The following is a 144,179-nucleotide window of genomic DNA, read 5'->3' on the forward strand; positions in this document are numbered from 1 at the left end:
GAGGGAGAAGAGAGAGAGAGAGAGAGAGAGAGAGAGAGAGAGAGAGAGAGAGAGAGAGAGAGAGAGAGAAAGAGAGATAGAGAGAGAGAGAGAGATAGAGAGGGAAAGACAGAGAGAGAGAGAGAGAGAGAGAGAGAGAGAGAAGGGATAGTCGAAAGAGGATACTCGTCAGCCCATCCTCTTCAAACCGAAGTTTGATCTCCACAAACTCGAAGGATTTGGGATTCTTAGCCGTGATTACAATGCATCATCGGAGGCATTATGGATGTGTACTCGTCTGGATTTACATGTGGTGGGGGCTCTGTTTCAAAGGTGGGTAAACGCACTTATTTTGACACTGTCATTCATTCAACATCTGTCTATCAATACAGAAGCAAACTGTAATGATATGATGGATATGGTGGATCCACCATATCATTGGACATAGGTGTTCTTCCGCAATTATAAATAATGAAAATAGACTTGCAACATTGGTGTGAAATGAAATAAAAAAGAGCAAATTGCCACTTCTCTGGCTAAGATCAATAAGTGAGATGGGCCAGAAGAAGCCTATTACCTCATGTGATCTTCCCCATACAATATGCTGCAGTACACTGTGTGCACGTGTGTCTGTTGGTTGAGGAGTGTGAGAAAGACAGAAACGCAGTGTGTGTAATGTTTGAGTAATTGTGTTTATGAAAAAGGAAGTGTGTGTGTGTGACCTCTTTAATACCCCATGAACAGCTGGCACATTTACAAAGGTACCAGTATGCTGATGCACAGGCATGCACTAGAACCTACAGTATACACTGTGTGGACCCGCCCTCCTCTCTACTCACCCATGGTAATCTTGGAATGTGGGATTGAGGAATTTGCCTCAGTGTTATCCAGATGTTGATAAAGCCACGAGAGTTAAACCTTCAGACATGTTTGACCCAGAAATTGATATGTGCATTTATTTCATTCTGTGACTTGATGGATTCATGAGTCCTAGATAGCTATTCAAATAGTGAAAAAAAGGTCATTCCGAGGCTATAAAATGACCTTCACACCTCTTGATTTTCTCATCCTCTATACAGGGTTAGATACTGACAGATGGAGAAGCCTGCAGTAGCAATCCCCATTTAAGACCCCATATGGACTAAGCTAGTGAACTGCAATTTTACACACAGCAACTTACAACCAAGACAGCCTACATTTCACATATTGGATGTAGGGCATCTTAGTGAGTGACAATCTGTTCACAAAATCTGTTTACAAGACTGCATCAAGATGAGCACTCGTAACATATGGTTTGGGATCAAATTAACAGCTAATTTTATGTAGACGTTATTGTATTTCATTTTTAACAGCTGAGAAGAACAGCTGTGACTCAAACTCTGTCATATCAAGCCTAACCTTTCGTCATCCATCCTTACAAACTTAAGATGCTGGCAATGTTCTGTGGTCGATCTGCTGCTAGTTTGACGGAAAGAATCTGATTTAGCATGCCGATCCCAACATCAGCCTTTTGAACTGGACTCAATACATCATACAAACTCGTCAGTCACCATTACGATGTATGGCAGCCAATCCCCTTTGGGTGGGTGATGGGAGCACGGCTGTTTTAAGAATTGATGTCCTACCCCGGACAAAGTCGCTGATGGGTCCCAAACTTCTCGAAAGAGCTGAGCCTGTCAAATGTAGGTTTCCTTCCAGACTGTTTTGATTGTTGTTCCGGGGTTGTTGAGTCAAGCTCATAGGTAACTCCCTTGGTAACTGAGCCATGAAAAGAAGTCAGGGCCACACACTCAAACCTTGTATTAAGATTTGTGATGTCGGGGGACAGCATTGGTTCTCCGCCTCTCTCATGGTCACCTGCAGGAGGACCTTCCAAGGAATTCTGGGAAGTTAAAAACCTACAGGTTTTTTTGGGGGGTCTTTGTTGCTTTCCGTACCTCAGTTGGATGTGGAGTCTGTGGAGTCTGTCTTTGGCATGTGCTTCCCCCATCTCTGCTTCACTTTTATGAAGTAATGTATACAGTAAATATTGATCTTTAAAATGTTTGCCATCTTTGTCAGTTATTGCTCAGTCTATTTTTTTTTTATCTGGTTTGCTTCGCTCAAACATTGGTGGAGAGCCAAAGACAGATCAATATGTAATCTACTTCTTCTGTGAATTCCCTTTGGCTGTTTCTGGGGGATATTTAAATGTTTTAATGGGTCTCCCAGAATTAAGTTAAAACAGATTAATTGAGACCGTTAGGGCTAATTGGTGGGAGAGACATTTATTCATTTAGCAGACGCTCTTATCCAGAGCGACACATATAGACGTTTGTATCAGTGATAAAAGTAGAGTGTAAATGCACAATCATTATATTTAATGTATGATGTGAGTACCTTTGCCAATCTACAATAAACATTGGTGTTTACGTCATGGTAAATGAGATTAGCTTTCAAGGGGACATGAGATTAAGGCCCGGAACTCGAGCCCTTTATGAATACAGACCCAGAGTGTTTTTTTCTAGGATGCTCAACAAAGGCCCTCTCCGCCCTCACACACCAACAACAACAGTTGTTGAGGGTGACAAACTGTCTGAGGTTGATATTTGACCTTCTAAACCCCACAATGGAGTTCATGTAGGTAGGAAACCCCCCAGATTAGTGAGTGTCTGGCACAGAGGTGAGGCCAACAGCTGCTTCCTGTCTGGACCTGTTTAATTTAGCTTGATGAGATGATGCGAGGCATAGGATTTTCAGTGATTAAATATTCATTATTCCGGAATGTTAGATAGCTGTTTTAGCTGAATTGTACCATCTTGTAAATGGGCAAGGCAGTAAATAAATTGTTTACATCCAAGTGGTGATATGTAGCTTTTTCGTACTTTGACATTCCTCTTTAGCTTGAATAACTGCAATATTATATTCCTCACTTTCTGTGGCAGAAAATAACGAACAACACAGGTTTTATTTGGTGAACATGCTTAGGAGTTTAACATTTTGGAGGTCTAAGTGCCGTGGAAAGAATGAGAGGGATTATTTCAGAATGGTGTTTACAATATATTGATTCAAAGCAGAATTCTGACTTTTTGCCTGTGTGGTTCTTTTGTCGGTTCATGCAGACTTTGCAGCTAGTGGTGTCCCAGAGTGAATGTAGTGTATTTGCAGAATGTATTGCTACCCATGACTATCATTGTTTATGACTGACAGACTGGGAATGTCAAAATAAAAAAAGAAACACATTTACTCAGTGATTCTGTTGTTGAATATGCATTGACAGCAACATCATACAGTCAGTAAGTGTGTGTTTAAAGTTAACTGCTTCTTCTTGATGCTACAATACAACAATGGACTTTTACCATAAAAGAAACTGCTTTGTTTTAGACTGATCTAACTAGATAGTATCAATCAAAGACATTTTCCCTTGCGGGTACACATGTAGAGCCTAAAGTGGACTTATGAGGGGGAAGCTAAAGCAATGAAAGAGATTTATTGCTGGCATTGGTTAGTTCATTTGGCTGTGTTGCTGCTTTGTCTGTATTGGTCTCTGTGGTTGATGTCAAAGGGATGTCAGAGGTTGAATGGCTCTTTTGCCAGCCCAGTCAAAACAGGAAGGAGCTCATCCACAAGAAAGTTGACGGAGGAGGATTGAGAGGGGGAGGAAGAGTAGAAGGAGGAATCTCATGTCAGAAAAGGAAGATGAGATGATGATGAGAAGAGGAAAGAAACAAAAGAGGGGATCAAGATTCCATCCCATTAATCACAATGGGTGCTCATCTCTGGTTCTGAGCTGTCACCAAGTCAAGCACAAGTGAAGGTAATCCAGAGGTTTCTAAAGCCAGTCTAACCTGATTTCAGACTGGGATTTTCAGTTTAGAAGAGTTCTAAACAAATCACATTAGATGATTTAATATGGCGAGAACCCAGAGAATAGCTGCTACCTGTCTGGTTCATGTCCTGTGATAATCCTGCATATTTGTAAGACATGCAATAATGATTTCAGTTTACAAATCAGAAAACATTTTTCAAATAGAAAGAGACTTGATGAGATCTATTGCTTAGATACATACATACATACATACATACATACATACATACATACATACATACATACATACATACATACATACATACATACATACATACATACAAACACGCACACACCACACAAACATACAACGTTCATGCATCCACTCCCAGTTTAATGTGAGCACGCAGCCATGGGGCTTGATTTGCTTGAATAAGTCAGGAAAGCTAATGAAGAGTAGACAATAGTACCAGGCAGTCACCCTCAGCCTTGTACCTTTTACAAGCTTTTAAAAGTATCTTGTGTCCACCCTATCTCTCTCACTCTGTAGACTTCACAACACACTTTCTATCTCACTCTTCCACACGCTTTCCCTCCTTCCCTCCTACACTCTCTCCCTCTCTCCAGTCTCCCTCTCTCTATCATTCTTGCTCTCTGTCTCTCACTCTCTTTACATATTAGCACACATTCACGCTCATAGTATGTACATGAGTCAATGGGCTGCACTCAACTGAACACCCCTAGCCCTGTACTCTTACAGCTGCGCTAGGGTCAGTGATCGATCCTCACACCCTTAGAGATCCCAGCTGTCCAAAACACTTAAAACAGATCCAGGGTCACCGTGACAAGCTGTCAATCAAGCATATGCCAATTTCAAGCCTCGCCGGTTCAAGTAACCTTCCTGTTTTGACGGAACGCCGCCATTGTTTATTTTAGGCTTGTTAGCAAATTAGAGAACCATTAAGGTGTTGAGCGCTCCCCTGCGACTGATAATTGCTCGAGAGTGTACATCTCATTTAGGAGAGGTCCTCTCTCTCACTCTCTGATGGATGAGGGGAGCCACCGTTGTTGTCCTGGCTGGGCTGAGGAGGGAATTGGAAAGTGATGGATGATTATGTTGGGCAGTGGTGGGGGATTCTGTCTAATATAAAGTATGACCTGAAACCTTTCTAATTGAGAACACAGTTATTTTCACACATGCCGGTTTCCTCTGTGTCTCTTATGGCTTTGGATGAAAAAGAGGGAGAGAGGAAAAAGACAGAGAGTTTTCTGGAGGGACCATGGGGCAGAGGTCTCTGTGAGTTTGGAATAAATCGATGAAAGCAGAGAAGCCAGGGGAAACAATGACGAGTTGAAAATATATTATAATGCTGGAGGAGTTCTTGTCCCGGTAGTCCTTCATATTCATTAGAACCTAATGACATGCTAAGTAGACATTTTTCAAGCGGATCATTGTTTTGTGTAAACCAGCTAATAACGAATGTGCTAATGAATACAACAAGAGACAAAGAAAGCATAGCCTCCATAATTACAGGTCATGATGCTGATATTATAACTATAATAGCTTTCAGCAACATATTATAATGTTTATTTCTGTGGCTGTGCCAACAGTGTATAAGCATGATTGAGTTTACTGTAATTCAAATATTCTAAAGAATCATGGGTTGACTTGAATTCCTTTTGTTATCAGTCCAAAACAGGGCATGTTGGGATATTGTATCTATCATTTGATTTAGACTTTTTTTTTGACTTTTTCTTAATACCCCGACTTGGCCAGGTTTCCATGGTGGCCCGCACCAGAGGAAGCTGTACAGAGACCTGATGGTGAACTACAACCGCCTGGAGAGACCAGTACAGAACGACTCTGCTCCAATCCTGGTGGAGCTGGGCTTCACACTCTTGCAGATCATAGACGTGGTGAGTGTGTGTGTGTGTGTGTGAGTGTGTGTGTGTGTGTTTTCATGCAAACTCCCTGGCATTGGATTACATTTTTCACAGTCATAGTGAGACTTATTCTAGAGACGTATTCCTGTTATTGCACAGTTGTTCAACGATCAAAGTCTCCGTCCTTCTCTCTTACTCTCTCTCCCTCATTCTCTCATATTCTCTCTTACTCTCTCCCTCTTTCTCTCTTACTCTCTGTCTCTCTCTCTCCCTCCTGCAAATGTTTTCAATTTGAGTTTCAGAGGCCTTGACTCTCTTTTTTGGGAGAAAATTCAATCTTGGAGTGTAATGTGTTCTTTGAGATTGTTTCCCACTCTTTCGTTTTTTCTTGACCTTCACCTCTCTGTCTTGTGAAATGTCCCCCTCTCCTCCCATCACACACTTCCCTTTGTCTTCAGTCCCTTTTGTCCTCACATGCTCTTCAGACATTTTCTTTCACCTTGTTTTTTCCTCTCTCCGACCCTTCTTCTGTCTCTCTCTCCTTTTCACGTGCCATGTTTTCAAGCGTGCCCACACACACATACACACACACATTTACACAGTGGTGGTTCTGCTTGAGTATACAGTCCATCTCCAACTGCTACCTCACTCGTTGCTTTGACCATCACTAAAACCAAGTGTCCCATCTTAAGAATACTATTACAAAAAAACAAAAAACAACAAACACTGACACGCAATTTCATCGAAGCACAAGGGTTCATTTCTACCGCAGTGAGTTATGAGTATGACTCATTTCAGTTGCTTGGTGTTGAGAGCATTAGTGTTTCATGGTATGCATGGTACTCAGCAAGATGCGTCCTGGACAGAACACGACATGTGGTATTTTCAGCTCTTGTATAAGGGCCAACCTTCCTTGGGTTACAGCTGAATCAGTATCGCCTACTAATTAATACATCATCATGTGGACATGTGAACCAGGCAAAGGCTGTGTTTCTGACAAACTCAGCACTTTTGCTCTGGATTCTATTACCCCGTCCGACCGCTCCCTTGTCGACCTATCAGGTATGGGAATGTGGTGTCCTCCACGGCGAGGATTCAGTTGGGCGTGGCTCAGTTGGGTGTGGCTCAGTTGGGCGTGGCTCAGTTGGGCGTGGCTCAGTTGGGCGTGGCTCAGTTGGGCGTGGCTCAGTTGGGCGTGGCTCTACTGGTGCCCCAGATGGTGTGGATGCCCCATAGGCTACAGCTTGGGAGCTATGAAACTGACCACGCATGACTTCACCCTAATGTGTTCACAGGCCACGCCTCTCAGCCAGGTGCTGCTGTGTGTGTGTGTGACCACAAGACAACCGTTTCCCTTGTCTAGTTGACCAAAACATTGTTAATACACCATAGATGACCATATGATACATAATGGATGGTGGTGCATGAGAAAGTCTTCCTGAGTTTAGAATTTGCTTGCTGAATAATGGATGTTTATACCTGACCTTCACCATGACCACCATCTGCTAACTCAACCAACTAACCTGGCTCGGAGAACTGGGCCATGGCACTAACCCACCGTCTGTGTGTGGGCGTGTTTGTGTGTGGATTGATGGAGGGCTGAATGAGAGGATCAAATTCGAAAGATAAACAAGTGCGGGACAGACTGTTACTTACCTCTACTGTCCAAGCCAATCAAAGTTGCTTCATGTAGCAAATAGAGCGTTGCCATTGGGTGCTGGGGTTGATTGGCATTCACTTTTTAGGATCCAAAGCAAATTTTCCCAGTTAATGCAAAACAAGACACACAAAAGAAACACCTACAACAAAACATAGCTCAAATTCAAGAAAAGATCCTAACAGACGAGCTGACACACAAGGCTTTGAACCTTTGGCAGATTTCCTTTTGAAGAAGTACAGTTCCATTTCAATCTGTCGGTTTGAGAGAGGAGGTCCTTTGAAAGTTGGCTGGATAAGATTGGACAGGAGGAGATAAGATTGGACAGGGGTCTAGGGAGGTGGGGAGCAAGGGAGACAAAGAGGCAGGGAGAAGAGAGAAGGAAGAGCGGTGTCTGTAGACCACCAGCTCATATGGCATGAAGCTGTAATTCAGAAAGAGAGGGATGGTAAAATGGGAAAAGAATGAGAGACAGTGATGAAGACATATAAGGAGAGAGAAAGAGAGAGAGGCAGACAGGGGAGGGACGAGAAGAGAAAGACGGATGAACTTTGAGTGTGGAAAGGCAAAGTGAGTGCATGGACAGGAGGAGAGGAAGAGAGGGAAAGTAAAGAGGGATACATGGAAAGAGCGAAAGATGGAAGGGAAGAGAACCAGAAAGAGGGAGGGGAGGAAAGATGGAGGGATTAAGGGAAGAGAAAGGGCAATGTGATGGTGGAAGAAGAGTGACATCAATAAAACACAAACCTAATAAAATAATGAGATGAAGACATGGCATGGGGATAAAATATTACAGTGGCCTGGACAGGCCTCAAAACCAGGAAAAATGACCTCTTATTATTAAGTCTCAAACCACTGTACCCCTAAGTAATATCACAGTACCCTTAAATACACAGAATGTAGTTAAGACTCATTTGTTGTGATTCTTACAAAGCAATTTCTAAATTATTTCAGAGGTCAGCAAAACTTGTTTTGTGTAAGCAATAGAGTGCTTTAATATTTATTTTGTGAAAAATGTATCCATTGTCTTATTATTTCAGCTACGCAGCCACGAAACTGTCAAGTTGAGTCTTATTGTAATCTTTATGTACTGTGGGCTTGCCTTTCTGCTCTGTACATTCATTGACCCAAAACCGTTAAAACCAAAAAGAAAAGAACACTGCAGTTCTCTCTTTCTTTTGTTTTGTTGTTATGTGCTGTAAAACAGCTGATATCACAAATTTAAAATGTCAAAACAAAAATAATCCCAAAAAGCAAATGTTCTTTTTAAAAGGCATTGCAATTCTCTTCCAGAGTCAAGCAGTCTCTGCTGTCATCTCAAAGTATAGAATGTATTCCATTATCTTTATAGTTCTATTTCACTGCTGTATTAAAGTGTGTCAGTATACTTTAGTTACAAGACAGTTTATGAGAGAGGATTGGGACCATTTCTTCCTGACATCTCCACCCAAACAATAATAAGTCATAGGTAAAGGCTTAATTCCAACATGCATACCAGCATGACATAGATTACAGTGCGATGACTAGCCCATTCTGAATCGAGTGCCAGAAATGATATGGGACTGAAGCCAGCGACTGAGGGTGATTCATTTATCAACTACAATCATGGCTGACAGGTATACGTTTTGGAATTGGTTGGGAGTCCAGAGAGGGAACGCAACATATTTAGACTGTCAAGATACCTGCAACACACATCCCAACACCTCCCTGTGTCACATAGGGTTTACCAAGACATGTTGTTTCTTTGCTCAACACTCTCTTTCTCTTATTTCCTTCTCTCCTCTGGTTCCGTTTGTTCTCTATGTGTCCCATTTCCTTGTGTTTTTTTCCATGCAGATATACTGCCATAAAGCATAATAATTGTAATAAAACAATTTACGTATTCAATGGTAAGTCTAAGAATCACAGTGCCTCATTATAGAGACGGCTTCTTGGCCCTCCAAACTCAAGCCATTTGAGGATAACATTGAAAAACATCACCTATTAATATGCGTTTTGTCATTCAGGTGGCGACCGTGGTGTCCATATCATATTTAATATGCAATCTGTTCTTCTGTCTTATCTCTGCTTCCCCAGACATATTTACCTTACCCTATCTCTCCCCCAGGGGAAGGCTTGTGAAAATCTGTTTACAACACCTCCACTCAGAACCTTACGTTGTTGCTTCGCCTTCCTTTTCCCCCCTTTTCTCTGTCATTCTACCCCTCCAGGATGAAAAGAACCAGGTCCTCATGACAAACGCGTGGCTTCAGTTGGTAAGTCAGCTCTCCGCCATCGTCTGTGATTTGCAAGGAAAATATTACTAGTCTTTTTTTTACCCTTTTTTTGTTCGGTTGAGTTAGGCTGAGATGTTTGTAACCCAGGATGTTGTATAATCTCTTATTCTATATTTGCTCCGTGGAAAAATATTCTTAACTGATGTGTACCCAAAAAGATAGAGAGAGAAAGGAAGGAACTGGATTTTAAATAGAAGGAAGGATTGTTTCATAAAAAATGTATAACAAACAAACCCTAATCGTCTTAAAAACTTTAGATTCCTGAAGGCAATAGAAGGCCTGATATGATGTTTAGTTATTGTTTTGGGTCAAGGAGATATATATGTTAAAATTGCTTTTTTTGCCTGGGCTATTGCTCAGGGTAGCAATAAATAATATTTTGATATGAAAAACATTGTAAAAATGGTTTAATTCCTAACTAAATTGTGATTTTCAAAAGGATTTCAGAGGAGAAAAGGGGGATTTACGAGAAACGTACCTTTTTACTTTGCTAAAGGGGACTTTACGTTGGAGTCTATTTGTTTCAGGTTCAGAAACTAATTTACGCCATTTATCTCACCTTGCCTGCCCAATGTGGTGCTTTGAAATGGTCCCAGTGGTTCCACCGACCCTAATAAGACACATCAAAGACACCTTAACTGTTTTCAGATCTGGAAAACACCAAACCCAATTGAGCTTTCTCTACCCACATAGTCTCTCAATGGGCTTTTAAGATATACAATATATAATAACATATACAGATATAAGTGATATACCTCAAAGCTGTGTTCCAAGCCAGGACATTAAACAGGTTTTCATCATGAGTCACATAGGCCTCACATTAACATATGTAGCAATTATACATTTAGCTACAGTTAGCTACAGTACCTGTGTAGAACACTGTGTCCTGGGAGTACTATTAATAGACGGCATTGCTTTGATGATTAAATGAATCTCTGGCTTTGACATGATGTTGGCATGGCATGAAGGCTCACACACACACATTTTAAGCATGTGCCCAATGTTTGGCGTGGCCACATCAATATTAAGAATAAGGAATAAAAATCCATTTTTTTCATCCTTTTAGATTCTCTCATCCCCAGCCCAGTTGAGTTCACCTGCCTGCTGCATCTGTGGTCACACACACACAGACACACCAAAGACAGAGAACATAACTAAACAGGATCAACACACTGAAGTCAGAATCAAATCTGAACTCGAGAAGATTAAGGTCAGAGTAAAAAAAACAGTTGGCAGTTGAAACTCAAGCACTACCATTTCCATATTTGGTACCATGTATTACATCACACACTTACCCAAGTGACCGGTTTATGTATATCTAGTTTAAAAGTGGATTCATGTTTGATTTATTGCCAGAACAATTAGTTGTTTGTTATCATCATTACCCCCTTAGACTGCTGAGTACGTGAGTGGGTGGTTTTCCAAGATGGCCTCCATGCCAGCTTGTTGGCGATGTTACAGACGGCACCTGGAGTCAGGGTGCTCTATTCAGTACTGCTGCTGAACACTGCTTGAAGCAGCAGTCTGCCATTGCTCGCAGCTTAAAACCATGTCTCATTCCTCTGTCGACCTCTCCTCTTTCCCGCCCCCTCTCTTTCTGTATTTGTTCCTCCTTTCTTCCTGCGCCCCACTTTCACCTGCCCTCTTTCTATTTCCTTTTCCTCCCTCTTCCCCATTCTCCCCTTCCTCCACCCTTCTCCCCTCCTCTCTCCCCCTTTCTCCCAGTACTGGACAGATATCTATCTGACCTGGAATGCAGAGAGCTACCCGGGGGTCCAGAACCTGCGTTTCCCCTCCAGTCAGATCTGGGTCCCAGACATCCTGCTTTACAACAGGTAGGTCTACCCTCACAACATAGCTGCAGCAAAGGGTTTTCATTTTCAAAGAAAGAAAGTGTGACGTAAATATACCCTAATGGTATATGATTGGTCTACTATGTCTCCATGGTTCTATAAGATCAAGACAGACAGTAGAGGAGGGGGAGGGATGGAGAAAGTGGGAAAGGGTTGGGAGAATGGAGGAGAGAGAGAAAGGGGGAGGGGACACTGGTGATGTATGGATAGATGAAGTTTGCCTGTACACAGGAACCCTGGTGTGAATTTAACCTTAAGCTCGGAGCCCTAGCCAATCAAATGGTTTAGATTTGATTGCCTCGAGGAGTAAATAACACACAATTCCCACAAGGCTTTGCATCTGTTGCTGCTGTCCTAAACCAGATGATTGGAAAACCTGCCAAAAAATCAATATCTCCATCTTGAGAAGATAGAATAATCGGTTGGTTTAGGTACAGTTGGTATATGTGAAGCCCTTTGTGACATGGGATATACAACATTTGATTTGATGGGTTGGTGAACATCCCCATTGCTGCTGATTAGGAGAGCATTGTAGCAGAACACTTCCCTGATTCTATTACGTTATTGTAACTTCACCATTTTGAACCGTGTGAGAGTAAATGGAAATTAGACCAATGTTTTCATTTTCCCCACAGTATCCCTGCCCGACATGGTCACGGATGTAATAGAAAGACAAATGGTCTTTTGGTTTAGCTGGTTGCCTCTGTGTTACCTTGGTACTTTTAGACTTGGCTTGGCACTTATTTGACATATTCAAAACCACAATAGAGTTTATTATTGTCACCAAGCCAATAAAACTATTTAAATTTGCCAATGAGTAAATGGGACTTTGGGACACATGCAACGGACATTTTGTGTTTCAACATTTCATAACACCAATTCAATACAAATACAGATGGATCACTGGCAGCCATTTTGGTTAGTAATTGCACAGTCTTTCCACTTCCTGCGTGAAAATTAGGATGACATGCATAAACATTTCACCCTGTGCTTATCAGCTGTGAAGCTTTTGAAAAAATGTCTACAATACCCAGAGGGCCCAGGTGAATGAGGAATGCATCGTGTGGATAGGGTGTGCGTGTTTGTGTATGTGTGTGTGTGTGTTTGATATGGTAGGAGAGACACTCCCCCGTGTCTCTCCTCCCCTGTTCACTTTGTCTGTTAGAGAGAGGGAGGCTGTGGAGGAGAAGAAGGGTGGCCAAGGAGTGAGGGATGTGCTGGTGGAGAGAAGGAAAGCTGAAGAGGAGTGGACATGATGCAGATGAAGAGAGACAAGTTGTGAAAAGTGTCCGGGAGTGTTTGTATCCCTTGAACAACCAAACTCATCAAGTCTGCTCAGGGCGGCTTGTCAGGTCAACTTTAGGAAAGAGACATACTGTACTTTAGATACAGTGTATCCACCTAAAGAAGTTCTCTTGAGCTGTCCAATACAAATAATTGTATGCTGTGGTTATTCAGCACATTATGAACAATTGACAAATCATTAGTACTTTCAATGAAGATATTCATTCATTTTCTTATTTCCTCCCCAAACCATTAATGGTAATCAATTGAAAGAGATTACACCTGTTTCTACAAGCTACACTTACACAATAAGCTCCATTCAGTTGGTGTCTGTAACGACTTTTAAAACATTGTCACAACAGACTTTTCAACCCATTTGGGGTTTGGGAGGCAGAGGGTGTGATTGCTGATCATTTGGAGAGGCAGTTGAATGAAAGTATAGTGCAACCACACCACCTAGATTCTCACACACACACACCTACACATACAAATACACACAGCTATGCTCTCTTTGTAAGAGCTTACATGTAAGATAAGGGGTTTTGTTGGGGCTGATTGATGGCCGTGCTTACCCAGTGTTACCCTGAAGGTGATTGAAGGTTATTTTATTTGGTGAGATCAGATGGGAATGGATTTCAAGCTTGGCTTCAAAGTTGTCATGGGAGTGAGTGAGTGTGTGTGAGTGTGTGTTGTGTGTGTGTGTGCGTGTGTGAGTGTGTGCCTGTGTGTAATTGAGGTTTTCATACGGTGCAGAAGGAGGCTCAGTTTCTCTAACGAGGATGACACAGTACATTAAGCAGCTCACTGTCGGGATCAGCGATCGCAAATGGTAACAACATTATAGTTCTGAAGAACCATATAGAGAGAAGAGAATCCGGAAGGATGGGTCAGTGCTATGCTGATATGACTACAGGACAAATCCCACAGGCAGACAGACTGTTTGTCAGAATATAATAACCTTTGTCAAAACTGTAGAACTGGAGTTAAGTTGGGTATGAGACAAAAAATAAATAGAAAAAAGAAAGAAAGATATATAGAGTGATGTTTCAGACTGCTCATCTGTTTCCCATAAAAACTAACATCACTGTGAATAGGCCTGGTTTATCATGATGAGAACCTTGTAGAATCCCTCACAGCATACCTTTTTAAAATCTGAAAGAACCCCTTCTTTTGGATCCTTCAACTAAAGCTTCCAAACGTGTTTTGATCTTGGTTGATGTTCAATATGTCAGAGAGGCAAGGTAAAAATTTGGAGAAGAGTTGCCATTTATATTTTAGTGAATGATAACGCACTGGAGTATAAAATCTTTGGTGACTATGAATGTGTTCCGGAAGGATTCAACTGAATCCTCTGAGGCTCAGTGCTTTGCTCCAGGGCAAAGGGGATTTTCTTTTGTAGCAACAAAATATTTTCAGAGGGATCAACTCATATTATGTATTATTCACACATTAATGTCCTCTTTGAGATGTGCATGCTTCCTGTCCATGTGTGCCACACTTTTAGGCCACACTTGGATGTGTTTTGAAGATTGTTTGGCATGATTGTTAATTAATGGTCATTAAAGCTTGACATAATCTCCCCTATCTTTGCAAGGTTCAGTGAGGCAGTTTAAAATCAGTTAATCTTTTTTTTATTCCATTTTTTTACTATTGACTAGAATCACTTTAGCTTGCCTGCATGACATGGGCCTGAAGGTAAAATACAATAAATTTTCCTTTCAAAGTTATTAAAATGCTACTTCCTTTTTTGATGCCACTAACAAGCATCATACATTAGCATTCCGAATTCCACTTTCAGATACTAATGGTTAATTTGGTCACTTGTTCAGGACGATCATACAGACGAGCATACAGCAACTATTATGGTTGTGTTGATGGATTCTAACGAGCCCAGCTTCCACCCCCTAAGTGATTAGAATAATTAAATTCCGATTACCAGACATGGCAATGAATCTACATTATGTTCACATTCAAATGCCTGCTGTTAAAATGTTGGCCACAAAAAGCGACAGTTCACCAGTGTGTTATAATAATTCCCGCCCCTCTGGTAGTGTTGGTAGTGTTTGACAAGCTGTCAGGAAGACAATGAAGGTGGCGCAAAACCTTTAATCTACCTCCTGTTGTGTTGTGTAAGTGCTCACATTTTGCCTCGATAAACCTCCCTAATGACTGGAAGCATGACAGGCCTTTTTATTAATCGTTTTAGCATTTCGGCTGAGCACTTTGCTTTATTGCTCATTGTCCTTCATAAAGTGTCAATGGCTAAATCCTACAGATCGCAGCATAGCGTTCTGTTTAGATTAGAATAGTGTTGCATTTGACCCAGTCGGTGGGTCCTCAAACAATGTGAAAACCATTTTTATAGCATGGCTTTGATTTGAGATCTCTGCTCATTAGGGTTCACTGGAAAATGGTACATCATCTGCTGGTGAAAAAGAGCTTAAAGACAATTTAAATAAATATTATTCCAAATTATTCCGTTATGGTCAAGTTGACTTATACAGAGAATTCCCATTTAAAAAGATGTATATTTTTTTGCAACTTGGTTGAGGGAAAGTTGTAAAACATCCGCTTGATGACTGGTGCTGTGTTTGCTGAGGGGATCATTTCTCATTTCTAATGTTTGCTTAGATATTTCCTGGTTTTGATGGTGTTTGTTTGGACGGCAATCCCAGCGGCCAAACGCCACGATTGATTAAGACCTTTATGAACGAGAGCTGATCAATAATGAAAACTCTGTCCATGGAGCAGAGCGCTAATCTCAGCAGTGCCTCTGCTCACTCTTTTCTTCCACACCATCCTCCTCTCTTCCTCTCTCTCCTCATCCCTCTCACTCAGGACCAGTGTCAGAAATCACGACCAGTGTATTTGAGTGTGTATGTCTATCTGTCTTTCTGTCTTTTTCTCTCTTTCACTCTCTCTCTGTCTTTCTCTCCAGTGCGGATGAGAGGTTTGATGCTACCTTTCACACTAATGTCCTGGTCAATGCTTCAGGGTCTTGCCAGTACATTCCACCAGGTGAGACACACACACACAATCTACTTTTACCTCCTTATTTATTGTCATTGCTGCATACGTTAACCATCATCATCACCACCACTAACCCTGTCCTCCAGGCATCCTGAAGAGCACATGCTACATAGACGTGCGCTGGTTCCCTTTCGACGTGCAGAAGTGCGACCTGAAGTTTGGCTCATGGACCCACAACGGCTGGCTGCTGGACCTGCAGATGCTGGATGTGGACATATCTACCTACATACCCAATGGCGAATGGGATCTTGTGGGTAAGACACACACACACACACACACACTATCTCTCTTCTGCCTGTCTGGGGCAAGGGGGAGAGAGACAGAGTGCTTTTCCCACGCCTTTCTGCACCCCAAGTGTCACTTCCCCAGAGTCAGACAGCCAATGCCCGTCTCTGACTTGATCAGGTGCAAGAGATCTTTTTGCACCCCTCTCATCTCACCCGCCCACCACTCCCATTCCCGTGAAACACACTGTAGCCATCAATCTTTTCCAGTCTATTGATCCTGGTAAAGTGGTTGCTGTGGGTGAAGATTGAGGGGCCTGAGGTGTAGGTGTGTAATGCTTGCTGCTGTGTGTTGTTTTGATGGCCATATGTAGATAAGTGGAATTTTGCTTATCAGTTGAGTAGTTTGCTCCCACATTCCACCTTTTCCAGCCTCACTGTACCGAACTTCTCCACCACCACTTGTCCCCTCAAGGATAGTTAAACAAGACCAAATATACACACACAAACATACACAGTGAGTAGCCCAGCTGGTTGGAGAGTGAGAAAGAACCTGGGGTGTGTGGAGACAGCTGGCACAAGGATGGTTCAGTACACTGCCAGCCAGCCTGGGTGCAGACCTAGGACGAACCCTGACCAACTGCCCAACAGTTACTTAGAGATGTTAAGCTTTTTTTCTCCAGCCATGTATATCTACTAAAATAGTACGTGCTCACTAACACACACACACACACACACACATCCAAACAAACACACTCACTCGCACAAACGCACCCCTCCCCCCCTCCCACACGCGCACAGCCGCACACACAGGCATAATCACACACACATACATTCACATACATTTCATGGCACAGAACACAATTCTGTGAGTTGTGTTCAGGATGAATGAGCGGTCAGGGGAACTTTGGGAAATGATGCGGACGTGAACATTTAGGAGACCTCGGAATGGTTCAGGTGAAATGGCAGTTGATGATCATTAAAAAGCATACGCCAGAACACACCCTAACCAATGCTTTTTCCAGCTTTTTCATCAGATTATTGAACTGTGTGTACGTGCAAAAGCCTTAAATCCTTCTAAGCAATCACAGAATGGCACACCAGGTGTAGTGGTACCATGAGATGATGATGATGACGATGATGAATAAACCCTTGTTTAGGTTTCAAGCTTCCTTTAAAGATCTTTCAACTTCTTTTGAACCAATGCTGATTTGATTGTCTCTTTCGAAATAATTGAATACTTCTTTTCAATAGAAGAGTTCGCCTTTACTTTGACGTTGCCTTTACTTTTTACTTTCGACTGATGTCTCGTCAAAGTTGTTGTCAAAACCACAGTCAGATAATGTCACTGTCAGATCAGAGAGACTCATTGATGTGGTGGCCCACACACACGCACATACTTTTTGAGTTTTAAGTTGGTTTTGAATCTTGACAGGTACAAGGTGATATTGACTTCAATCCCTGAATTGCAAAACATTAGGTAGATTGTATTTTACAGAGAAAGACAGAAACACAGACATGCAGTATGTCAACACAGCAAAACAGATAGACACAGGACAATCTGTTTGATGGAATGGAGTTTATTGTTTATACAAGATCACTTGTCAAGGTCACTTTTCTACAAAGATCTGAAAGTCATAAACTCAAAAAAATCATACAAGCATGTATGTATTTCAATAATATATACTCATTCATGTGTAATGTTTCAGAGTATGCCTGACTCTCTCTCTCTATTAATAAATGATATGTACACATGTCTATAAACTATATATAGTTGAAACACATACTTACATGCAGTCACCTGTTTGTGTGTCCCTAGGCGTCCCAGCCAAGCGTAACGAGCTGTACTATGACTGCTGTAAGGAGCCGTACCCTGACGTCACCTTCACGGTGACCATGAGGAGGAGGACGCTGTACTACGGCCTGAACCTGCTCATCCCCTGCGTGCTCATCTCTGGGCTGGCCCTGCTGGTCTTCCTGCTGCCTGCTGACTCTGGGGAGAAGATCTCTCTGGGTGAGAGAAGGGGACACACACACATACATACACAAGCACATACAGTACATACGTTACGTACATAAGGGCATGCTCAGACAGAGACAGGGAGACAGAGAGACAGACACACACCTAGTCTTTGGAAGGTGCATTCCCATGCAGTATGTTATGTTGATATGAGTACAGAGGTACTTGCCAACACACACACACGTTTCCAGGACAAACACACACACACACACACATTTCCAGTACAAAGACACACACTCAAACTTGCGTGCAAACACACGACGCACAAAATGTTTCTAGTTCATGTTTGTTGAACATATTTGGACCAACTATAGTTGTATACGCCACATGCTGTTATTGTTCTTTGAAACTTTCCAGTCAAACCTCCACAAGGAGGATCCCATCTGTCTCCCTGTGGTTCACCCCATTCTAAAGGTGTCCCTATCCCAAAGCTAGACATGGCTTGATAATCCTCAGGCCCCTATGCTAATGCTGACATTATGGTGGAAATTAGCATCCGTGCCAAAACCATGTTCATTAAAAATGAATAGAAGCCCAGGTGGCCAGTGCAGATACGTTAGAGTAGCAAGGCTAGCCTGAAAGGCCACTGATTCCCCCCTGTGCTTTACAGGCTAGGTAAATAGCACCAACTACAATAGCATACAACAGAAGCTTATACAGATTAGGATTCTAATGGTTATCACGTCCTGCAATTCTTTCTTCACGTTCGTAGGGGAGACCAGTGGGGTCCATTAAAAAGTTGTTCCACACAGAGGAGCGTGAAGATAGAGGATTGTGCCTTTATGAATCCCCTTTAACTACTACATTCTCCCCTGAAACATATCATGTTTGTCAAGCAGGATTTGTTTTTTTATTGTTTAATTCATGTTTATCTCAAACATATATAATATATGGGACTTTATTTCCCACGATTCTTTGCTCTGCCTCCCTCCCCTTTTGAACTGATCACTGATATTGACATTATTGACTACTTCCTGGATCTACAACCATTAAACAAAATCAATTCCTACTGTAGTTACCAGGCACGTGTTTTACTAATGAAGGGTGTTCAAATACGTTGCCGTGAGTGACTGGCTGACTGCGTGGCAGACAGACCTTAAGTCATCACAGCAGGAAATAAAGGTGAACTGAGATCAAACACCTTCACCTGGAAACCAACCAAGTGCCCGTGGAGGCATGCATTAAGAAACAACATGGATTTATCTCAATCCACCTCTCTCTCTCTCTCTCTCTCTCTGTCTGTCTCTCTCTCTCTCTCCCTCTCCCATACAACTCCCTTCACTATCCTATCTCTCTTCATACTGTGCCTTCTCTGAGTCTAATTTCTTTATCCCTTTATCTCTATCCCTGTCTCCCTCTCTCAGGTATCACAGTTCTGCTATCTCTAACAGTCTTTATGTTGCTGGTGGCAGAGATTATGCCAGCCACCTCCGACTCTGTTCCCCTCATAGGTAAGAATGACAAACTTTCAGTGTGTGTGTGTGTGTGTGTGTTTGTTACTGTGGACACATATAGAATGTAAAGTGTTTGTTGGTAAAACCAACATTAAATTATTGTGAACGCTGGTTCCCACCAGTTCTAAATGGTCTGCCTAAGGCCAAATACTTGAAACCAATTCATTCAGATGAGACTAACTTCACCACAAACCACAGACTTTTTAGAAAGTGTCTGTACGTAGCCAGTGTGGCCTTCTAACATGCTTATCCGCACTCTGCTGCTCAGACATGCATTATACATTAGACTTCCCCAGTGTTCACATTTGCCTCTGACCCAATGTTACGTAAAAGAAAATTTTACTCTGAGTTTTGTGTTTGTCTTACTGTGTACACTGTTACTGGACCACTCATTGACCGAATTATTGAGACAAAGAAAATGTCAAACAATCAGGGAATTCAGATTGAAGTATTACGTAACATTATTCGGTGATACACTTGCTATGTACTGTAGAAAATTATATATGTAATGTAAACAGTACTTGTATAATTGAGATACTTAGTAGTAGTATTGATTGGTCTGTCCCAAAAGCCAGTACCCATCCTCTCTCTGTCTCTGCCCCACCCAGCCCAGTATTTTGCCAGTACCATGATGATCGTGGGTCTGTCCGTGGTGGTCACAGTGCTGGTTCTGCAATTCCACCATCACGACCCCCATGGGGGCAAGATGCCCAAATGGGTAGGTTACCACAGATACATGGTGAATCACCACACATCAACACTCCCGGTCTGGTCCAGTATTAACACATGAAACAAATGACGTCTTCCATCATTCAGCATTTCAGACAGATTTATTAACATTAGAACGGTTTCCCTGTTTCAATTGTCTTTGGTAGAAATCAATACTTACTGTGCGATTTGTTTTAGAGGATCAAGAGTCATTCATGCCTTTGTGGGAAAGAAATTAAAGCAAATCCCAGATGTGAAGCATCAAATAAGCCTGCGTCTTCTTGGGTCACCCTAATGTCATCGTCAGGCACCAGTGAGACTGAGAGACAGTGTGTCTGTGCTCTCCTGCCAGTCACTGTCTGAAGTGGTGTTAGGACCTTTACACACACACAGTCAACAGTACCTACCAACAGACCCCATAGAGACCCCTTGAGTCACATTGTGTCTGTTGATATCCACTGATTGGTGTGTGTATTAGTGTGTGTATGTATGTTTATGTTGGGCTGATATACTGGGGAATTCCTCTGTCTTTCCCTCTTGTGTCTCACACTCTTTGTCCTATTCTTCTCTTTCACCCATTTTCACCCGTGACCATCCCTCCCTCTCTTTTCTCCCTCTTTTTCTCGTCTTCCTTCCCTCCCTCTCTGCAGGTACGCGTCATCCTCCTCAACTGGTGCGCCTGGTTCCTGCGCATGAAGAAACCCGGCGAAGAGCGCAAGATGGCCGCCAGCGCTTACAAATACGGCCAAGCTCCCCACCACAACACCAGCGCCAACAGCATCCCCATGGGTGCCATGCCTGGGCAGCCCTCCAGCCAACCCACCACCACTTCCACCACCAATGGCAACATGAATCTATACTTTGGCTATCACAACGCGGGGGTGGATAACCCGTGCTGTCCCTCAAGCAGTGATTCTGGCGTGGTAGTCTGCGGGAGCGGGAGCCAGACGGCCGGATCTCCCCTCCAGATGAGCTTGGATCCAGGCCGGACGTTGCTGGAGCAGGCCCCGGAGATCGGGCGCATCCTGGAGGAGGTGCAGTACATTGCGCGGCGCTTCCGTGAGCAGGACGAGGGCGAGGCCATCTGTGGCGAGTGGAAGTTTGCGGCGGCGGTGGTGGACCGCCTCTGCCTGGTAGCTTTCTCCCTCTTCTCCATCATCTGCACCTTCACCATCCTCATGTCAGCACCCAACTTCATTGAAGCCATCTCGAAAGACTTTGCTTGAGCAGAGAGACTGCGTGCCCGAGGGAGAGGCTAATAGCTGACAAGATGCAACGCTACAATGTTCGCTCGTGCAGGCCTACTCTGTAAAGTCAAGTCCCATCCTGTTGTTTTGAAGTTTTTGTTAAGGTCCAGTCAATGACAAGTGCTTTCAAAACCAAATCTCTATATTTTGATATTAAATGTCACAGGTTTAGTTGTTGACATGGATTTGGGTCCTCTCAAGAGGGCTGCCCAGTAAAGGCTCAATGCAGGCTTATGTAGCTCTTGAAGCTAATTGAATCTCACTAATGCACTTTTCATGCACAATTTTCTTTGGTTCATGAACACCCATCTTCAGTCCTGAGTCATTTTGTTTGACTTATTTCCTTCTCCTTTTCCTCCTCACTTTCCTTTATATGCTTATTTTCACAAATTTATGAAATATGCACATTAAGTACCGGTTTAACTGTTAACACTAAATTGACATTTCATTGATATCAGAGCTTTTTATTTTTGGAGATGGTTTTGAGTGTTTATTTGAATGTTTTCATGATTTTCTTGTAAAGCACTCAGACCACACCTCACCACTGTACTATGGCGTGAAGGTTCATTGTCTTTTATTGGTTGTGCTCTCTTTATCCTTTCTCTTTTTTTTCCTCTCTCTTTGTTGTCTATTTCAATAATTGACATTCTCAGTACATTAATCAAGTTGGCAACAATAACAGAAGACTTAATGGACCCAAAATATGACAGTGGATTTTTTTCTCAGTAAAACATCTATCTTACAGTAATTATTCCATGAATAACACACATGAAAAACTTTGAGAAAATCGAATTAATAAAACAAGTGAAACCCTGTTCTTGGGAAGACAGGAGGAAGACAGGTGTCTGAAACAGAGACGTCTATGTAGGGCTTTAACGAGGGACACAAATTATTTGTAGTACAAATAGCTTTGTGTTGTTTTCTATAATATTCTGTGAAGGCAAACATTCCTTAACTAATCTCCTGCTAAGCAAAGGACATGAGAGGATTACAGGGACGCCTTACATAACACTGTGTCTCCAAACTTGTCGCTTGCACCGTGTCATTGTGACTGATCCTCTCCAGTATGAGCAGATGACATCAAAGTTCTGTAACACACGATGATCTTGTTGTGTTCTCCAACCAACCGTGAGTGGAGTTTAGTACATTCATCACAACCTTTGGTCCTGAAGAAGGAGCACAGACAATGTTAAAGAGCATGAAATGGAAAGGGTGAAAAAGACACCTTTCAGCCATCTTGAAATGTCATGGCTTTGGAAATGAGAAGGACTGTTTTGGTTCTGCAGTATATTCATATATGTAATTAGTATATTACTTGGTTATTGATAAGCCCACCAAATGTACCTGTGTTAGAACATGAAACTGTAAGACCATATTTATGTTAAGAAGCTGTCTTTCTAACCTTAAGTACACCTTCCTAGAGAATCATATTATCATGCTATTGCTTCAGTGAGTGGACATTTACCTATGTTATGGAGTGAACAATGTACTTAACCATGTAGATATTTTGTATCATTCTTATGTTCCTTGTTCTTGTTCTCCTTTCCACTGTGATAGCTTTGTGGTGAGTGTTGTTGTGGTGTTTCAACAAAAGATGGATGCCACAGCACTAACCAAAGGTGAATGATACACAAGCTCTATTTGTGCGGTGAAACAAGCTTCTGGTCCATAGTACAGTGCTTTAAAAAATACTGCTCAATGAATGGTATTAATACTCCAGGTTTCTCTGTCTTCATCAATACACCAGATTCATTACCTAAGTGGAAATTAAAATGATTACATTCAATATACTTTTTGGTGTATGCAGACAATGTACTTTATTACATCTATTTTTCCATTTGTTCTCAATTGTTCTCAAAATATTCTTTGAAACTTAATTAAAGATTGAAGATGTGTAAATAACCTTTAACTCTTACTGTATTTTGTTTGGTGTTTTTTATATTATTATCCAAGTCACAATGACACCCATTGTTTTGGTGCTCCTATGGGCCACACTTGTACCTGAAATGTTATTGTGTTGTTAAATTTGTTAAGCATATTGTATTTTACTTTATACCGTGATTCCTGCTTCTCTACTCAATGTTATCTTTATCCTTTTAGAAAACAATAAATATTCACTGTACTATGTTGCTATTTAAAAAAAGTGATTTTTTTGGTCAGAGATATAAAGTATCTTGCTAAAGTAAGACTTATTTTGAGTTAGAACTGTCAGAATGTGTTCACAATTTAACTTGAAACTACTTTCTATGTTTTGTGTCACATGACACCACAAAGGGGCAGCCTTAAGCCATCCTTTTAAACACTACAACTACCACGATGCAACAGGCTTCAATTATAACCGGAGTCAGGTGGCTGAGCGGTGAGGGAATCGGGCTAGTAACCAGAAGGTTGCCAGATTCCCGGCTGTGCCAAATGACGTTGTGTCCTTGGGCAAGGCACTTCACCCTACTTGCCTTGGGGGGAATGTCCCTGTACTTACTGTAAGTCGCTCACGATAAGAGCGTCTGCTAAATGACTAAATGTAAATAACAATTCATGCAGTCCTTGCTGCAATTTCAATTTCAGAGTATGAGCTGGAAAGTGAAAGCTCCATCACCCATGGCAGTGACACTCAATAGTCCCTCTGCTCTGATCTAACACCCCCTTGCCACTTTCCATTACGATGAGGACACAGATAGAGTCATTCAAGATAAAGAGCATTTTTTAACCCAGCTTAGCATGTCAGCAAAACCTCTGCATTGGCATAACAGATAACTGCATTTGATAAGGGGAAGAAGATTATGAGGTCTGAATCTTGTAACTGCAGCTTGAAGTTCAATGTATTTACTGGCAGTTGCTTTAGGTCTCTCTCTCTCTCTCTCTCTCTCTCTCTCTCTCTCTCTCTCTCTCTCTCTCTCTCTCTCTCTCTCTCTCTCTCTCAAACCATCGAATGAATGCGTAGCGTAGGTACGTGTCAAACTGAGGGTTTGACAATCCAATCAATGAACCGCTTTCCAATAGATTGATGTGTGTAAACCCCACTCTGTAACAGGCTCAAGCTCCTCATCCCAGAATAGACTGTGTGAATGGCCGTCCTCTTTCTGTGAGTCACTCACTCTCCATTCAGCTGGGGGGGTTCTTCCTCTCATCATCTGGCTGCACCCGACACCACTGTGAACGGTGTGTGTGTGTTTCTCTGGTGTGGTTCTCTGTGGGAGTGGCGCGCCTGTAGCCATGTTTGATGTGCTCCCTCGGCTTGGTCGAAGTGACACAGTGACCAATGATGTGTGGGGGCCAACGGAAACGTTTCCGAGTCGGATGATCTCCCTCCGTCCGTCTCTCCACATCCCTCCTCGAGACATCTCGCCGTTACCTTCAGGGCTATTTACATTCCCCACACCGTCATCCATCCCTTTCTCCCTCTTTCCCTGTTTTCCCTTTCTCAGGTTGCAAAGCATGGCGAGACCTTGTTACATGGCAGATGTGGGTTTAGTTACTGTGCCGTCAGAAAGGCCCTCTTCTGAAGATATGATGTTTACAGTACAGTCTGTACTGTTCACTTCAAAAAGACGTGACTTTTTAAGCGGCACTCGGAAATGCTGAAGGATAACCCGCTTGGTTGTTGCAAAGGAGGTTGACTGTTTATGCTCTGGCAGCTAGGTTTTTGCAAACTCATTCTGTACTAGATTGTGACATACGTTCCCCTTGAACACATCATTTATTATGTATACAGTACTGTACCTGCAACACACACACAAGAGCAGGGATCATATACTACTGCATTTATTAAGGCAAGTTGGAAAAACACAAACACAAAATCCCATTAGTGAGCTCCATATAAATAACCTTTAAAGAGTACGTTAGTAGCAAGAGAGTGCATAGTATATCACCGGTGTGTCGGCTGGGAGACTGTGGAGGGAGACAGACAGTCTCTGTTTACAATGCGTGCTTTGTCTGTGTGTGTGTGTGTGTGTATTCCATGTGGAGACGGGTCACTCATTGAGCTGGCACAGCAGGGCTGAAGCCTTAGAGATCCAGTAGTCGCTCGGCCGATTGGACGGCAGCATCACGGTCACCACGAAGTTGGTGGAGTGACCTGGCAGGAAGACAGCACGTGATAGGACAGCTGTGGAGCGCTGGCTGACCACTACAGTGTGCACTACAGCAGTGGTCTTCCACCCTGCTTCTCAGGGACGCCCTGTCCTGCATGTTTGACATGTTTCCCTCTTCCAACACACCTGATTCCAACGAATGGCTCATTATCTAGCTCAGCAGAAGCCCAATGACCACCATTCTTTGGAATCATGTGTGTTGGAGCAGGACAGTAGGCCGAGAGGACCAGGATTGAAGACCACTGCGCTAGGGTACGACCGAGTGCATACCAAGTCGTGGGTACTGTACCTGTAGTGGACAGAGTGCCGGCCCTGGCTGAGGTCTTGTACAGTGGAGCGTGGTAGAGGTCAGGCTCAGGGACGTAGTTCTGCTGCGGTTCAAAGTGAAAGACGGGCAGCGTGGAATTCATCACCCGCGGCAGGGCGTCATCCATCGACATGTTGACGTCGTCCCAGCGGCTGGCGTCCATGAACATGCCGTGCACCAGCACGCCGTCCTTCGGCACGGGCAACTATGGAGACGGAGAGGGGCGGGGGAAGCGGTTGTCAAGACGACGAAGGAATGGGGAGCTTGACGATTGTGATGGGTTAAAGGGAGTGTACGTCACCTGGGCGTCCATGTCTAGCTCGGCCCCGGGGGCGAGGGTCCTCATGGCCTCGCTGACGGCATTCTGGTCACGGTAGATGGGCACCGGGTTGAAGCGGAAGTTGAGCTCGTCGATGGGGAGGTTGTAGCTCCTGGCATGGTTCTGCAGTGCCCCTGCAGGCCGGGAGGTGGAACAGCATGGGCATATTTATCTAGGGGTCCGACATACTCAATGTCCATACCAAGTAATCACTTGTAAAGTTTTCATGACATGTAAATCTGAATTTCGGTTGAGTATACAGAAACAATACATAAGACAAGATTGCCAATAGAGAATGCCGTTTAGAATGCTTGATTTGATTCAGACAAAGGTATCCAGTTCTATGATATAGAGAGTGTACCAGTCAGGAATCCTTGAGGAAAGAAGAGTCCAGAGATCCAGAAGGATCTGGGCTGACCTCGTATGATCCAACTCTGTAGAGAGACGTGGTGATGGTGATCAAGAAAGGGACGATATATCTACATGGTCATATGTCATACTATTTCATCTCACAGTGGCTATACATGAAGAGATTGAAATACAAGCACAGTAAACAGTGAGAGTTATATTTGACTACATTTAACATATGCATTCTGACACACTGGTTTCTCATCACATGAGTACATTACAAACCATTTAAACGTGGGTGTGAGGAAAATGTGGGGATTGCATAACAAGCTCAGACCAGTGGCATGGAACAGCACTTTCAGTCTGGGGCAACAGAGCGAGTGCACAGAGAGACAGAGAGAGAGAGACAGAGAGAGAGAGAGAGAGAGAGAGAGAGAGAGAGAGAGAGAGAGAGAGAGAGAGAGAGAGAGAGAGAGAGAGAGAGAGAGAGAGAGAGAGACAGAGAGAGACAGAGAGAGATAGAGAATGGGAAGACAAAGAAAGAAGAGATAGACAAGTACTTGCAATGGAGATTAAGAGGAGGAGTAAGAGAGAGTGAGACGAGGAGAAAGAGATCTGGGGGATATCTAGAAAGGTAGCAGCTGTCTGCATTTGTTTTTTTCTTTGTTGTTGATCCTTAAACATAAATCTGATTACACCATCCGATAACTCCCCTCCATCATGATTATGTGTGTGTGTGTGTGTGTGTGAGCGGTGGGCGAGGGCGCCCGAGGCTACATCTGAACTCACCATGCGTTAAAAGCTTCTTCACATCTGAGCTCATGTTTTCGCCCCTCACATCAAACCTAAAGTGTTTGTGTGTGTTTTGGACTGGCCTACACAGATAGCATTTGTGTTGAAATATGATGGAGGTGTGCTTTCTGCCTGATGGATGTCAAAATGTGCATGAGTTCATGTGGGTTTGCAGCAGTGTGTGTGTGTGTGTGTGTGTGTACAAGTCACCTGAATGAAGGAGGTCCTGAGAGCCAGGTCTCTCACCCAGGAGCCCAGGGGTTTGAGTGAGGGGTAGGCGGAGCTGGCCCAGTGGTTAGGCACCTGGTTGTTGAGGAAGCTGTTGTAGATTCTCTCCATCTCCTCTGACATCACCACCAAACCTGCTATGGCCTTCTGGAGTGTGGACAGAGACACCTGAGAGAGAGAGATACAGAGAGAGAGATACAGAGAGAGAGATACAGAGAGAGAGATACAGAGAGAGAGATACAGAGAGAGATACAGAGAGAGAGATACAGAGAGAGATACAGAGAGAGAGATACAGAGAGAGATACAGAGAGAGATATATAGAGAGAGATACAGAGAGAGATACAGAGAGAGATACAGAGAGAGAGAGATACAGAGAGAGAGAGAGAGAGAGAGAGAGAGAGAGAGAGAGAGAGATACAGAGAGAGAGATACAGAGAGAGATACAAAGAGAGATACAGAGAGAGAGATACAGAGAGAGAGATACAGAGAGAGAGATACAGAGAGAGAGAAAGAGAGAGAGAAAGATACAGAGAGAGAGAGAAAGAGATACAGAGAGAGATACAGAGAGAGATACAGAGAGAGAGATACAGAGAGAGAGAGAGAGAGAGATACAGAGAGAGAGAGAGAGATACAGAGAGAGATACAGAGAGAGAGAGAGAGATACAGAGAGAGAGATACAGAGAGAGAGAGAGAGAGAGAGAGAGAGAGAGAGAGAGAGAGAGAAAGAGGGAGGGATGGATGGATGGAGAGAAGGAGGCATAGAGTGAGGGAGAGACAGAGGGGGAAGGGAAGAAGTGAAGGAGGGGGGCAGAGGTGGGAAGGGGAGGTATCAGATTAGTCAAAGATATGTGTATAAGGATGATTCCATCCAGCACATTGGGTAAGGTGGTTGGGCATACTTCCAGGCCCTATATTGAGACCCTGCCAACTCACCCTGAGCACCCTCAGCAGGTTATTGAAGCGGTCTACTTCCTGGCCCAGGACCGTGGTGAGGGAGTTGAGACGCCCTTTGGCGTCCCGGACAAATAGGACCTCTGTAGCCTCCTCCATGTCCAGGTGCTCTACACACACACACACACACACACACACAAATAGACAGAATATTACAGTGTGCAAGTGTGAGATGTTTTGGTGTGTGGTGTCTGTATGTGTTTATAAATGGTGTGTGTGTCTTTCTCACCTGGTATCTTGGCCAGTATAGAGTCTGCCAGCTCATGGACAATCTCGTCATTACTTTTGGCTCCGCCCCTGGCGGAGGAGCGAGGCTGCACCTCCAGGATGGTGTTGATCAGAGTCATAGTCTCTTGGCGCTGGACACACACACACACAAACAGACACAAACACAGATACACACACAGACACATACACAGGCACACAAACACACACACACAGACACACCATTTCTATTTTTAAGAGGTCATTTTAAGAGTCCATTTCTTTCCAGGCTACAGAATTCAAGGCAGATCTTGTAATCAAATGATGGTTTGTAATCTGGTTGCCAAATCAGTACCTACATGCCACCCAATCTTTTTCATTACCAGCAAATATGTCTGCTCTCAGTATCAATGACTGTCACAGCACCACACTACCCCAGCACCACACTACCCCAGCACCAAAGACAGAGTTAGCCCGCTGAGCTAAAGCTAAAGCACAGGACTGACCTGGAAGGCCAGGTTGGCGTTCTCATGCATGCCGAATATCTCTGGGTCGTCAATGATGGGCAGGCTCTCGATGAACTGTCTGTAGTCACTCAGACTGTCTGCCTCGGGGGCATAGTAGATACCTGACAAACACACACACACATTTATTGGTCAGAAAGTATACCTGTGGAACTACCCCCCCCCCCCCCCCCCAACTCACACGTCAGCATATCAGATCAAATGCGTAGTGTTCAGCCCCCCCTCACGCACACACACACACACACACACCTGATGTAGAGTAGGTGTAGCCCTCCTCCAGAGTATTGGGGGAGAAGAAGCCTTTGAGGATGGTGCGGAGACAGCGCTGGTCCCAGGCGTCCGTCACCCTACCTCCGTACGTGATCTCACCTGGGTGGGGGGGGAGGGGGGTGGGGTGGAGGAGGCACAGAGGAAACAGATTTTTAACTCTGTCTGCTATTCCGCTCCTGCTCCTGGAACGTGTTTGCACCGGGCCGAGCCTAGTCAGGCCTTCCCCTTTGGGCGATCCCTCAGAGAAGGAGAGGGAGCAAGAGAAAGGGAGGGATGGAAAGAGAGAGTGATAGAGAGAGAGAGAGGTACGGTTCCCACACAAAGAGAAGCAATATCACGCTCGGTTTGAGTCCAAATTGAGCTCTTCAAAAAGCCTCTTCCAACATAAATACAGATGGAAAATTAGGAATTAAACAAACATCCTTGCGCATGATAAACAACAGCAGACTATCAATTTGCCATGTGAGTGTGAGTTTCAAAGGAATGAAATTGAAATGCAGTCATTTGAAGGAGTAATTGAAAAAGGGCGAAAAGCGCAGATGAAGCTGACGTTTCCTTTCAAAAGAAGTAAGATTGCTGATTCTGTATGTATTAGACATCACGTTTGGTGGAACTAAATTTGAAGAATTTTGTGTGAGGAATGTTGTGTGCTGCAGGAATTGTAATCACCTCTACGGTTAGCAGACTGTCACACACACGAGAGGATACACAGAAGCACACATGCCAAAGCCTTTTTTACACATACTCAATAGCAGATACACACACAAGCAAAGTGTGTGGTACATTCTTCCATCCCCCCCCCCCCCCCCGTACCAGTGATGTAGACGAGAGCGTCCCAGGGGATACTCCCTGTGTGGCAGTACAGGTTAAGGTTGAGCAGGCCACACTCTCTGTCGCTGTCTGTGAAATCATAGCGGATGTTCCAGCCCAGTGGGCCAAACTTCTTTCTCTCCTGTAGCGCACACACACACACACACACACACAGACAATGTGTTATATCCCATGTGTGCTTTGGCTTTTGAAAATGTACACAATGTTTTGTACATGTGCATGTGTGTATGTCTGAACAGTGACAAGTGTACTTGTGTCTGCAGGGAAGTCTGTGTGCTGGATGCATGTGTTTTATGTGTGACTCCAGCTGGTGATGTGCTGTAGCTGTGCGTGCTCGTGTGTGTGTGTTCGTGCTCGTGTGTGTGCGTGCTCGTGTGTGTGTGTGACCTGGATGATGGCGTGGAAGAAGCAGACTCCGAAGATGATCTTCCTCCACCTGCGCCCCAGGATGTGCTCCTCAAAGAAGCTGCTGGTAATCTCTGTGAAGGCTCGCCGCACGTTGGCACGGAGACCTTTGGGAGGCTCGTTGGTCACCTGGCGGGAGGGAGGGAGGGAGAACGATCAAGGAGAGAGAGACTGAGACAGAGAGAGAACATCACACAATATAGGCCAGCAAAGAGAACTGTAAGGAACTGGAAGTGAGGCAGGAGCTGGACTCATTACACTTTACAAGGAAAGACATGAACCCAAACCTATTACATTTCACAAGACGCAAATAAACAACTTTTTGATGAGTAACGATGTTAAAGCATTCCAGAACCCTATGGGCAGCCGACCATTAAACACAGACATTAGGCGAATATTAAAAAGTGCTCATCTTTAAACAGATGGAGAGGAAAAGAAAGCATTCTTCTGAAGTGATGTATTATCTTGCCTAGGAACTGCACAGACGCATTAGGTTTAAATATTAATGGTGCGTGCACACACACACACACCCCCACACACACACCCCCACACACACACCCCCACACACACACACACATCCCCCCGTCTCTTTGCCATCATACTGCCACAAGCAGTGCATGGTACATGGTGTCCCACAAGACTCTAAGGGCCTCATTTACTAACATTGCGACCGCAGCTTAATCTGCGGCTTTGCCCAACCGCAAATAGCGCACGGTGTATTTGCCCATTTTGCGTGGTATTTATCAAACCAGACCCTCGTCGGGCAATCAGCGCCTTACTCCGCCCTTAAGTGTTAATTAGCGCGCCGTTAAAAGACGGGAGAAATCGCTATTTAATGCCTGAAATGGGCGCAATCCTGTTAGTAAATGAGGACCTGAGAGTCCAACGACAGCTCTAGCTGAGAGAGGTGGACTGTAAAGATGCTGCATGTGTCATGCAATGTGTGTGTGTGTGTTACCTTGACAGAGTTCTGGAGCACGGTGACAGGGAACACTTTGGTGGGCATGGAGCTGAGGAACAGGCGGAAGTCATCATGGATGGACGTGTCTGTGACGCACACACACACACACACACACACACACACACACACACACACACACACACACACACTGTTAAGCCCCTCCCAAATGCAAATTGGCACACATCCTCCAAGTTACCTCTGATTCAACTGCCAAACAGAGCCCACAACTGTGCAACCACAAGCAAACACACGCAAACACACACACACACACACACACACACACACACACACACACACACACACACAGTGACCTTACTTAACTGTTCCAACTGTGGTCTTACCTAACCTGCCCTCACACAGAAACACACCTGACACAGTCCATTAAGGAAAAAGTATTGTCTATTCACCGTTGAAACAGTCTCATGGTCGACAGTTGTGATCGTGAATAGCTTTGTAAATAAAGAGTGTGTGTGTCTGTGTGTGTGTGTACCAGGTTCGGTGAAGGTCTTGATGAGTTCCTCCATGGCCAGCATCCAGGAGACAGCCAGATGGCAGTTCTGGAGGAATATCCAGTTGCCAGTTTTCAGAGCCTCCCGGATCATCTTCTCCGCTATGGGGCCTTGGCCCTGACCCAGAGATATGGACTCAACCCTGGGGGGAGAGAGGTGGGTCAGACCCTGGCACTGGTCTAGAGGCACTCCTACCTCCAACATCCTGCTCCTCCCTCCCTCCCTCCTTCCCTCTCTCCTCTCTCTCTACCTGTCCAGGCAGCCCCTCTCCTTGGCGAAGCGCTGGAAGGCGCCCATGGGGTCGGAGCCCGTGCTGAGGATGAACACCAGAGGAGTGGAGGGGGACATGTCGTTGTACAGGGTGGCCAGGTCCACGGGGGGGTTCTCCACAAACTGCTTCCCCAGGCTGACGATCACAAACTCTGTCACCGCAAACACCACCTGTGTGCGTTTCAATGGGGGATTAGCATAGCGTAACAGATGGCATATACCACACGCACACACACACACACACACAGTCACACACACACATCCGCAGGGCCACCATCTCGTACCTTCTCCTCCATGAAGCTCTTGATGAGGACCAGCTTCTGGAAGGCCCCCAGCCTCTCGTTCCAGTGGCCCTGGACCTCCCCAGCCTGCTCCTGGCCAGGCTCAGGGGGCTCGGCTCCCAGGGGGGGCAGCTTTGCCACGTAGCCCTCCCAGCTCTCTGGGTTGATCTGGACGTCCAGGCGCCCTGCAAGGGGACAGGGGGGGCGGGGGGAGGTAAGCAACCAGTGAGCTTTTGTGTCGTCTTGGCCGCGCGACACCATACCTTAGTCTTTGTAAATGCACCTCGAGTCAGTTGGATGTTCGCCATGCGCTGTATACAGTATCTACATTGTTTAAGCAGAATGCCGTTGGATGCTAGACCTACGTGTCGACACGCTTGTGTGTGTGTGTGTGTGTGTGTGTGTTTCCCAACCTAGTTGGATGTGGATGGGGGTGGCAGTGATCTCTTGGGTGATTCCCCTGAACACTGGCAGGGTGTCCTCCAGCTCGCAGCAGGTCTGCCACGTGAAGTCAGACAGCCAGGGCACGCTGGGCTTGGCTGGGTGAGGCTGGACACAGGAGGGGGGGGGAGAACAGGTGAAGGGGGAGGTAAGGGACGAGGGGGGCGGGATGGATGGAGGTGAAGAAAGTGTTGGAGGGAAGGGACGGCGGTATGGGGGAGGCATGGAGAAGGGGACAGAAGGATGGAGAGGAGGAGAGACACGATGGATGGAGGGATGGAGAAACAACAAGGACAAACGGTGATGGAGCACGTAAAAAAAAAGCGAGAAAGGCGGGAAAACATGACACAGATTCCTCAGATGAGAGAAGGGACGAGTAGGGGAGGGCGGGTTGGGGGAGGTATGGAGTGATGGAGGAGGCGAGAGAGAAATGGAGGTGAAGGATGGAGCAGAGATGAGAAAAGAGGGGTGGGAGAGGAGGACAGGACGTGGTATGAATAAAAGCCACCACAGATGAAAGCTCCGTGGAGGATTCACTCATCATTCATCTCCCCTGTGTCTCTTCCACACAAACAAATGCTTTATGGAAGAGCATTAAGAGCTTTGGGATCCTGTTTACCAGCTAAGTGATTCCGCGATGGATACAATGGAAAATAAACAGTCCAACTTTTAAAGACTTTTCACAGACAAAACTGAACTACATGGGCAAGGTAAATAGGCTTAGTAAATATTCCATGATATCTTGTCACCAGACTTTCCTGAAAGTCACTAACCAAACCCCCCCCCCCCCCTCCGATCTGGAGCGTAAGGCTGGAGGTAGTGATTAGAGAGCGGCTGCATGTCTGTAGATCGGTGCCCGTGAGTGACTCGTATCTGATTCAGGGAAGAACAGGAGGTTCTTATCGGAAGTGATTGTAAAGGAGTACATAAAAAAAAAGTGATTAGCATGCCGGCCGTTGCGCCGGGGGCTTGTATAATAGATGTCTTCTATTTTTCCCTCTCTCTCTCTTATTTTTCTTTTTGTCTTTCTCATTCTCTCTCTCTCTCTCTTATTCTGGTTCTCTCTAATGGATGTTTTCCATTTCTCCCCCTCTCTCTCATTCTCTCATATTCTTTCTTTGTCATTTTCTCTCTCTTATTCTCTCTCTCTCTCTTATTCTCTTAGAGGTGTTTCTCAAAAGCAGCCAGGCGTCAAAGAAGCTGACAAGCAATATGCAGACACTCAATGACGAAGCGCCAATTCCTCGAAAGGCGGGGGGGGATATGGTTTTGCGGAGAGATACTCAAGGGGGAATTGTTATGTGGTGTATTGTGTGGCCGGAAGCCAATCTGAAATGAGGAAGCAATTTCCGAGTGTGACAGTTCAAGGATATAGATGGTCATGAAATCTAAATACTGAAAGCCTCCGCAAACGTATTTCTAATCAGCTCTGACATGTGTACAGCCTCAAGCCTCATCATCGGTGAAACTGCACTACCCCCATCTCAGCGATTGGTTCGGGGACGAAACACTGACCCGCCCCATGCCTTGTAACCACCCACCCCCCGTGACATCCCAGCTTCACAGCCGGCTCCCGCCCCCGCCAACCAATCCCGACAGACCTTATCGATGGGCGGCGCCCCTCTCAGGAAGTGCTGCCACTCGGCGTCGGAGACGTCCCCGCGCTGCCTCATGATTTCCACGCAGAGCATGAAGCTGTAGATGGTCTTGTGCTGCTCAAACAGGCCGCGGGACACGTTGGTGTAGGAGGAGAGCAGGGTCTGCTCCAGCAGGGTCTGCAGGCGCTGCTCCAGCACGCTGCTCACAGCAGAACCCTCGATGGTGCTGTTCAACAGCTGGGGGGGGGGAGAGAGGAGAAGGGGTTTACCCATCACGGAGGTGGAGAAGGAGTGGCGTTGGGGCGTGAAGGGGAGAGAGAGAGTTGGAGGAGTTGGGGTTAGGGGAAGGAAGGTGGTGGAAGGGGGGTGTGAGAGAGAGAGAGAGAGAGAGAGAGAGAGAGAGAGAGAGAGAGAGAGAGAGAGAGAGAGAGAGAGAGAGAGAGAGAGGGAGAGCATGAAGGAAGGACAGGAGGAGGAGAGTAGGAGGCCAGCCTTCCGGCCTCACCTGTTTGAAGTACTTGAGGGAGAACTGGTACATGGGGTCGATCTCAGAGAGACTGGCGATGACAAAGTACATGACTGAGCCGCGCGTGGCCACGGGGCGGTAGCGCTCCCTGGCAGCGTTGATCATCAGCTCCGTGGCCTCCGCCTCCTCCAGACGCTGCTTGATAGCCTCTGACGTCACCTGCGGGACGAGTTCCATTCCATTTCACTCATTTTTTATTTTGTTGTTGGGTATAATGTTACCAGCAAAAACATGCCGTTAAAACAGGGAGACAGAGAGGAGAGGAAGGTAAAGAGACAGATACCAAGACAATGATAGCCTACCATCCTTAAATGAAACTGAACAGGAGAACAACACTGGCATTAACCCTGACCCCTGACCCCTGACCTTGGACTCCTGGAGGGTCTGCACCAGTTCCTCATTGTCCAAGATGTTTCCCTTAGAGTGGAACAGCAGCTTGAGGATGCGGTCCTCGATGGCCTTCAGCTGGTTGCGGTCGGCGTTGATGCGCACGATCAGCTGGTTCCTCTGTTCTTCCAGGTCTGGCCGTTCCAGACGCACCACGTCACTGGAGGGGAGCTCCCGACAACGGCAAGCCAGCGGGCACAAACGGTCAAAGCCATACATTCATCAGGATGCTAAACAGTTTTTGCAATCAAGGAATCATTAGGAATGAGAAAGGTTGGAGAGTGGTCAAGTTGAACCCTCTTTTTTTCAACAAAACCTTAAACTGAGCTTGAGAGATGAAGAGATGACATCTACCACACTCAAGATCAGACTACAACTTTGCCACATTGCACAACCACGGTTTCAACTGTGGTTTCAAGTATGTTGAAACTGCATACCTGAGAATCTGGTCTTCCAGCCCAGATTTGGTCACAGTAAAGTTGATGATGGTCACCTTGATGCACACCTGAAAACCAAAAATCCACAATAAAACACAGACTGGTAACAGGATCGGTTTATCTAACCTCCAACCTCGCTCTTCCTCCTTTCTAATGCACCCTATCCAACCAGGGCCTCTACTTTGACATCTGTCCCTTCAACATTTCCAAACAAGCACACGTTTCCCGAAAGGCATGTATGCTTCCTGTCCATGTCTGTGGAGGAAACCTGAGTGTAAAGAGACATGACAGAGATGTCTCCACGTATTCCTCCTGTTTGACTGCGGCTTGGGGCTTGGGACTGGCACCAGGAGCTGGCACAGGGGCCCCTGAGAGCTGGCTGGTTGGGTGTTTATCATGGCACAGATGCCCCCTGTAGGCGGGGTGGTCCAGGGGGCATGACGCTGCTGTCACGGTGGCATGTGGGCATCGCTTCACACCCGTCCATCATCCTGATGCCGATGCCAGTTTACTGCACTACTCAATTGACCTAGTGCTGATGACAGATGGCATGGAGGGTGTGTGTGTTGGTGTGTTTGTGTGTGGCTCGGAGGGAGAGCAGAAAGGGAGTTTCCTGCGTAATATTCTGCTGTTCTCAAACAGGTGCCCTTTTCACACGACAAACTATGATTATCTGATTAATCCATTTCCTATTTAAAGACTGCCTTTCAATTAGGCCCTTTTGGAGGACAAACAAAAGAACCAGGGGATGATTATGCCAAGCAAACAGTGGAGGGTTTTTGTGTTGTGAACGGCTCTACAGAAATGATGCAGAGTCAAAAGAAAACAGCAATATGTATCTCGGCCCTTTTGTTTGGAAATGGCCATGATGACTCATACAAACACATAACACTTCATAATAGGAATTCTGAAAGTGTGTTGTGGTCGTCCTGTCATGTTGTCAGGTGACTGACCTCAGGAAGGTAGTGGGGGTTGGCCATCTTGGTGGTCATGTAGAACCTGAACTTCTTGTCGTAGTCGATGTCGGAGTCTCCCAGGCGGATGAGGGTGCGCCCCCCCGACACGAACGTCTGCTTCAGCAGGATGGGCTCCAGGGCCGGGTCCACTGTCTCCTTCAGCTGACCACCCCCCAATGAGACACAACATGGAGGTCAGAGGGGGCAAGAACTCAAGACCCCCAAATGGCTGATCCATGTGCAGGGCAGTGACTCTTGACACAAAATGGCCGGTCAGCAGCTCATTGCTCCAACTAACTCTTGACCCGAAATGGCGTCAGACGCTGACCTCCTCCAGCAGCACAGGCATGCCCATACGTATGGCGTTCTCCAGTGTCCGCAGGAAGCCCGAGTCCGTCAGCTTGATCACCTTCAGTCCATTCTTGGTCTCTTTGGAGCGGATCCAGCGATTGGCCTATAGGGAGGAGACATATTTTTATTGGATACCCAAGAAGTCACCTTTGCTATTCAGCCAGTCAATGACAGTTTAACTACTGCACCTATTATAAGTGTGATTAATGGTCACATCGAGGTCATTTACATTCGTGCAAACTGAAGAAGACATTGTTATAGTGCAAAACTTCTGCCATCACTGAAGTATTGGAGTCTGTCTATGTGTGTGTGTGTTGGTGGGTGTGAATACATTATACGTTTGTGTGTGTTGACAGCAAAGAGACCCCCACCCCATTCCCTAGCGCTGCCTGGCCCTGCCTGCCTGCCTGCCAGCCTGCCAGCCTGCCTGCCTGCCTGCCTGCCAGCCAGCCCTGCCTCTCCCTATCTCCGTCAGAGAAGGGGTTTGCTCGCTGATGAAACCACTCCAGGTACAGACCTCTCTCTGGGGCAGCGGCTCTCGGAAGACAGGAGGGACGGAGAGGAGGAGAGGGAGGAAGAGAGGAGGGCAGAGATGACAGGAGGGATAATGGGACTTGTCAGCAGACGGAGCAAAGCGCCACGCCACAGAGAGGGACCTGACAGCGGGAGCCTCGGCTGGGGCTTGGTGTCTGTGTGCGTCTATGTGTGTGTGTGTGTGTGTCTATGTGTGTGTGTGTGTGTGTGTGTCTATGTGTGTGTGTCTGTGTGCGTCTATGTGTGTGTGTGTGTGTGTGTGTGTGTGTGTGTGTGTGAAAGATGCCGGTGCGATGTGTTAGTGTGTGTTGAGTGTAGGTGGCTGACAGCTTATTCGTGTGTGTGTGTGTGTGTGTGTGTGAGAGAGAGAGTGTGTCTTGTGTGTGTGTGATAATAACACAAAGCTGAAGGAAGGAAAAAAAACAAAAAGAAGAAAACAGTCTGGGAGAAAACCAGCTGTCCTGTTCTACCACAGAAAGTCAGAGTCACTCTGAGAACACGCACTCATCCACTGCTGAGTCAGACTGCCAGAGTCAAAGCCATAGTCCCAGTTAGAACAGTAAGACTTACAGACACAGACAGTAGGCAGCACAAAACACAGGTTACACAGGTAAGGGAAACAATAAACAAAGTGTCTATGCGATTGAAGCCATAGCAAGAAGCTTAACGGCTAGACCGATCAGAAAGCCAGCAATCGGACGAACACGAAATTGCGGAATCCAAATGAAACAGGACAGAGTGCGGACGGGGGCTGCGGACGCTGGTCTCCTTGCGGGTCACCTGATCCTGCGGGTCGATCATGAGGGGCCAGCGCCGGCCGCGGGTCACCATGATGCCGTTCTCCGTGGAGACGGTATCGCGGGGCAGCCCGTCGGCGTTCCACTGGCGGATCTCGTAGGCGTCGCCCAGGATGTTGATGAGGCTGAAGCTGGCGCTGATGGGGATGCCCAGCTCCAGGCAGCGCGCCATCCACTGCTCAATCAGCTGCACACACACAAACACACAAACACACACACATAGTATGCATGTTGTACACACACACACACTGTCATTTTTTTCATTTAGCAAGAATCAAACGCTTTTATCCAAAGTTTCGAGGTTCTGAAGTGCAAAGTTATGCAGTATTTTGGTGACAAGGAGCAGTGTGTGTTTACTAGACACATTGCAAAGTAACCACATCTCAGCCAACAGGTGCGATAACCCCTAAAAAACCCAGATATCCCATGCAACATTTCTTAAATATGATGCTACAATAACATCTCGACAGCATTCGCACAACACACAAACTCACATTCACTAATCACAGAACTCTAACAGCAGTGGACAGAATTCACACAAACCCCAATTTCGGAGCCCAGCGGGTCATTTGAGATGGATGGACTTTCCAAACCCATTTGAGTGTGTATCCATCTGCCATTAAGGCAGCTGTGGCAGCACTGACGGTCATACATCATCTCTATGGATCTGAGACGGCCTCCAGAGGGGAGAGGTGTGTTTGGCGTGCCAGTGTAGGTGTGCTGTCTAGGGCCAGGTCTAGCTCTGTCTGGGTAAGTCAGGGTCAGGTGGGTGGGAGTGCCAGCCTGGAACCTGCCATGCATGGGGACAGGCAGGCACCACTGGGTAGCGAAATCAAGCGTCCACCTCACAGATAACATCTACTACATTTTCCCTAGATCAAGCGTACTTGAGGTGCGCTTGGTCTAGCACCTGGTAGGTAGATGTTGTACTTTCTTGGCTTTTATTCACAAGACAAACCTCCATCCGATATGAAATCTTAACTATAACAATTCATACATCCTTTAATGCGTACCAGCTGGCGGTAGTGCCAGGTGAAGGCCCCGGAGTAGGCCACGCAGGCAGCAGCGATGAACACGTTGCCCACCACGTTGTGGATCTCCTGCTCGAACAGGGTGATGCTCTCCTGCCAGCGCACCTGCTCGTCGCCCAGGGCAGCCGTCAGCTTCCCCGCCCTCCCCAGGCGAGCCTCCGTCAGCGCCATGGTCTTAGCTACGGAGACAAACGGGGGGAAGAGAGTTGGTCCCACCCTAGACCCTGCCTCCCACCCACTAGTCCCCACTGGTCCCCCCTGATCCCCAGGCCCTGCATCCTCACCCAGGCCCTCCTTCTCTGCCACGCTGCTTTCAAACTGGTCCTGGAGGATCTTGATCTGGTTCTGCACCTCCTGCAGCTGCGCCTGCTTCGCCCTGAGAGTGGACATGGTGGCGTCCAGTTCTGCCTATTCAGCACAGACACAGAAGTTACAGTAGGATAGACCAGAGACATGGATGTGTGTGTGTGTGTGTGGGGGGGGGGGGGATAGCTGACCTGTGCTCCGGCCAGCTTCTCTCTCTTGGGTCCAACCTCCTTCAGGACCCTTGAGTAAAGGTTCATTGCCCGGACCCACATACACATAGACTTGCAGGCCTTGGATACCTTCTCCACCTGGTGTCAGGAACAATAAACAGCCCCGTTAGAGTGTGCTTGTGTGTGTGAGTGAGCGAGTGAGTGAGCGAATGAGAGAGACATTCCAAAGTTTGAGCTTAGCTAGCTTTAAGGATTCCAGCGTGAGCGTGTGTCGTCAGCACAGACCTTTTCTGGGACAAAGTCTGGATTGTTGATGTATTTATGCAGCTTCTGCAGGATCTGTGGCTTGATGTTGTCCTTGTCATAGTCCATCAGACGCTTGAGGAAGTAGGAATCGCCCAGAACCTGCTTGGCACTGGGCCAGTCTGGCCTGGGAAGGGGGGGGCATGACAGAAGTGACGTGTGTGTGTGTGTGTGTATGTGTATACATGGACTGTATATTGCCATAGATGACCCTTCAAAGGTGGCATCAGCACAAACACAAAAACGATGACTGTGTGTCCCTTTCAACACACATTCACCAAGGGTCAGATCAGATGGGCCAATGAGATCATGCCGTACTGGGGAGCCATCTATCTAAGCACCAATCCCCTCGGAGGACATCACATGTGACAGCCTGACATCAGATCCCAGCTACAACCGAGCCAAGCACATTTGCAGTATGCTGACAGTATGTGTAAATCCCACACTCACACACACACACACACACACCCTGGGGTCATCTCTGTCCTTGTGTGTACTGTGACATACATCGTGACAGACAACACATGGGATTACTGTCCATGAAGGATAACAGGAGACATACAGCTGTCTGACACACAGGATGATCATCCCACACAGCCAAAGACCACCCACAGTCCAGGACTGTAAACATCCTATATATAAGCATTGATATGCTAGATGATAGTCCTGAAAGAGCAGGAAATAGCCTTGATTTGTGTGGAATTCATTTTGAACACTGGTGATGGGCAGAGTGACATTTCCATTACAGCTGTTTTCATCATGTCGTAAAAAAGGCCTTCAAAATCACTTTGAGCTTCACTGACAATTGGACATTTTTTTACGACCTATCGCGCGACTTGAAACAGTTGCTGGGCAGAGGGGAAACTGACTTGCTGCCGAGCAGGATGCAGATGGCCTCCATGACAGTCATGACCATGTCGGGGGGCTTGGTGAAGACCCTGATCTCTGAGATGTCGGCCTTGTCCAGGGCGTCCAGGGCCTTGTTGGCTCCGTCCAGCGCCGGCAGAGCCTCGTCCAGGTCCCGCTGGGCGTCGTCAGCGATGGCCTGGGTGTCCTCGGCCTTCACCTTGGCCAGGGCCTCGTCCTCCTTCACCACTTTACGCACCTGAGAACGCCGGTCAACACACACACACACACACACACACACAGATAGTACACTAGTTGAATCCCATTCCCTAATCGTATGAGCGGCTGACAAGCCATACGTGAACACACACACACACAGTCACACACACACACACCGTGTCAGCGCTCTCCTGGTCGACGGCCAGCTTCTCCATGAGGGCGTTGACGTCGATGGACTTCTGCTTGAGGACGGGCTCCAGGGCAGACAGGTCCACCTTCATCTTGTCCACCAGCACGTTGGTCTCCAGCAGCTTGGTCAGGCCGTTCTTGACTCTGTCACGGGCCTACACACACACACACACACACAGACACACACATAGACCCAAATTACACACACACCAATCAGTGTCTATTGATCTCTCCCAGCCACCAGCTATAGATTAATTAGTCATATTGATCCCAGATCAGTGTATGTTGAGCCCCTTACAGCCACGAGCTGCAGCCTCTTCTCCCCCAGCATGGTGAGGTACAGGTTGATGAGCTCCAGGTAGGAGGTGGGCGTGGTGTAGTAGCGGCGCCGCAGCTCTGAGTAGAAGCGCTCGGCCATGTCGGTGACGCTCACGTGGATCTCCACGCACATCTCCGAGAAGCTCTGCTTCATGGCCTCGCTGCCGAACTCCACGTTCCTGAAGAAGGTCTGGGAGACGGAGAGGAGAGCCTCGCGGGGCCACTGGGGGGGGGGAGGAGAGAGGAGGGGGGGAGGAGATGAGAGGAGGAATTGAGGGAGAGGGTTGCAGGTAGGGAGACAAGGGAGAGACAACTTTATTGTTCAATTCTTTTTTTTTTTTAAGTGTGAGAAGGTTGGTGACGTCGTTCATATCTGAACATAGAATAGAATGAAAGGGAGGGGACACTGCAAATAGACTGAGAGCTATCTCTCTCCCAAACACACACACAAACACACATACTCCGATAACTGTGATTGATGAATAATTCCACACTCTACCCAGTCTTCACACCGTTAGAGACTGATGTAAACAGACAGGGACAGAGGTACACACACACACACACACACACACAGACCTGGACAAACCAGTCGATGGTACAGCAGTTGACCAGGGAGGGGAACATCCGACAGCGGGATCTGAAGGCGTCGCCCACAGGGCTCATGCAGAGCACGATGTGCAGCTTCTCACGCACCCGGGAGATGAAGAACTGGAACACCTGGACCACACACACACACACACACACACACACACACGTTTGACGTGGGTGTAAATCGTGTTGGTGAGACTTTTACTGGACGTAAGGAGGGTTCGCATGTATAACATGCTGTGTATTTGTGTGTCTCTGTGTATCTGTGTCAGTAGTGTGTGAGTGTACCTCATCCCTGTTGCCCTCGTTAATTCCAGCCTCCTTGGCTTTGGGTCGCGTAGCAGCCAGAACATACTCCAGCTCATCCTTCTCAAACAGGTTGGGAACCTCGCCCGAGTTCAAGATGTTGTTTACGTCCTCCAGAAAGCCCTCTACCACGATCTGAAACACACACGTACACACACAAGATCCAGCTGGACGTGCATATTTGACACGGTGTTCTTCTCATCCCAGGATTTCATGGGCATTACACACACACACACACACACACACACATCCCCGCGCACACACACCTGTGTGTCGGTGAAGAGGAACACCATGTCCTTGCCCTCCACGCCAGCCATCTTGTAGAGCTTGCGGAGGTCGTCGTGGAAGCTGTCGTAGCTGTAGCCGCGGCTCAGCTCAATCTGGAAGCAGCGGTAGCCGCACATGTGCGCCGCCAGCCGCGTCAGGGACTGCTTCCCCGTGCCGCCCACGCCCACCAGCAGGGCGTTGCCGCGCTCCTGGCGGATCATCCGCGCTATCCTGCCAGGGGGTAGGTGAGGGGGGACGGGGTCAGCGGCCAGCGGCCAGTGAGGTAAGGGGGAGGAAGTTGTGAGGACAGTGGCCACAGGAAGTAAGTGCTGGTTCATGTCCTTCCGAGGGGTTCAACAAAGAAAGGGAGATAGTTGCTTGTCTGAGGGGTATTTTTTTTTCTTCCCAGCTCTGGTACCTGGATACGTGTTCCACGGCGTCCTGGAAGAACACCAGCTTGGTGTCCTTGGAGAAGGTCAGGTTGTAGTCGTCCAGGTAGTCCTGCAGCACGCCGCGGATCTTGTCTGGCTCTGTTAGGTCCTCATACAGCCGGTCAGCCTTCTCAGCCCCCACCTGGAGGGGGGGTTGGAGTCACGGAGGGAGAGAGTTCATTAACGGGAGGGAGGATGGAGAGATGGGGGAGGGGGAAGGAAGGTGGAGAGGACGAGAGGAGGAGGGAGGGATAACAAGCAAAAAAAGAAGATGAGCTGGCTGAATATGGACGGGAATAGACAGATCAATGAAAGCAGAGTGGTGGGAGACTGAACCATCGGGGATGAGCAAGCTGTCACTTCATGTGATTGAATTCAACCGTTACCTTGATGAAATCTCCAAAAATGATCGGCTTGGTCACAAAGTACGAGGGTTCCAAGTTGAAGCCAAAGTATTTGGCTGAAAGAAAAGCATATGACACAAGTTTGAGAGAAATCCCACCCAAACCAGAGAAGAGACTCTGACCAGAGGTCAAGCTCTGAGTGTGTTCTTACTGGCCATCTCAGACACCATGGTGTGGAAGTAGGTTTTGTCCTCATTGTTGATGAGGCGGTCATGGAAGACACGCTGGCACTCGTGACAGAAGAGCCTGAACACCTGGTTCTGGTCACGCACCGTCCCTGACTCACACTGAAGCATACCTGGAGGAGGAGGGGGGGGGGGGGGGGTAGATGATATAAATTAATAATTTAATTTAGCAAATGCTTTTACCAAACGTCCAGAGGAGGATTTGAACCTATGACCTCTGGATCTGCAGTCAGATGCTCTACCATTGAGCTAAACCCATCCCTAGCAGATCGAACACAATAAGAGGCAAAAGCAATGTAGTCCTGTCCTGTCATGTCCTGTTTCATCTTGTTAAGTCAATTATTCAAATCAAATTTTATATACAGATGGCATGATAAACAGAGGGATGGAGAGAGAGGATGCTGGTTTGGAATTGTGTATCTTTCTGTTAAAAAGCTATGCTCTGAGAGGGCTATGAATGTACTGTTGTTGGAGTTGTGTGTGTGTGTAGAAGTTTTTTAAGCAGTCAGTTTAGCTCAGGCCAGACGGTTCTGATGGTTCCCTGTCTCTAGGCCTGCTGGTGCTAGTGAGTGAGTGTGTGTGTGTGTCGTACCCTGGACACACTTGGACAGGTCTCGGAGGTTGAAGACGTAGTGGGACTTGGCGGGCGTGGGCAGCAGGTCCACGCTCATGCGCTGGTAGATCTCCACGGCAGCGTCCACGATGCTGGCCGCACAGCTCCTCACAGCCTGGGTGAAGTCACTGAGGAAACCTCCCAGGATCGCCTGGAGGACCGACGGACGGACGGGAGACCGTGAGAGAGAGAGCAGAGAGAGAGGGGGAGAGAGAGGGGGAGGAAGACAGGGAGAGGGAGAAAAAGAGAGGGAGAGAGAAAGATGGAGAAACAGAGAGCAAGAGACGGGGAGAAAGAGGGATAGAGACAGAAAGGAGATGACACACGGAGAGAAAGAATGAGTAATGGGTATGTGCAGTGTGTGTGTGTGTGTACAGACAATTCAGCCAAGCAAGTGTGTACACAGTATCAAGGCCAGCAGGTGTTCCAGTGAAGTACTTTCATTTGGGGAACAGATGAGTGATTCAGCAAATCACCAAGACAACTTGCTATCATCAAATAGGATTTAAAAAACGTCATAAACCCATTGATGGAATATTCTGGGCCTGACTCTGTAAACGTATATTTGATTGAATACTGAATCGTTTAATATTGAGGATTTAGAGCCAAAAGGTGCGTAAGTGCCACATGTGAAAATGTGAGTAATATCAAATGAGGGCTCTCAGAGATCCACTGTTGTGCCAAAAGAACACGAGTGAAATGATGACCCAAAGTTTGGAATGAAAACGAAACTCAAAGGTGTAACAGGAAAAGTGAGGCTTTGGGCGAAATATGTTTAGGCTCTCATGTCAAATCTCGTACAACACACTTCAGCCCCCCTTGACTCCAAGCCCGCGTCACAGTATGTGCTTAAGGTGGATTCTGATCCAGGGTCAAAGTTCAAAAGGGAAGCCCACACCTTGAAGATCTGTTTGAGGGAGTGTTCTGAGGGCGTGGGCAGACACAGCATGCTGAAGTGACGGATGAAGCGAGGGGACACGGGGTTACGCCCGCCCCCAGGAGGGGCGCACGCCGCCGCGATGGTCATGTCCTGGAGCGGAGAGAGGGGGAGGGGGGAGAGAGAGAGAGAGAGAGACGAGGAAAAACGGGGGAGAGAGAGAGAGGCAAACATAGAGAGAGTGAAGGGGTTAGAGAGACAGAGAGAGAAAGAAGTGAAGTCAAAGACAAAGACAGACCAAGAAAAATAGGGAGGGAGAGGGAAAAAGAGGCAGAGGAAAATAGAGAGGCAGAGGAAAGAGAGACAGAGAGAGGCAGAGGAAAGAGAGACAGAGAGGCAGAGGAAAGAGAGACAGAGAGAGGCAGAGGAAAGAGAGACAGAGAGGCAGAGGAAAGAGAGACAGAGAGAGGCAGAGGAAAGCAGGAAGGATAAGACTGAGATGAGTGTTAACATTCAACATTCTCAACCCTATTTTCACATCCATCTGGAGCATTGATTTGAGGTTCAATCGATACTTCATTTGAGTATTAACCTCCAGATTCTTGCTGCAGCAACAAGCGTTGCATTCATGATCTCTAAAGTCTGTGTGTGTGTGTGTGTTACTGTGTTTTCATGTCCTCTATACCGTGTCTGTGTGTGTGTGGCTGTTTGTATGTTTCTTTTTCCTCAAGAGGGTGTTTAACTGCTCTCCACATATTGTGTACATGTGTCATGTGTGTGTGTGTAAACGACCTGGTTTTCCCTCTTTGGTTGGTCGAATGTGTTGTTTAATCTCATTTCCTGTTTACTTGGGAGTGCGCCAGAACTAGCGACTCAGCAACCTTGCTGCTCCGGAGCACAGCCTCACAGCCGACCCACGCCCGCTTCAAACAGAAGAACCCAGCTTCTCTCCCATGTATCCTAAATGATTCACCCTGTACGCTGTCTACATTCACCACACGTGTGTCTGTGATGAGAGAGTGTGTGTTGGCGAGATTTGATCCCAGACGACAAATGAATATGAGATCTGTGGCGGACATGGTAAATAGAGGGAAACACACACATTGCCAAATATTTGCGTTTCAAAGTGTGTGTGTGTGGTCACAGATGTTTGTGTGGACTTCCCCCCCCCCACGTGCTCGTGTGTTCACGTGTCTTAATGGACGTTCACACACATGTATGTGTGTGTGTGTGTCTGCACCTGGATCTCCTTCCAGAAGAACTTCTCCCGGTCGTAGAAGCCCTGGAAGTCCTGGAACTGCCTCAGCAGCTCTATAGGGGGCTGGGAGCCATAGGTGTCCAGCTTGGGCATGTTCAGGTCATCCACAAAGATCACTATCTTCTTGTTACCGGGGGCACCTGGAAGCGAGGGAACGAGAGAGGGGGAGGGAGAGAGGGATTGGTGGAAGAAGGCCGAATGAGGGGCCAATGACATGAAGTTTAAGTGACAGCGACAGGACATGTATGCACCGCCTGTCCCTCCTCTCTCCTGTTTCTGTCACTCTCTCAAGACTAGTCAAGTGTGTGTGTGTGTGTGACTCAATCTTCGCTGCCTGCCTTCCCACTTTCTCTCTCTCTCTCTCTCTCTCTCTCTCTCTCTCTCTCTCTCTCTCTCTCTCTCTCTCTCTCTATCTCTCTCTCTCTATGTCTCTCTCTCTCTCTCTCTCTCCCCCCACCTCTCTTTCTCACTCCTTCTCCCTCTCTCTCCCCCCGTCTCCATTCCACTCCTTGTCCCTCTCCCCCTCCCCCCTCTCCCCCTCCCCGTCTCTCCTCCCTCCCTCCTACCCAGGATGTTCTTTCTCTTCTTCTCCAGTTTGGACTCGATGATCTCCTGTGTGCGTGCTGAGGATGTCTGGGCAGAGAAGTTGATGTAGACGGGGACATAGCCCTCCCTCTCCTGAATGCTGTTGAGCAGGCCACGCGCCACCACCGACTGGAGCGCACACACACACACGCATGTATACACCCGGACTCGCATGTAGACACACACACACACACAAGCACACGCACACAAATACACAGAAAGACACGTCCATGAGTCGAGGACAAGGTCAAAATTCCCCTGAACTTGAGTATCAGTCATCGTTAGCTACTTGTATGTGCATGTGTTTATATGTGGGTGTTTCTGTGTGTGTGCATGTCCCTGTGTGCTTGTGCGTGTGTGTGTGTCCACACCTTGCCCACGCCGGTGATCCCGGTGAAGAGCACCGAGTGTCTGACGGAGAGCAGCTTCTCCATCAGGTAGCCGTAGCGCACCGTGTCGGTGGTGGGCACCAGCATCTCGAAGAAGGGCAGCTCGCGGTCGTAGCGGAAGGCAGGGATGACCCTCTCCCACGGCTCCAGGCGCTTGGTGGAGAAGTCCATGTACACGCTCCACAGGTCCCCCGAGCTGGGCAGCTACACACACACACACACACACACGTGCAGAGACAGTCACACACACACACACGTGCAGAGACAGTCACACACAAACACAGGCGAGCGAGCAAGCGCACGCGTACACCCATGCAAAACACATACGTGAGCACACACACACACACAAGCTTGGTTTTTACATGCATATTATTTACACCCTGGCTGGCTCTCGCTCCATCTCACAGTAAACAAACTGCACAAACACACATTCCTCTCCTTCTCCAGTTTACTCATCACCTCTTCCTTTAAATTACCATGTTCTCTCCATTCCTGGAAAAGAAGGGTGGGGAAACCGAGCCAATAGAGAGAGGGACAGAGAGACAGACACGAAGGGAGAGAGATCAGTAGAGACCAAGAGTTAGAAAGACAAAGAGAGAGAGTGTTGTGAGTATGTTCTCATGTAAGCACACAGGAAATCTAAATTTCTTCCACAGTGTGCTTCCACAAAAAGAGAGTATGCGACAGAGCGCGAGAGCAAGAGAAAGAGAGAGCAAGAGAGAGAGAGAGAGACAAAGATAGAGAGAGGGAGAGAGATAGAGAGAGGGAGAGAGATAGACAGAGATACAGAGCTGAGCTCATGTTTATGCTAAATCCCCATCCACCTCATGGACCAGGGGAGGCACAAACATCTTCTTTGTAAAGATGTTTTTCTTTACATACATGAGCTCAATATTTTTCCATTTCATGTTTTCCAAATACATATTTAGTGCTCCAAAAATGTTCCCTCAATATATGTTCTTCTGGTATCAGTAGACTGGCTGGCTCCAACATCTGACCTTGTGGTCCTCACATCTAGCTAGCATGCTAATGTCAGCGCCATACTCATAGCTTTCCATGTTGGGGAAAGAGGTTTGAAGGCCGTTGGTGCACGTGTTAGAGATGATGGGGAGGAAGGCCCTACCTTGGCATCACTGTTGTCCTCAAACTGTTGGCGAACGAAGCTGTCAAAGGCGTCCCAGTAGTCATCCGTCACGTTGCCCCCCACAGACCACAGGTAGCAGAACACAAAGGTCTGGCACACCACGCTGTTGAGGTTCTTGGCATCCTGACACACACACACATCCACACACACACATCCACACACACGCAGACATACAGAGGAGAGTTGGTTTCCAAGATCTGGAAGGATGTGTTCGGCTATGACAGTGCATGTGGAATCAGCGTACAGCATACATTCTCCCATCCACCGTGTGTGTGTACGTGTGTGTGTGTGTGTGTACTTGTGTGTGTGTGTACTTGTGTGTGTGTGTGGCCGCACCATGCCGAGGTCGGGGCCCCCGCTGCCGAGCAGCAGAGCCTCCAGCAGGCAGCAGAGGGAGGTGACCTTGCTGATGTCCACTTGGCCCATGGCCTGGACGCAGCGCCGCTGGACAAACTGCAGGCCGCGCTCCACGTACTGGTCAAACAGCTCCAGCAGGTAGCTACGCACCCTCTCTGGGAACTGGGGGAGGGGGTGGGAGACACAAGAGAAAGGAAGAAAAAAGAAAGACAAAAAGAAAGAGTGAGAGAAATAGATGGCAAAAGAGAGACATGTAGGGAGACAAAGAGTAAGACGGATAGAGAGACAGAGATCATTTCCAACACTTTGCTTCCACGTGTGTTGAATTGAAGGGCTGTGCGCAAACTCCAGTCTCATCACTTTCACCACCAGACAGGAAGCACACTAACAGACACCCCACAGCACTTTGTCAGCTCAAATTCATAGGTCAGCCCCTGAAAACCTTTGAAAACATGCGTGTCCTGCAAAACAGAAGGAGAGAGTTCAAAGGCCGCTGCTCAGGGCATGGACCTGTGTACCTCTTAGGAGGGGGGCTGTACAGAGACACCTTTGAAGCCTCATTTGTCACCAAACAGAAACGCTGACAGTGGTCAGAGGAAGGATGTGTTCCTTTTTAAAAAGGAACACCACAACAAAACACAATAAAACATCAATATAAAAAGACAAAAAACAGCAGAATAATAACGCTGTTTGGTGGTGGTGTCTTGTTGTCTGGGTGTTTTGGTACCTTTTTGCCTAGTCTAGTGATCCATGTCTTGACGTAGGGGGTCCACTTGAGCTCCTCAGAGTCGATGTAGACCATCCCACATCGACTCACTGTGGCTGGGGATGCCACCGCAAGGTCCTGGACCTGAGACACACACACACACACACATTTGAACAAACGTGGACACATACACACACATGAGCAAAAACATATACACACAAACACACACACGCACACAGAAAAACATACACAAATACACAAATGCACAGATGCACAAATAAAATACATGTTCCCACCCCTCTGTTGAACAGCCCCCCCTCAGACACACACACACACAGACACAGAGAGAGGCAGACCTCAAACACCATGTGTATGGAGGGCGTCAGCTTGATCCTCTCGCTGTTGGCCAGACACAGCATCTTGTTGTCGTCCAGGACCGTGTTCATGTTCTCGATCCACAGGGCGTCCACCGGCCCGTCGCTGACGATCCACTTGTGGTCATCGCTGGTGTCGTTGACCGCCGCGCGCACGCTCAGGGCCATCAGGCCGTCCCGCCACTCCAGGGTCAGGACGTTCACCTGGAGGGGGGGGAGGTCAAGGGTCAGGCCTCCTGGGTCTGTGACTTGGTGAGGGATTTGGGGATTAGATTTAAGGAGTCAGGGGTTACAATGTAGGGATTGGGAGTTTTAAATGAGGAGTTCAAATGTAGTTGTGTGGTTGGTTCACACGTCAGCTTTAGGGTGGTGGGGTGAGGGGGTCACCGGGTGGAGCAGCAGGGTACCTCTCCGTACAGCTCCCCCATAGTGACAGACTTGGGGTTGAGGATGTAGGTCTTGACAGGCAGGTAGAAGGGGTTGTTGGTGCCGTAGCCCAGGCCATGGAGGGTCTCCAGGGTGTCTGCCAGCACGGTGTACACCGTGGTCTTACCCCCCCCCGTGGGGCCCACCAGCATCACGCCGTGGCGCACGATCATGGTCTCATACAGCTGGATGACCTGGGGGGGGGGGAGAGAGAGAGAGAGAGAGAGAGAGAGAGAGAGAGAGAGAGAGAGAGAGAGAGAGAGAGAGAGAGAGAGAGAGAGAGAGAGAGAGAGCTCGACATGCCTGTATGCCTGGATCGTTATGAAAAAAAAGACTAAAAGTCCAAGCTAGTTAGGGGGGGGGGGGTGGGGGGGTGGGTTGGGGACCTTGTTGGTCATGGTGTCGAGCGGCTGCAGGTTGCGGAGCGTGAGACACTCCAGGATGGTGGAGTGGAGGATCCCGTAGTCGTGATCCGGGATACACACCCCGGGGAACAGGTCAGACAGGATCCCGCTAGGACACACACATGTTATCAATCACAGAGACATGGCCATGCACTCACACGGGATAAATATTCATCGCAAAGACATGGGAACACAAACAAGTTATAAATATTAATCACAAAGACAAGGGCATACAAACCCATACGCACACACAGACACACATCATAAATGTATATCACATAAACACACACATGTACACATACACACAGACACACACACACATTTGAAACCACAAAGACACATACATGCACACTGCATGGTGAGAGTGTGGTCACTAGGTGTACCATGAGAGCAGAACGTTTCGATGGTTCCTAACAGGTGGAGCATCAGCATGAGGTCCTCAGCCCTCCTCTATCCTGGCTCAGAACATTACCTGAAGAGAACAGTGTCGTCTGTGAGGAACTTGGGCAGGTTAGCATCTCTCAGGGCCCGGATCAGAACCACGTCCTCACTTAGGTGAGGGTTCTCCCTCTTCAGAGACCTGGGGGAACACACACACACACACACACAATCAAGCTGTGATAACTAATGCGCTTGTCCTGGTTAACATACGACATGGCAAAGTATCTGAGAATCTCCCATGAATCACTCACCCATTACTGAGAACCCTCGAGAGATTGTACTTATTACCACATGCATCACTCGGAAGGGTTACCTTCCCAAACGACGTTATGCACTCACACGCACGCATGCATGCATGCTCTTTTTTCATTTTTGGGGGGGGCATTTCTGCCTTTAATATGTATTGCTGATGGAGATAGTGGGTTTGGAACTAACAGGATACGTGAGGAGAGATTCATCCCTGTCTAGTCCTCATTACAGCAACAGCCCCCACCCCCTCTGGGCCCATTAACACCCTCACCAGACTGGGCTGGGAGTAAACAGAGCAGAGGTGCTCAGCCTGAACAAGTTAACTGTGACGTCAGCACTTTCCATTTCTCAAAAGTGAAAATACATTAAAGAGTAATTATGCTTCCCAGACAATCGGGCCTAGTCACTTGATTGACTCAGTTGTCGTCCTGAACTTCGCTTTACTCATGTTGTGTGCGTGACTCAGAATGTTCCTGTGATTGCTGTGTGCTCTGTTATGACTGTATGAGCTACGCAGGTGATGGCAAAGAATGTTATGGCCCCTCAAATCCGCTAAATGCCACAAAGTGCATATTCCCAGTTTGTGAGTGGAGCCGGCCGGCTGCCTCACCCGGCCATGACCAGGACAGACTTGACGGCCCTCATGCCAAAGTCATAGTGGTCCTGCTGGGAGAGCTGCTCCGAGCACAGCTTGTACATCTGGGTCATCTTCCTGGCCAGGGTCTTACTGGACTCAAAGCCCTCAGAGTACAGGATCACCTGGAGAGGAACGGGCCCACACACACACATACACACACACACACACACACAGACACACGCACACAATTACTCAATGTCACACTCACTTTCACAGAGGAACACAGAATAAGTCCAAGCTAGGTATTAAGGTTAAACACACGTGCGCGCACACACACACACACACTCTCTCTGACCTCGGCGATGAGGGCGTAGTTGGGCACCATCATGGCGATGGGTCTGAACAGGGCTTTGAGGTTGTCTGGCAGCTCTGTGCGGCCTGCGTAGCCTGGGTTCATGGTGATGAAGGCAGCGCACGTCATCACCAGCTTGATCTCACGGCCCTCAAACATGAACCTGGACAGCTGGAGAGGGACACACACAGAGACACACAGACACACAGACACACACACACAGAGGCACAACCACACACAGAGAGGCACACACACACAGAGACACAGAGGCACAGACACACAAACACACAGACACACAAAACACACAGACACAAGTTTAAACCCCCAAAAAGTCCCTTAAAACCCTCTTATTGAGTCCAAGTCATGTTCATGCGTAGTGCTTTTCACAGGATTTCCAAGGCGGGAGGGTGGCCCTGTGTACCTTGGCCATCTTGGCGTTGCGGATGGTAATGAGCTGCTGGGCGATGACAGACAGCACCTCGATGTCGATGCGGTTGAACTCGTCGAAGCAGCACCAGGCTCCCGATTGGGCCAGGCCACTGAAGAACCGCCCCATCATCTGGGAAGGGGGTACAGGGATTGGGTGAAACAAAAGTCGACTGACAGCTAAAACGAGCAGGGTGAGAAGCGGTCATTATCAGAATTATTATCATAATCCCAATGTCTGGTTTGTCAGTGGTCCAACGGCGTGCTTAGCAGAAGAGGATGAGTTGGCTGATTGCTGTGGATACACCACCATCTAGTGCTTCAGTCGGGGAAACGCAATTGAAGAAAGAAGTGAAGAAAAGGGAGGAGTGTAAAGGAGGAGGAGAAGAGGAGACCTTGTAGTCCAGGCCGTCAGAGCAGTTGAACACCACACACTGGATGGCCAGGGCCTTGGCCAGGTCCTTAGTGGTCTCGGTCTTCCCCGTCCCTGCCGGCCCGGCGGGGGCCCCTCCCAGGTCCAGCTGGAGGGCCCCCATCAGACACAGGTAGCAGCGGTCCTGCAAACACACAGGAGGGAGGGAGGGAGGGAGGGAGGGAGGGAGGGAGGGAGGGAGGGAGGGAGGGAGGGAGGGAGGGAGGGAGGGAGGGAGGGAGGGAGGGAGGGAGGGAGGGAGGGAGGGAGGGAGGGAGGGAGGGAGGGAGGGAGGGAGGGAGGGAGGGAGGGAGGGAGGGAGGGAGGGAGGGAGGGAGGGAGGGAGGGAGGGAGGGAGGGAGGGATTGGTGGATGGAGAGATTAGGAGTGATTAGGTGGAATGGAAGGAAGATGGCAGGATGGATGGATGGGTGGCTGGATAAACACAACCAATGTTTGATCAATCGCATACACAAAAGCAACTTCAATCTAAATGTGAGACACAAGCACATGCCTTCAGGCTGCAGTTATGAACCCAGTTTGTACCTCAGAGGTGTAATACTGGTGATGGGGAGAGTAACTAACTCATGTACATATATACAAGGTCCTGAAAGCACAAGCCTCCAGATACAGACAGGGATTTCTCCACTGACAACAAGTGCTCAGCTCATGCAATATCAATCTAATGAAAAACTCTGTCTTGAGGCACACACGCGCACACATTTCCATTGTAATAGGCCTAACTCAATTACAGTGGTGGTTGCCCCTTCTTGATTGTTGAACCTTCTGTGTGTTTTGATACAGAAATTCTCTCCTGTGTAGATGTGTGTGTGTGTGTGTGGTACCGTGAGGGGGGTGATGACCAGGCGGGGACAGGCCCCCAGGTACTCATATCCATAGATGTACATGGAGAGGGCCATGCGGGCGACACAGTTGTCCAGGTCCAGGTCCCAGTAGTAACGAAGCTGTCTCTGCCACTCAAAGTTGTTGCCAGAGTCCACCTACACACACACACATTACACACACAGATACAGACACAGGTAGAATTTTGACAACCGGATCAAACTGACCCTCCTAAAACTCCACTACCCACAAGGCAGTGGGGGGTGGAAGTGTTTGGGTCCTTCCTACCTTCTGCTGCACGAGGTCGGTGACGATGTCTCTGGCGTGCACGTCGATGGTGATGAGGGCCGTGATGATGTTCCTGTGGAGGAGGGGGAGCTGGCCTCTCACCAGGGCTGCCAGGGCGTTCAGCCTCTGGAGCACACACACAAACAAACATGCATAAATACATAAGTAAATACCCACAAAAATAGGAGTCACACAACGTTGTTCACAATACACACGTCCGACACCCCCCCCCCCCCCCCAGGTGACGTCATGCATTGGGAGGAGAAAAGCAGAAGCCTGCAGTAGTTCAGACAGAGGGTGGTGTGACACTTACATCAAAGTTGGTGAACTCAAACTCCTGCAGGGCCTGGAAGTGGTCGTGGTCTCCCTCCAGGCAGCCGTCCAAGTCACGGCACCACATCAACTGGGAGATGGTCAGCACCACCTGGTGGACGGGAAGATGAAGTGCAACTTCAACACACAGTGGTACTGAATAAGCACGACCACACTGTGAGGAGGCAGAGAGTCCTCAATGGCATCGCTTGGAGAAGACAAATGACACAGAAGCAATGTGTGTGTGTACCTGTGAGGGGTGTCCGGCCACCACCCACTCCTCCCTGGTCCTGCTCTGGTAGTCAGCGATGGAGGCCTTGCTGAGGCGGCGCAGGGAGGAGAACATGGCCTCCTCCACCTTCCCCAGCCAGTCCTCCACGTTCCCACGCGCCTTCAGCCCTTTGGCCAGGCCCACCTGCACACACACACACACACACACATGCAGATACACACACACACACACAAAAACACACTGGGTGACGGGAGCGTTGGTTCCAGAGAGTGAGACAGTCCGAGAGAGATGCAACATCAGGAGCAGCAGACAGAGAGAGAGAGAGAGAGAGAGAGAGAGAGAGAGAGAGAGAGAGAGAGAGAGAGAGAGAGAGAGAGAGAGAGAGAGAGAGAGAGAGAGAGAGAGAGAGAGAGAGAGAGAGAGAGAGAGAGAGAGAGAGAGAGAGAGAGAGAGAGAGAGAGAGAGAGAGAGAGAGAGAGAGAGAGATGCCACACTACAGGAAGAACCAGAGCAGTGACCAGCAAGAGAGATCCCAGAGAGAGAGAGAGACCAGCAGTCTACCTTCTCTCCCTCCGGGGACACCATGGCCAGGATTTCGTTGCTGTACACCTTCTCGTGCTCGCCGTCGGTGGGCCCCGCCCCCATGGCGCCCGGCGGGGGCGGGGGCAGCAGGGCGAACTCTAGACGGGAGATGGCGTCAAAGCACTTCCTGAGGTGGGGCTGCACGGCCTGGGGGTTCCGCGTCTGAGCCAGGATCTCCAGCAGCTCATCGTTGGACAGGAAGTAGAACCTGGGAAGGGACGGCGTCGGGGGGGTGATGCGAGCGAGGCAGAGCGCCATCCAATGACATGACCAATCTCCGTTTGAATCTTTGTCCGTTTGAATATAAAATGTTTTATGGATTTCTCAAACATTTATCGTTTTATGTCAATGCTGTAAATGTACAGCGTTTATGCAGCTATATGACTGTTGAAGTAGCAGACCTCAGTTGATCACAATGATCGATGCCTTTAAAGTAATTAAAGGTGCATTTGATATGACTTCCACCGATCCATCAGTCTGATTGCAGTGGGTGAGGTAAATCAAGAGTTAGCAATGGTATTTGACAGTACCGGTTATTAGCCTGGGTTGTGTTTTGGTGCGGTACCTGGGGAAGATGACCCTCTTGGACTCCAGATAGGCCTCCAGACATTTCTGGATCTGGTCCAAAAGAGCATTGTTGTTCTGGAAGATCTCCAGAAGACCTGAGCAAAGCAAACAACATGTTGAGAAAGTGGATACACGTGTGTGTCTGTGTGTTTGTGTGTGTCTACATGTATCCTTGTATGTGCATGTATGTGTGCAGGAGTGTGTGTGTGTGTGTTCTGCGTGTATCATTGTATGTCTGTTTGTGTGCATGTACAGGATGTGCACAGGAGTGTGTGTGTGTGTGTGTGTACCGGGCTGCGTGGCGGCCCTCAGAGCGTTGGGCAGTCTGTTGACCTTCCTCATGATCTCCTTCCAGGACTTGTCCACCTGCAGGAACATCTTGGCCTCAGCGGGCAGCTGTCTCTGGATGTCTGGGGCACTGAAGATGCTCTCCAGGTACAACCAGTTACGCTGACACGTCAACCACTCTTCCTGGAGGGAGGGAGGGAGGGAGGGAGGGAGGGAGGGAGGGAGGGAGGGAGGGAGGGAGGGAGGGAGGGAGGGAGGGAGGGAGGGAGGGAGGGAGGGAGGGAGGGAGGGAGGGAGGGAGGGAGGGAGGGAAAAAGAAGATGTGGGGAGGAGGGTGAGGAAAAAGAATGAGACGGAGGGAGGGAAAGAGGGGGTGTAGTGGAGGGAGGTGGGGAGGGGGAGAGAGAGAGGAGAGGACCACAATCATGCATGTGCATCACCATATCGTAAACAATTGATACAGAATATACGTACACACTGTTTACTGTGTAGGTATGATTTTGTTCCAGATGGAAAGATTTGGAGCCTTAATCAGCCTGCGTGTGCGAAGATCTCACCAGGGTCTGGCTGAACAGGGCCAGCTGTCTCTGCCAGTCGTCTACTCTGGCCTTGATGGGTCCCACGTAGCGCGATGATGCCACCGTGGCCATGTTAATGGTACTGTCATCCAGGAGCACCTGGCAGCACACACACACACACCAAACCGACACACTGAGATGCTTGGTCCCAGTCCACCAAAATGAGCATAGGATGACGGTGGGATGAGATGCTGGAGCGTGAGGAGGATGATGAAGATGATGAGGTCCTAACCTGGAGGTCGTCTGTCCCTCCCAGGATGAAGACGTCTTTGGTCTCCCGGTGAGGGAGGACCGCAAACTCTGTGGTCTTCCACGAGTCCTCCACCTAAACACAGACGGCCGTGGTGGGGGTTCACAAAAACAAAAGGATCTCTTTGGGAAATCTTCCTTTTTCCATCCATCCATCCATCCATCCTTCCCTCCCTCACTCTGCCTTCCTTCCTTCCTTCCTTTACCCTTCCTCCCTCCTTCCCTGCCTCCCAGCACCTCTCCCTCCCTTACCTTCTTGAGGATGGTCTCGAGGGAAGCTTCTCCTGAGGCCTGGCCAGACACCTGGAGGGGAGAGCAGGGTGGTCACCACATCCTCTCATCATCACATCCTCTCATCACCACATCCTCTCATCACCACATCATCACATCCTCTCATCACCACATCCTCTCATCACCACATCCTCTCATCACCACATCATCACATCCTCTCATCACCACATCCTCTCATCACCACATCCTCTCATCACCACATCACCACATCCTCTCATCACCACATCATCACATCCTCTCATCACCACATCCTCTCATCACCACATCACCACATCCTCTCATCACCACATCATCACATCCTCTCATCATCACATCCTCTCATCACCACATTACCACATCCTCTCATCACCACATCACCACATCCTCTCATCACCACAACACCACATCCTCTCATCACCACATCACCACATCCTCTCATCACCACATCCTTCATCACCACATCATCACATCACATCATAACATCACCACATCACCACATCCTCTCATCACCACATCACATCATAACATCACCACATCACCACATCCTCTCATCACCACATCCTCTCATCACCACATCATCACATCCTCTCATCACCACATCCTCTCATCATGACATCACCACATCATGACATCACCACATCCTCTCATCACAACATCACCACACAGTGACAGCAACACCTGTACATGATCTATCCCCTCAGGGAAGAAAGAGAATCGGAACCCAAGACAAGTAGATATGTGTATACGTGTCTGTTCATGTGTATTGCTGTGTGTGTGTATGTATGTATCTGTGTTTGTGTGTCTGTCCATGTGTGTGTGTCTGTCCCAGTTGGTGTGTGTGTGTGTGTCCATGCGTGTGCGGTGTGTGTGTGTGTTACCTCCTGGATCTCAACGGTGTAGTGGAAGATGTTGAGCTGCTCCAGTGAGGCCAGAGTGAGAGGCTCCTCAGTGAGGCTGGCCTCTACGATGGCCTCCAGCATCTCCCAGTGACGGCCCTTCAGACACGGGTTACGCAGGTCCGTCACCACCGGCAACTGGGGAGGAGGGGGAGCACATGTTTGTTACGCTGTACACACACACACACACACACACAGGTGCACAATGCTCCGTCACACTCTCACAAGCACATACACCCAACCTTGACCATGAGTCTGAAGGAAGAATCGGGATGAAGACTATACACACACACACACCTTCTCCCTCATGGCCTCCACCTTCTCCTTGAGGTGGGGCACCACGTTGTTCGGGGGCAGGCCCTTCTCCAGCTGATTCACAGACTTGGCGTACTTGTTGACCTGGATGCTCAGCTGCTCTGGGTCCAGCTCCTCAAACTTACACTGGAGGGGAGGAGAGGATGAGAGAGAAAAGAGAGAAAAGCAGAGAAGAGGAGGGGAGAGGAAGGTTGCACCATGTCAAGTCAAGGTGTTTGACGCCGGATAATCTTCCTCCAGCCCCCACAATCCCTTCTCTCCATCCCACCTCCATCCATCCAGCCTGCAGGACGTCCCACTCCTCCAGAGAGTCCCACAGCAGGTGCTTGAGCTTGACCTCCGCACTCAGCTCCTCCAGGGCCTCGTACTTGGTCACCTCCACCTGGAAGGTCAAAGGTTAAAAAGTAAGAGTCAATTGGAAGTAAATAAGGTATTATGGGGTCATCTGACAGCAAGCATGAGATTCCAGGGAACCTAAAATGAATCCATTCCAGAACAGAGATTTCTCCAGGAAAGAATGGCCTTCCATGAAGAGTGAGTTTGGGACGCCCCCTGGAGGCAAGAGCAGGACTCCACCTTGAAGTTCTTCTGGTAGGACCTGTAGGTGAAGGCCTGGGCCTGCAGCTCGTCTATGGAGATCTGGATCTCATCCAGCAGCAGGCGCAGCTTGGGCCGATCTGCCTCGATATCCAGGATCTGACGGTCCTGATGACACACACACACACACACATGCAACCAGGCTTGGAAACACCATCGTATTTCCTTGCGTGGATGTTCGAGAGCGCAAGAGTTCAAGATCAAGAGTGACACACACACACACACAGACACACACAGACACACACACACACACAGACAGACAGACAGACAGACAGACAGACAGACAGACACAGACAGACACAGACAGACAGACAGACAGACAGACACACACACACACACACACACACACACACACACACACACACACAGACAGACAGACAGATGCGTGGTTACCTGGGCCTGCTGCTGCACCCTCCTGACCTCCAGGTTGAGCTCGGTGATGTCCTTCTGCAGGTGGCTGCAGAACTTGTCCACGTTGGCGTCCCTCTCGCCCACCGCCTTGTCGATGGCGTTCTTCACCGAGGTGATGGAGGGGTGGAGCGTGGCGTACACGGCAAAGTCCTCGGGGGGCGTGGGCACAGAGTACAGGCCAATCAGCTTGTACATCTCAGTCACGGTCTCTGTCTGCTGGTCCAGCACCACGATCTGAGTAGAGCAGAGGACAGGACACACATTGTATTGTTTCCATGAAAGGGAAGACAACATCCTCTTGATGATGATGATGATGGCGCTCTCTCACCCTCTCCTGGACCTCCTCCAGGAAGGTGAGGGAGTTGACAAACTCGATGGTCGCCGTGGGGCCGAACTCCAGCTTGAACTGGGCGTCCTGGGCTTCGGCGATGACGGCGTCTATCTTCCTCTTAGCCAGCAGGGGGAGCATGTCGTTGATGGCCTGAGGGGAGTGGGGTGGGGGGGGACAAAGGTGAGGGATATGTGGGTGTGTGTGTGTGCACCCCTGCGTGTCCCTGCACTCATGTATATCATGTGTGTGTGTGTGTGTGTGTGTCCTGACCTCCAGACACCTCAGGGGTGAGGGGATGAGCTTGCCCTTCAGCTGGGTGGTGTCCACCAGCAGCATGCCCAGGTGTCTCTTCTGCTTGATGGCCAGGGCCTCCTTATGCTCCCGGTGGTACTTCTCCAGGCTCTCCGCAAAGAACGCCACCCCTGAGTGGGTGGCCCACACACACACACACACATGCCAACACACACACACACAGACAGCAGATCTAAAACTTCATCCACCTCATTGTAGGCCTTAGCAACATCGTTGATGACGATGATGACGATGATGATGACGGTGATGAAGAGTACCGTGGTCCTGCTCCCGCAGGTCGTCCAGGTCCAGGCTCTCGTTCTCCCGGTAGATGAGACGGAAGCGCTCGAAGGTGCGTGCGTACACGCTGGCCGAGTCAAAGGCAAACTGGAGCGATTGCTGTGCGGGGTGAAAGGAAGCGTGCCAGAGAGAGAGAGACATAAGGTCACCTCTTCGGTCAGGTTAGGTGAGGGGACAATCTGGCGCGGGTGCAGACCTTGATGTTGAGCACGATGGTCGTGAGGTGTTTGTCATCTTCAAGCATGGACTCCAGACTGGGACCATCTCCGCACACCTTCTCCTCTATCTGGACACACACACACACAGTTATAAATAATATTTACGAATTATAAATATTATAAAATGTATTGGAGCTGGAGTTGGGCATCCTGATAGGTGTTTTCCCGTGACACACCTTGTTACTGATCATGGGCTGAGTGAAGGCATCAAAGTACGAGTCAGGGACCAGCGTCTCCAGGGAGAGAACCGTCTCGTGGAACTGAGAGATGATGTCTGTTACACACTCCTGTCAGGAGAACACACACACGGATATGTCAAGATGAGGGAAATCAGGTTGTGAGTCGGAGCGGTCATGCTGACATGAGGGGGAGGAGCGGACCTGGAACTGGTCCAGGGAGGGTTCATAGGTCAGAGCGTGAGTCTCCAGCATGAGCTCTGACATGAACATGGGCTGCAGGGGAGGGGCCTCGGAACTGGAATCTGGCCCGGCAGCCTGACACACACACACACACACAAACACACAAAATAAGGACATATAACAGAGAAGCCAAAGGCTCAGTAAGTGATTCTTGAACCTCCAGCACCTTCTTGTTTGTGTCATCGGATGCTGCAACGGTGTTGCTCCTGGCATCGGGGACGGCGGCCACGGCCTCGGGGTCAGCCCAGCTGTGGATGACAGCGTGCGTGGGGGTACAGCTGATCTGCTCCTGCAGCACCGCCAGCAGCCCGGCCACAGAGTTGACAACCAGGATATGCATGGTGTTCACAATCAGGTAGTCTGCCAGTCGGACAAAACTACAACCAAGATGGAGGGAGAGAAGCGATCTGGTTGAAACTACAAACAAGATGGAGGGAGAGAAGTGATCTGGTTGAAACTACAAACAAGATGGAGGGAGAGAAGTGATCTGGTTGAAACTACAAACAAGATGGAGGGAGAGAATGGATCTGGTTTAAACTACAAACAAGATGGAGGGAGAGAAGCAAATCTGGTTGAAACTACAAACAAGATGGAGGGAGAAAACCTTCCCATGCTGAAACTACAAAAAAGATGGAGGGAGATGGTTGAGTGTGACCAACCAGGTGAGACGTCTGCAGTGGTATCTTTTGTTGGCCTGCTCTGTGTAGCTCATCTTCTCTGCATCCTCCTCAAACAAATCCATCTCAGGAGAAGGCTTACTCTCTGTCTCCTCACCTGATCACACACACACATACAAACACACACACGTAGGCGCACACAGGGTCAGAGATGAGTCAAACATGAGGGATGGAGCGCGTATGTGTGTGCGTGTATGGGTGTGCGAATGTGTGTACCTCCATCATAGCTGCTGTAGTCAGGTGTGTATCCTGCTTCCAGCATGGTTGTGCGACACGCACTCATGGTCACCTCCTTTACCAGTTCTCTGAAATCTTTTAAACGAGACGCTACCTGTAGAGAAACACACACAAACAAATACTTCAACATTTACTCAAATCGCATCAGAGTCAAAAAAGACAAGAGACACCTTTCCATGTTATTGTTATGAGACACAGACGCTCACACTCATTAATACAAGGACACACACAGACATGCGCGCACACACACACACACAGACACACACACGCTCCGCACCTCCTGCAGCTGTTTGTACTGGGCCTCCTGGAAGTCCTCTAGAGTGTAGGTGTGCTCTTTGTCAATGCAGCACAGGCCCATGTCACTGATCCTGTAGCACATCTCCCTGATGTGGATCAGAGCAGGACGCAAAGACTGGGGGGAACAGCATGCGCAAATCATAGAAGACGTTCAATGGACATCTTGTATTCTTTGCCATGTCATCATTTTAGCAGGGTAGGTCAAACAGTGAATATGGATTTGCAACAAACCCAAAAACGATCAACAAAACAAAACCCATGAGCCTTCCACTCTGTTGCTCACCTCGTTGACGATGAACAGGCGCTCCCGGAGAGACCTCTTGCACTTGTTGAACTTCTTGGAGCGCACGTTGGTCCTCCACACGCGGAACGCCTTCCACTTCCTGAAGAGGACGAAGGTGGGGATGCGCAGCAGGCGCCGGTGGCGCTGGTACTCCTGCTGCCAGCGCTCCAGGGGCACAAACTCCACCTGGCCGTCGTACATGGAGGTCACGCCCTGCTGGCTGACGATGTAGTAGTCCTGCTTGTTGATGTTCTCATACGTCACGATCCTGAGAGGGTGCGGAACGCTTTATTGGCGACCCGTCTCTGCGTGAGTGCATCCTTTGAGCGTCCTGTTTGATTTGGGTCTCACTCTTGGAGGGAGACATACAGTATTTCATGGAAATAGTTTGTTGGTGTGTGTGTGTGTGTGTGTGCGTGTGTCTCACTTGAGGTTGAAGGCGTCATATTTGATGGAAGACTTGGGCACTGCTGAGGTCATGTACAGGAAGCCTAGGTGGGGGTTGTCTCTGATGACCCTGACGATGTCAGCGGGGGAGCGGATGTTGGCACGGACCACCTCCTCGGCCGAGTCGAACCTGAGGGGCTGAGCGGACTCCCCGGGGGAGGGGCTGTGGCGGAAAGGAGCGCCGGAGGGGGTCTTGACAGAGCGGGGGCGTTTGGGGGGCGTGGGGCCACAGAGCGCGCTCTGGTCATGACGCACCTGGAATAGGAAACATAGAGATGGGATATGGTATCTCTCTCTCTCCCACTCTCTTTCTTTATTGACCTCTCTCACGATGAACTTGCGCTCCTCTTTTGCTCTATCCATGCTTGTGTCTGACCTGTTTGTCCCTGACGTGCACGGGTAGCTCAGGAAGGTGCAGGCTGGAGCTCTCTTGGGGCTCGTCCTGCCACGCCACCCCAAGGGGAGAGGCTGTGGGGGGCTTCCAGCCTGACTGGATCAGCCTCTCCCGGTTCTGCTTGTAGATGAACTCGGGGTGTTTCTGGTCCTGGTACTTCTTCAACACGGGCTACGTGGTTGCGATGGGAACAGGGTTTGCATCAAATGTGGATATTAATGTTTCTGCTATATCTGTATTTATGCTCAAGAACTCTTCGGAAATGTTAGTCAACAAATAGATGTGATTTATGTATCATAGCAACTGACCTACTTTTTCTATATACTCACATATATACATATACATCACACACACACACACACACACACACACACCAGTATCTCAAGCAGCATTGGTTTTTGACCCGCCCTCCTGCGCTCTTGGGCCCTGGTAGAGTGTGTGAACACCAGAGCGTCTGGGTTACCACGACATTGAGCCGGTGCTACCGATACTAGTCTTGACCTGAGCACCTCCGCGTCTACATGGCCCACGGGCATGCCGTACTTTCTCCGCTGTCTGGTCGAGGACGACCCGGCTGTGGCCCCCTTCTCGCTGCTGCCTGAGCTAGCCTGGCGGCGAGGTGAGTCACCGGGTGTGTTCTGGGTCACGGATGACGACATGACACGCCCCTCCTAAAACCTAGTAGTAGCCTACCCGGGCCCCGGACTCTACGGTCAGTGCGGATAGAGGACTGGTCCGAGGGTAGGGGGAGAAGAGTTTCACAATTTATTAACATAATAAAACACACTTTGCTACTTTTGATAAATAAAGCAAGGCTAGATATTCCGTAGGCTACATACGTACTAGCCATTAGGTTAGCTAATACTAGTACAACGCCCGAAGGCATTTTGAACTACTGTAACGTTAGACTACTGTACAGTAGTTGGCAAGCTATCAAATATGTTCTTGTCAATTAATGTGAATTATTACTTACAAGTCAATAACAAGTTATGGAAGACATGGGAGGTAATCTTCTTAAATACATGTATCAAAAGCAACGTCGAAAAGTTCTTATCCAAAACAAGAAAACTGATGTTTGCAAATCTGAAGTTTACTGTTTCTTAGCAACAAGCTCCGCTCCCGGCATACCACGTGACCAAACACCGGGGCACATGAAGGCAGGAGATGGATGGTATGTAATAACAAATGTTACATTTCAATGACGAAAAAAAAAATGTGTCAGCAAAAAATACAAATACAAAGTTTTCTCCAATATGACTTGCGTGCCATTTGAATTGGTTCATAGATGGAAAGATCTGAATCTACAACAAGCCGTATATTCAACCCTGTAAATCACAAAGGACAGCCAAGACCACAATACATTTTATTTATTTATTGACAAATTCATCAAATGTAAAAAATGGTACAGTAAGCTATAAATGGATCATATAGTGCAGTTTCTATGGTTTCGGGTAGTTACAATGGTGGTCATATAGTCTCCAGATCCATGGTGGACGCCGTTTTCCTCCTCTGTGAGGTCAGCATGTTAAGCTGAAAAACAAGGGGACATTAATTCTGAAAGATACCAAAAAATAAAACCTGGCCCTGTTTAAAACTGCATATTCCTACATGTGTGCGTCCTTCCTCGCTTGACAAAATCACCAGTGGTAGCGTGAAGCCCATGCTGTGAAAGACCCTTACTTGTTGTGCTACGGAGGTTGCCCTCTGCTCTGCCTGTGTTAAACGCCTCTGGAGACGGCCATTCTTCTCCTGGTGCTCTGCAATCTGTCTTTCGTACTACACACGTGAACACACACACACACAAGATGTGAACAGACACACACACACAAGATGTGAACAGACACACACAAGATGTGAACATGGTGAGAATAGAAGTGGCATTGTTGGGAGGGAATTCAGTTCAACAAGTGGAGTGAGAAAATAGGTGGGGGGTTGTAGGGAGAAGGAAAAAGCAGTTTGTGCGTGTGGTGCTCTCACCTCTGCGATGGCCTCATGGTCCGCCTCCAGTTGTGTCTCCAGTTCATGAGAGCGTTGCTTCTGTCGGTTTAGCTCAGCCCTGAAATCCCCAGCCACGCACCACATAATTGTAGTTCACTGACAAACATATTTCCCTGTCCAATTCTAATTGCATAACTAAGCTTGTGTGTCTTACTGGCCACCTAATGGCTGAATGGCCGGTGCGTTGTATTAGGGTTGGAGCTAAAAATCCTACAAGAGCACATCTCTCCAGGAATAGAGTCGTGTGTGAGTTTCTGCCAAGGACTTACCTGAGGCTGGTAAGCTTAGTCTCAAATGCCTGGGCCAGGGCCTTCGCCTCCTCCTTCCAGCGCCGGGAGCTCTTCTGCTGGGCTGCCAGCAGGCGAGTCAGGTCAGCGCTGGACATCCGGCTGCTCTCCTCCACCTCCCGGAGCCGCGCGTCCAGACCCTGCTCCTTCATCAAGTACTCCTGCTCCATCTGGGACACCTGGGGTGGAGGTGGCAGTGGGTCAGAGCGGGGGGATTCTGTGACTGTGCCTGATTTGGGTGTCGTCTGGGATAACCTACAGCCACACGGTGAATGCGTGCGTGCGTGCGCCTCTCACCTCCTGCTTGGCCCGTCTCTGGGCCTGCAGGCTGCTCTTGCGCAGCTCGTCCATCTCCCGGCGCAGCTGCAGGCTCTCCTGCTGCAGCTGCAGACGCTCCTCGCTCACGCTGGCGCAGTCCTCCCGCACGGCGGCTAACGCCGTCTGCAGCCTGCGCACCTCCTCCTGGCCCCGGGAGAGCTCCTCGCCGTACCTGTGGGTGGAGGGGGGGAGGAAGGAAAGGAACTACTGTAAATACGAATGTTATCAATTGCCTGGAATAGGTTGAATTTCATAATAAAAGGAAAAAGGGTGAGCTATTATCATAACTTAATAGGTTTACCTTAACCAGATGGACTCAAAGTTGAACTTAGACTTACATCCAACTAAAACTGAATAAAAACATGCGTTTTCCGTTGTAACGACTCACTCCATCTCCATCTTCTTCAGCTTGTTCAGGGTGCTCTGCAGGGTGATGTTCACGTCATCCTTCATCCTCTCTGCGTTCAGACACCTCTGGAGCAGGGCGTCCATCTTCCTGTACTCGGGCTCTCCGCGGCCCTCCTTGTACACCTGCCGCCAGGAGAGAAGGGGGAGGGGTTCTGATGTGTTCCATTGATGCCTGAAAGGGTCATGACGCATCGCGGCATGCCGATGGCCTGCATTCGAAAAACACGTGGCGAATTTGGCGTCTGTGATCACCTTTTCTAGCTCCTCCTCCACGGCTCTCCTCTCTCTGAGCGACCGTTCTATCTGAGACTCCTTATCGGCGCACTCCTGAATAGGAGAGAGAGATATGGAGGAGGTGGGGAGAGCGGTATTGGAAGAGTGTCCTCTTTGTGGGTCAGATAGTCAGCTGACTTGGCCCCCACCATGACAGGGTCTTACCAGCTGTAGTGCAGAGAGCTCCTCGGCCATGCCATGGATCTGGACGTTACACTGCTTACGTACGTTCTCCACCTGAAACACACACACACTCTTCTTCAAACTCTCAAATGTTTATAAATCAGTTTGTGTTATTAATAGAAACGGAAATAATAATGGTAAAACTTTTAGCACCAGAGTTTTAATTATGAATTTGGATAAAGACCTGACACACAGGCCTGGTCTCACACTGAGGGACGCAAAGTGACATTAGTATCCACAAGGCAAAATTAACAAGATTAGGGAGTTAAGTAGCTCACTGTCGATCCATTATTAGACCACTAGTCTGCCCTGAGGCAATGTAGGGGAGAGTAGTGTACAGGTCTTCCAATGAGAGAAGAAAACGTCTCTTTTCCCAGTTTTGTCTTGGACTATAACAGGGTATCCCATATTGAGAGTTTCTTAGCATTTTGTCACAATACAGAGGCTCTAGGGCAAGGGCTGGTTGCTGGACAAAGGTTGGATAGAAAAATATGAATGCATGTTCTTGTTTAGGTACTATAGACGTGTTGGGGGTTTTATGAAGGATAGGACAAGGATGGAGAATTTGATGAAGATAAGAAATGGACTGGAATTAGGAGCTGAAGCTAAACTAGCAACTAGGGCTAGCAGAAAGTAGTACACGGAAGTGGAGTTGAAGCTAAGCTAACAGTAACAACTAGTGGTCAGGACTATCAGGAAGCTATGCCAGCACCAAAGGCTAGCGGGAAGGAAGTTCCGTACCTCTTTCCTGGTGCGTACGGCTGCGTCCTGAATCAGCTGTTTGATGGCCTCCTTCACTTTCTCCAGCTCATCAGCTTTCTGCTTCTCTCTCAACAGGGCCTGGGAGGAGCAGACGTAAACACACACAGTCGAGCAATCCACAAAACAAACAGTCATTCAAAAGGAGCAAGATAAGACAAGACGGCGAGAAAAAGAACGAGCGCGAAACAGAGAGAACAAGAGAGCAACAAAAAAAAGAAGAAAAACCTTAGAGAGTGATGAAGTCCCATCCCCACCTGGTCTTTGTGCAGCGTGGCCTCTTCAGCCAGCTGGATGGAGTCCCGGACCTTGGCCAGGGCCTCGTACCTCTCCTCCTCCAGGGAGGCGCTGCGGCCCTGCAGCTCCCCCACCTGGCGCTCCCACACACCCCGCTCCCTGCGCAGGGCCTCCGTCTCCTGGGAGGACGCCTTCAACCTGGGGAGGACGGGAGAGTGAGATGCTTGGACGCAACAGACAGAGTATAGGATAAGGTTCTGGGAATAGAATTGCGTGTGTGGTTTGTGTGTGCAAGATAAGTATCTTGGAAGAAAATGAATTGGGGGAGTGTGTGTGTCTCACCTGGCTTCCAACTGGCCCAGGGCCGTCTGGAGCTGCTGGAGCCTCCGGTCTGAGGCCTCCTCTCTCCCATGAGCCTCCACGGCATCAGCATCCTTAAAAGACACACAGTCCTGCATCAGCATACTGTGATACTGGCCCAGCATGTGAGAAACCAACAACAGCGAAATGCTTGGTTATCCTTACCCTTCTCTGCATCTGGTCCTGTACGTTCTGCATGAGCTTGGTCATCTCCTCCACTTTGGCTGTAGCTGTCCGCAGATCAGCCTTTGTCTGCCTGCAGCAGGAGACAAGCTACAATTTCAGTTGTCTAAAACAAAACAGGCGGCAGTGGCGGCCATTCAAAATCTTCAGTGGTGGCCAACAAGGACATAGTGTGATGGCCATTTTGGATGAAATCCTATGTGGCTACAGTGCCGGTACCTGAGCTGGATGCGTAACTCCTCCATCTCTGTGCCCTGTTCCGTCACCGTCTTCACAAACTGCTGGTTGGTCTGCAGGTGGCACGAGATACAAGAGCGTAAGTGGTGAGGCATGGTAGTGCAAACACTACCTTTTCTCTACCTGACTTTTCTCGTACTCACAGTCTCACACACAACGTTTTACAGAACCTATTTTGTGCAACCACAAGAAATACAGCATGGAGCCAAAATGACTCAGCAAAGGATAGAGAGGCGGGGAAACCCGAGGTAAGACCTTCATTAAAAAGACATGAGTAGGATATAATGTTACTTCCCCCTCACATGCACACAGACACAAACACACATTCATGAGCAACAGAAGGCAAGAGTGGAAGGCACCTTACTGCTCTAAACTTACAGGTACAGGTGAATCTGTCTCTCTCTCTCTCTCTCTCTCTCTCTCTCTCTCTCTCTCTCTCTCTCTCTCTCTCTCTCTCTCTCTCTCTCTCTCTCTCTCTCTCTCTCTCTCTCTCTCTCTCTCTCTCTCTCTCTCTCTCTCTCTCTCTCTCTCTCTCTCTCTCTCTCTCTCTCTCTCTCTCTCTCTCTCTCTCTCTCTCTCTCTCTCTCTCTCTCTCTCTCTCTCTCAGTCTAAGCTAGGCGAGTGTGTGTGTCAGCTAAGGATTACAGTGTCTTAAAATGTTACGCAACAGAGGACTTGAGTGGGAACTAGAATGTTTAGGGAAATAAACCAGTCGCAAAACATGATATGAATGTTGAAAGGGGTCTTTTCTGGGTTTGTCCTTAAGATCACCATCATAACAGAGTTCCTTGGGTTGGTTTGGCTCCATTGATTGGCTCCAACTTACTGATTCTAGTTTCTGATTGGCCACTTGGAGTTTCTGGGCGTGCTGTTGGAACTGGATCAGCTGATCCTACATCACAGAAAAAGCAAAGTAGTATTTATGTTCATCTTCATTATGGTACTTATATGGTTTGTACAGGTTTGTACAGAACCCTGCTGAAAACTACAACAATGGTGCCATCTGGTGGATAACAGGGCCGACCTTGAGATGCTGTCGCTCAACAACCTGGTGCTGACCGTCAGAGAGGGTCTTCTGGTACAGCTGCTGTAGTCTGTCTAGCTCCTGGGACGCTGTCTGCCACAGCTCCATGGCCTGCTCTCTCTCCTGCACACACACACACACACTTCACACACTGCATCATACATCACCCACTTGCTGACACTGACGTGAGATTGTGTACTTGTTTGACCTGTACGGAGAGGTGAATCTGTTCCTGTAGGTTCTTGACCAGGCCCTCCTCCCCAAGGGTGTCCCCCTCCAGCCCCACAGGTAGGGCCTGCAGCTGCCTCTCCACCTGCTCCCTCAATTCAGCATGCAGTCTGAGGACACACACATACACACACACACACACTTATGAACAGCTGTTCTGCGGTTTGGTACGCAGGGTAGTCTTAGTCACTCTGTTTAGTTTTACCGTTCATTCTCCTTTACAACCCTCTCCAGCTTCAGTTTGACATCTGTCATCTGCATCTGTCGGTTCAAAGAGTAAAATACGTTGATGTGAGGAGAGGCTGGCAAAGTGTTTTCAACAGACGACAGTCAATGTTGAAAGCAGGCTTTCCCCTTTTTGCGTCAGCCAGAGGGATTGGCACCTGGTATCTCTGTAGCTGATCGTTCATCTCCTCCATATGATGATCATACTCTGCTATCAGTGGGGCCATGATACTGAAACAACAACAAACACATCAACACCCCCCCAGTAAAGCCCTCTTATCTAGGCTTATAGGCACATTCAACTGTGATCAGGGTGAGTCCTACCTCCTATCTGATAGCCACGGGGCAGGGGACTCTGCCCTTCCAGCATCTTCCTCACCCTGGGATCACAAACATTGGTTTAAATACGTTGTTATCGTTTTGATATTATCATCATAGGGAGCTCATTGCACTGATGATGGATTGCCTGATGGGAGGGATTAATTGCACAGCAGCAGACATTATCAATCTATGGACATGTTGCTTATCTACTGTTGGGGCAAGCTACCTGAGCAGATGTTGTGGGTTGGGAGCGCAGTCCATCCACCTGATACTGTCTAAGAGCTGAGTTTAGCCTTTGAACTGCAATAATACACACAGAGCATGAAATCAGCAAGTCCCAACACAGGATAAAGAGTTATTGCATGGGAAATTGAGGTGGGAATTCGCTCATAACTCGATTCATGTTTTTGTTGAGGTCGCTCACCTTGATCACGTAGAAAATCAGCGTCTGCTGTCGACATGTTGGGATCTGCAATAAGAAACCCATGTAATCGACGTTTCTTTTTTAGCATAGATAACTAGGTACAATGAGATAACTGCAGTGAAAGGATTTCAGTAGTTTCAAGAAAGATCCATGGGGGACTACGAGAGTTCGCATATTGGTTGTTATTTAGGCTAGCTACTGTATAGTAGCAGCAGTACTAGCACAAACTACATATCATCTATGGAGAGAGTTTTCGGAATGGCATTCGTTTGATATATGCACGTATAAACTAAAGCCGACTTCAAAGCTGCTTGCCTGCATCGTAGCTAGAGGTTACTAGGCGTACCCTCAAGCCCAAGGTAGTGACACTGTGTAACTAATGACGCCGCTGCGTAGCTAGTGCTAGCTGTCCACAGTCGCTAACTGTAGCAGGCTGCGGCGATTTCAAGGGGCACACGTTTTTATTATGAGGCATCGTAAGCATAATGCATATGTTGCTATTAAATTGGGATTTTAATTCATGTGAATATGGTATTCAATTCATTAACTCACAAACATAGGTTTACCTTTTTTATTGTCTGTTTTGCAACCCCAACCTCCCGTATCCGCCTACAGATTTAAAGATGAGTTGTTCGGATGGAGTTCGCCAATCACAGGCATGTGCATCTTAATGTATTGTCCCTTCCTGTCCCGACGAACACAATTGTTCCGCGTTTCATTCCAGGAAGTCAATACTCCAAAGTCCATCATATTTTGATACATTTCCTACTGTAGCTATCTGCTCACTGTGCGTATATACTTGAGGAAAGGAGTCTACGTTTTGCCAAGGCAAGGTAGCCTAATGGCTTTGTTGAAATTACTCATTATTGTTTGTCACTGCTGGTGAGAAAGGTTTTACCCATGTAACAAACTTGGAGAATTTAGTCAGAAATAGAAGCTGAATTCAGATCATTATATGGTCCTGTGAGCTGTTAATCTCTTTACAGTATATATTCCTTTCCCAATTGTATCACTGTAATATTATTGTTTGTATAATCTTGGTTGTGTACGCATAGTTTCATAGTTGGTTCTCATTTCACAGATGGAGTTTGTGATTGAACACACCTGGGACAGCAATCTTGTGACTCACGACCCTGTAAAGGTCAGGTTTTCCCCTGGAGATGGAGGAATGAAGATGGAGGTGTCTGCTCCATTCTTCAATGACCCCCCGGGTCCTCCTGGCCCCTCAGGCCACCCCTTCCCCGGGCTCTGGGACTACGAAGGTGCGTGGAATTAAACTTTTATTATAAGAATGCATTTTTATAACAGCATTAAGAGGTAGTTTGTCTTTATTTTTTATCAGGCTGGGTGCTTGTAGGAACTGCTGCCTCTATCAGGTCAGAGAGCAGTCTGGCTACAGACACAAAACAGCTAAGGCTTCACAAGAAAAGGGTTTTCATGACACCTTTACAAAACCACTTAACACCTTCATTCATGAGTTTTGATGTCCACATCCAATTAGTAAAAATGAAACATAAAAAAAAGGATATTCGAAAGGTATAAAGATGTAAATGCATTTCAAAGTTTGACATTTTATACGTTTACAGAAATGGGTCCTTGTAGATAACCTTTAACAAAAAGAAAAAAGCTAATTAGTAACATTTTATAATAGAGAAATTATATTTACTCTAGAAACCCAATTAATGGCATTACAACAGGTGGAAGGAAAACATAAGCCATAAAATACAATTTTAATAGCTTTGTGAAAAATAAAATATATTATTTGTATCCCCTTTACCAGTAGGTCTGCAGTGCCAATTATAAGTTATAACTAAGTTTGTTATTTTAAGAGCAAACTTAAAACACTTATTTTAAATCAATTAAACAACATGAACCTTGAGCATGTATATATATTTTTTTTTTTGGAAAGCAACAAAATTATATTACACAGCAAGTAAATAGATTTAAGTCAGTTACAGCTAACCAACAAGAGCAACAAGTCTCTCAATAAGAGTCATTGTGATCCTGGAGGAAACATCAGGTCCAGCCAAACATTCCTAAGTGCCGTTGTAGTTGAATGTAATGTAATGTGTTAAGGAGTGTAAACAAAGTGCAGGAGTGAAAGACATGTTTTACTTTCAAATTTAGAGAGCTCCTTGGTGATGTGACCTACTGATCACAAACAACTCTCAGAATAATCACTGATTACGTTTAAATATTAAACAACCTTTTGTTTGTCAGTTTTTATCCCAATTTTTTTTACATGCATTTTAAATTAGTTGAACTGTTTTGAATATCAAGACCTCCCTGGTCATGTCACCTACACACATCAAATAAGGTTCAGAAAATACATTAAATTGGCCTAGATATGCATTATAGGGAATTTGATTTTTTTCTTCTGATCTGATCATGTTCTCTTGTGAATGTTGTGGGAGTTGGGCCTTGGAAAGGTCAGAAGTTTTGTATCCACATAATTTATTCTCTTGCTGTACTTTCCATATTGTGTATCCTCTATATGGCATGGAAAGAGGGGTCAACGTGTGGGCCTAAATGGTCAGATCCTGATGAATAATAACTCAAGAACTACACAGCCTCCACACTGATTGTGTAGCTCCTCTCCCTATGAGCACAGTTATTGTTTCTTCCAATTTCTTATTTATATTTACATTTCCACCTTTTCATGTTTTGTCATTGTAATCATCATCAATATGGCAAATGTGCTTGTTAGTTCACCTCTGTAATTTATTAGAGATTATTTTCTTGAACCTTGGTTGACTATTCATTTGTTTCTTCCCAAAGCTTTCACCTAGTGCAATGTTACTTACATTTGTCACATTTTTGAATTTCAATAGCTTCTGGGTCATGTCAATTAAACACCTAAATGTCCAGTGTTTATATACACACATTCCAAAATCTAGTCATGCATCTTTGTCTCTGTGGCTTGGTTATCGTGCAAACTGGGCACTGTATGAAGTTGAAATCCATCAGGTGTATTTCTCAGACTCCAGGGATGTGCAGTGTTGCCACCAAGGGGTGCTCCCAACAGACGCTCCCAACAGGCCCTGCATAGTGTAATAAATCAACGGTTTCCATTAAATACAGCCAAAGAGGCTTACTTTCACTTTGCAATAGTGAGTGTATTTGCTATTTTTTTTACTCATTTGAAAACTAAATACACATCTCTGGTTTCTTAACCACAAAAAACACCCAAAGAGGCTGTTGGAATATGTAAATAGTCTAACTGTTCTACTATGAACTCGAATGGACATCTTGCACATTTTATGCAGCACTCTTTACTGTGACTTTTCTCCTCTCCCTAGTGGTTGAGTCATTTTTCCTGAACAGCACTACAGAAAAGTATCTGGAAGTGGAGGTTTGTCCGTAAGTCCAGTTTTTAACTAAAGCTGGATTTTTATGTCAGCTCTCATGGTGCAATGGTTATAAATAGTCAAAAACGTATCTTTTAACTTTCAATCGCAGCCATGGACAACATTTGGTACTTCTGCTCTCTGGAAGAGGTCAAGCGTTCCAGGTAGGAGGACATACTTAAACTCAGATAAAATATATATATGACCTTCTTATAATTTGTTCTTACTGTACCTAATATAATATTATTAGAATGATAATAGACCAAAATCGTGCCTATATAGTATACATAAAACTGCTCATTATTGTAATAAAAGACAAACCTGTATTGCAATTGTGATCCAATTACATCCAAATAAATATCATGTCTGACGTGTGTGTGAATGTCCATCCCAGCAAGGTCTCCCTCTGGTATTCACGGCGACTGTGACAGGGGGCCGATGGATTGGGGAGGCCCTGCTGCCCTGGAGGTACTTCCCACCAAACGTCAACAAGATGAACTCATATGCCATCCATGGTTCCGGGCAGGGCCGCACCTACGAAGCTCTGTACCCTGTACCAACAGAAGACTTGGTGGAGGGACAGAAACCTAACTTGTGAGTATTGGTGTTGTGTGAAGAAATACAAGCTTAAAACATTTGCAGATTATTAGTTCAATAGCACGCATGCTAGTTAATATTAATGGTAGAAAAATACACCGCCTTTTCTTATGAGTAGAATGTCATCGCAGAATGTCATTTTTAGTGGCACCCAATAGTACTGAAATAAATAAATGCCAAGTGTACTAGACAAAGTAAGCAGCCATATTGATCAACGACAAGTCGACTCACAATTACAGTTGACAATACAACCCCGAGGAGAATCCTTTCTCTAAATAGACAGAACTATGCGTCGTTTCCTGTCATCTCCCCAAAAGAATTGTCACTACCTTTCAAAAACCAACTGCCAGTGCTTCCCCAGACTCCTATTATTCATAGGGATGGTCTGACTTGTGCATTTTCAAGTGAGGGAAGTGGAGCTGCCAAAGCTAGACCCTCATCACTTACATGTGCTAGTTGTCGGTGGGCACCCACACGCACAGTCATTCAAAGGTTTATTACTGACCCAGAATGAAATTCACATTTGCCACATTACATGTATGCATGTACGCATGTATGTATGATTGTCTATATATGTGACATGCGTGCATGTCTGCACTTTTGGATGTCAATTTTCAAAGGCTGTGTATGTGGGGGAGTGCATGTTTATGTTTGCATTCTCATATTCACAGATTGCACTTTTCTCTCTTGCCCCTCACCCTACTTCCTCTTTTTTTCTTTCTCGTTCTCCTTTCTCTCTCCATGCACCAGCCACCTCCTGGAATACTTCCAAGACTTCCGCTTGCAAAGCATCATGGGGGAGGGCTGGATACAGCCCGAGTCCGATCTCTGGATGGGAAAGTGCTGAGGCATGCGGGAACGAGAGGAGGACCTGCGACCGTGACGCCAAAGTCACCTGGATGGGGACGAGGGGTTGGGTGGGTGGGTGAATGGGGGGGGGGGGGGGTGTACAAAGCCCAATCTATCTTTATTAGTTGACATTGTCAAATGCCCTGACATGAAATATGTTATCAGCTTGTCAAGTGGTATTAGACGTCACCTGAAATAACCTGGCTCAGTCTGTGACCTACAGGCCCTGAGCTGAAGGAGAGGGCTCTGCCTGGAGGTTCTGGGGCCGTGGAGGAAGACGAGCATAGAGAGAGTCACACATAACAATTCCACTTCCATCATTTTGTGTTATCTGGGTACATTTTCAGCAATTGCTTGACTTAACAAGGCCTTGACTTGACTAATGGGAAAGCATCCCTATCATGAAATTCTGATCAGAAAATACAAAATCTTAAACTCTCCAGAGCCTACTTTGTCTATTGGATCCTCTCAGATTCAAACCCCACACTCGTTGTCGTGACCAGATTGAGGATGACTCAGATGTTCATGGGTCATTAATTGCATAATAGTATACGGGGCAAGTACATTAGCAGGAGCTAATCGACAACATCCTGATTGCACGGTAATTAATGCTTCGTAATCATGTTGATTTAAGTTGTGAGATAAGATTGATTAGCCTAATATAGGGCAGATATTGTATCTTGACATGACAAATAAAGTAATATAACACAAGTTGAAAAGAATATAGATGTTTCCATCCACACCTCCCTCTCTCCATCTCCTCGATCCTGGCACAGTGCACACTGGCACTGCTGCCTCACAGCAAGAAGATCAAGAGGGCAATTCCGGCATTGGGTACTATTAGCACTAGGGACATGTTATCCCAAGGGCTGTCAGTGCCCAGGTTGGGCCTCCCAGGCCTTTCTGTGTGGCGTTTGCATGTCCTCTCTCGTTTCCACATAGAACCCTGTGAAAAACATCCAGAATGGAACAGCTCACTCTCCTGACCTGTCCCTGACAATAACATGTTCCTTCTTACTCCATCAGCTTCCTCCATCTATTCCTTCAGCTGTCTGAAATCACCCTCTGATCCATCACATTAGTCTTCACACTCACTTTCACACACACAAAATGGTATACTCAAACTTGTTTTCACACACACACAGTCAAGCATGTGCAGTGACACATGCGCGCACACACACACACATGATTGCAAAGTGACACACACGTTCCAGCTCATTCTCACACGCATACCTCGACTCTCCGTCGCCCCCGCCGCGCCCAGGCGTGTTCATCCAGGAGCTCTCGGAGCGCTCACCAATTTGTGGTCCTGAGCAGCGTCTCATTGATTTTCATGTTGGGAGCTGCGGCTTCACAGCCTCGGCCCCCTAATCCCGTATTGAGCCCTATCCGTTTTAATTGGCACTCTCGCCTTTGAAATACGCTAGTGATTAGGGCGAGAGAGACCGCTTCCTAAGTCCCGTCGTTATCGCCTCGCGGTCCTCGATGCCACTCGGTGGGGGTGAGAAGAGGGGGGGGGGATTGGAATTCACTGCCAAAGCGTGCACACACTTAAATTTGGTTGCAACATGTGTGTGTTCTCTCTTCCACCACCAACACACACACGCCATGTAACACATGCGCGCACAGACAGGACACACTTGTGAAATAGTAATGCGGTCCTGCACGGCAGAGGTGTCCCTGATCAGACTCTAGCTTCTGTCTAATTAGCCTGAAAAGGGCGAAAAGAGAGAGGAGTAGGTAGGTCTATGTCGCTCTCCCTCCTTAACCTCAGGCTGCTTCAAAGTGCAGGAGACACGTAGTCCAAGTTAAACCGCAGAGGGGAGAGAAGGGAGAGGAAAATGTAGTGAAACATTCAAGAGTAGCTTAAGGAGGTGATGCTCCATGTCAGAAACTTTCGAGTAATCTTTGCCCATTTCTTTCAAGGGTGGGGTGGGATAGGGTGGCAGCCAGGCGACCTGTTTGAAAAATGTTAAAGCTGCAAGGGAATAAATTGAGGATAAAGCCTTGATGAAAAATGGAAGTAAGAATCAAGGTGAAATTTGCATCAGAGAAAGGCCAGAGATGGACTAGCAGCATTCTGGTGGGTTAGCATTTTGCTAAGGGTTCTGAAAGAATCATTTGGAGAAAATATAGGATTACATTGCATAAGAATACACTGGATGAAGGCTTTCAATACACTGACTTCAAGTCTGACATTTAAGTCATTATTGTCTGCCCCGTGCAAGTTCATCACAACTTGACCAATCCTACTGTATGGCCAGCTGTCAAGTCTGTTTAGCAGGTAGATATGTGTTAAACCAGTTAGTATGAAACAAAACAATACTGATACACAGATAACAACATAGACCTGTCTGTCCACCATGAATGAACCATGGTCATATTATACACAGAATCGATTTGAAGGGACTATATCTGACCCGAGAAAACGCTTTACCATCAAGATCCCCTGTGATTCAGAATAACAACTATTATGTCCAGCTGTTCTTACATTGCTACGAGGTCACAGGGGATGTGTGTGTCTGTGTGTAAGGGAACGCAAGAGAGAAATAGAGCGTGTGTGTGTGTGTGTCAGGGGGTGGAAGTATCATGGTGTGGCTTGGCAGCTTATTCGGAGTGAGAAAGGGAGCCAGACGCATAATGACATGGGTGGTAATTGTGGACGAAGGCAGCCATGATGTGGGTAGGCTACAAGCGGGTGCTGTGGGTTGAATATGTGATATGAGAGAGAGAGAGAGAGAGAGAGAGAAAGAGAGAGAGAGAGAGAGAGAGAGAGAGAGAGAGAGAGAAGCCAAACGAATGCCAGTCAGCCTTAATGAGGGCTAGACGGGTTTCCACTCAACTCGGTGAAGAGAGGAGAGGATGAGAGGAGCGAGAAAGAGAGGGAGAGAGAAGCACTTTTCATTAGCGGAGAATGTCAGACACACACACACACAAGCATATGCAAACAAGGGTCTATGGAGATACACATGCATACACCAAGATACACTCACAAACTCTGCACATGTGCTTCAATCTGGCACACACACACACAATTTACCCACTTCCATATTTCTTTCAAATAAATCTACTTTGACCAGTTACCAGAGTAATAGCAACATGAAAATCGTCTTGTTACAATCAGGGCAAAGTCAATCAGATGGAATTGCCCTCATGTTTATGAATCAAGACTAATTTATTCATTGACATTTCCTAACTACACAGGGTCTAGTCAATAATAAATGGTTAGTTCTTTGCTTCTGACACACAGAAACACACACATGGCCAAACATACTTTCGAATTTGATGTTTGTGTCACAAAAGCAAATACAATTCATATGTTACCATTGAAGAAATATTAGAGACAAACAACATTAAGGCCAGGAAAAGAAATGGAGGGGAAAAAAGTAGAATTGTATCTGACTCGTTTCAAAAGGGAAAATAAATCAGTGATGTTTGTCTAATTGATTTCATTACGTCTCCAGTGGACTGGTTGTTTTTCTCCAATTCTCGCACAAAAGGTTGAAAGGTGTTATTGGCCTCAAAAAGCCCCAATGCATTTCATCCATTTAGAAACACATTAATTAGCACATATATAAAGCGTGCCATTATCAAATGCTACATAGCTTGCACCCCCCCCCCCCACACACACACAACTTATTGTTGGAACACTTGCTATTTTGCTATCATGTTGTTTTAGGGCCCTAATGGCTAGAAAAGCTAACGTTGAACCTGAAAGCAATTTGAAAAGAACTGCGTGACAACACTGGTCTCAGATGCTCACTAACTCCTAATTAGAAAATGAACATGTTACCCTGGCAACAAACTTAACGTTATTATTTTTTGTTAGCACTCCAGCCAAGTTAGTATGAATGTCAGCGTCCATGGTCATTAAAAGCTAGCCTTGCTAGCTTCAGGGTCGTACATTGTCTTTTTTTCTTGTTTTTTTTGGATGTGTACACTTTTATTTCTCAGAGTTTAAAAGCTGTACATTCTGATGAAAGTTCTGCATTAAAGTCACCAAGGGGTCATTATTTAGCTTACTCAATAAAAAAAATCGAAGTAAAACAACATAACATTACAATATTCCACATGAAAAGCAAAGCATTAGTACAGTGTTAGTCTACAAATCACAGAAACTGACAGCACTGTAATTACTGATATGCTATTATGAAGAAGTGACATTATTGTCAGCTTTCACTGTCTCCTTTCCTCCCTCCCTGCTACCCTCCTCCTCCTGCCACCCCTCCCTACCCAGCTTACACCCCTCCCCAAATGATCACCACGTCAAACACAAGGAGCGGTTATTAAACCGATGGAAGATTGATAGACTATTCCATTAAAGGTACCTTTCGTAACCCCCTCCCCACCTCCTCTCTCTCCTGGGCCTCTACCACACCTCTGGCCCCTGCCTTGGATTAATATAGGACAAGAGAGGGACTCACCACTGATGAATGGATGGCTTAGGATAATACAATTTGGCCCACTTCAACACATCAAGCCTGTACGGGAACGTTGTGGACCAGAACAGTGAATGCAGCAATGCAACAGTAAATCTTACTTGGACTGGCTCTTCCAATCAAGATGGATATGGACATGACAGGGCATGGGAGTGTGTGTGTGTGGGTGGGTGTGTGAGATCAGTCTGGATGGAAGCAGCCGGATGAGAGCGGTCTAATTAGGAGATTTATCTGGGTTAGGTGCCATGACTGTCCTCCTCTTCAGTATCCATGAGGGCTGGGGGTCCAAGGGCCCCATAAAGGAACATTTCATCAATTTAACCTCATTTTCCACTTCGACCCTGGTGGTTGACGATTCCTCCAGACGATTTTACACTTCATATTTCTCCCATGTAGATACATATGGACGTATGTTGTTGGGTTCTGACGGACAATTGTATCTCTTTGTCTCTCTGTTCCTCCCACTTTTTTTCCCGTCTCTTTTTCCTCGCTCTCCATCTCTCACTCCTTACCTCCACCCTCTCTCTCTCTTTCTTTCTATCCTTCTAGAGAGTTTTTTAATGATACACCATGAGATAAGTGCCCACTGTTTCTCTTGTTTTTTCACACTTTTGTCATCTTGCCTTTATCTCAACAAATGGCTCTGTTGGCTTCTCTCGAAACAGAACAGGGCATTTCAAACGGGTGAACGAAAGACGGGAACAGAACCGATCCCTTCAGGTTTTAAATGGCCTAGACACAAATACGCACAAGGGTAAACAAAGCATTAACCTGCTTCTTCTGAGTCCACAAGGCACATTCATTTTCCCATTGTTGGTAGGTATCCCCACAGGTAAAAACAGGAAAAGAAAGATAAGATAGCTATAAAACAACTAGCAGCCTGATACTAATACAAATGAAAGACTACCGTTGACCACTTCCTGATCAGGTTCAACGATCATTAACGTTTAATGGGAGACCTAATAAGTCTGACCGCCCCTGAGACAAACATCCCCGGTGTTCCTCTTATAAGACACTGCCTTAATCTCAATCCTCTGCTAACAGCATCTTCAGAACCCTATTAAGGAAGATAAGAAGGGGAGGGGATCGATGAGAGGAGGGAGCAGGCCGATCATCCAGCCGGCCCTCCGTTGACTCCCGCTGATTCTCTCATTAGTGTTTGAGCCTGATCAATCAACACTGCGGATGCCCTGGGACTTGATCATGTCGGAACGGGCCTTTTTAATTGTTTAATTCAAGTGAATAAGGATTGCCCAAATAGTGCGAGGTTACAAAAAAAACCTTTCTGAAAATAAAAACTGTCAGTTATCACACAGACACACACACACACACATGAGACCTATACGTTTGTTTCCTTTTTTCCAAATATCCTTGTAATTCTGGACACACAAGTCCATCCATTCTAGAAGAGCTATATAAATATGAGCAATTTACACTTTTTGGAGGCTGCGAAAGTAGATGGGGTACTGTTGTGAAAATCTAGTTTGGAGATGGCTGGAGGCGGGAGTGATGGGGAGAAAAGACAGGAAAGTGAGTAGAGAAAGAGGGATAGAGGACTCTACGAAATGAGAGCTAGAGTCAAGTCTCAGGGGGAGGAGGCGTGGAGGGAGGGAGGGAAAGAGATGCTTTTTTTGATCATTGCTGGGTTGTCAGTGTTCACTGGCTGTCAGCCAATCAAGTTCTTAACTGATCTAAGGAACCTCTCTTTCTCTCCACACGCTCTGCCCCCCCCCCCCTCCCACTCCACTCACCATTTCTATCTTCTACCTCTCTCCACACACACTCCTGTCTAGTCTGTAGTCGTTTTCTCCATTCTTTTCTTGTTCCCTCTCTCTCTCTCTTTCTCTACCTCTTATTCAGGCCACACTGTCTCTCCCTCCTCCTTTTCTCACTCTTTATCATGCTGAGGATGATTTCAAGCACCCACTCAGCATCGATGTGCAGAGAGAGAGACTGATAAAAGTTCTGACGCGGGCCCCAACCGCAATTAACTCTCCTCACTCCCACTGGAAACTCATCCCTCTGCATATCTTTTTCTTCTCGCTCTCTCACTCTCTCCCTCCCTTTCTCTGTCTCTCTCTATATATCCTTCATCAAAAAAAAACACCTCTTGTGAATCCTTGATTGAGGCCGCGACATTTTCCTGTTTCAAGTGTTTAACCGTCTGGCGGCGTAGGCACGGACAAACAGGAGCGACCTGCCGTCTCGGCTTGTCGACAAGGCCCCACGCAGCTCCCTGTGTGTCCGGCTAATTGCGTGTCGGATTGTTTGGCTGGGCTCTTTCTAGGCTAATCTTATTTTTCAAAGCAAGAGCGTTTCATTTCCGAGGGGGAGGAGGGAAAAAAAACGGTGGCAGCTGTTCTTCCTGTTTTGTGCAAATTTTCGGCGGGTGGCTAATCACACGACAACACTGATAGGCCTCTTCACTGCTCTCTTTGTTTAAATCCTGTAATTGGGGTAGATGGAAAAGGCGGGCTCTAATACGATTTAAGCAAGATGGGAAATGATTGGTTCTCAAGTTTGAATGACAGCAGTCAGGTTCAGTGTCAGATTGGACCTGACTGATTGCAAGTGACGTAGGCTTCTCAGTGGATGGAATCTCATCCAAACTCTGTCAATCAAACCAGTCCATCCACTTCGTGCTCAAATGAACTAGACCTCCAACTTGGCTTTAATTTGAGCCATGCATTCCAAATAGCTTTTTTATTTGTGGATATATGTTTAGTTTTACTGCAGCTGCCCTTAGTTACAAAGTATCCTATGTAGGCCTACTGTTGCATCACAGTTCGTAGCCTATAGTGCAAAATTGGAAAGTTGAAATGTATGATGTACCTGTGTAGCAAAAAAAGCAAGAAACAAAAATATATTACACAGCAAGTACAATAGTTTTAAGTCAGTTCCAACTAACCAGCAAGAGCAACAAGGCGTTGCTCAACATTTTGGCATGCTGCGTTTGACATAGCCTACTCTGTATTGGAACATACTAAATCTTTTTCTGGTCTACTAAATATGGTAGTATTGGATATGGAACACACTCGACACACGACTTGTTGTGATCTATATGTGGCAAAGCAAGAGTAATCCCCGGGACATGGTCAATGCCTTGTTCTCTCACTCTCCATGTCTCTTTTCACTTCTCCTGAATTCGTTTCAAGAATGAATCCTTTTATTAAAGGTGACCTTCCATCAATGTCGTGGATCTGCTTGAAACCAGCCTGAGCTCAAGCCTTGCTATTATTCATATGTACCGTACCTACACAAAGACTGAAAAGGCTGGTTGATGTATTCTTTTCAGAGCATGTTTATTCTTAAGTTCACTATTTTCCTGTAGCTTTTCATTCTACACTATACTGCACAACACATGTCTGAAATACATGTGGCTTTAACTTTGTATTCGATGTTGAGCTGAAGGGAATTATCCTTTTGTCCGTCTAATGTACAACATCAAAGAAAACATAATATTTAAGCCAATAGGTTTTTTGGGTGAATCCATCTAACTCAATCCCATTCATTCATGCAAACACACACACACACACACACACACACACATATATACACACTCACACAAACACACATAATATGATTCATATGGTATGCTGTTAATATGATTTTTTTTCTCTCTCTTTCCTCTTCAATATCCCTCCTCATCTCTCTCACCCCTCAATATCTCTCCATCTGTATGTGTGTGTGTCCAAGGGGAACAGCTATTATTAAAGCCATCCATGTAGCTTGAAGACCCCTGAGCCACACAGCAGCCCGAAACAGACATGAAGGAAGGCTGGAGCTTCTCTCTCTCTCTCTCTCTCTCTCTCTCTCTCTCTCTCTCTGTCTCTCTCTCTCTCTCTCTCTCTCTCTCTCTCTCTCTCTCTCTCTCTCTCTCTCTCTCTCTCTCTCTCTCTCTCTCTATCTCTCTCTCTCTCTCTATCTCTTCATGTCTCACTCTCTCTCCACATCTTTCTCTCTCTATTCTCTCTCTCTCCCTCTCTCTCCATGTCTCTCTCTTTATCGTTCCATGTCTCTTTCTCTCCACATCTCTCCATGTATCTCTATGTCTCTCTCTCTTTCTCCATGTATCTCACTCTCTATGTACTGCATGTCTCTCTCCCTCCATGTCTCTTCTTTACCCCTCTCCACCTGTTCTCTCACAGAGTTTAATTGCTGTGCACAGAGAGAAAAAGGGAGACTAAAGAGAGAGAGAGCGAGAGAGCGAGAGAGAGAGAGAGAGAGAGAGAGAGAGAGAGAGAGAGAAGGTGTAGGAGGTTGAGGAGACAGAAGAAGAGAGGTTGATAGCAGTTTAATGCAATCTCACGGTGAAAAGCATGGTAATATATCACCTGCCACAGTTAATAAAATGTAACGTTGGTGCAACTTGAAAAGGAAAAGAAAGGTTAACCGGTATTTCAAATAAATGTACTTTCTCAAGCAAGTGGAGCTGCATACACACACACACACACACACACACACACATTGACAAGTACAAGCACAAGCATACTACTTATGTCTTAGTTAGGTTAGCAAAAGATATGCTGCATGCTCTAGGCAAGGTAGAAATGCAATGACATGGATACACACTTAGATATATTACTGTATTAGCCACTTGGCTACGTGCACACACACACACACACACACACGCACACACATGCCCTTTCATGAGTTGTAATCGCATGTAGTGGAAAATCTAATTTTCATATTTGTCGGAAGAAAGACGTTTTTTCATGTCAGTTCTTATCTTACATTCTCGAAATCTCCCTTTTGCACTCTTCTCCCTCCCCAAACCTTTCTCTCTATCTCCCTGGAGTCTCCATCTCTATTTCACAATTCCCTTGCTCTCTCTCCTATCCTCTCTCTGCTCTCCATCTCCATTTCACCCTAACCCTCCACCTCCTCTCCTCCATCTCCTCACCGCTCTCTTCCACTCTTTCGTTTGCCCCAAGGATATCACCCCTCCTACACCACATCGCCTCATCCCCCTCTCCCTCTCTCTGTTTATTTATATCAATGAGCAGCGAACCCTCCTTTTATCTTCCTCCATATGAACAGAGCCGGCTGGAGGATGAGCAGTGTTCTTCTCTCCGAGGTTTAATGCTGTTCCACTGAAAATGTCTGTAAAAACACACCTACAGCAGTAGGAGCCTCAGAAGATGAGCTTCTGAGTCTTTTAATCTGTACCGCTGCTTTGCATGCTTGTTTGTGCTGTTACAGTCGAAGCTACAATGTTTTAATCAAGAACGGGTGTGAGCAGGAGCCAGCGTGTAGGCGTGTGTCTGTGTGAGTCTGAATGCTCCAGGTTTGGCTGGAGAAACTAGCCATAAAGGCCTACCAGATAAAGGGTAGACAGAAATGTAGAGTTGATGTAGAGTTTGAGGAGTAGGGTTGATATAGGGGTGAAGTAGGGTTGATATAGGAGTGAAGTAGGGTTGATATACGGGTGAAGTAGGGTTGATATAGGGGTGAAGTAGGGTTGATATAGGGGTTAAGAAGGGTTGAAATAGGAGTGAAGTAGGGTTGATATAGTGTTGAAGGCTGATATTGGGTTAAAGCAGGGTAAATGCAGGAATGACGAGGAGAGGGTTAACGTAAGGCTGGGTGAGTTCATTTAAATTACTGAATGGTTGATACAAGGTTATTCCTGGCTTAGTTTGGTGAGTTGTCAGACAAACATTTCTCTCCACTTTCCAGAGAGTGTGAGAGACACAACGTGGCTATTCATCTTATTTCCAGCCAATCCAATGTCCTGTTGCTACTCCATCATTTACACCTATCACAGAGTCACAGAGTGAATAGAACACTCACATACACACACAGATACAGGCACACACCACACATGCGATGTGAACTAATGGAGTTACAGTGTATGCTGGGAAGGTGGATTTGTCAGGGGTGAATGAGAGAGAGATGAAGAGGAACACCTTGAGTTTTTTTCCATTAATGGAAAAATGGGAAGTGAGAGAATTATGGGGCTGGGTATGTGTGTGTGGAGGGGGGGGGGGGGGGTCAGGTTGGTGTTTCAGAACAGCTGACACCTAACTATATTTCTTTTTCGCCCTCTTTCTCTCTCTCTGCCTATTTTACTTTTGTATACCTCACTATCTCCATCTTTTTTTAAGTTTTTTGTCGCTCTCTCTCTCTTTTTCACTCTTCCTCTAGTTCTCCCTCTCAATCCATCTCTCTCCCTTCAGCTCCCTCCCTCCCTCACTCTCTTAGTCTTTGTTTTCAGAAACAAAGTTCTTTAACTGCTGATTCTCAATCGCATCATCTCCTGTGGTTCACATCAAAGTATAGAAACCCCATGAAACCCCATGCATTGGCTGGCTACACTAACTACTAGCAAAGGTTATAGAGTGTGTGTGTGTCAGGAAGATTTGCTACGGAGAGATATGAGACTGATGAACCTGGTGATACAATGTCTTTGTTAGAGGAAAACCGTTGCTTTGGTCCCTGCTCAAAGATGACTTCCCAGATGTATATGTCAACTAGTCATCACCCCCCGCCCCCCCCCCCCCCCTTTTAATCTGTCAGTGCCTTAATGGGACCACATGATTATTGAGCACTCCCTTCTCTCCTACCCCTTCGCGGGTGACAAGAGCCCCTTGCTTGCTAATGGCTGCTAATTTTGAGAGAGCGGCACTTGTACGCAGGGTTTGACACATTGAAGCGCTGAAGGGTTCACGCTCTGGCGCTAACAGCTAAAGCTAAAAATAGTGGTGACGCTAATTGAAGATGCTCACTTTTGTTTACTTTTCTACCCCCGCAGTGACGTTAGACACCGGAGCTAATGTTGTGTGTCGCTAGCATGGCTGCCCGTTTGTCTGGAATGAAGCAAAACAAATTGTGAAGTGAGAATTTAAGTACATTACATTAGTTAGCTAATGTTATGCATTAAGAAAGGGCTGACCTTGGTGGTAAAGTGGAGTTAGGAGGCTACCTATAGACACGCACATACACACAAACACATACCTTATCCACATTCTACAATACATTATAAAAGTACACCATCTTAAACCACAATGGGTGTTCTGACTTTTTCGCTCTTTCCAAAGGGGCTGTGTGGAAAAACCTCTGGGCCAGCCATACAGCTGAGCTCAACCAACAGGGAGTCAGACAGAACACCATGAACAAACTGAAATCATATTTAAATGAAATAGAGAAAGAGAGGACAGGAGAGAGGAATGAACAGAACATTCCGGGGGATAGCACTCCGACATGGAGTGGAGGTGATAACGAGGCCCGGGCTTCCACAGTTGACAGTGTGAGAGAACAAGGTGCATCCTCAACACTTCTCTGTGGAGACCTTTCCTGGTCTCCACAGCAAGTCAGAACGAGTTGAAGAGATAAAGAAAATAAGTACTTCTCAACCTCTTTTCTCCACCGCTGTGTGACTGAAGGCTCTGGTAAACGCTTACTTTGTGGTGTGTGTGTGTTTAAGAGAGAGAGAAATATAAAGAGAGGGTGAAAAACATAGTGAGAGATTCATTCAAAAGATGAATGACAAACAAGGTCATCATGTGAGAGAGGAATATAGGGCAGAAAAAAGAGAGAGCGAGATAGAGAAAGTAAACGAAGGAAAGACTGTCTCTAAAAGCACTTCAAAAAGCTTGACGGCTATATAACTATGTTTGCGAACATCTTTTGACTTCACCGATATACACTACTTATCCCCCATCCCTCCTAAACACACAGCGACACACACCAGACATTATGTCCAAATGAACTCCACCTTGCTCAAGAGTTATCATGAAAGGATCACCAAACGTGTTTTACACGCATATCTCCAACAAACACATACACGCGCGCACACACACGCAAACCTCACATAATCCTCTCGTCAGGCCTTATACTAGAAGCTCCTAGCTGGCAGACACAAGCAGCGTAACCTTTTCCCACCTTTATCCATCTTATTAATATGCCTCATCGCTAAAAGGCAGGGATAGAAAATGTCTCATTTAAATTTGGAATGGGAGATGAGGCGGAGGAGCACTATTATCCCTCCTCTCTGTCTCCCTCCTTCGCAGTCTCGTTCCCGGGCTCGTTGCTCACCGTGCTGATTAACGCCGTCATTCCAGATTCTCCACCCGAGCACGTCCCCTCAAATATGACATTTGGACTTTGGTGCTGCCTCTCCTCTTGTCTCCGTCGCCAGGGCGATATCTGTGGTCTTGCATGCTCTTTCTGATGTTGGGAAGAAATGGGGAAATGTCACGCAATAAAAATATATTAATTCTTGCGTTTAAACATCAAAATCCTGTTAGAGCTTGTGTTTTTAAATTAATCGAATAATCGGAAAATGGCAGAAATCAGAACTGCACACTTCTTTTACTTGATGCAGTCACTATATGTACCAGTATATCACTAATGAAATGTGTATGTTTCAAATGCCTTATTTTTTTTCTCACAGTTTTCTCTCCACAGACCTTTAGTTACCTTTCACTTTTTAAGCTTTTTCATCTTCTCACTTTCTTTTCATACTCCTGACTCCCTTTCTCTCTACTTCTCTCCAGCCTCCCCATGGTAGCCTAATCAAAGCCAAACCCCCATTCAGCCTCCAAGCAAGCACCGAGACAGAGAGCACACATTTTTGTTTACGTGCACTCTGCACCCACAACAGATAAACGCCTGTAACAGAGTTTTAAGTGGGTACATGTTGCTTCAGAACACCCTGCTCCCTCTTGCTAACGGGCCATGTATCACAGAGGAAATTGCACCCTGGGGTGAGTGGTTGCTTAAGAGGCCCTTGACCTGCTGGTCATACTGTTCTGGCTCAGTTTGTCTGTGGCTGTGTCCGGTTATTTCCTCCAGAAGGCTGGACTGAGGTCCGATTTGGGGATACCTGACTAATGGTTGAGGTTAGGATTTGTGGAAGGGGAAGCTGATGTTGCACCCATGCATTTTGGGCTGGGTATTGTGACGTAGTGCCAAGGGAACAATTATAGCCTGCGGCTGGTGAGATCATATACACATACACACAAATACGCATTGTAGATGAATTGTTGTATCTGCTTTTGTGGCTGTTCAAGAGACTGTATAGACATGAACTTTGACCTTGGCAACATTCCCTGTGTTGAAAGAAGAAAAAGAATGACAGGAAGATTAGGATTTGGAGGCAGACAAGGAGAAACGGAGAAAACAAGTACAGACACAAGTCTCTCCCTGGTAATAAATAGTCGTGTCCTCCATGATGATTACTGAACACTCTGTACCTCTCCAGTAATCTGTCAACACATTTCTGGTGCGTGTGTGTGTACAGGTTTTGGAACACGACTGTGTACACAAAACACGTGCCTGTCTGTCAGTTCCCGCTCGCTTTACTTTCCCACTCCATCCATCCCTCTCTCTCCTCGTCTCTCACACTCAAACCGCATGCCTATCTCTCTGCTCAAGTTCTCACTTTCTCAGCTCTCCGTCCACCTCTCCCTCTGTCTTCCTCCCACGCTCTCCCAGTGCTGTCCTCCGCCTCTGTTCCATCTCTCTCTCACATCCTCTCCGTTGTGTACAAGGTGTTTTCTGATTTCTGAGGACATTCACACCCTGTGAACTGATCCTAGGCAAGCGCTGTCCACCCTGTAGGGATTCAGAGAGTTTTAACGATGCAATTTCCACCTCCCCAAAGTGACCAGGAGTCGGCCAACTAGCGAACGAGAGTTCCCGGAGCCCACACACCCAACCACAAATAGCATGGTCACACCCAGGCACAGGAAGAACGAACACACGCCAAACGCAGACACCCGATTCGTCCTACTCCCTTCCTGTCTCCTCTGTTTCCCATGAAATGTGTTAACTTCAGGGTGGTGATGACATTGTGGTCTCACCCTTCATACATGAATCGTTGGGGTGCTTCAGAACATCTGTCACCTTGAGGCTGTCCATGGCCAGGGCTCTCTGATCCCACATGGCTCTGGAGGCGGGGCTTGCGGTGGCGCGTGGTGGGAAGAGTGGAGGGTAGGCCTTGACTGGGATGACTCTCAGGGCAGGGCGCTGGTGTTGGAACTCTGGCATGTGACTGACAGGGAACCCTGGAAGTTGGAGCTGAAAGTGAGGAACACTGAGGGGCCCAAGCACACCAGGATTAATTACACGCTGAAAGAGATTGATGCTCTGGGGAGATGTGCGTGTATGTGTGCTGGGTAGGGCGGAGTGAGTGAGAACTGCGTGCATATGCATGGGTGTGACAACTTTGGGAGTGTGTGTGCGTGTTTGCAAGTGCAAGTCAAAGGTGTTTATGTGTGAGTGACAGGCTGGTTGAAGGAACTGTTGGAAGGGGGATTTAATTTGGGTTTCAAGCCTCCCGAGCAATTAGTTGTGTACTCACAGGAGAGCTAAACAAATGAACTATACCATGCAGATACACACACACTCCCTGAGGCAAGTTTCCATGACTCCCAGCAGGCAAAAATATTCATGTTTTTTCATGTAGCTTTGTTGCTTTCACACACACGCAGGGACACACATAGATGGAGACACGCACAGACAAACACACACCCCTAGTAGAGTCTATATAAACGCATATGAGTGAGTGAAGAGGGAATGAATGAGTTCAACTACATAGGAGAGACAGATGGAAGAACAGACAGAGACAGACTGACAGAGAGACAGTAAGAGGTACATGGGAAGAGGACATGTCATCTTGGTGAACCAGGAGAGAGGGGGGCAGGAGATGAAGAATGAGAGAAACTCAATGAAGTGTGTAGGAGGGATGGAGGGATGGAGAGACGGAGGTGGTGAAGGCCAGTGGTAATCAGAGGCTGCTGATGTGTGGTCAAGCTCTGTGTGTGTGTGTGTGTGTGTGTGTAGTCTGACTGTGTGTGGGGCCCACTGTGATTACCACTCTGTGACAGACTGGCACACAGGTTTTCTTGCCTCACAGTATGGATGCACGTGTGTGTGTGCGTGTGTGTGTGTGTCCTGGATTGCTAAATACACCTTCAAGCTGCAACCGCTGAAGCATGGACGACCCCCTCACAACCTACCCCCCTTTCTGATTCACTGGTTGGCCAAGCCAATAGGGATCCTTTACTGCCCAGTGAACCGGCCTCTTTAAAGTTTAAGCACTCCTGCCAGCCTTTTACACAACTCAGGAAAACACTTTTGAAACGTTTCCTGGCTTGGTCTAAAACTAGCCAAAACAGCCTCTTTTGTATGTGTGTGTGTGAGTGAAATATTTGCTGGCCATGTCCAACACTAGCCAAAACAGTCTCTTTTGTATAAGTGTGTGTGTGAATCATTTGCTAGCCAGGTCCAAAACAAAGCCAAAACTGACTCTTTTGTCTGTGTGTATGTCTGCGTTTGGTTTCACTTTTACAATCACGATCAGGCTGAGGGTTTGAGTTGATTAAATATGGATCTGTCTCTCATTCTCTCACGTGTACTCACACACCCTTCCTTTGACCTCACTTCTCTAAAACTGGGCAAGTCTGGGCTTTCAAGTGTGTGAGCCATGTGTCACATCAAAAACCTTCCTATTACCTTTCACCTGTCTGTGTGTGTGTGTGTGTATGTGTGTGTGTGTGTGCATGTGCGTGTGTGTGTTTGAGTGATTATCATCTGGGTTGCAGGCCTGTCAGTGTAGGCGGCACGAGGAACCTTTGAAATGTACATCTAATAACTACAAAGACCCCACCACATGATGGAAGCAAAACACTAAGTGACAGCTGAGTGTGTCACACACATACACACACAAACCCACCACACAAGCGCAGTGTGTGGTGCTATAGCGCTATAGCGTCGACCGGGCTATAAGCGTGAGTGTGGGTGTGTGTATGCACATAGGTGTGTGCGTACATTTTTTAGAGTGTCAGAATCTGTGAAGGCCCTATTAGAGAGAGAGAGAGAGAGAGAGAGAGAGAGATAGAGAGAGAGAGAGAGAGAGAGAGAGAGAGAGAGAGAGAGAGAGAGAGAGAGAGAAAGAGAGAGAAAGAGAAAGAGAGAGAGAGAGAGAGAGAGAGAGAGAGAGAGAGAGAGAGAGAGAGAGAGAGAGAGAGAGAGAGAGAGAGAGAGAGAGAGAGAGAGAGAGAGAGAGAGAGAGAGAGAGAGAGAGAGAGAGAGAGAGAGAGAGAGAGAGAGAGAGAGAGAGAGAGAGAGAGAGAGAGAGAGAGAGAGAGAGAGAGAGAGAGAGAGAGAGAGAGAGAGAGAGAGAGAGAGAGAGAGAGAGAGAGAGAGAGAGAGAGAGAGAGAGAGAGAGAGAGAGAGAGAGAGAGAGAGAGAGAGAGAGAGGGAGGGAGGGATAAAGACAGAGAGTGTGAGAGCGAGAAAAAAAGACAGAAATATGGAGAGAGGCTTTGTGGAAAGTGTTAAGCCCTATGGTCTACAGTGGCTGGGGAGAGCTCTGGCATTCTATTATCCCACTCACAAACTAACACACACACTCCCTTTCACATGCACAAACGCCTCCCTGAACCCTTCCGTATCTTTCTTCGTTTTTTCTTTTCCTTGTCTCTTTATTTTCCCTCTTTTCCTCTCTCTCCTCTCTCTCTCTCTCTCTCTCTCTCTCTCTCTCTCTCTCTCTCTCTCTCTCTCTTTCTCTCTCTCTCTCGCACACACACACACACACACACACACAGCCCCAGTGGGATGAGAAGCAGAGACGTGGATGCACACCAGTGCTTGCCCTCTACCAGGCGGTTACGGGTGACTGCTGAAACCCTCTGTGACTCTGCTCTGTACCCCTGTGTGTGTGTGTGGGTGTGTGTGTGTGTTCCCACTGGGGCTGCCTTGGGTGTGTGTAGCACTGTGACTAAAACAAGTAAGGGGTTCAGGAAGTCACACGTCAGGAGTCACAGCACGCAAACATACATACACACGCGCTGTGCACGTATGCACAAAAACACATACATTGGAGAATGATTTTCATTGCACCGCCTTATTTGGGTTGCTATTTGTTTAGGTGCCATCATGATTTTATAGGCACACACACATCCTACTTTGCATTCAAATACTTCCTTGGCTGTGATTAAATTCCCTGTCTCACAGGGCCGCAAAGCTATTGTTTCTTTCTCTCCTTCCCTCCATCCCTCCATTCCATCCTTCTCCCGCTCCTTGTGAAGGAAATTGTTCCTGAAGTCCCCATTCTGGCTCAAGTGCACCACGGTCGCACAGTGTCTATGAGCCGAGACATTCACCAAGATGAAATGCAGGGTAATATATGGTTCCTTTTCCACCCAACCCACACACACCTTCAGTTAAACTCAACCAAATCCCCTCTGGACCTAAATATAATGGGGCTTTTTGGTTGTGTTTTTTTTACACAGATCGAGGATCAGTACGAATACATTTTAATCTCCCCCCCATTATGAAGGGAAATGCCAAACTGCCACGTGATCAGTGTCAGGGATATTTCTTCTGTATGGCAAGTTTGGGGGGGTGGCATTGATTTGCAGCAGCAGTATTGGCTCTGACCTATGGGTGGCACTGTAACTCTTTCTCTCTGCTGGTAGGCGCTGTCTACGGTGCTGAAATGACATCGGCAGGCTGTGCTGTGAGAACAGAGGGAGAGAACGGACAGAATGGAGAACAAGCAGGGACAGCATTGTGAAAATGAGGAGGAAGGGAAGAGGGGAAAGTGTAGGTAGAGAATAGGAATGCAGAGAGGAAAGGAAGGGTAAGAAGTGAATAAATAGACAGAGAGAGAGAGAGAGAGAGAGAGAGAGAGAGAGAGAGAGAGAGAGAGAGAGAGAGAGAGAGAGAGAGAGAGAGAGAGAGAGAGAGAGAGAGAGAGAGAGAGAGAGAAGATGGATATCCTATGGCCCGTGCAGCCCTGAGGAGTAAATAGATATTGGTTAAAGCAGAAAATGGATTTCCCCTTTTAGAAGATGAAACATGGATTGTGATGATCAGAATGAGAGGAGATGAGCGGCAGAGAGACTGACTGGAAGCTTGCAAGGGAGGATGACACACCACCCGTGAGAGAGAGAGGCAAAGAGAGAGGAGAGAGAAAGAGAGGAGAGAGGGAGAGAGGCAAATGTGTGTGTGTTGCGGATGATGGGCTCTCCTGCCGGGCTCTGATGGTACAGTATGCATGACACAGATAGCGGGATTTATGTCCTACCAGATGCCTCCGATGGTGACTGGGGAAGCGGCCCTCTTGCTCTCTCCATTGACCATCCCTCGCTCTGTCTCTCTGCCCTCTCTCTCTCTCTCGTTCACCCCCTCTCTGCCTCTCTCTCCGTCCTTCCTTTGTAAAACAGCTGCCTATCGTGATAAAGGATCCTTCACAGCCGTCAGTCTCTGTGTGGTGTGTGTGTTTGTACATATGTACATGCATCTGTGTAAGCATGTGCACGTATGTCCCTACACTATGCGTGTTTGACATTCATTTAAAATCTCGTAAACTAGAAGAATCTAACCCATACTTTAGACCCTAACATATGACACGTGTGTGTGTGTGTGTGTGGTTATTGTACGTACAGCTGAGCTGGACATTCCATTCCATCCTCCCCCCCCAAGCACACACACAGCCATGTCATTAGAGCCTACACAACATAACATTAGATTGACACTTCACAAAACACCCGCTGTTTGCTCCATGGTGTGGGTGCGTGCGTGTTTGCACGTGCATTTGTGTCAGCCCCCCCCCCCCCCCCTTCCATCACTGAGTGATCACCAAAACATTGTTAGTATGTGCCTTTAAAACACACACTCACACACACAGTGATGCAGGGGTCTGCTTAGTTTCCTTACTGAGAGTCATTTCTTCCTCCTTCTCATAGCAACACCAATATCTTATCCTTCATGGGCGTTGTGAACACATAAAAAACTTTTGCATTAAGCCTGCACGGTTTTCTAGTTTCAAAGACGTTTTTGATGTCAACCCATTAATCAATTAGATTTTCACCTCAGCATAAACAGCAAAGACACTGACAACTGCACACTGATAAATGCATTCAAATGCATGAGAACACTTCCCAATTTGCACAATGTATCCAAGCCTAAGTTTCCATATTCTACTTGACAGTTTGGTAGCCACAGGGGTGTCATTTCGAATGGATTTCAAAGTGTTACATTCAGGGACGGTTGGTGAGTAAAACAACTGACGGCACAAGGAGTGCGAGAGGCTAGGTTGTTGGAGGTTGAGGCTGTCAATGCCCTGTCCTCTTCAGACCTCCATCCTGAAACCAGCCAAGACCGAACAATACTGCATTGCCACATTTTCTGTTTTACCATTCCTGACCCTCACCTTCTACTAACATGTCTGTTCTTGTAGTCAGCGACCCAGTTGCAGCCAGGCTTTCAGTTTTGCGAAAGTGCAAAGTCACTTTTTCCCTGACTGTGTGACACAAAAGCCAAAGTACAAAATGTATTTCAGTTCTTTTGGCCCTTTGTTCTTTTGATCCTTGTCTGGTTAGTCTACTTGATGAATATAATCAATTCGATAACTTAATGTCCAGTTTAACAGCACTATGTTTCCTTTTATTCGAGATCGCATAAGTTGACGTCCATCAATGGCACATTGTGGATACCGAACACAATCGCAAGCTTTACAAAACAGTTTGACAAGAGCATAATGCCTGAAAGATCTCGGTCGGTGGCAACATGTAATATCGCTCTCTCTCGCTCTCTTCCCCTAGTCCAACTCACCCACACAATCTCACACAGACTCTGGAAATTGTCTTTCTCCCTGAGGGAGAAGGATAAGGCGAGGGCTGTGTGCCATCATATCCTGTTTGACAGGAAACAGGAAACAAAGGGTTCTGCTTGGCAGGAGGAGACGGCGATCCAATCGCTCCACAACAACGGTGTCACGGCATCTAACGGCACCCCTGATGGAATCGGTGACTGTTTCTCCCCCCCTCCCACACACACTCCACATATACAAGTGCATATACACACACACACTCACACAAACAAACAAACCCACACATGCACAGATGAATTCACCACACAAGCCAAGTTGAGTATATTTTTGCCCCTCTGAATTTAGAACCACACCCCCTATTATGATACACGGCATGCAATTCAGTGTGTCGCCGGGGGCAACTGTCAATCATGGCTGACATTTTTTGAATGGGTTTCCTTCTTGGTTTATTTGATTCAATCACTGAGGGGTAGCATATAAACTGTATCACTGAGCAACACTAAGGGGAAGAAAAAAACTGAAAACATTTGATTCCAAATCAAATGGTACACCACACACATGGACTGACAAACACATTTACATGAACACTCATACATGAACACAAACAGACACTCACACATTCACCTACACAAGCCTAGACACTGTATGATTATTGGATCTGTGCACTTTACACTTTCCCCATCAGTGAGATAGGCTCTCAAGAAGAAAGTAAAAGAGAGGGGAAGAGCAAGAGTGAGAGAGGGAGATGAAGAGAGAGAAATGGGAGAAAGACAGGGAAGGAGAGATAGAGAGAAAGGGAGGTAGAGTGTGAAAGGGAGGGGTTAAGAGAAAGAGGGAGAGATGGAGTGGGAAGAGAGAGGGAGAGAACAAGAATATTAGGAAGCATTAGGAAAAGTGTAAAAGGGTATTGGAAAAAATACACTGAAATCGTGTGGAGCAAACAAGTGCAGTTAGGTGGTGAAATATAGTTTGAGAGAGAGAGTGGAAGAGAGAGGAAAGAGAGAGATACAAGGAAGGGGCATCTTTGGCTGTAGAAAATGCTTAGAGTGCAGACTGAGCGTTTGGCCTGCTAACCTTGGAGTGGTCGTAATTGGCACTTAGTATTAAACTGCTCAAACCCCTATGGGATAATAGAGGCTGGGGGAGAGATAAACATGGTCTCTCTAGGATGCATGCAAACACTCATAAATGAACACAACTAGCACAGGGAGGGAGATGAAGAGATAGTAAGAGAGGGAGGAAGATTGAAGACCGAGGCAAAAAAGTGGGCAGGGATGTGAAGAAGGGATTGGGTTGGAAGAGGGGAAAGGAAAAAGATGTTCTTAAGCACCTTTGCCTGTAAAGACTAGCAGATATTGGGTAACGTAACATAAAGTATACCATATTGATGATAGTGGTGAAGAACAGAGAAAAACAGGGGAGGAAAACAGACACAACACAGATAACCATCAGTATTGGAACAACAGTATGAAAAAAGGTGTTCAGTATCTTTAGAATTTCTTTACAGTGACTCAATATTTGACGTGAAATAACATATATGTAATGTATCCACTTATGAGACTGTAACATTTCCATGGCACCGGGCTTGGACTAAAAGAATGGCTTGAACCTTGAGCAAAGACGCATTTCCACCACTCAAACATCCACTCAACTGGATTTCACTCACGCGGGAAAAGAATAATAAGAGTAAATATAGCTGCAAGCAGCAATGGCGGATTCCTCCTTCAAAATGGCAAAATGTTGTAAAATTGACATAAAAGATTGTTACACTGGGATTAACCAGAAGACTTGAAACTGTAATTTCTGTCAGAATAAAAAATACATCTTTGCACCTCTGACTGGATTTGTACCCACCATCCTTCACACATCAGCACTGCGTCTCATCTTACTAAACCATGTACAGACTTACACGCTAGATTATTCCGTTTTTGAATCAGAAAATAAGACATTTCTCCAATGGCACCCATTGTCTGATTTGGTTAAAGTTCAAACAGCTGTAATTTAGTCCTATTTATATATGGGACATAAAAAACGGGACAATGGGATGACTGGGTTGCTGTTGTAAAGAATAGCTTACTCGTAGTGCTTTAAAAAGGTTGCTTGGGGTGCCATAACTTGTCATGTAAGGGAATTTCAAATCATGCCTCGAATCAGTGGTGATATGTACTGGCTTAGGTTCCTGAAATGAATTTGCGCAATAGGCAACAGGCTGAACAATAAATATACTTCATTCAAGCTAATTCGGTTGTGAATATGACACTACCATGCATAGATTCCAAGTAGCTAGCTACTGTTGTAAACCTGGCTTGTTTTGCAGTGGTTTACACAGTCTCGCTAAACAGATGATCGGAGTGTTGTTATAGGCTCAAATAAACACTAATCGCTATGTTTTACAACCAGAGGATTGACCGGAAGACAAGAAACAGTTCTGTAAAAAAAAAATGCTTTGCCTTTGACTGGTTTTAAACCGACAACCCTTCGTTTACCAGCCCAAAATCTCATCCAATTGAGCCATTGCGAGATATGCACTTTGCCACTTTCAGTCATCAACTGGATAATAAAATGAGATGTTTCTCCAATGGCAAGCATTTACAGATTTGGTCCAAGCTCAAACAGCTGTAATTCAGTCAGATTTTCAGATATCAAGGTGAAACTTTGCAGGGTATTTCAGGGTGGTGACACAAACGTACTGAGGCAATGTGGACATTTACAAAAATACCCCTCTTTCAGCCATTTTGTATTTAAATCAACTGTCTGTGGTGCCCCCTATGGTCAAATGTGTTCCATATTTGGTGTGGGGGTACCCACTTGGATGTAATATCAATGTGCCAAATTAGAACATTTATGACCAGGGACTTTTTGAGATATTGGGGCGCAAGGAGAAGAAAAATAATAAGAAGATTACTAACAAAAACAATAGGTTCCCTCCTACCGGAGGAACCCTAATAATAATAATAATACCAACAATTACAATAGGTTTCCTCCAGACGGAGGAATCCTAAAAAGGTGAATAGCCATCCAGGCCTTTGAGAAGCCTTTACAAACCAATAGCATCCTTCCACTCAAAGAAACACACGCACACACACATACACGTGTACATACATTGGGCCGGCCCAATACAGAAACATAACATTTGTTTGGGGGCCCCTTGATTCGTTCGGGTCCCCCCCTCAAAAAAACAACATAAAAAAAAAAAACATTGGGCCAATCAAAGGGTCCCCAAAACCCTAGGGCCGGCCCTGCACTTAGGGTCCGACATTTCCTTTATTGCATGACCCCTTTCATCCAAAAACTGGCCTATCTCCCTCCGAAGATTTTTCAGTGCAATCCCCAGACTGAGCCACCTAACATTGTAATAAATTACATCTTTGTGCCCATATGTCGGAGATAAACTGCAAAAACTGGCGGTGATGTGGGACTTTGTGACAAATAAGTTTAACGGCATTTCCCCCTCGCTCTCTGACTTTGTTGCAGAGCAATGACGCTAGTCTATGAGCGGCCGTTTAGGAAATAATTCAGACTGTCTTTACACAAACACATATGAAACACATTCACATATGAAATGTTTACACACATTCATAGTACTGAAAACGTACATACACACATATATATGAAATGTTATCACAGACGCATGTGAAACACATTCACTCACATATGTGAAATGCTCAAGTCTCATAAGGATGAGTATAAGAAGCTTTGAGAATATAAGAGTGTGCGAACATTTTCAATACAGGACAGTAGAGTATAGTGAAGTCCTCATTAAGTACTCATCAATGACGCACAAAAAAATACATTTTCAACCTTTCAAACTTTTTTCAAACACTTTTTCAGAGAATATTTTTTTAACCTTTCAAAAAAAATCAATCCGACATCTGTGGGTGTCCCAGGACTGTAGGCCTACACGACAAATCATTAAGACCGTTCCGAGATTAAAGATTGGACGGACTAGGCCTACTTGTACCTGTGCGCACTCTGCCCCTGAACTTGACTATAAGTTATAACTTACTGTACCTATCATGTTACCGCAGCCTGCTGTTGATGGCCCACCAGGTTAAAACTGTATTATATAATTTTCCAATCCAAAAATGCTTGCTTTAAAGTAATGAGTACTAACGTAAGCGTTATTTTTTGTGGGAGTGGCTAGAAGGGGGTGGGATATTATGGTTTGAAATCGTTTGGAATAGAAGCTAAAATAGCTTCGCAAAACTTACCTACACCAGCTTTAACCAGTGCAGAGTGAATTCGCTGGTTGTTGAACAAGGACAAAAAAATACACCTCTGATGCCCACTCAAGTACGTATCTGAAAAATAAATATCTCTATTATAACGAGGTAGCAATTAGACCAGAAAGTTTCACTTCGTCAGATAATTGATTCACATTAATTCAGCGTTAGCCTGGTGCCTTGGCTGTATGCTTTAAATGCAGAATTAGTGGTGAATATCTCGTCCTCATCTCAAAATGGCTCTCTGGTGATAGACGGTCTTAAGTTTAGGCAGCAAACAAGACGAAAAACTCATTAAAATACCTTTAACAAACTGAAATGACTCTATGGAGTAACAGACATGGGCGCACACACGTACAAATACGCACACACATACACGTAGGCCTACACACACACACGCACTGCGGGAGCATACATAACTCCGGGGACTCAATTATTGCCATAGATGTGTGAAAGGCTGCCTTTGCCTTATATTATTAACATTGCTCCATTTGGCTTTTAATATTCAAGAATATTTCTTATTAAAGAAAAAAAATCCCCTTCGCTTGAAAAAGAGGAAAAAGGGGGGCTCGGTAAAAAATGCATCACTTTGTTCTTCTGCAGCGTAAGAGACTGAGAGAGATGTGTCAAAATTAAAAGGCCTAAAGGTTTGGCCTTCTTTATTTAGTCTCTACCCCTCTTTTTTCTCATTCTCCCACTCTCAGTTACCCTCAACAACACCCGAAAGACTGAACGATATGAGGAAGGCCACGAACCTTTCTCATATTAATTCCCCAAACGTGACTTTACCTCAAATTAGTTTAGGGTTTTACAGTAGTTTGCATTAGGATCAGATGTTTTAGCTTCCTCTGAAATGATTTTCTTTCTAAGGCTCTTTTAATGAGAAGACTTATTGGACTGAGGGAGGTCAATATTTACCTCTGACAGGCAGTAATTATGCAACTTTTATGTCAACTCAAACACAAAAAATAAATACATAAACTGACAGCCCACATGCTCAGGTACCATACACACCATTTCAACAGGCTAAATGTCATGTTTTAAAGCTAAATTAATGTCAATATTGTTTTCAAAGTCTGCCAGTGAGATGACACGCATCTCAACATGGTGGATGCTACAGAGCCCGGCACCCTCTCTCTCTCTTTCACCACTGCTGGGCCCAGTCCGCTTGCGTCCCTTTAAATTGTATCTACACATACTCGCCATCTTAAAATGACTCCCCAAAGTCATTAAAGTTTACGCCCTCCCAAAGTTTACGCCCTCCCAAGAGATAATTGCTGTGCACTAAAGAGTGCCTGATGGAGCAAAAGTGAGCTAGAGATCTGAGCAAAACCCTGTCTGCTATCAATGAAGGTGTAGCAAGTTGACCAATGAAGAGGAGAAAGAGGAGTTCCAAATGGATGAGATATGACATGATCCAGAGTGTGATTGGGCTGCTGGTGTGATATCTTATTTCTCCGTTTCTCTGGGGGAATCAATACCTGTCAGAGAGGAGGAGGAGGAAAACATTTACCTGTCCGTCCATCCTGCAGGACAGACAAGAGTGCAGAGACACATGATGTTTCTGGCTCTCCTTAATGCAACACACACACACACACATACACACACACACACACTCACAGTCGGACTAGATGGGCATGAAGACCATCCTAATAAGGGAATGGAGAAATAGCAATGTTGGGGGGTGGTGGTGGTGGTGGGGTGGGGGGGGATGTAAAATGATGTCTCCAGGGTATCTTGTCTGGGTTCTTACAGCACGTAAATACCTCACTCTTCTGGTGTTTATGTGTCTGTTCAGCGTGTTGGAATCTGCCTCACTCATTGCATGTTTTCATCTGTCTTTACAAGGCAATGTGACTGAATGTTGCGGCTTAACAAAGCTTCATCTGAGCTTTAGTAAATGAGAGTTTCTCAGTACCTGACTTGTATCTATTACAAACAAAGTAACAAACTAGGTTGGTGTTAGACATCTCACTAGTGTGGTTAGGATGATTTTCACTTGAGCCCTGTGTGGTTAGAGTCAACGTTGGAGCTATAGGCGTACTCCAACTTTGCTGGGATCAAACTGGGGACTGTTGCTAAACAAACAAAGCACTTTTATTTAATTATGTGCGCTTTGTCTACTAACTCAACCCTTAGTCTCTGCAGTACATTAGCACAACTTTGAATCCCTTCTGTTTACTAAATTACCCAGGAGGTTGCAAGGATTGCAACCCCCACACTGAAATATATGTGTTTGTAAACTTGTGTGTGTTCACAGTGAGAGTCTGTGCACACTATCTCGTTATCACCGCTGGTTATATGGCCTAACTTGCACCCCTGCCTCGCCCCTCCCCCCATCGGCACCGCTGTCATTCTTTAAATGATTCCACTCGCGACAGTAGAGAATGCAGTTCAATCAGATTACCCCCACGTGCTCCCCTCCGGGAGTATATAATGGTATGACCCAGTCTAATCATGTTCACTTTGTGTTATGGAATGGAACATCCCGTGGCTGTGGGGGATCAGACTGGAAGGAACACGCATGACCCACAATGTGTGTGTGTGTGTGTGTGCTTGTGCATGCTGACAGACAGAGGTAACAAAAAACGAAGAAAGACAAGGCCCAATGGATGGATGGACTGAACGTTGAAAGCCTGTGCACACATACACCTGCACACTTAAAAGTAGAGAAAGAGAAGAGATTTACTATTCCAGGTGCTCTTTCGCTCTTCTTTTGATGATAATTCATCACTTTTTCTCTTTCTCGTTGTCCTTGAAATGCCCAACATTCACCTCATCTTCAAAAGAGGATTGATTTTAGGAAAACAGTTTTTGTTTCTCTCTCTCTCTCCCTACCCACCTCTCTACCTCCATCACCTCTCTTGCTCTCTTTCTTTCTCTTTCTCTACTTCCTCTCATGTGCTTGCTCACACACTCTTTCTCTCCTCAACAATTTGCCAGTGAGTAGCTGGTCTGGGGGGAATAATGCAACACACCCTCAGTGGAAGGCATCATGACCTGATCTTACAGTATTTGCGTTTGTATGTATGCATGTATGTATGTATGTATATATGTATGTATGCATGTGTGTTTGTGTTATCTAAAGCATGTCCTCAGTGCCAGAACCTGGAGCAGGAAAAGAAGGAGGAGGACAGAACAGGAGACGACATCTGCTCTGTCATGTCTGCCTGCGGCCCTCTCCCCACAGGGAGGCACTCCAGAAACAACACACATACACACTCAAACATCCACAAGCACACACACATGGACACACACACACACACACACACTGTACATAGTGTGTTTGTGAGTACCTCTGTCCCCACACAAAGATGGAGGATTCAAAAGAAGACCAGCCCCCTCACCTTGTTCAATACACAGAAGAGCTACACAGTCACACACACATCCGGCCAATGAGTGAAGTCTTTCCCGAATGGATGGATGTATGAAACAGAAGGATAGATGGATGGACAGAAGGATGGCAGGAGGATTGAGCAGAGAGTGCTGAGACACTTGTCTCCTCTGTTCAACCAGCAAACCGGCAGAAGACTGGTTTGCAGTCAAACATTGCTGATGCACAAACACACACACACACCCACACACACACACACAAACACATCTCGCTTGGTTCCACTCAGAAACGGAGTGATCCATCATACCGTTGAATAACACCATCCAGTGAGCTGTGATCACTATCGCACCAACTGGCTTTGATGTAAAGTCTCCCTCAATACATCTCTCTCTCCAACTCTCTCTCTCCCTCTCTCATCCTTCCCACAATCCCACTCCTCCCCTTCCTCTCAGTATATCTTTTGTCTCCTCCATCCCTGATTTCTCAAAGGTTCAGGCAACAAGAATTCAGAAACCCGGGCATAATGACAATGTATGTGTGTGTGTATGGGTAGGGCGGGGTCAGGTTAGTGTACAGTATGGGTGAGCTGTGATGAATGTGTCTACATGGATATTGGCATGCCAATACGTATGACCATTTGTGTGAGAGTGTGTGTGTGTGTGTGTGTGTGTGCGCAAGAGGCATGCGTGTATGTGAGTATGCAGAGCATGTGTGTGTATGGCTCATTTGTTCAGTCAAGCCTGATGCCGAAGCGAGACGGGAGTTTGACAACATCAAAGGTGACGCACAAAGCCTAGAACCCTAGAAGGCTCTTTAGATCAACGCTAATCATTGTTTTACTTAATCGCCTAATTCTTCACACTTCCTATTCATACCCGACATCTGTGGTGCACCCCTCAGAGTTTCAGCACTGCAAATGACACGTGTTAATAGTAACCAGTGTGTGTGTGTGTGTGTGTGTGTGTTTGTTTTGCCTGTTGGATGGTTGCTTTGTCTGTGGGTGTGCTTATATAGCGTGTTTGATTGTGTGCTTGTGTACAATGTATGGGATTGTGTGTGTGAGTGTGTGGATCATTTAAAGGCAATCACGGCGTCTGACAAACAGATAATGTATTCAGAATGAAGTGCAGCTGGCTCTGGAAATGTGTTTCAGCATGACTCCAGCTATAGTCAACTCTATTGCCTGCACTCTCACTATGGAGCAAAAGTGTGTATGTGTGTGTGTGTGTCTGTACAATATGTGTGTGTGTGGGTGAGAGAGAGAGAGAGTGAGAGAGAGAGAGAGAGAGAGAGAGAGAGAGAGAGAGAGAGAGAGAGAGAGAGAGAGAGAGAGAGAAAGACAAAAGGGTGTGGGGGTGCAAATGATGTGTGTGTGCGCTCGCTCAAGAATGCTCAAGGCTTCCTAATGCTATGAGCGCTTCATTGTGTGAGCTCCCATGGCAAACAACACAGCAAAATAGACCTGAAAATGTTACTTATCAAGGCCAATGTGAATGTGTGTGTGCGTGTATTCTCTGATGAATACTGAAAAACAAATAAAGCTTCTGGAAGTAGTGTCGGTGCAAATTGCCCTTGTTTTAGAACAATACGTCTGTTTGCTTCTAAGAGCAACTCTTTTGGGCTACACTTAAGCCTCAATTGTTTCAACTGAAAGATGAGAGGTAGAGCAAAGAGAAAAGGAAATACAGAGAGAGAGAGAGAGAGAGAGAGAGAGAGAGAGAGACAGAGACAGAGACAGAGACAGAGAGAACGTTGTCAACTGTAAAATAAACATTTTACCTATTTACAATGCAGGTGATAAATGGGCATGAAAATGCCATGAGACATTGTGAATGCCTCAGAGTGTGTGTGTGTGTGTGTGTGTGTGTATGCAGCATACTTGTGCATGCCCTCATAACAATATGCAAGCTTCGTGTCGTGTGGGTGTCTGTAAGAATGTAATGTGTGTGCGCGTGTATTCACACATCTTTAGGAAATTAATCCAGTATTTTTTTTTTTAAACCATTGTGTGTTGTTGAGGTCCTGGGGATAAAAAGCTGGCTTTGATTATGTCTCCAAATATGTGTGCTCTTCAAGCGAAAAGGATATGTAGACCCTTCTCTCTCTCATCTTCAGGACAGCACACACAAAACATCTTGATATGTACAATATTAGCTCCATTCTTCTTACAGCAGCAAACCAGGATGTTCCCCAAACTCTGTATTGTTCCATCTCCCTCTTTCTTTTTCATCTCCACCTCACACTTCCACCCCCCCCTATTTTGTCTTTATCTCTTTTTTGCCGTGGTCACTCCAGCAAAATACCTCTTTGTCTCACCATCGTTATCTCTCTCTTTGCTCTCACTTCATCTCTCTCTCTCCATCTCTCTGTGCAGTTGAACGTGTGTTGAAAACTCACAGCCTCCTACTGGGATCGACTTACTTGAATCTTTCTTTCCACTGTGAAAGAAAATTCTAGCTGAACTGTATAGATTTGAATAGTCGAAGATGGCGTTTTCAATACAATTGATTTAGATTATAGAATTACATAAGAAAACAAAGTACTTTGTGATCCGTCATTACGAAGGGTGCGCTATTCACAAATTGTTCGCAAGAGTGATAGAGAACTATCACACATGCACTGTCCTATAAAAACTTTAGATCAAATGGCATTCTATAAGGTCAATCAATCAATGTAGCAAACTCTGTGATTGGCTAACTAAACTCAGTGACAGTTTGAAACAATACATCTCCATACCAAATGCCAATTTGATGTGGGATCTCTCTCCAGAGTAGTAGATAATAAAGCCCTAGGAGTTGGCCAGCCAAATGGTCAACTGTCCTTTGTGTGGTCATCTTCAAACAATACTTTTAATTAACGCAAACAATGAAACAAGACACAGTCCTTCTCTAGCCAAAGTTCAGAGCAACTGCCTCTAAGGCCCCTTACACTGACCAGAGGACAGAAGGCCATATAAGATGCTTCACCCATCCCCCAGGGTAAACTGCCCACAGAGCCATCAGCACCTCACATTTCTTTGAACTCAACTTCATTATCTTCCCTTCCTGTCTCTTACCAATGAACATAGAAGTTTATAGATTTCATAAACATACATCTAAGCATAAGACCAACATTTCTACCACACCACTTTTACAGCAAGCGTTTTGCCCTCTCTTCTCCCCCTATCGTCTTTTTTTCCACTCATCCCTTCCTTTGCTTCCATCTCTCCTCCTCAGTGTTTTCTTGTCCTTACTTTTCTTCACCGTCTCCCTCCACTCCTCCCGTCCTCCTCCCTCTCCCTCTCCTCCACTCCGAGGAGGAGTAAAGGGTTGAGCAAGAGAGCACCCAGGGGGGCCACTTCTCTTCACTTCTCTGATGTTTTAATGCAAGTGGATTAGACAAGGCTTTTCTGATGTTTACTGCTAAAACACTGATGGGAAGGAGGCAGGCAGGCAGGCAGGCAGGCAGGCAGGCAGGCAGGCAGGCAGGCAGGCAGGCAGGCAGGCAGGCAGGCAGGCAGGCAGGCAGGCAGGCAGGCAGGCAGGCAGGCAGGCAGGCAGGGAGGGAGGAAGGGAGGGAGGGAGGGAGGGAGAACTAATGAGAAGGAAAGAGTTCCATTTTATGTTCCTGCCATCCATCCTTCCCTCTCATTATTTGTCTGCAAACCAGCTTTTGTCGTTCATGGCATGACTTTCCTTTTCTTTGCCATTTCACAACCTTCCCCAGAAGCCTCTCCTTACAGAAAAATTGTCCGTGTGCTGAAGGGCAACACTACAAAATCTGAATGCATTCTCAAGATTTGACCTCAAACAACAAGAAAAACAGTTTTGTCCAATGTCTCTCTATCTGACTTATAAGAACTTAAGAAGTTCAGTCTCCTCTTTGTCCTCCTCAGATTCACCATCTCTTCTCGTCCTTCTGCTTCCATCTCTGATCTTCAAAGTAGTGCTCGACTCTCTCCAAGTCGTTCTGACATGACGGCTGACCGCGTTTGTGGAGGAGCGCGGATGTTGACGCCTGTCCTTGCCACAAAGCACATGCCTGAGAGCCGGAGAAAAGACCGAATGAGAGGAAGAGAGAGAAAGAGAGAGAGAGAGAGAGAGAGAGAGAGAGAGAGAGAGAGAGAGAGAGAGAGAGAGAGAGAGAGAGAGAGAGAGAGAGAGAGAGAGAGAGAGAGAGAGAGAGAGAGAGAGAGAGAGAGACTTGTGGTGAACGTGGTCTGAGATAGAAATTGAAAGAGAAAAAGAAAGACAAAATAAAATGAGAGCCAGAGCCAGAGCCAGAGAGAAAGAGAGGAAACAGGGAGGTGTTGGTAAACAGGTGTCTGTGTGATGGACATGAGTAAGTCTCAGTGTCACACTTCAAAAAATAGCAGACTGATGTTAAACAATACTTGGCTGTGAGTGTCGGAAAAACTTTTCATCTCAAAACTTTGGAAGCTTGTCCTCTATTCCACTAAACGAAGGACAACGATACACAGAGGAAGAGAGGCAGAAGATATAGAAACATAAACAGAGGGTGGGAGAGGGAATCAAGAGAGCAGCAGGCAGTGAAACTAAGAGAGAAAATAAAAGGGAGAGAGAGACAAGAGAAAAACATTTATAACCATCCCTTTCTTTCTCTCCTTCTTCTCTATTAGACTATCCCTCCCTCACCTCACATCTGAGTTTCATTAGCCCTTCATCTGCAAAGGAGAATATCAAAGAAAAAAAAGGGGGGGGGGTACTGTTTTTCAGGAAATTATATCTCAATTTTAATCTGTATCCACACTCTGTAACTATAGCAACAGGTGTCCAGGTTAAGAAAAAGTGCCTCAAGGCTTATTAGGTAAGGAGAGTTTCTATGAATATAATATGAACATGAGATTTGCAAAGATGTTAAGGTTACAAGGTTTCGGGAAACTGTGCTGTGATCATTGTAATAATGACTGGGGAGTTTTGAGGCAAAATAAATATATAACTGCATACTGAATGAAAACACTGTTATCAAGTCGCAAGGCTGAACTGACACATAAAGACAATGGACAAATATCCATGGATGCATCAAACATGTAATTTGCATTATTGAAAGTTAGATATTAAATAAGGGTTTACAGTGGATGGTGCTAGAAATTGCTTTGTTTTTGCAGTGTCTTTTATTTTTTGTAAGTGTTCTCTAGTGGCAAAGCTTGTACAATCTGATTTGACAAACAGACAACTTGTACTAATGACTTCAGAGTGGGCCAAACAGGCCCCCAAAAAATGTCATGCAGGGCAAGCAAAACAACTGTCAGTATAGGATGCAAACACACAGACACACACACACACTCTCTCTCTTCCTTTTACTCTGTCACACACGCGCGCACACACATGCACACACACACACACACGCACACACACAAACACACACAAAGGGATGGATATGATGTCCTGAGCCTACGGGAGAGGTCCTCTCTGCTGTGTAACAGGGGAAGTAATGGCCACCCTGCTGCCCAATCGATTTATCTAGCTGGCTGGAAGGGTTTAAGGACCAGCTGTCTGAAAACAAACACACACAAACACACGCACAAACACACGCACTTGTGTGTTCACTGGAAAACTTCTATCTCTACTTGTTATCTTCCTCTCCCATTGCTTTCTGTCTCTGCCTCTTCCTCTCTCTCCCTCTCTTCCTCTCACACACACTCCATGTTGAGTTTGGCCGTGTGCCAGGGCGTCAGTGTGTGTGTGTGACTGGCCCGTCTGTTGTCACTGTCTGCTGGGTGTCATGTCTCCCCTCGCTAACTCTGTTTACTCAGAACGTTCTCTCTCACACACACACACACACACACACAAACACACACACACACACACACACAAACAGATCCATGCAGACACACATACTCACATGCACTTACACAGTGTTCACACTTACACACACTGTTTATAAACACAGGCTACAAACAGACACACGCGGCTGAATACACGCAGTCAGACACACACACACACACACACACACACACACACAGAGTTCTCCAAATTTTTATTTAGGAAGCAGAACAAGAGATAAACGGAATGCTGAATTTTCTGAGCTTATGAATTTCCTGATCTGCGACGCCCATTAAAAACGCTAATTCCTGTTAAAGACCAGGCATTGGTACTGAATGTATTTTTCGACAACATCCCTCTGCTCCTGCCTTTCATTCCTTCTGCCACCTCTCCTTCTTTCTTCACCTCCGCTCCGTCACAGAGATGATGTTCCCTCCCTCCATCTGCAGAGTAAAGCGAGGAATCACTGCTTCAGCTCTGAACATGAAAGGTAAGAAGAATAACATCAACACCAGCCACATAAACAAGGACAAGTTTGTGTGTGTGTTTGTGTGTGGAGGGGTGAGTGTGTTTCTCATAAGAGACCACATGTGTGTATGTGTGGCTATGTGTAAGTGTATGAGGAATGTATGTTAACAGTGTATGTGCTTCCAAATGCGTAAAGTGGGTGTGGGTGTTGCAAATACATCCTCAAATTGTAGGATATTTACGGTGGAAAAAACTGTTAACCGGTCAGGTCTGCTTGGACCAAAGGGAGGAATTGTGGACAGTACATCCACATTTTTACTTACAGCTACACTTAGTTCACCCCTGAACCCATACCATCTTTACATTCAATTTACAGCTAGGCCTAGTTCAGCCTTGAACCTAGTCTATCTGTTCCAACACTGTCATCCTGGATTACGTAACCTGACCCCTCTGTGACCCCTCATTCCCAGTGAATGATGGTGCATTGTGCTGACTCTGAAAAAGCTAGCTGTCCATTGTATCTAGACTTTCCTTTCCCTCTTTCTTTCCGTCTTTCCTCATCTCATCTCTCCACCTCACCCTTCTCTTCCCTTCTCCACCCCCCCCCCCCCACCACTTTCTCGCTACATCATTCTGTGCCAAGACAGCTCTCCAGGATTCTTTCTTTCTCTAAGAAGGGTGGAACAAGAGATGAACATCAGTACTGGGTTGTACACGTACAATAGTAAAACTAACCTGATTTTTCTAATCAACATACGAATAATAAACCAAAGTATTGGAGCGAAAGCCTTCATTTCAGGAGCTTACAAAGAAGGGATGGGATAGGATGAAAAAGTTCAGGAGTGCAAAAAGAAACGGAGGTATTTTTGTAAGTGTTTGGATGTGTCATCTAAGGACATGATCTCGCAGACGACACTGTTGTGGAGGGCTCAGTTCTGGTTTTACATGTGCCATCAATCATCAAGGTTTTCACTGAGCTCTTAGAGATATACACACCCCACGCGCACACACACTTCGCTTTTAGAGAAGGTGCTAACAAATGAATGCAGTCTAACAGTCATCCATCACTTCAGCAAAACTACCAAAAAAAAAGGACATCAAGCTGATGTGGGGAAAAAAAAACTCTGCGGTCTCTGTGGACACTGGCAGTCAGCTGTGATAGGCTGTCCACTATCTCCCCATGTGACTTGCACTGTAGTTTATGAGCGTCTGGCTCCAGGGTTTTCGCATCCCGTTTTGTGTGTCACATGGCCATGGGCCACGTTGTTGCATTTCCGAAATGGTTTGTGCTAAATAATAATGTTTGTTTTAGTGTTGTCTGTGGTTGTCTGTGATTCTATAAAGTTGTTTTCCAATTTGCATAGATAGGGCTGTTAAAGCTGGGAATTATTTAAATTATTTATCTGGTTTTGATTGCTGTTGTCTGGCACAACAGAACCAATAGAACAGTTACCCGACACTCCAGGCAGACATAGGCAAATGCTAAAGGATCTGAAACAATACCAAGGGTAGTTTTGTCTACCCAAGTCTGAAGTGGACAGTTTATTTGGACAGTTGGCATTGTAGACCAAACCATACTTATGAGAACATCAATGAGGACTTTTATGTGTCCAGGGATATGACATGAACTTTCAAACTGCTCCTCTTCTCCTGTTTCCTTGCTCACTTTATTTGAACTTGAAACGTCCACCTGCTTCCAAACACACATTTTATAAAAGACAGAAAAAAACCCATCCCCTTTGTAATCAGATGTTAAAGAAGACGGAGAGAGAGAGAGAGAGAGAGAGAGAGAGAGAGAGAGAGAGAGAGAGAGAGAGAGAGAGAGAGAGAGAGAGAGAGAGAGAGGAAGCTGCACACGAAGAAGAAAAAAAGAAGAATGAAGGAAAATCACCCTCATTAGAGGATCTTGACGAGGCTGGAATGGCCAATTTCTGCAGCATTGTCATTTTCACATTTTCTCAATAATTACACAGAAAAAAAAAAAACTTTGACTGCTTGTCAGTTTCTGGGCTTAAGTGTGTTTTCCGGGGAACGTTACACGCATGACAATTAGCACAATTATCTCCCTCCAAGCGCAAAATTGTTGATAGTCAAGAGCACACGTGTTGATGATGAGGCGTACTGTAGATGAATCCAGAACCACTTAGAAGCTTGTATGTGTGTCATTCCACAGCTAGGTGTACTGTCTGTGTCAGTGCTTGAGATTGCACACAATACAATTCAAATAGATGTTTCACCAAGTCCAAGTCAATTACAACAATGGTCAGTAAACTGGCTTCCATGTTGGATTGCACCATTCGGAATGGGAAGCCGCGGACATTGAAATCCGTCACATAATTAATCCGACCAATTAAGGGTTTCTTTGGCAGCATTCAAACATCCAATTGTATTTCGCTGGTTTGAACTTCCAAAAAGATGTTCTTGCAGCTGTCAGATTGGATTTGTGAGCCGCTGACGCAGTTCTCCATTCATCCAGCTCTGGTCTGGGTGACAGCTGTCTGGTGCATCAGCTGCCAGACGGGCATTTTGGTAGATACACTTCAGAGCAGATGAAAGAAAAGACTGGGACTTCTCTGCACTGACTGTATTATTGTATAGCAGTTTGGAGGACCTTGTTTGTATAAACTCCACAATGACCTTGAAGCAAGCATGCACACACAAACAAATACACATACAATCACCAGTCACTTCTTTATCGAAAAGAAAAGAGAATAATAATAATAATAATAAAAATACAATTGTGCCTTCTTTAAAGGTATGGTCATTTATATGGGGGATTAATTGGCTAAACAAATTGAATTGGGTTCAACTTCTGTCAATGTGTCTCACCTCAATTTATTTTCGCTTGAAATTCAATCTTGTTAGTTTGTCTATCCCCAGGTAAACGGATGTATGTGGAGAAATAGTGCAGACAGGTGTCTTGGAATGCGATGAAGTAAGAAGTGTTATTCCTCATACATTCACCTACAAAAGGTGGGTTTCACATTGACTTGCATTTCACACACCCTGACACACACACACACACTGAGATTGAATCCAATTAGTGGGCTCATGGTCTGCTTGGCTGTTGTAGGTGGGTTTGGAGGAGGGGGTGGGGGCTGAAGCAGAGCTTCATCATTAAGAGAGCACGGTTAATGACGGCAGGCCTAATACACACTGACGGCCCACTCTCTTTGATATTCCTGAGGTAATCCCATAGACTTTACCTCTCTCTATACATGGCAAGATCCACTTACAATCCCTTCTCTGCCTTCCTTCTTCTCTCTATCCCTTCCTTAGTTTAATTATTCCACCTCCACCAAACCTGCCTTCCACCTTTCCTGTCATTCTTCCCCTCTGCCTACTCCACCTTTCGCGACATCTCTCCATCTTTCCATTCAGCTCCATTTGTCCCCCCCCCCCGTTAGCTCCATCTATGGGCCGGGTTCTCCACCATCACTGTAAATCACATCACAAAAAACTGACATTTAAAAGCAAAGTACAGAAGTGCTGATGGTGTGTCACCCCACACATACACACACACACACACACACACACACACACACACACACACACACACCAAGAACAGATTATACAACCTCCACTTGGTCTGTCAAATAGTTTTTTTTTCTTCCTGTCCAACTATTGTTAAAAAGAATGCAGCTATGTAATTTCCATTTCTCTTTCTATATACTATAATTAAGGCCCAATTACCTTTAATAAGTTTGAGATAAAGAAACGCTTTATTCTCAAGGTTAATGTGGCCTGACAAAGCTTTAAAACTGCCTTGCCTACTCGTACCTACTTACAACTTTCCATATAATTACAATACGTACACACACTTAGACACACACACACGCACAAACACACACACACACAGACTATGTACAGTTTATGTTACCAGGGTAGCAATTCAAGTATGTCACATTATGTCAATTTCTCACCAGTGTGCACGTGTGTGCATATGTACCTTTTTCTTTAAGGTGTGGACCAATTAAATACTCAATCTACGTTCATAAGCATCTGTTCTCATGTGTACAAATGTCACAACGATTCATCCACGACTCAATTTAAATCAGCTTTGTTTGATGTATTGCGGTAAACAACACGTGCAATTTCATTTCTTTCATATTTCACTCAACCAAGTTTTCTGCATAAAAATATAAAAAAGGGAAAGAACAATTGTGCTTCACTCCATTACAGAAATCTATAAAAGGTGACTCGAAATACATACAGTACATAAAAGAAGGAACAAATTTGGCAAATTAAAAAAAGATACACCAGGAAACAGTATCAACTCATTAAGTCCTGCCAATGGAAAACAAGGATTCTGTACAAGAGTAAGCCACTTCCTGTCTGAAGACGCTGGCCAGCCAATCAAAAACAACACGGGCCTTATCACCCTCTGTCACATACTCTACTTCTCAATCTCTCTCTTTCTCTCTCGCCCCACCCCCTCTCGCTCCCCTCTCTTTCCCTCTCCTCCACTCCCCCCCATTGGCCCCCATGCCAAAGACGACTCCCTCGATCTCCGAGACCCCACTGACTGAGTTGACCCAAACTCTGCGACCTGCGTGACAATGACACATATCTAACGCGTTTCAGTGCCGAGGAGAGAAATGCAGTCTGAATTGCCTCCCAAAAAAACGTCTGTTTGACTTAGCCACGCTAGCTTTGAAGCTCGTGTCTAAATCCTGATGGTAGAAGGTAAGACTCTTGTTCTGATTGGCAGAGATGATGATTAACAGCGCTAAGGGGATATAAGTGGGACTTGAACATGGATACACCCGGCTTTCCGCTTTGGTTCCAACCTCACAGATCCCTCGGAAATGTTCTTAAAGGATTTACATCCCATAAAAGTAATCGCTAGGCGACGGATGAGGCGACTGGGAGCGTGGGAGATTGGGAGTGTTTTAGGGAGAAGATGCACGTGTTCAAATGCACACACACATACATACACACCGAGTTCTCAAAGCATCAAATACTGTACAGTACAACCTTTCACAGAAAACGACATGTATTCATTCGGATTCTGCCAATTGGAAGAATCCATTTGTGTTCTCTTGAGTGTACTTAGAGTTGCTCAAGAACGTTCCTCAACTTGTTTTTCTGTTCTTTTCTTCCAAAAACGGAACCACAGCGGGGGTGTGGGGGTGACAGGGTTCCTTTGCACACATCGCCTTCCACAAATGTTGCTCTCTCTCTCTCTCTCTATCTCTCTCTCTCTCTCTCTCTCTCTCTCTCTCTCTATCTCTATCTCTCTCTCTCTCTCTCTCTCTCTCTCTCTCTGACTCTCTCTCTCTCTCTCTCTCTCTATCTCTCTCCCTCTCTCTCTTTTTTATCTCTCTCTCCATCTAAATTTTTATCTCTGTCTCTCTCTATCAACTCCGCAACTGTTAGCCTGCTAGGGTTTTGCTGATCCCAGCCATGGAAAGCAGTTAATGAATTAGAGTCTGTCTCCATAAGTGACAGATGCTAAATTAATAGCAGTCATCTTTACATGTGTCCCTCTGCTAGCAGGGCTTGCTGATGAACAGATTTTGGTGCCTGCGGTTAGCATCTGAACAAACACACATAGATGCATGTACACACACACATGTGAGCACACACATACACACACATAGACACGAGTTCCAGGGAAGTCTGTGGGTTATGGAGACAGCATGGCATCACCCATTCATCTCCACAGCGGGCACCAGCTCTGCCTATCTCTCTCCCCCACCCTCCTCCAGCCCTGGAGGAGGGTGGGGGCATAGTCACTGGGGTGGTATGATGGGGGCGAGAGGACACCCCCGGGGGGGCAGGAGTCGCTTTAGAAGGGCGTACTGGGAGCCTTCCAGCTGCTGCCTGCCATTTCTTAGCTTCCCATTGGACAAGCTGCAGCCAACACCAGGAAATGGATTGGCATGGAAGGCACTGCTTGGGATTCTGGGGGGAAAAGATGAAAGAGAGTTCCTTCACTCACTGAGGCTGCTTCTCTTTCTGGGCGCGACAAGACTCACACACACACACACACGCGCGCGCAGGCTCCCAGGCACATGCAGACACACATGCACGTAGACCCCCAGACACACACACACACACAGACCCATGTGTAGACTCACACAAAAACACACATTCTCTTTCAACTTCTTATTCTATAGCGATGCTTGCCCAAAAGAAGAGTCACACACTGTAACAGTCACTCCAGGAACAAAACTCAAGGAAGTTCACTCCGTTGAGGTTTGCCTGCACAACTCACCTATGGGCCGCAAAATTGAACATTCATTTCCTCTATAACACTATCACCCGTGCAATTAGAAGGTTGGAAACATCTCACAACTTTGCTCATTCTTTGTCTTTCAAAGGAAATTGGACAGGACCAGTGAATAAGTGATTACGTTTGGAAAATGCTTGACAGAAAACTCGAAAGGGAGTAAATGGGAGTTCATGTTGGTTCCTTCACACAAGAACACTTACTAATTACTTTCATTCAAATTAGCCTCCCCAATATCTGACACATTAACCACCAACACGCTCCAAAATAGAGTGGGAACCTTTGACATTTTACTAGAACCACTGTTTACTGCAACACCTGGTCTCCGTCACCAGTCTCTGAGCTTTAGGGAAGGGAGAGGTAATTACATACAATTTAGCTGCTAAGCAATACATACACACCATGCAATTAGCTTAGCTCATGGCGCAGTGCTGGTCTGGAAATGCACGTGAATTGGATCAGACGTGGATGCATTGACCTGTTTGACTGCAGGCATGAAGGCAAGCAGGTGTAGAATTTGTTGGTCGACAAACATGCTAGAAACAATGTTTTTCCATGTTTCCACTCCTCAAAATGAGATGTTTGGACCCGCAACGAGTTGTTTGCATATGAAAACCTCCGAATTCAAGCTGTGAGTCTCTCTGAGTCATGAAGTTAGTTTTTAGCGTAGGTGTGTATTTGGTTGTTTTGAGGGTTGGAGCTTTTACAGTGATTGACAAATTAAATAGCTATTTATTTTCTTGTCGAGTCATTACAGAGGCACATTGATAAATAAAGTTATATTCTAGCTATTAGCAGCAACTTATGAATAGGTTATACAGTACAGGCTAAAACAGTGTGTTTATACATTATGTTAATGTGTGTGTGCATGGGGGGGGGGGGGGGGGGTTACAGCTTTCCCGTCTGCATCTCCTTTTTTCTCTGAAGCTCCTTCCCTTCATCTGGATATTCTGTCTGTTGCTTTTTCCCGCCTTTGTCTCTCCCTCTGTGTCTCTCCCTCCTTGTCTCTATTCCTCAACCTCCCTTCCTTCCCCCCTGGAGCGGCTGGCAGGGGTGAGGCTGACTACAGATGGCTGCTTGGCAGCATGGCGTACCAACCCGAGTCGGGGTGGGGGGGAGTTTTGGGGGTGCAGCAAAGCGAGGGGAGTGTGTAGAGATAGAGGGTACGGGCGGGCACCAGGGGGGCACGACCGCTAGAACGTGTGGAACACGCACACTGACGGCTAAGCCGTCTGTCACACTCACACGCACGCACACGCGCGCCCTCGTCTCGTCCGGGCCCAGCTCGTGACATTTCGGAGAGGACCGTAGGGACAGGATGGTTGAGAGCTGGCGTTGAGCTAAGTGTCTGTCTGTAGGCATGAGATAACGCGTTTCACCTCTCTGGGTCCCCCCATCCCCACACACACACACACACACGTGTCGCCAGTGTTCAATTATTTAGTACACATGTATTACTCGATGAATTTACCCTGTGTTTTACTGGTTTACTGGTTTTTATTTGGTCATTTTTTACATTTGGATTTTGTATATCTTTCCAATTTTGTCTTCCTGCCTGCTGCATCACCACAATACTAGTAGCGTAGTACTAGGACTGCACACACACACACACACACACACTCACACATGCATGGTTTGCAACTTCACAATTAAACCATCTCACATAACTCCCCCTCTACACACACAGGCAACTTTGTTATTAAAACATCACTCACCAACACAAACAGATGCACACAAACTCCCAAAACCTCCCCCTCTCCAGATACACACACATACACACACACACACCTCGACAATTAAACCCCTCTAACGCAAACACCATTCAACCGTCCTTTCAGAAGTGGCAGCGTTCCTTGTGGATGGTCCTTCTGTCAACAGTGTCTTCTCATTGTGTGTGTGTGTGTGTGTGTTTTGTGCGTGTTTGGGAAGAGGCTCGTATATCTAACTGCATAAAAACAGCAGTTATGACTGTGTACAGGTAATAATAGTAATAATTTGTTTTTTTATAGCGCTTTTCTAATACTCAAAGTCGCTTTACATGTATGAGGACAAGCAAAACAAGACAACAGTAAAATATAAAGATAAAGGATTGAACAAAACAGACAAACAGAATATTATAAATAAAACTAACATATAATGTTGTAATGATGTTCAGGTGAAGGCGGGGTTGAAAAGGTGAGTTTTGAGGGATTGTTTAAATAGTGCTATATTGGGAGCCAGGCGGATAGGGAGGTCATTCCAGAGGGAGGGTGCAGCAGCAGAGAAGGCCCTGTCACCCCAGGTCCGGTGCTTAGTCCTGATGGTTTTTAGGGTGTTTGCGCCGGCGGACCTGAGGCAACGGGGTGGGGCGTAAAGGGGGAGGAGGACAGAAAGGTAGGAAGGGGCCTGTGCTTGACCGGGAGCCAATAATGTCCAGTGTAATGTCCAGAAACTTCCATGGCAGCTTTCCTGGATCCTAATATACATGTGTTACTCCTTTGTGTGTTTGGTTTGTATTGCTATTGAGTGTCATCCTTTTGTGTGGGTTCCTGTGTGTGTGTGTGTTTGTTTGAGGGCATTGTCACAGCGAGTCGCTTCAGAGGTGGCTTGAGTTGTGATTGGAGGACAGGTGTGTTTTTATATGAGTGTGTGTGTCCTCTCCATGCACTGAGAGGGGGGTGCTGGGGGCTGGCAAAGAGAGAGGTCGATCAAATTCACAGCGATGCTGATAACACCGCCTGTCTTTTCCACTCGAAGTAGAAGACCCTGTCACACACCGCATTCAGGAACCTCACAATGCTACAAAATCAACTCAAGCTGAAATGTAATCACTCTCATTCACAACTGCTAAAAAAAATTGAAAAGGAGAAAGATTGTTGGTGAGCGAGAGAATAACATTATTCAGGCCACCATTAACTTTAATTGTTCCAGAAAAGGACAGCATAGTATGACACTGACCAAACTACAGCCTTAGAGCATTTTTATTTAGCTCTGTGTTCGCGTGTGTGTGTGTGTGTGAGAGAAAGAGAGAGAGCGAGAGAGAGAAAGAAAAACCAAAACAGACAGAGAGTAAGACATAGAATACACAAAGTGTGTCTGAGCCACAAAACTCTGACAGACCTAATCAGCAAAAAACATAACTAGCGGTGTGAAAGCACCCATTCTCTCTCTTTAATTCTCGACCTCTCTCACCAGCTCTCTTTTCCTCCCTTTTCCATTTCTCTCTTTCCTTCTCTCTCTTTCTCCATCTTTGCCCTCCTTCCCTTTCTCCATCTCTATTTCTTTATCCATGTCTTTTTCTTGCCTTTATCTCTCATCTTTCTCTCTCTTGCCCTCTCTTTTACTCTCTCACTCTCTCTCACTCTTCCTCTCTTCCTCCATTCTTTCCTCTCTCCCTTATTCTATATGCATTGCTAAGCAGGTCCATTTGTCAATGCGGTTAAGCTGACTTGCAGATTGTAATTAAGGGGGATAGCACAGGACCAAGGCATTACAGACACAATCAAACTCTCATTTAGGCTGTGGTGAACAGCACTTAATGTGTGTGCGTGCATGCGTGTTTGTGTGTTGTTGTTGTTGGTTAGGAAGATGGCTAAATATGCAAGTTACTGACTGTTTAAATGCTGGCATTTTAAAAGCTTTGTACAAGGTGAATCACATTGTGTGTGTGTGTGCATGGGCAAGTGAGTGTGTTAGTACGCATGAGTCCACCGCCAAAACAATAGGTACTCAGAGCTTTCTCATCCTGAAGCTATTCAGGGTGCCAAGGCCTCACACCCTCCCGCACTCGAGCAGAAACACACACTTTAACACACACTCTCTCCCCTCCTTATCAACCACCCCACCCATAGCTCCTTCCCCTCCCAGGTCTATATGAATGGGAGTGCGCAGAGGGGGGAGGGTGGCGGGGGTAGGACTCTCAGGTGGTTTGAGTCCATTACTTGGGGAGATGGAAAAACAGTACTGAGGTGTCCTGATTGAAGCCTATTAAAATTCATAAGCTGTGGAATAGGGCCAGAGATAAGACGGTTGGCCGGCGAGAGAGGAACGTACGAAGGGCGCCGTCTGAGTGTGTGTGTGTGTGTGAGTGTGTGTGTGTGTTGGAGCGGGCGGGATGTAAGGAGTGAGAAATGTCTGGCAGTCCCACAAGGATCAACTATCTAAGATTCCTTCTTTCTTCACTTCCCTTCCTACTTACTTCCGGTGTGCCTTCTTTTCTTTTTGCTCCTTTATTTTGCTCCTCCTCCATTTCTCTTCTCCTCCCTCAGTGTGGATTAATTGTTCAAACCTAACATTCGGCCACTATTAGAAACCTCTAAAGCCTGCTAAGAAATATATTCCTTCTAGGTTCAAAAGTGAATTGCGGCTGTTAAAGTAGATTATCAACACACACACACACACAAACAGAGAGACTACATTAAATTCCAAGGAATCAATAGAGGTCAAAGTTTAACAGAGAACATGCCAAGACTCCTAAAGCTCAGATTTTGCCGTGAAGGCAAAGGGGAAAGCTGAAACATCCCTCCAGTCCAATCCTCTCTGCCTCTAACCTCTCCTCCCCTCCTTCCTCCTCTTTGCCTCTAACCTCTCCTCCCCTCCTTCCTCCTCTCTGCCTCTAACCTCTCCTCCCCTCCTTCCTCCTCTCTGCCTCTAACCTCTCCTCCCCTCCTTCCTCCTCTCTGCCTCTAACCTCTCCTCCCCTCCTTCCTCCTCTCTGCCTCTAACCTCTCCTCCCCTCCTTCCTCCTCTCTGCCTCTAACCTCTCCTCCCCTCCTTCCTCCTCTCTGCCTCTAACCTCTCCTCCCCTCCTTCCTCCTCTCTGCCTCTAACCTCTCCTCCCCTCCTTCCTCCTCTCTGCCTCTAACCTCTCCTCCCCTCCTTCCTCCTCTCTGCCTCTAACCTCTCCTCCTTCCTCCTCTCTGCCTCTAACCTCTCCTCCCCTCCTTCCTCCTCTCTGCCTCTAACCTCTCCTCCCCTCCTTCCTCCTCTCTGCCTCTAACCTCTCTGCCCCTCCTTCCTCCCCTTTGATCTGTTTGGTTCATCCCATGGCAAAGCACGGGTGGAATCACCACCAGAGATGGGCAGATGGAAAAAAAAGAGGAACAGAAAGAAATTGTTGGATAAGCGTGAAGGCTTACACTGCTAAAAAACTCAAAACCACTCCCCCCCCCCACACACAAACATTCTTAATCCCCTTTGTCTGGAACTCTAGAGTTTATCAACTTTTTTTTTCTAGATCAGTTTTCTAAAGACACCGCAGAGCTGTTAGTCTGTAATAATATATCCCAGCCATGCCAAGATCTAAGCTGACTCTCCCAAAATATACTGTCCTTATCTTTCAACAGGGTGTCATAAGCGACACAGCCTCATCATCAAGTCTACATCATCCCTGTGATTGGAATGGGACAACATCTGAGGCATCATGACTACTCATTTGAATATTTGTTTTTACATGTGTGTGTATGTGTGTGTGCGTGTTGGTGTGCACAGCTGAGCTCATCAGCATGTACAGCAGGAGCGTGCTTGTATGTGTGTACAAACATGCATACTGGTGTGTGTGTGTGCAAACTTACATGCTAGTGTTTGCGTGCATGTCACTGTGTGTATATGATTTACAAAATTTGCAACGCTATTCCCATGCAGTCGGCCCCTCGCCGACACAGACAAGAAATGTGATGGATGGACCAGCTTGGCAGGCTTTACATGCCACATGCTTTCCATCACAGACCATTTTAATATTCTCTATTTGTCTCTCTCCTTGTAGCCCTCTCTCTATCTCTGTCTCTCTGTCTGTCTCATTCACTCGTTCTCTGGCCAGTTTTCTTATAGCCACTGTGTCTACCACTTTCTCTGCTGTCAGGCCCCCTCTCTGTCTCACCCTCTCTCACTCCCCCTCTCTCTCTCTCTCTCTCTCTCTCTCTCTCTCTCTCTCTCTCTCTCTCTCTCTCTCTCTCTCTCTCTCTCTCATCTGCTTGTCTCACTGTGCATCTGCTTGTCCGTCGACAATCACTGTGCTTTTACTGTCATCTAACAAGGAACATGTCACCTGAATGTATGCGTTTACATCTGTGTGTGTGCGTTTGTTTGTGTGTGTGTCTGTGTGCGCACCCATTTATTGTGGTACAGCACTTTTTTGTATTCACACGTGCTGAAGCCCACACTTGTTAATGAGTGACTGTGTGTGACCATGATGAGTATCCTCTAAATATAAAAAGCCCAACTTTCCATTGTTCTCATTCTCCCCAGCATTCTCCCTATCGCCTGATCAGAGCGACGAGGCGAAGAGATGGGTGTGTATGAGAGAGGGAGAAAAACAGAGAGAAATAGGAGATGAGATAGCTCTTTGTAGTTGATAATGGACTCAAGGCCTCGCCATTGAAACTGAATTGCAGAAATTAGATAAAAACACACACACTACAAAAGCCCCAGGTCTTAGCCGGCAAAATGTTCTCGCTGTTTAATAATAATGTGTAAGGACTAGTCCTCTCGGAGTGACCAAACAGTTGGGACAATACATGCGTGATTACGGACACATGCATATGATTGCCAGTGTACGTCAACCGCTACAAAGCCAGCCTGAATAGACCTGATCACGCCTAGGTAAAATTCAGAGATACTCGGCCCCTTGGAGAAGTCTTCAGTGGCCATTAAGGCTGCATTGAACAAACCTTGAATACTCGATCTCAGTACAGCTGAGCCGTTCTACGAAAGTGATACTGCACACAAGGAAAGTGTGATTGTCCAAGAGAGGGAGCGAACGATCTGCAGTGTTTTTTTGAGGGCCTGCTTTCTCATTGAGATGGCACGAGCGTGTTTGTTTTAGTGGGCTGATGGAAACAATCAGGGACTGTGACAATCGTTCCATGGTTAGAGCTCAACTCAACTCCTGTAGCTGTAGTTTATGGTTGTAGTTTGAGATCTGCTGTCTAGGGCGATGCGTTCACCCTGGGGCATGATCTCTCAGCACACAGAACCTCAACGTAGGGGCATGATCTCTCAGCACACAGAACCTCAACGTAGGTCCTGTGGAAGTTCTATTTTCTTCCTTTCTTTTGTTCTTTCTTTCTTTCATTCTTTCTTTCTTTCTTTCTTTCTTTCTTTCTTTCTTTCTTTCTTTCTTTCTTTCTTTCTTTCTTTCTTTCTGGCTTTCCATGTAGTTTAGGAGAAGGAGGGCTGGCGAACACAGGATTAAAGGAAAGACAGAACAAAAGCATTTTCAGACATCGGATTGAAAACAAGAAAGTACATTTAGTTTAGTTGAGTGAATATGCTGTTGGTCTGCATCTGGCCAATTTATAACATCCTAAGAGGCAAAGCTCTGCATTGGCTTGAAAGTACACAGAACAAAAATCACTATTCACTGTGAAGCAATTCCTAAATGAAACACCATTGACTTGGAGCAATGGCATATCAATGTACAATTTCAACCCATTCATCTCAGCAATTCCTAATAATGTAAACCAATGAGGCCTAATAACTTAAAGTAATAATGATGAACAACAAAAACAAACCAGACTTAAATCACCCGGGCATCTTTAGGTCGGGATTTTGAAAAAATCCATAACAGCACCCTATTAAAAATGACTCAGCGCCTCTCATTGCCGAAAAAGAGAAAAACAGAGGGATGAGAAAAAAGGGGGAGTGGGAGAAGGGTAAGAGGAGAAAATCCATTACAATTAAGCAAAAGCATGAAGAATGAGAGTCTCTGTCTTTTTATAGTCGTCCACTAATTGTAGAGAGAGCACCCAAACGATTCTCCCGCATATTAGCTTTTAATTACTTTAAGCAAAGGCAAATCACATAGGCAGACTCACGCACACACTTCTGTGGTACACCCAAACACTCCATCACACTCTGTGTTCAAGGCTTTAGTCTCCAGACGCCGTAATGGCTTTGAGCATGCGTCTGTCCCTAGTGAGTTCATTACTTTCCACATAAGCCGGCATGCACAGAATTTTAACCAAATCCTTTATCAATATACAAATGCTTAATGGCATGATCATTACATATTTCATGGGGCCCCTGAACATATAGCCTGCAATGTGTTGTAGTTCTATGCTCAAGGATCCAATCCTGTCTCGAGTCCACGTTTCCTGGTTTATATTTCTTTCCCCTTAAGTCTTTGCTACATCTGTTAATGTAAGATGACAAGCAGATCTCATGCAATGTGTTCCTTCATCTCAAGTTTATGACAGTGACAATGTGCATCTGGAGTATACTTTCAGCTTTCAATTTCCCATGCAGGGTTCAGCATTCAGTTACTCCGATCCAAATCTATATTATTACATCCAGCACTTGCATACCAACCCTGCATACAAAACTAAACTAAACTACAACAGTGTAATCTACATTAATGCTATGCTAATGCTATCATTTTCTTATCAACATGCCAGACAAAAACAGAATGCTTACTTTGTCCAAAGTGTGTATGTGTGTGTGTGTGTGTGTGTGAGAGAGAGAGAGAGAGAGAGAGAGAGAGAGAGAGAGAGAGAGAGAGAGAGAGAGAGAGAGAGAGAGCGGGAGAGAGAGAGCGAGCGAGCTGCGATTGAATGACTGAGAAGAGGTTAACCGAGAGGCTAATTGCCATTTTGGGGGGGGGCAATTCGGACACGGCTCATATCATATCTTCAACCATCACATTTGTCTCTTTAACTCTCATAACTGATTCCTTTCTTCCAAACAGAGGGACTTTTTACATGTCTGAATATCTAAGTGCGTAAGCCTGTGTGTGTGTGTGTGTGTGTGTGTGTGTGTGTGTGTCAGTGTGTATGTTGAGTGGTGTGTCTGTGAATCCTCAGTGTGTGTAAATCCGTATGCATGTACATGCTAGTGTGATCGTTCAGCAGCTCGATAACAGCTTCTTTTGTATGCTGATGGTGAAGAGGATGCCCTTGAAGGAGTGTGTCCTCATATAGAATGGTGTAGGCTACACTGAGCTATTACGGACTAGACTATTTTCTAGTTGACCTGACTCTATAAATTGAGTTGGGGTCATTAGCCACTCAGCTGATTAACTTTAGCTACTGGCTTGTTTTGAATGCAAGCTTTCAGGAAGTAAGGAAAACAGGGTGGCTGGTGGGATATTTATTTTTTAGAGTCCTTGTGCGGTATCTATTAAAGGAGGACTGATGTTTAAATTTCATGGTGACAAAAGCTAAAGCTGGCATGCTATCAGCCTCTCTTGGAAGTTGTTTAAAACATTTGCAAACAACCTTGAAGTGGCAAGGGAAATTATGTATTGGGTCTTTTTTTCCCCCTCAGTCAACTATTAGGTGAAAGATTTTCTGAAATATAAAATGTAAAATGTAAATCATCCCAACAAATTTTTGAATTGAGTAACTGCTCCGCAAGTGAGCCAAAGGCCTTGACACTTTCTAATTCAAAATCCCTTGAGAAACAAGTGCACTGAAATTCTATTAGCAAGGCCCCATGAACACTTTTTTTGTACTGACAAGAGAAGACTGACTTTCCAAATGATCACTATTTTGAAAACACTAAATCATACATATCTGAAAAACGTGTGTGTCATGTTTTCAATTTGCAAATGCATGAATTCCTTCCACACACCCTCATCCTCCCCCTCCCCCTCTCTCTTTGCCATCACTAATGTTAGGGGAAGCATACTTTGGATAATACACTTATACGCCTCCCTCCAGAGGAGAAGTAATTTACGGGCCATATATAAAAATTGTCAGGTGCCCAAATGAATCCTTAGTTCACTGGGGACTTTTCCGGACCAAGCCCATTAATCTTCGAAACTGATAAACAGAAGGGATAATCTGATAGTGTAATAAGGTCCCATTATTATGCATGAAATAGAGTCCCCATAACCATACACAAATATACACAAGACACACACACACACACATCTAGTCAAGTGCATTGTACAGAATCTTGGCACATACTTTTATTTAGCACATTCAATGTTTGTTTACTAAAGACATCAGCAGGTGTGAGCCTATAAATGCAATCAAGGACATTCAAGTGGAGCAACTGTAAAATAAATAAAAAATAATACTTTAAAATAGAAAACATGTCTGCCAAGGTTTTTACCATAAGTGGCTCCAAAACAGACTCAATGACAGTATAATTCACCGTCCACCTGTGTGTTGTGTGATATGACTACATACTTGCTAGCTTACAAGACACCAGACAGAAGGATAAATCACTTTCTACTACTGCTTAAGCTGTATTATGAGTCTTCTGTTGATGACCGTTACCTGACAGGAGTGACAAATATGATCCCGAACAGTCACATGTCATGATGAATCAATAATCATCAATGATCATAATGAATTATGATTCAAAATGATCGGGCATAATTGCTTAATCTTTTCTACTTCTTCTAATAGTTAGGTCCTTGGTACACTTTAAACTCAGCAAATTAAATAGATAGAAATATTTAACCTTTATTTATTTTGTTCTGCTTTCCACAACACCCAGCAAATATTTACCATTAGACACATTTACAGACTCATGTAAATGAATACAGCATTTGTTGGATTGGAAAAGACATTAAATGTGTTCAAAAGGACCTCAGTGTTTTTCAAGATGAGGGCTGTGTAATTCAGCTTTGCCACCAAGTGCTGAGGCCTTCCCAGTGAAACAGGAAACGATAAAGTGTGTTGAGATTTTTTAAAGTCCACGTTCTAAAGGACCTGGTAAAAGCAGATGCGACAGAGCGCTCCCCCACTCTGTCCACCTGCGGACGGTTGGGGGGTATCGAGGAGGAGAACGTGAGTAAAGCAGAGGCTGAGAGAAAGGAGGATTTCAGGGTTTTAGGTTGGCGAGCGACACTGACACAATTTGGTAGCAACCAATGACATTTGTCTAATAATCTGTATTTTCCTTCCTGGCTGTACGGTGATGAAGACATGAACGGGGAAGAGAGAAGAAGAGTGGGAGGAGAGGATAAGAGGAGCCCAGCTAGAGGAAGAATGGAGGGCAGGAGGGCATGGGGTACAGCAGGGGATAAGAGAAGGAGTGAATAGAAAGAAAAAAAGAGAGGTTTGTGCTGGGATAAGGAATGGAAGGATTAATGTAAAGGGAGAGCAGGGCAGCAGGGGAATGAACAGAGGGGATGGGAGAATGAGAGAGAGAGAGAGAGAGAGAGAGAGAGAGAGAGTGGGAGTGAGAAAAAGCAAGAGATAGGAACATAAAGAGGTGTTTAAGTTATTTCGGTGCCTGTAATGACATTTTACCCTTAACTACCCAGACTAGAATCAACGAGCACCTATTTCCATGTGATGAGATTGCACGGTTATGGCTTGGAAGCCCCCCTGCGGTGCTTTTTTCTTCTCTCGTCTGATTTGGGCTTTGATAAAAGGATGGGGGTGTCTTTCCACCCGGTAGGAAAAGTAAGAGTGTAAGAGGGTAATCATGGGGGGTTCAAGGAATGGGGGAAGGGTACTCTTTGGAGAATAAAGAAGTATTAAAGAGACTAGACTCTGGGAATAGACTATCACAGGAATCATATATCAGATTTCTGTATGCATAGCACTTACCGTGTGTGTGAAATCATGTGTGTGCTTCTCTGTGTGTGTGCCGGCATTACCGTATGTGTGTGTGTGCGTTTGTGTGTGTGTATGTGTGTGTGTTTTTCGGTTTCCATGAGAAGCACTGGCAACACATTTCCATGCAAAGTAACCGATTTATCAATCCAGCCATCTAAATGGAAAACGACTGTGACGTCGACTGTCAACAGCAATAAATACGCATTTCCTCAACAAATATGACATCCCTGTTTCACTTGGAATGCTGAATGCAATCTCTGTCTTCTGTGTGCAACAGGTTTCACAAAAATGTTCACTCTATTCCCAATAAGCAACAATGCAAACTCATAAATGCAATTTGTGTACAGAGCAAAGTGATGCAGCAATGCTGTCTGTTGGAAATAAAAAGATCTCTCTCAAGGCCTCACTAGACTCGACAGTGTACTCTATGTTTATTTGTTTATTATGTTTAACTGTCACAGTGCATTTTCCAGGATGACAACACCTCACCTAAAGCACCTGGTAACCTTGAGGGCTTAGAGGTGGGGGGTCAAGAGGAGGAGGGGATCCTTAAAATGCAAGGACCCCCCCCACACACACACACACACACACTCCCCCCCCTCATATCCCACACACACACAAATGAAGCTGGGGCTGGAGTTAGGGGGGTTTGCCAAGGTAGCTCCAGAATCACAGGGGGACCAATTACAACCAGGAGCCTGTCTCCATGCCACTCCTCAAACCGGTGGGTGGTGCGGGGAAGGGGGGGAAGGGTTCGGGATGTGAAAGTATGGAGGCCGCATCGCAGTATTAGTCCCTTTACCCTCCTCAGCCCCCCCAACCACCCCTACACCTCCAGCCAATTAAGAAAAACTTCAAAGAGAGAGAGGCTTAAGACCATGGCGGGGCTAAAGACAGATTCTCGTCCTTTCCTCTCAGCTCCTCTCCTCTCCTCCCCCTTTGACATTTCTCCACGCTGGTTAGGAGCTATCACTGGGAGGTACAGACATGGAGAGGAGAAATGCACCTTTAAACTTCTCACACACGCTTGGCACACGCACACACCACTGCATTAGACTAAAGTGCACTACAACAGGTAAGAGGTGGCTCATTGAAATACATTTTATGCATGCGTGTGTGTGTGCGAGTGTAAATGGGATTGCGTGTGAGTGTGTGCGAGTGTGTGTGTGTGTGTGTGTTAGTGAGTGGAGCCTGCCGACGTACCCACTTCAGCAAATCCTTCTCGCAGGAACATGTAAATTATTGGTGGGGTCGATGCGTGCGCTAGGCCATTCGCATGTGCAATTTACAGCCCCCTAACTTTTAATTACGTCTGCCTTTATTTGGTCTGTAAAGCAGAGCGCACAAAACCCCTTTAACTAGCTACTCGCCTCCTCTAATATAAATCAGCCAATGGATCAGACCTCAATTGGGCTTGCTGTTGCCAAATAGAGGTTTCTCTCTCTCTCTCTCTCTCTCTCTCTCTCTCTCTCTCTCTCTCTCTCTCTCTCTCTCTCTCGTCCCATTTTTTTTTTCTTCTATTTCTGTTTATTTGATTTCCCATGAAGTGCCATCCTCTCTGGCTCATCCCCCTTTTCCCTTTGTTCTTTCGTCTCCTCAAACCTCTCCGTCTCTGTCTCCCACTCCACCTCACTTCCCTCTATCTCACTTCCCACCTCTCCTGTCTCATTGTTTTTGTCTCCGCCCATCCTCTTGTCCGATTTTCACCCCTCTTTTTTTCCTGTATAGGTCTTTCGTCACCTCTTTCTCCCTCCCTCCATCGTTCCAACCTGCCCAAGCCTTGTAAAGCCCTAACAGAGTTCCTGTCTAAAGATCACTGTGGTGTAAATTATGGGGACTGGACCTTTAAACGTAGCATCTTTATTGAGTGGTCGTGACATCATTATAACAGGCCAGTAAAAGTAGTGCTGGGCCTGATATTTAATTACCTTTCATGACACCATAAATACATACCTCCCCCAATGACCTCTCTCTTGGCAATGGAGGACGGAGGTGCACACAGGGGCCTCAAGGGCGAACCAACCTGGCAACCCGCTAATGGAAAAGGTTGCAAAAAGGTCAACGCAAGTTTGCTCAGGCCAGGAAGGGTAGTGTTTGGTTCGGAAAACGAAATGTTCGCTTCTTGTTTCTGAGGGGGAAAACTGTGATTTCACGGTCATCAATGTCGTCAGCAGGGTATCTTCCAATTTGTTTGGGACAGTAACTTTAAATGTAGTCTAATAGCCTCATGACTGACTGCGTAAGGTGGTACTTGTAAGCCAAAGGTCATGGGTTCAGCTCCTTTCCGTTCACACACAACCATAGCCAACCAGTACTCCCTAGTTTAAGCTTTTCTCCTGAATATCACAGAATCCCTGTATTGTTTTCAACAGCTACTCTGTTCAGTGTTAACATGTTCTTCAGTACCCGTCTGCTCTCCTTCCCACGGGCATGGATGACTGAGGTTAACCTCTCCCCCGCACGCTGAAAGCATATTCCGGCAATTTAGACGTTAACTGTAAAACCCCATCAGATCATGAATACATGACTGCCACCCATCCATTTTATCTCCCTCTCTTTCGGTCTCTCTCTCTTTCTCTCTCTCTCTCTCTCTGTCTCTCTCTCTCTCTCTCTGTCTTTGTCTCTTTCTCTCTTTTGCTCTCTCTCTTGCTCTCTTTCTCTCTCTCTCTCTCTGTCTCTCTCTCTCTCTCTCTGTCTTTGTCTCTTTCTCTCTTTTGCTCTCTCTCTTGCTCTCTTTCTCTCTCTCTCTCTCTCTCTCTCTGTCTTTGTCTCTTTCTCTCTTTTGCTCTCTCTCTTGCTCTCTTTCTCTCTCTCTCTCTCTGTCTCTCTCTCTCTCTCTCTGTCTTTGTCTCTTTCTCTCTTTTGCTCTCTCTCATGCTCTCTTTCTCTCTCTCTCTCTCTCTCTCTCTCTCTCTCTCTCTTTCTCTCTCTCTCTCTCTCTGTCTCTCTCTCTCTCTCTCTGTCTTTGTCTCTTTCTCTCTTTTGCTCTCTCTCTTGCTCTCTTTCTCTCTCTCTCTCTCTGTCTCTCTCTCTCTCTCTCTGTCTTTGTCTCTTTCTCTCTTTTGCTCTCTCTCTTGCTCTCTTTCTCTCTCTCTCTCTCTCTCTCTCTCTCTCTCTCTCTCTCTCTCTCTCTCTCTGTCTTTGTCTCTTTCTCTCTTTTGCTCTCTCTCTTGCTCTCTCTCTCTCTCTCTCTCTCTCTCTCTCTCTCTCTCTCTCTCTGTGTCTTTTTCTTTTTCTCTTTCTCTGTCTTTGTCTCTTTCTCTCTCTCTCTTGCTCTCTCCGTTTCTGTCTGTCTCTCTTTTCATTGTGTAAAACCCTGACACCATTCAAGACACCAGTGTGGATCACATTGTACTTTTGTAGCCTTGGTTAAAAGCCTCTACGATGGGGACACAGAACCCCCAAGCTGTGCTCGTAACAAATTATACCCCACCACTTTAGTAAACGACCACAGCCTTTAGACGAGATTGAGAAAGTTAAGTAGTAGGAAGGAAGAAGAGGGGTAGATTGGGTGGAATGGAAGAAAGGGGGAGGAAGGATGAGGTGTTGATGAAGAAAGGGGGACAAGAGAAGTATAGAAAAAGTGGGCAGTCTGTAATTACTTTGAAAAGGGAGACACCACAGGTGGCCTTGTGGTACAGGTTTTAGAAGCACAGAGAATTTGAACTCAACTATGAAAGGAAAATATTTTTCTTTTTTTTCTGCCTTCCCCCCCCCCCACCCACCTCCCACCATCCCCGCCCCAAACCACTTCTTCTCTTCACACATTAACGACCTTCGTTTTGATCAAAACACAAAAGCGTTAAAATTCCCATTAGAGGTTTTTTTCTACTGACTAATGGGGAGCTTTTTCAAGCGGACGGAGACATCAAACATCAAACAGAAACATTTGCTTGTTTTTTTATCTCATGTTCATCAAATTGGTTTGCTGTGTGTATTTATTCTCCAATTATTTCTTTGATTAACTATATTCCCCTATCAAATTTAGTGAAGCAATTTACCAAGAAGATTTTTGTTTCCAGTCCACACGCAGCTGCTTAAGCTTGGAGGTAGAAAAACGTTGTTTGACTTCTTTCAGGTGGCAGGATTGTACCATCCTTAAGAACATTTGTTTTCACATCACTGTGATGATAGAAAAGGTGAGACAGAAAGAGAGGAATGGAGGGAGGGAGGGAGGGAGGGAGGGAGGGAGGGAGGGAGGGAGGGAGGGAGGGAGGGAGGGAGGGAGGGAGGGAGGGAGGGAGGGAGGGAGGGAGGGAGGGAGGGAGGGAGGGAAAGCGATGGGAGACGGGGAGGAGGGGTGGGGAGGACGGGTGGAAGGGAGAGAGATGGGGGGGGGTAGACAAGTGAAATGTCCACCAGGCCTTGAGAGAAAAATACACCTGTCACACACACAGACACATGCACAAAAGCACATGCGCACACATACCTGTGGTACAGTCCAATCCCCAGTCTGTTACACCGGTCTGTGTGGTCTGGTATGTAACACACGACTCTACCTACTAACCAGGTCCACAGACTCCACTCAAGCACACACAAACCAACATGAGCAAACATACTGACAAACACACACACACACACCCACACACACACACACACATACACACACACAGACACACACAGACACAGGTACTTCAGGCTGCAGGGTCTGGCATCTCTCCAGTGATGTGGAGTGGTTCTGCTTTGGAGAGCGGCCGGCTCTGTCTGCATCCCATCAATCACAACTCTGGCACACTCTCTCTATTTCTCTTTTCTCTCTTTCTCTCTCTCTCTCCTTCACCAACTCCATCACTCTTTCTCTTTTTGGTCTCTCTCTCCTTCTCTCACTCCAACACTTGGCTCCTCGGCGCCCCTTTCTCCCACTGTCCCACGCCCTCCCTCCCTGTCTCCCTCTGTGTTCCTTCGCCTTCATCCCTCCCTATCCTCCCTCTCCACTTGGGCCGCCCCACCCCTCTCCACCTCTTTCTCACCCCTCTCTCTCTCTCTCTCTCTCTCTCTCTCTCTCTCTCTCTCTCTCTCTCCTCCCTCCCTCCCTCCCTCCCTCCCTCCCTCCCTCCCTCCCTCCCTCCCTCCCTCCCTCCCTCCCTCCCTCCCTCCCTCCCTCCCTCCCTCCCTCCCTCCCTCCCTCCCTCCCTCCCTCCCTCCCTCCCTCCCTCCTCGCTCTGGTCCCCTTCACTCCCTGATTAATGCTGGCAGATACAGATACAGTTTCCCTCTGTGCTTTTGTTCATCTAAATAAGATACGCTTGCGTCAACATTTGCTAAAACCCCAGGCATACAAGAGCCAAATAGGTTCAGGCTGGTAGACAGGGAGACAGACAGGCAGGTAGACAAGCAGGCTGACACGGAGGCAGGCAGAGAGAAGGACAGGGAAGCAGACAGACTGTTAGGGAGACAGGCAGGCTGACAGGGAGACAGGCAGAGAGAAGGACAGGGAAGCAGACAGACAGACAGACAGACTGTTAGGGAGACAGGCAGGCTGACAGGGAGACAGGCTAGGGAGGCAGGCAGAGAGAGAGACAGATAGACTGACAAGCAGGCAGGCAGACAGGCAGATAGGCAGACAGACATGCAGAAAGAAAATATTTGACAGAAAAAGGGGAAAACAGACAGACAGAGTCAGTGTAGACAGGCAAGCGAGATGTGCTGACTGGGTGTGATTGTGTGTGTGTGTGTGTGTGTCACGTCAGCCTCCCACTGGGTGCGTGTGTGTTCTCGCCACCCCTATCAGCACAGGAATATTAATGTCGCACAAAACAGACGGACTCTCGACATGCACTCAAGGGTGTGTTGGGTTAGGGATGATGAAAAGGTGTGTGTCTGTATGTGTGTGTGCGAGGGCGCGTGCCCATACATGTTTAGAGGCCCTGTAAAGCAATGCTGACCTGGTTCTTTTTTGATGTTTCAAGCCTTAAACTCATCCATAGTAAAACAGGGTGCTTGTCATGGTTATATAGGCACATTACAAATGAAGTGTCACACACACACACACACAGTCCCCCTGGGCAAGTGTGTGACTAGAGACAGATGACACTGTTGTTGTTGTGTTGCAATGATGGTGGCTTTCACTTCTTTCATAGGGTTAGCCTTGTCTTTTAAGAGAATCTGTTAGTCGAACAATCACATAAAGTAACAATACCCCACACTCTGAACCACTTTCAGAGGGTGAGCAAGATAACTGTCTTGGTGGTTGTGTTAAGGAGTGGAGGAGGAGAGGAGATGGGAGGAGAGGAGAGGAGAAGAGAGAAGAGCTGAATGAAAAAGAAGATGCAAAGTTGAACAAAGCCTTTTTCAAAGCAACAACTTCTCAACCCTCTTTCTACTGGACCACAATGCATTGCAAATCTCTCCTGCTGCATGCTGGGATGCTGTGTGCAGCTGGAAAGTTTCAGCCTGTGATCAGAGTGTAGCATCTATAAACAGATAGAGGCTGATTACAGGAAACAAAGGTAATCCTTTTTTCGGATGCTCTTATCTTTGCCGGCACATGCACGTTTGTGCACGCCAACACGTGCACACACACAAACAAACACACGGAACACGTGTGCGTGTAAATAATCACACACATCCCACTATCCTATCTCTTATCTCCATGCACAGCCATGCTCACTATCGGTTTGCATCAGGGAACGTTCTTGCATTCATTAAAAGGAACCGGCGCGGAACATGCAAACAAAGAAACGCAAAGGCAACAACCTACCGTAAGTTCTAAAATGTTTGAACCGTGTGAAGTGTTTGGGCTTTGTCAGCGAAAGTCGTGTTGGTGACAGGATGGGGGGTGACCACCAGCCACTCACTGGAAGCACAGCAAATGTATGGAGAAAGAAAGAAAAACACAATCCAAGTACTTTCAATGGTAATCGCTCCTTTTTGACGGAGCACAGATTAGGTGTGTAATGACAGATGTATAGTTTGCTGTGAGGGTGAGGTGTGTGTTTGTGTGTGAGTCAAACGAGAGATCTTGAAGATGAGAAGGAGGCGGTTCAGTGCACCGCCTACAGATTTGTTTGTACTTGTTTGCGCGTGCACGCACACAGGTACACACACACACCTTCTCTTTTGCACACTCCCTCTCTTGCTCACCCATACGCACACTCTCCCATTCATGCACGCACACAAACACACACACACGCTCTCTCTCATCCAGCCTGTACTCATAAATCACACTGACCCGCTACCTCACAACACTTTACCACTTTTAACCCCTCCATCTTAAGTTAGCTAAGTTTGGCTAAGTAGAACAAGACAAGGACTCCACAGTGAGTCCTCTATAAGGCCTGCTCCAGGAAACACTGTCTCCAGTCCCAATTTCAAACCAGAAAAGCCAATAACAAACTAAACATCTACAAAAAAGCCCAATGAGAGTTTAAGTCTTAAAGAATCATCTCCCACTGAAAACGTTCTGACTCCTGTCATCTCCTCGTCCACATAGATCAGTTCAAAGGAGGCCCCAAAAGAACTGATCTTAAGTCAGTCAACAACACCAGTAATTTTCTCCAGCAGTTGCCTGCAAGATCAAACTGGAGTGAACCTCGAACACTCGCTCCTCTTCCAGACTGTTTTAATACAGTATCAGATTAACAGGATCGGATCAAATAAATTCCGGGTGATCTCAGTTTTTTTCTAATGCATTTTATTTGTATTGCTAACTGATATGATGAGGCTGTAGTGGGTAGGTGGATGTGGACCCAGGTAGACAGTCTGGATGTAAACCTGGTTGTGGAGAGCTGGTCCCTCTCCCCCTGCTGACTCGAGAGACCTCTCTGGTGATTGGTCCAAAAGTTGGCCTGGGAGGATCTAGTCCGGCCAGACGACCTTCCCCCACGTGTGAGCGTGTGCAAGACACTGGCACTGTCATGCATACCCAAACACAATGAAACACACACACACAAGCACTTTTACAATGATATCTGCCCGCACATGCACAAACACACAGAAGTGAAGACTCAAGCCTGGCTAGACAGACTTCATTTGAACTGCTCCCATGGACTTCTATTGATCAATATTTCCGCGCCATTTTGTGGACTAATGTCCTCCAAGTGTGAGCACCTGGCCGGCTAGACAGAGAGAATCAATAACCCACTGGAGAAGGAATAGAAAGACAGGGATAGTTTGCGTGTGTGTGTGAAAAGATTGTAGTAGTAGTGCTGGTCGCTGATGTTTTGATGTATTGTGATTGTCTGTGTATGTTTATCAATCTTTGTGAGTGTGTGTTATAAAAGCCCATGAGTGTGTGTGTGTGTGTAGCAGGTAAGCAGTGTACAGGTGTCAAAGCCACCTTTGATGGAAGATAGAAAAGCAGAGTACCCTGGGAGCCCAGCCCCACCACCTCTCCCAGTCCCCACATACACACACAAACACACAAACACAAACACACAAGGCACACATCCATGCCCATAAAAACAGGACATGAGACAAATGTTCAATGAGCTGCTTGGAGACATTTAACATGGCTTTACTCATCAAGAGACAGACATAAACAAATAGACACAAACACACCCACATACACACAATGGCGGTGCATGAGGTGTTCCTTCTGTGATAATGAGGCCAGAGGGAAAATCCTACTGTAGCATCATAGCTATCTTCATATGCTATTCCACGGAAAAGAACAAGGTTCATAGTAAAGTGTGCTAGGTTATCTTGACCTCATGTAAATTGGAGATTGACAAGGTTGTTTGCTAGCCCTCGACTTTTAATGATGTATGGCAACGCCTGCCACTCCACTAGAGAGAGAGAGACAATCCAGAAATAATCAAAAACAGAATTGGAGAATAGTTTTTTTACCCATTACTCATCCCTATCCCTTGTCTGTTGCTCTTACGCACACTCACAAGTAAGTGTGAGAACCCCCCCCCCCACACACAAACACACACACACCACCCCACATGTGCACACAAACACACTGGACACGTCAGTGCAAATTGCCTCTCATCCTTGGTGTTTTGTCATTGACGGTTGTTTACCAGTGACAAAAAGCAAAAAGAAAAGAAATTACAGAAAAGAACAGAGAGAAGAGATGACAGCGAACAAGGTCAAGGAAATACTTAGGAAAAGACAAAGTTATGACCTGACTCCGAGAGGTCTCAATAGAAGGTCTGTTCGGTGCGAATCATGTTGGTTCAGAAATGGAATGCAATTGTAGTCTTCGTTTACTGTTAGTGTCACAAGCAGTGACCTTTTGAAACCACTGAAAGCACTGTTCAAGTGCTAGAATGAGTTAATTAAATTTATGTTACACTCCATTCCTCTTCCTTTGACGTCTCTGGACCGATGCTTGAACACGTCTTTTCCAAGCTGTGTAGGCCGCTTGATCAATGGAACTGCAGTAACGGTTCATTTTCTTGAAAAAAGCCCATGTTTCCAAACCCTTTACTGATACCGTTTTTGGGTGTTTAGGTTCAATGTTCTAGCCTACCTTTGCAGACTTGGCATTCTTCTACAATGCCGTCCTTGGCTTCAGAGACAAACCTGCAGATAACCCGCTGATCTTTTGATGAGTCAGGTCTTTTTTCTTTTTTTTTCAAGGTTGCTTTTTGGTGGCATCTCCAACCAATCAAGGCCGTGTTTATCCTTCATGTTTTCTGCAGATCTAACAGTACCTTGGCTGATAAAAAACTATCGACAGGCTGATCCAGATTAGATTGAGATCTGACAGGCTGATGGTGATTATGGCATTGATCGAGGGAACGCAGGAATGGGTCGCCTCGAGGATATGACACTTTGAAAGTTACAGCCTTCTCATGAACTAGCCTACATTGTTTAGAGATCTGGGAATAGCATCGGGACTTTAGACATGGCTATTGTAATCAATATGTTATGGTTGCACTGCAATTGTTGCACATTTCATTATTTAAGATGTTATTGTTGCATTGTAGTTTTATTTTATGTTCACCATGCCTGGTAGCTTAAATACGACTTTGCCTTGTTGCTAGTAAACATGGACACTTCCTTGATTATGACCACCAAAATAATGTTAGAGTTCTGTACTTCTGATCAGGGATCTTCTGCTGTACTTTGTAGTGCACTATTTGTAGGCCTGTGTGTGTCGCTTTGTCACAGTATGTCACTTATGTGACGTCACTTATGTGATGTACTGTGACTGTGTGAAACCCCCGCGCCGCAGGAAGGAGAAAACCCTGTAGGTATCAAGAGAAAACACAATATTATAATGGGACAGCTGCACTCCACTACTACTTTTCTATTCACACGGAGCATCAACACCCTTACAATTCATCACAGTTTTCTCCGTTTTTTCTTTGTTCCTTGGCAATACATGATCCAGGTCATGTTAAGCACAGGACATGATGCTAGAGTACAATCCTGGGACAGTTCAACCCAAAATCTAAAATACACCTCTTACCTGTAGTGCTATTTATCCATTCAGATTGTTTTGGTGTGAGTTACCAAGTTTTGTAATGACTCTTAAATTTGAAAGTAGAAAAAGTCTGAATTGGATGCGAACCCACTACAACAAAACACTTGACAGAGTTATTTCTGCCCCAACATCCCACCTTCTGTTTGGCTCCATGTTCACACCTGTGTTTACATGGTTATTTACGTCGCACGGCGAGCGAGAACGACAGGAACAACAAAGCAGTAGGAGTACATTGATGAGCGCCGTGCCAATTACTACTGCCGTGTCCATGGAGACCACAAGAATGTTACGCAGCAATAAACATGAAATTAGACCATAAACATTCACATTTAATTGAGTTTAGATTAGTGTGTGTGTCTATGTATGTGTGTGACACCTAAAACAAGCCAGATTCTCCCTCCTGTCAACTCCCCAGAGGAGACTAATAACACCAACAAAGCTTCGCTCACTCCTCAGAAATACACTTTGATTCGCAAACAGACTGACACACACCACTTTGCCACTTCATGGCGATCAACACACACGTGCACACACACACACACACACACACTTTCCTTCAGGGGAGCAAAACAAAGCCAGGCAAGGTGTCTGATAAGATGGTTAAAAGGTGTCTCCCCCCACCCCTCCTCCACTCTCCTCCCCTTGCTCCTCTCTGCCCAACTCTATTCTCTTCCTACCCCCATTCGTCGGTCCGCCTCCTTTTTCAGTTCCTTCCCTCTCCGTTTCACCCCTAGCTCTCTTCATCCCTCCCTCTTCAGACAGAAAGCCAATGGAAGCTGTCTATAGTCTGAGACCCAGAAATAACATCAGAGGATCCAGTCAGACACTGAGAAGGCCCTCTGCTAATTAGCTTGAAAGTCTGCAAGGAGCAGATAAGAGGGGCCAGACCCAATGCAGCAAGCTAACTAGCATGCTAATGCTAGTGCTGTCACTAGTAACTACAAACGGCTTGTGCCACTGCTCGGCTAGCTGCCAGTCTTAGCACTAAGCTAGGCTAGAGCTACAGCCAAGGGTTAGCACTAATGATAGTTGCCTCTAATGCAGCTTGAGCTACATGCTACTGTAGCACCACTCACTGCTAGCACCAATGTTACAACTTGAAACATATCAGTTAACCTTATGTGTTTCATAATCTTTGTGGTTCAATAGCAGTCAAGATTTTGTTAAGAGCTGTGCTTTTTAAAGTTGTTTGTAGGACCCCGTTTCAGAGGTCAGTTTTGTGTTAAGAAGTCCCACTTGAATCACTATGAGGGTAGGGTTAAACAGATCTTAGTTCAGTCACCAAAGTAAAGTTCATCCCCCCCTTTCTCCATCTGAAAAAAACTTTTTTGTTCCGGCGTTCTTATCCTTGACCTTTAACTTATCCCAGGATGCATTTCAACTCTTCTCTGGTAGTGACTGCAAGGTGTGGGAGGACTGGCCATTCTAATACTCTTTCTTTCCGCAGTCTCTGATAATTTAACGCCCTTTTCTCTCTCTGGATGCCAAGTAGGCCATTACATTAGCTCTCCTCTCTCCCTCTGTCTCCTTCTCTCCTCCCCCAACCTTCTCTCTCTGTTTCTCCCTCTCCCACCTCTCTATCCCTCTCTCTCTTTTTCTTTCTTGGCACGTTCTAGGAAACGTTAGTGCTCTTTAACAGTACTAGCTCCATCAGGATTAACCCGGTTACTCACACACACACACACACACACACACACACACACACACACACACACACACACACACACACACCCACACACACACACAGTAAGAGAAACTACTCCTTAAATACCACAGAATTGGCATTCGTTTCTGTCACATCGGGCTCATATCATTTTGGAAATGCAAACGACTGAGCCGCCAGGTCAAAGCGCATGATGTTGCCGTACGTCCTTCCCAGCGTTCCGATGAGCATACCAGGTAGAATGAGCATCAAGTGCTATTGGCTTCCAAGGCGCCGGTTGGAAGCTAATCGCAGAAAACAGTACGGAACACGATTTGGCAAATCCACGCTGAAATGGAATCATTCCAAAACATGGCTTTCTGTATGCTTCTCTGTTGGCTGGGGATGTGCATTTGTGAAATTAGAAACGTGTACATCTTTGTGTGTGTGTTAGTGTGTGTGTGTGTGGGGAGAGAGAGAGAGAGAGAGAGAGAGAGAGAGAGAGAGAGAGAGAGAGAGAGAGAGAGAGAGAGAGAGAGAGAGAGAGAGAGAGAGAGACTGTGTATCTGCATTAGCGTGATTGACCCAGGTAGGAATCGTTTTCTCTTCTAACTGCCTCAAGATAGCCATTCCACAGTCATATAAAGCCACAAAACGTAATCTACAATGTATGCTATAAGGACCAAATATGTTATCTGTTTGAACTGTGCCTACAAAAATAGCAATTTACTGAAATTGTCACTTAAAAGGAATGTGAAAATATATTTTGACCGTGCTGCCTATTTTAGCAGAGCTTTATGTGTACTTTAAAGGACCTGATGCTTTAAAAGAAGGAAACTTTTGAAGCTCTGGAAAGAAACTAAATGCCGTCTAAGTAGAATGACATTTAGAAAACTTGAATCGAGGGGAACAAGCGGAGTCTTAGTCTCTGGCGGCCGGCTAGCGTGGATGCTAAGTAGAACATCGTTAGCAGAGTGTTGGAGTGGTGCTCGAGTCTGGACTGACTGACTGTCGCTCCGTGATTCACCATGATTGTGGGGAAAGATTTAAGCCGAGAGCATCGTTCTTGTAATGATTACAGTGAGGATGGTGGGGGGGGGGGGGTGAGGAGTATGTGGAAGAGAGGGAAATAAAGAGAGAAGCAAGAGAGGGAAGGAGAGAGAGGGAGAGAGAGGAATGGAGAAAGAGGAAGGGAGAAAGAGAGGGGCAGTTGGGTAAAAAGAGAAGGGGGGAGAGGGAATGCACCGACAGAAAGAGAGGTGGAGAGATGAAGAGGAAGATGACTGGAGATAGGGGCAGGGGAGACAAAGAGAGGAAAGAGGAAAGGGGCGACCCAATCATCTCCCTGGGGTCTCTAAGTCCTGGAGCATAAGGTCCTTGGCAAACCCTTCTCTCACTGATCTCTCTTCCCCTTCTCCTTCCCCCTCCCGGTTGTTTTTGCTCCTGCTCCCTTCTTTGCCCTCTCCCGCTCCTTCCCTTTCATTCTCTCACACCCCCTCGTCTCCTCCATCACTTCTTTCTTCATGCCCTCCTCCCATCTTTTTCAAATCTCTGTTACAGTCATTGGTGGTTTTGTAATTCCCGAGGACTTTAAAGGGATTCTTTGATCATTCCAAGAGTACCAGCATTCGGAATGGCATTCCAGAAGAAGTGCCTGTTTTGGGTTTGGCTTAGTCGACACATACACACACACACACATCCTAAATCCTCTTACATATTTTCTCTGAGGACTTGCATCATGCCAGGTTGAATGGACACTCACTCTCTCTGCTCTATGCTTCTCTTAAGGGAGAGAGACCAAAAGTTGTCTAGTATGGATGACTAAAGAGTTAGCATCAAAGCAATGAATAAAGTTTCCTAATTTCCACAAATCTGTCAATACTCATACCACCTTAATTAACACCAAGCTCAAAATGACTTTGGCTTTCAGATTGAAGTGTCTAAACATGGCCATGTCAAGGTCAGCGATTCAGGCCTAACACTGATCAAGGTATAGTGAGTCAGAGTGAGAGAAAAAGAGAGAGGCGGAGAGAAGGAGAGCTGAGTGAATAAAAAGTGGAATAAAGAGATTGTTTGTCAGGCCAATAAAGCTCATTTGAATGAAATTGAATAAACATTCAGGGGCATAAAGAGAGAGAGGGAAGAAAGGGATGTGAATGGAGTTATGGAGGCAGCCCTTGTGAAGGGATGTGAATGGAGTTATGGAGGCAGCCCTTGTACATGTGTGTGTGTTTGAGGTGACAGGATGCCATAGTTCTCCTGGGGAGATTTCCGTGCTTCCTAAACAACCATGGGGGCTCCTCTACACGTCAATGTAAAAACACCCCTGAGAGAGGATGAGAGAGAGAGAGAGAGAGAGATACAGGGAGAGAGAGAGAGGAAGAGAAAGAGAGGAGATGGAGGACCGGAGAGAAGAGGCAGGGAGGAAGAGAGAGAGGAAGAAAAAGAGAGTGGAAGTGGAGTGCAAGATGGCAGCCGAGAGATGTGAAGCATGGGGTGTGGAGGAATGAGAGAGAGATAAAGAGAGAGAGATGGGAGAGTAAAATGAAGATGCAGGAGGGGATGATAGGGATTTTATCCACTCATCTGTTAGCCTGCCTCCCCCGAGTGTCTCTGTCTGTGGTACCCCCAGGCTAGAGATGTCTCCACACAGACCTCACCGTGCAACCCCGGCTGCTCTCTCTCCCTCTCACCCTCCCTCGCTCTCTTCTTTACACTCCTCTCTTTTTCTCTCTATCTGTCCTTCTATTTTTCTCCCTCACTCTCTTTCTCTTTCTGTCTTTTCCTCTTTCTCCCTCTCTCTTTCACCCACTCTGTCTTTCCATTTCTCCATTACACCAGAAAGCCAGCAGCATTCCATTCATCATATACAGTCATATGCTACCCCAATATCCCATATGTCAATAGGATCATCATTTGGAATGTGTAAATAAAACATTATTCTTTCAAGATACTCGGACCAACACACCAGGACTCTTATTCTGAAGTCCTGACTTGCAATATTTATGAGAAACGGCTGAAACACTTTTTCCTCAATCAGGACACTATTTACGATTTATTCACGGTTTGGGTTGACATTGCTTGGCTAAATAGATCCCTTAACACTAGTTGTTAAACAAATATTAAGTAATATATAAATTACCTCAAAGATTCATAAATTGTGACAAAAAAGCCTTTTCCAAATGGTAGGTCTTACCCATTGGGGCAAGTCAATGGTTAGTTTATAGGAAACATTGATTCAGTTACAGTATTATGCTCTGGGGAAAGACGAAAGCCTACAAGTATAGATGAATATAAATGGTTCGAGTCATTTTCAAGCTCCTTATATTTGCCTGACATTTAGTTCAATATTCTCATTATGATGACTCTTGAGACTTTACAAAAGGCATATATTCCCTGGCAATTACAATGTCTGTGCTTGGAGAAACTAAATTGGATAAAAAGCTTGTAAACACACACACACACACACGCAGGTGCAGGTACACACACAGTCTGCACCAAAGGGGTCTTCATGCATTCCCAGGCACACACAAGCGAGTGCACACACACACACACACACACACACACAATCTCACACACACTGCTGTTTTGCCATGAATGCTGCCCTGGAGAGAATGCTCTTGAAAAGGCTCTGCCTACCACTTACTAAAGCATAAGCCCTGAATCACACACACACATACGCAAAATATGCACACACACTTACACATCAATACATATTTTGTATGCAAATACATACAGTCACATACTTAACACACACACACACACACACACACACACACACACACAGAGCCCTAAAGCCGAGGGATCAGACCTGCACAGTACGTGGTCGCATCACGCTAGCTTAGCTACAGAGCTCTATGGGGATAGGTATTAGGAATGAAGACATACAGAGGCAGGAAGAAGGAAGTAAACAAATGCACACACACACACACACACACAAACACACAGAAGATGAGAAGAAACACAGGGACCAGTGAGAATGAACTGAAAATCTAATGTGCAATGTGCAAACCTTACAGTCAACAGACATGTACATACACAGACAACATATACTTGTGGTTATGGACCAACACACGCAACATACAAACCGTACACACAGAAACACACATGCACGCAGCATGGTAGAAAAGAGTAGTATAGTCATAATAAATAATAAAACCCATTCACATATATACCTAAACTCTT

At 46.1% G+C, this 144,179-nt stretch overlaps 4 protein-coding genes across 5 annotated transcripts; 2 read left to right on the forward strand and 2 right to left on the reverse strand.

Moving 5' to 3' along the window:
* The first annotated feature begins 242 nt into the window (after positions 1-242).
* LOC146236705 (neuronal acetylcholine receptor subunit alpha-7-like) lies at positions 243-21,382 on the forward strand. The gene is made up of 10 exons (XM_084686913.1): positions 243-312; positions 5,544-5,683; positions 9,518-9,562; positions 11,309-11,418; positions 15,659-15,738; positions 15,837-16,004; positions 17,794-17,988; positions 19,359-19,445; positions 20,057-20,166; positions 20,807-21,382. Exons 1-10 carry the CDS (start codon positions 243-245, stop codon positions 21,380-21,382), a joined length of 1,581 nt encoding a protein of 526 aa, XP_084543039.1.
* Positions 21,383-25,136: 3,754 nt separating this feature from the next.
* On the reverse strand, positions 25,137-65,306 carry dnah6 (dynein, axonemal, heavy chain 6). Its single transcript, XM_084686330.1, has 82 exons — positions 65,169-65,306; positions 64,570-64,925; positions 64,178-64,366; positions 63,782-64,056; positions 63,355-63,622; positions 63,052-63,186; positions 62,754-62,868; positions 62,520-62,634; positions 62,027-62,237; positions 61,822-61,935; positions 61,618-61,728; positions 61,420-61,509; positions 61,202-61,322; positions 60,903-61,054; positions 60,630-60,782; positions 60,284-60,535; positions 59,870-59,998; positions 59,562-59,675; positions 59,276-59,419; positions 58,961-59,116; positions 58,065-58,115; positions 57,796-57,888; positions 57,543-57,662; positions 56,988-57,168; positions 56,696-56,792; positions 56,110-56,338; positions 55,567-55,731; positions 55,318-55,428; positions 55,005-55,130; positions 54,719-54,874; positions 53,857-54,018; positions 53,457-53,594; positions 53,039-53,206; positions 52,717-52,865; positions 51,889-51,996; positions 51,399-51,525; positions 50,994-51,206; positions 50,569-50,790; positions 50,234-50,356; positions 49,486-49,668; positions 49,129-49,272; positions 47,988-48,209; positions 47,598-47,745; positions 47,014-47,171; positions 45,795-45,926; positions 44,876-45,047; positions 44,250-44,396; positions 44,081-44,154; positions 43,682-43,836; positions 43,263-43,494; positions 42,979-43,131; positions 42,679-42,819; positions 42,083-42,325; positions 41,772-41,939; positions 41,400-41,635; positions 40,513-40,657; positions 40,249-40,365; positions 40,036-40,159; positions 39,734-39,930; positions 38,704-38,907; positions 37,367-37,492; positions 37,036-37,200; positions 36,083-36,150; positions 35,625-35,805; positions 35,238-35,417; positions 34,736-34,969; positions 33,107-33,242; positions 32,697-32,878; positions 32,393-32,583; positions 32,124-32,284; positions 31,631-31,719; positions 30,655-30,801; positions 30,250-30,388; positions 29,416-29,535; positions 29,149-29,270; positions 28,668-28,797; positions 28,421-28,548; positions 27,471-27,656; positions 26,482-26,554; positions 26,103-26,254; positions 25,784-26,006; positions 25,137-25,478 (listed from the first exon to the last, which is right to left on the reverse strand). The coding sequence occupies exons 2-82, from the start codon at positions 64,852-64,854 to the stop codon at positions 25,375-25,377; spliced, it is 12,600 nt and encodes a 4,199-aa protein (XP_084542456.1). The 5' UTR covers positions 64,855-64,925; positions 65,169-65,306; the 3' UTR covers positions 25,137-25,374.
* A 246-nt stretch (positions 65,307-65,552) lies between these two features.
* On the reverse strand, positions 65,553-72,330 carry sclt1 (sodium channel and clathrin linker 1). The gene is made up of 22 exons (XM_084686331.1): positions 72,227-72,330; positions 71,661-71,705; positions 71,463-71,536; positions 71,240-71,295; positions 71,074-71,146; positions 70,896-70,951; positions 70,671-70,800; positions 70,463-70,585; positions 70,265-70,330; positions 69,421-69,491; positions 69,184-69,274; positions 69,001-69,092; positions 68,679-68,856; positions 68,404-68,502; positions 67,645-67,716; positions 67,459-67,533; positions 67,187-67,329; positions 66,778-66,970; positions 66,463-66,659; positions 66,173-66,251; positions 65,876-65,971; positions 65,553-65,725 (listed from the first exon to the last, which is right to left on the reverse strand). Exons 2-22 carry the CDS (start codon positions 71,695-71,697, stop codon positions 65,663-65,665), a joined length of 2,064 nt encoding a protein of 687 aa, XP_084542457.1. The 5' UTR covers positions 71,698-71,705; positions 72,227-72,330; the 3' UTR covers positions 65,553-65,662.
* A 39-nt stretch (positions 72,331-72,369) lies between these two features.
* On the forward strand, positions 72,370-76,507 carry c22h4orf33 (chromosome 22 C4orf33 homolog). 2 transcript variants are annotated; one of them, XM_084686332.1, is made up of 6 exons: positions 72,370-72,488; positions 72,742-72,922; positions 74,960-75,020; positions 75,120-75,171; positions 75,402-75,601; positions 76,355-76,507. In XM_084686332.1, the coding sequence occupies exons 2-6, from the start codon at positions 72,742-72,744 to the stop codon at positions 76,449-76,451; spliced, it is 591 nt and encodes a 196-aa protein (XP_084542458.1). In that variant the 5' UTR covers positions 72,370-72,488; the 3' UTR covers positions 76,452-76,507. The 2 variants fall into 2 exon arrangements, with proteins under 2 accessions (XP_084542458.1, XP_084542459.1); XM_084686333.1 differs by having other exon boundaries at positions 72,379-72,493.
* Positions 76,508-144,179: the final 67,672 nt, after the last annotated feature.

This window comes from Hypomesus nipponensis, chromosome 22 (genome assembly GCF_054491055.1).
Source record: "Hypomesus nipponensis isolate SF chromosome 22, ASM5449105v1, whole genome shotgun sequence".
NCBI classification, from domain to species: Eukaryota; Metazoa; Chordata; class Actinopteri; order Osmeriformes; family Osmeridae; genus Hypomesus; species Hypomesus nipponensis.

Coding starts and splice junctions, on each gene's coding strand:
- c22h4orf33 (XM_084686332.1), top strand. CDS start 72,742: ATGGAGTTTGTGATTGAACACACCTGGGACAGCAATCTTGTGACTCAC. Junction 72,923..74,959: donor CGGGCTCTGGGACTACGAAG/GTGCGTGGAATT, acceptor TCCTCTCCCTAG/TGGTTGAGTCATTTTTCCTG. Junction 75,172..75,401: donor GAAGAGGTCAAGCGTTCCAG/GTAGGAGGACAT, acceptor TGTCCATCCCAG/CAAGGTCTCCCTCTGGTATT.
- dnah6 (XM_084686330.1), bottom strand. CDS start 64,854: ATGTCGTCATCCGTGACCCAGAACACACCCGGTGACTCACCTCGCCGC. Junction 61,510..61,617: donor AGCCCATGATCAGTAACAAG/GTGTGTCACGGG, acceptor GTGTGTGTCCAG/ATAGAGGAGAAGGTGTGCGG. Junction 55,131..55,317: donor TTGAGTTCACCAACTTTGAT/GTAAGTGTCACA, acceptor TGTGTGCTCCAG/AGGCTGAACGCCCTGGCAGC.
- LOC146236705 (XM_084686913.1), top strand. CDS start 243: ATGCATCATCGGAGGCATTATGGATGTGTACTCGTCTGGATTTACATG. Junction 16,005..17,793: donor TGGCGAATGGGATCTTGTGG/GTAAGACACACA, acceptor GTGTGTCCCTAG/GCGTCCCAGCCAAGCGTAAC. Junction 20,167..20,806: donor GGGGCAAGATGCCCAAATGG/GTAGGTTACCAC, acceptor CCCTCTCTGCAG/GTACGCGTCATCCTCCTCAA.
- sclt1 (XM_084686331.1), bottom strand. CDS start 71,697: ATGTCGACAGCAGACGCTGATTTTCTACGTGATCAAG. Junction 70,586..70,670: donor AGATTCACCTCTCCGTACAG/GTCAAACAAGTA, acceptor GTGTGTGTGCAG/GAGAGAGAGCAGGCCATGGA. Junction 67,330..67,458: donor TGGAGGAGGAGCTAGAAAAG/GTGATCACAGAC, acceptor TCCTGGCGGCAG/GTGTACAAGGAGGGCCGCGG.